Below are 126798 nucleotides of genomic sequence, written 5' to 3'. Positions count from 1 at the left end.
CCCTTATTTCCCCAAAGTCATCTTTAATTTCTCTGAATTGGGAAAGATTTTTGTCTATGCGTCTCTTCTGATATCTCATTCTGTTATTGGTGTTTGTGTACCTGTCATCTTCTCTACTGGAAGCTCCTTGCAGGCTGAGTCCATGTCTAATTTATCAAAATTTACAATATCTAGCACTTAGCAGAGCTCAAAAAGTACTTGTTGAAAGAGAGAATGAATGATGAATGAATGTGTTTAAGAAGGAGAGAGGGGGGTGCCTGGGTGGCTCAGTCGTTAAGCGTCTGCCTTCGGCTCAGGTCATGATCCCAGGGTCCTGGGATCGAGCCCCGCATCGGGCTTCCCGCTCAGCGGGAGGCCTGCTTCTCCCTCTCCCACTCCCCCTGCTTGTGTTCCCTCTCTCGCTGTCTCTCTCTCTGTCAAATAAATAAATAAAATCTTTAAAAAAAAAAAAAAAAAGAAGGAGAGAGGAAAATAAATCCTTAAAGCTTGGAGAATGGCAGCAAACATCGAGTTTTGCTCTGAGAATTGCCCTTTGCCAATTCAACCCATTTCCCTGACAGCATTTTGTGACTTCTGGCTTCTTTTAAACTTCCAAATACTGATAATCACTTTATTTGTTGTGATCTGTGTTTACTGGGAGAGGTGGGCAAGGAGTGTGGTTTTTTCTGGGTAGGGGCTCCATAGTTATTTTCTCCAACTCCCAACTTTAGGAAATGTAGACTTTATTGTCTACCCACATATAATGAAATATTAATGATGTCTAAGATTTTCTTATGTAAGAATTAAAGATACTGTTCTCTTGATAACTAGTGGTTAGACCAGAGGCAATTAGAGTTTGACAAACAGAAAAGCCCTGCCAACCTAGACTTCTAGACAGAGCAAAAATGAAGATGAAATAAAGTCATTTTTATGTCTCTCAAACAAGAACTTCAGAGAATCTGAGGTAGGAAAATGTTCAAATTCATGCTATGAGCCCAGCATTACCTTGATACCAAAACCAGACCAAGACATGACAAGAAAAGAAAATTACAGGCCAATATCTCTGATGAACATAGATGCAAAATCCTCAACAAAATATTAGCAAGCCAAATTCAACAATATGTTAAAAAAATCATTCACCATTGTTAAGTTGGATTTATTCAAGGGATGCAAGGGTGGTTCAATATTTGCAAATCAATGTGATATATTACATTAACAAGAGGAAGGATAAAAACCATATGATCATCTCAATAGATGCACAAAAAGCATCCACTCATGATAAAAACTTTCAACAAAGTGGGTTTAGAGGAAATATACCTCAATACAATAAAGGCCATATATGAAAGAACCCACAGTTAACATTATACTCAATGGTAGAAAACTCTAAGCTTTTCCTCTAAGATAAGGAATAAGACAAAGATATTCACTCCCCCCACTTTCATTCAACATACTACTGGAAGTCCAAGGTGCAGTAATCAGACAAGAAGAAGAAATAAAAGGCATCCAAATTGGTAAGGAAGAAGTAAAACTGTCACTATTTGCAGATGACATGAGACTATATACAGAAAACTTTAATGACTGTATATAAAGACAATATGTAACTGCCGAGTTAACAGAGTGTAAAATTATCAAGGTAATACATAGAATGATTTTTAAAAATCAATTGAAAAGAAGGCAAGAAAGGAGAGAGAAAGAAAATATAGGGAATAAAATATAACATAATATAGTATTATATAACAAAATAAAATATATAAAATAAATAAAATATAGGAAAAACATAAAAGGAAATTAGTAAAATGTTAGATTTAAGTCTAAATATACCAGTAATTGCAGTAAATGAAAATAGACTAAACACTTTAATTAAAAGACAAAGATTGTCAGATTGCTTAAAAAACAAAATTCTTACAAGAGAGAACCATAAAATATAAAGATTCAGAAAGGATGATTTTTTTAAAACCCATCCAAACAGTAACCCCCAAAATCATACTATCGTAATAATTAAATAATTATTTGCTCTAGTCCTGGCAAATAGCAACAGTGTGATCTGCTTGACTGCAAATGACCAAATGACTGGTTAGTGTACCAACTAGGTATTGGTTTTGTGACCTACCATCTAAAATCCACTTCTTAGGATAACAGTATTCCCTTTTCCATGTGAGGATTTGCTTCTCCTCCTGTCTTAGGCCTTGTGGTTCCTATAAAGTTTTCTTTCCCCCTTACCCCACTAGGATCCAGGCATGGAGCATATGACCTACACTAAGCCAATCAGTACATCTCTCCCATCCCCTTAATTACAATGACTAGTTCAAATTGTGCACAAGATCCTAGTAAAGCTAATGAAGGCCAACAAGACCTAATTCTAGGACTTCTGTTTAAGCTATCAGTTAAGTGTACCCTTTATATCACTTTTGGTGTTGTGATAATGTGAACCTGAAGCTACCAAGGGCTACCCTATTGAACCTAAAGAATGTAGCAAAAATTGTGGAAGAGATAGAAAAGAAATAGTGAGAATCCAAGACCTGACATCATTTGAATACTGAAGCCAAATGCATGTGAAGGCCAATCCCACCACTACATGTTTTAAAAATAACATGCAGTAAAATTGATTTCATTTTTGCTGTACGGTTCTATGAGTTTTAACGTATGTAAAGATTCACGTAAGTAATACTGCAGTCAGGATACAGAACCGTTCCATTCCCCACCCCAACACTGCCCTGTCCCTTTGCAGTCATGGCTAACCAACCACCCCTTCTCACCCTGAGAATCTCTGCTCTGTTCTTTGTCACTGTGGTTTTGTCTTTTCAAGACTATCAAACAAATGGAATCGCATAGTATATAACTCTGTAGATTTTCTTCATTCCTCACAGTGCCCTAGAGATTTGTGCTCAAGTTTAGGGATTTTCCAGGGATTTTGAGATTCTTCTGCTATTGATTTCTGTATGATTCCATTGCAGTCAGAGAATATAGCCAAATTTCAGTCCATTAAAATGCATTGAGTTTTGTTTTATGGCCTAGCATATGGCCTGCCTTGCTGAGTATTCCTTGTATACTTGAAAAAACGTCTATTTTGGTGTTGTTGTATAGAATGTTTTATAAATATCACCTAAGACAAGCTGGTTGAGAGTATTGTTCAATTCTTTATTCTCATATTCTATTTGTCATATCAAATACTAAGAGAAGTATTAAAATTTCTAACTATAACTGTAATTACATCTATTGTTTCTATTCTGTCAGACTTGGGTTAATTAAATTTTATTGTTCACCAAAAAAAAAAAAAAAAGGAAAACAGTTAATTCACAGACATTCTGGATTCTGTTACATTCTTAAGAAAACTACTGGGGTTTTGATTGATTGATTTATTATTTTTTTTTAAAGATTTACTTATTTATTTGAGAGGGAGGGAGAGAGAACGAGCGGGAGGGGCAGAGGGAGAGGGAGAGAGAATCTCCAACAGACTCCACGCTGAGCACAGAGTCCAACTCAGGGCTCCTTCTCATGACCCTGAGATCAGGACCTGAGCTGAAACCAAGAGTCAGACACCTCACCAACTGTGCCACCCAGGCGCCCAGGGCCTTTTATTTAGAAAGGAGAGAATTTGCTTGGACTCAAACCCTGCAGAGGACAGCAGCTTACATTTCTGTTCAATTCATTTAGACAATGGTTTGGCCAGCATTTTTGCTCAGATTTGGGGGTTCACCTCCTTAGCAATTCCCTTGATTATCAGTTTTCTCTTCTAAATTTTCAAGCTGCTCTGCCAGCCCGATCTCCATTCTCTGCCGTCTTGAACCCACAGGACTTCAGCTTTCCTACCCCAGGTGCACATCTGGTGGAGAATATATGCATCAAAGGGCAGCAAGCACACCTCTCACCCAGTGTGGGTGTTTTTAAGCACTCTTGATTATGATTTCAGCAGGCTCTCTGCACGTAGTTTGGTGGTTAACCAGGGATCTGGGCAATGTTTACACATAGGTTTTGGATCTCATCCCCTCTGTGAGTCCCTTTTTTCAGGATGTTCCTCCAAATTTCCAGTTTCTCTTCCAACAATCCTGAACTTGGTTTGCTGCCACCTTGAGCCAGTATGACAGTATTTCATTTCTTGACTTGAAGGGGTGAGGGACACTGTCAGGCAGAAAGCCACAAACTCATAATTCTTACCAGTAAATTCTGAGTACATCCAGAACTCTGAGTCATTTTCCTGTGCTTTTCTGTCTGGTTTTATTATTTTTCAAATCTTTTAAAGTTATTACTATACTTTATCTACTTTTCTTAGTTTTTAACTGCAAGTAGGTTTACTTGACTACTTTATGCTTGTCCATTTCTAGATATGTTCTTGTCAATTACTTTAACATGCTAAATATAAGATTTTTCCAAGGTATGCTTTTTAAAAAATATTTTATTTATTTATTTGTCAGAGAGAGAGAGAATGAGAGCACAAGCAGGGCGAGCAGCAGGCAGAGGGAGAAGCAGGCTCCCTGCTGAGCAGGGAGCCCGATGCGGGGCTCGATCCCAGGACCCTGGGATCATGACCTGAGCTGAAGGCAGATGCTTAACTGACTGAGCCACCCAGGCGTCCACTAAGGTATGCTTTTTAAATTATGGTCTACTTTGTAGATCATCACTTACATAGAAATATATATATAATATTTTATTAAATTATTTTTTTACTCTTATAGATTCTTTAACAAGCAATGCCACCCACTGAAGAACTAAGAGGAAATAATTGTCCTGCAGAATGAATATTTATTACAGAGCAATGGAAAAAATGAGAATTATTAGTTTATTCTTTTAACAAATACCCCCATTGGGTATCTACCACTTATCTTTCATATCTCAGATTAAATGTCACTTCCTTAGTGAGGACATTCCTGACTACACAATCCCAAGTAGGTACCTTTTGTATTCAGTATATATACCTTTCCTTTGTAACTCTTATCAAAATTTTTTATCATTTAGGGGCGCCTGGGTGGCTCGGTCGGTTAAGCGGCTGCCTTCAGCTCAGGTCATGATACCAGGGTCCTGGGATCGAGCCCCACATCGGGCTCCCTGCTTGGCGGGGAGCCTGCTTCTCCCTCTCGCTCTGTCTGCCACTCTGCCTACTTACGCTCTCTATCTCTGTTAAATAAATAAATAAATAAATCTTTAAAAAAAAATTTTTTTTATCATTTAATTATTAGAAGTTTACTTGTTTAAAGCCTATTTCTCCCACTAGACTGTAAGCTCTATGAACATCCAAATCGTGTCTCTTTGATACAGTTCAATGCTAAGTACAGTGATCGGTACATAGATGATAAATATATATTTATAAAAGAATAAACTAATAATTCTCATGTCATGGGAAGGACTTCATGTGGAAAAGAGCTTGGTTTTTTGGAAGAATTAAAAGACCAATATGGTTGGATCATCATAAGCAAAAAGGAAAGAGGCTGAAGATGATGTAGGCTTTTTCCATAGATGCTATTTTTATTGCAAGCACAGTTTTTAGCCACTGACAGTATTTTAAAAAAGGGAGTGGCAATATTGTCAAAATTCAGTTCAGACGTTAACTTTTACATCAGAAACTAATGGCTTCCCATGACACATTATTCCTTTCTCCATCTAATAAAAACCTTTTTTTTTTTTTTTGAGAGAGAGAGGGGCAGAGGGAGAGGGAGAGAGAGCATTCCAAGCAAATTCCATTCCCAGCATAGAGTCCGTTGCGGGGCTCCATCTCACTACCCTCTAAGATCATGACCCAAGCTGAAACCAAAAGTCAGACACTCAACCAACTGAGCCACCCAGGCACTCCTAAAACCAATTTTTAACTGGATGTATGGCCACCCAACTCAAAGATTGCCTTTCCCAGACCTATCTGTAGGTCAGGGGTGGTCATCTCATTAAGTTCTGGCCAATGAGATGGAGTAGAAGTTTGGAACAACTGGTGGGGGGGGGGGGGCGGAGAGTGAAGCAGGGATCAGGAGTGATAGTCAAGGTAACAGCAGCACTTATTTTGCATTTACAACATGCCAGGAAGCATTTTAAGTCCTTTACATATGCTGGAAGCAGCAGGACCTGTTTGAGAAACTGCAAATGGTTTGGCATCCCAATAGAACAAAGTAGGTGTAGATTAGGGCATAGAAGAGGCAGAATATTTAGAGAATAATCAAAGGGCAGATTGAAATAAGCCTTGTGTTCCATTTTATGAAGTGAAAACTTCAAACCAAGGGCAATGGATTTAAAGTGGGGCATAACCTGATCAGATAGGTTTTGAGAACTGCACTTGGAGAACAGTGTGGACAATGGAAAGAGAAGATCTGTCACGGGTTTACAGTAATTGTCCAGGTGAGGGATTCTTTTGTAAAGAAATATATGAATTGGGGCACCTGGGTGGCTCAGTCGGTTAGGCGTCTGCCTTTGGCTCGGGTTGTGATCCCCATGTCCTGGGATCGAGCCCCATGCTCTCAGGCTCTCTGCTCCGTGGGGAATCTGCTTCTCCCTCTCCTTCTGCTTGCTGCTCCCCCTCTTGTGTGTGCTCTGGCCCCCTCTCTGTCAAACAAACAAATAAATAAATAAATAAAAATAAATATATGAATTAACACATTTGGAATCTTTTTGACAGATCACATAGGACTTTGTGATGACTTATTAAGTGAAGTGTCTTTAGGGAGTTATTACCATAGAATTTCTATTGTTGGAAACATACTTTAAATGTATATTAAGAAACAAGTTCACCAAGACCTTAGCTCTATAATATAGAACACGTGTTTTGGTATGGAATAAACTGGTACTTGAGTTGCGAGTTTAAGTGTTAAAGGCAAGGACCCTGCAAGAAACTTCTATGGGCAGCTGTTCTAAAATTCTTTGAAGTTCTCAAAATAGTTCAATGCTGTCTATATAAAAATTTTCCCCTTCTATTTCCAAGCTCTCTTCTCAGATAGTCCTGATAGGAATGAGGAAAAGTAGAAAGAAGTAGAAAGAAGGATATTCCTCAAAATGATTACTTGCCTTCTGTAGACTAAGCCTAGAAATATAGGACATCTGCTGTAATAAATAACTTTGAGAGAGCACATTTCAGTTTATAGTGAATGTGCTTTATATTTCACATCTAGCTTGTAATTCTCTAATAAAATTTGAAATTCTAGGCCCTGGAATTTGATTTAAAGGTATGTAAGATAAAGACAGGGAATCCCTAAGATTTCTTTAAAAAATAAAGTTACAATGATTCAAAATAGCAAACACTTCTATTGTATGCGATTGGCATTGTTCTATGCCTCTTACATGTATAAACTAAACTAGTCCTCATAACAATACCATGATGTGTTTACTATTATCACTCCCATTTTAAAACTGAGGAAATCAAGGCAGAGGTTAAATTACTTGGCCCCAAATCACATGGCTAGTAAGTGACAGAGCTATGATTTGGACCTACACAATTTGGCTGTAGAAACTGTGATTATAGAATGACGCTTGCCACTGATTTATTAACCTTAATAGATTAATGCACTTGCATATTCAAATTGCTCTGACCTGTAATTTCAGTGTATTACAATGCGCTATTAGATTAATAACTGATGAATACAAATGTGAAGAGTACAGCAAGTTGTACTCAAAATCATATAGAAAGTAAAGGGAAAAAAGTTTGTCAGCCAGTAGGCACTGATGTTACTGTTATTTTCTTTTCTTTTCTTTTTTTTTTTAAAGATTTTATTTATTTGACAGAGAGAGACACAGCGAGAGAGGGAACACAAGCAGGGGGAGTGGGAGAGGGAGAAGCAGGCTTCCCGCCAAGCAGGGAGCCCGATGCGGGGCTCGATCCCAGGACCCTGGGATTATGACCTGAGCCGAAGGCAGACGCTTAACGACTGAGCCACCCAGGCGCCCCTGATGTTACTGTTATTTTCAAGTTTGTTTTTTTCCTTTCTAAAATGTCCAGGGAGACTGCAAGCATCACTTGGGTTGGGTCCACCTTTCTTGCCTGTTTTTTTTTTTTCCCCATAATTATATCTAGCATGGTGCCTGGTATCTAGTGGGCACTCAAATATTTGACCTACTGCAGATCCACAGGTCTCAGGGAACGTTCTTCTAGAAACTTTTTACCTTTCATTTAGTTATTTTTGGTCCTTTTTAAGATTACAGAAATAAGACTTCAATAAGACCTCATTGTTAAAGATTAAAAAATACATAAGGGGACATAAAAAAACTTGAAAATCCGCTTTTTAATTTCCAACACACTCTTTCCCAGTTGGCTTCTATCCTGTTTAGTGCGATTTGAGTTCTCTTTCTATGCATTTACACGCCCATATGCACAAACAGGTTTACATGAGTATAAATGTAAGCACAAATACACATTATTCTGCAACTACCCTCTGTCAGTTTCCCATGTCTCTACAAACGTATTTCATTTTAAAAAACATCTATCTCGTATTTCATAATATGGATGTATTAAACTTTATGTAATTATTCCCTATTGATGGACATTAAGATTATTTCGTGTTAAAAACCATGCAGCAATGAACGTTACTGGGTAACACATCCCCATTCGCGGAAAAGCCAGTTAGCAGGTAGGAGCATTTTAGAACACACTCGAATAGCGCTGCTTCTTCCCTCCCTTCCTTTTTAAGAGGAGGTGGCGGAGGACCGCTGAGCACAAGGTAAGCAAAGTAGGAAGATTCCTCGCTGGCGCGTTCGTAAAGTAACTCCACCTCTCACACACCGTTTTGTTCTCAGGAACGGATTGCCCAGGACTTGTAAGAGGAGAGAAGCAGGAACTCCGATGACAGTGACAGAGAGGGCGTTGGCAATTCCTGCTTCTAAGAAGCGCCTGGACAGCGACGTACTCGAGGACCACGCCCTCCTGTTAAGCCACTACCCCATCAATTTTACCCTTGTTAGGCTAGACTGTTGGAACAACTCCCCAGGTATCAAATGACCTGGAGACAGCAGGGCGAAGTCAAAGGCACCGATGTGGCCTGAGATGTGAAGTGAGCGGTGGCGAGGCCCAAGTCGCCGCGGGAGGATGCAGCTAGCGCGGCCGCGGCCGACTCGCTTTCCCAGCAGCCCCCGCGCCCCGCTGGGGCCTTGAGCCCGGCCTGCCCTCGCGGGCGGGGGCGGGGCCGGGGCCGGAAGTCACGTGCCGTAACCGCGGCCGGGGTGAGGCCGCCGTGGGCGCCCAGGCTGGTTGGTTCTGTGACTAGGGGAGGCGCCGGGGTGATGGCGGTGGAGACTCTGTCGCCGGACTGGGAGTTCGACCGCGTTGACGACGGCTCACAGAGTAAGGGAGCTACAGAGCAAGGGCTGCGGGTGGATGCTCCCCGGCCCGCCTCAGCTCCGGCAGCGCTCCTGCGGGAGGGCTCTGCGTCGCGGTCGCTGCGCAGCCGTCCTGTTCGGGACACTTGCTGCCCCTTGGGGTGCGCGAGGGACGCGCTTTCGAACGTTACTTTCGGGGTTAGGGTCCCGGTGGCGGTGGGTCATGCCGGCCGAGGCAGGGCTCGGCGTCCGGGGCGGCGGCTCTCCGTTGGAGCCCGTGGTGCCGGGAGCCGCGGCGTCCGCTGTCCGCAGCCGGGGGCCGGGCGGGGCGCCCCCGGGGAGGCCCAGCAGCCCGGGCAGCCGAGGCCGGCCTTGCCTCTGGCCTCTCGGGGCTTTGCCACCTGTGCGGAGCGTTCAGTTCTAGAACCGGCGGAGGTCCGGGTTCCTGTTTTCGCTTTCCTGTTTTTCTACTTTTCCTCCAATCAACTTTTGGAAGTTTGAGTATTTTTTCTGCATATTCATACAACGGACGAGACAGGGAAAAAGCGCTCTTCACACGGTAAAAATAAACAAGCGAATGTCAGCTTATCTCCTTCCATGCCTTTTATTTAGGATAAGTGGTGTTTTTCAGGGGTGTCGGAGAGCTTCCATTGCGCCTAGAAAGGTTTCAAAAATTAAGCACCTTTTACCCCATAAAATCGAATTGTTTCATTTTGGACTTAGAAGTCAAAAAACCGTACCAGATTAAGTTCCATGCAGCAAAAGTTAGAGGCCAAATAATTATTTTAGTGAAACTCTACTTAAGATTAATACGAGTCGGGGCGCCTGGGGGCTCAGATGGTTAAGCGTCTGCCTTCGGCTCAGGTCATGATCCCAGGGTCCTGGGATCGAGTCCCACATCGGGCTCCCTGCTCCTTGGGAGCCTGCTTCTCCCTCTGCCTCTCTCTCTCTCTGTCTGTCTCTCATGAATAAATAAATAAAATCTTAAAAAAAAAAAAGATTAATACGAGTCGATAATCTGTTTCTTATCTCTAGTGATATTAATCTGTTTAAGTGATATGAGAGAGATTGGGACCTACTGCTTGTGAATTTGTTTTTTTACACCATTTTCCCAAAAGGTGAATGCAGTTTTTAAAAATTACACGTGAATTTTGCTTAACTTTACAAAGAATCATGTGTAGAAACTTACATGTAATTAGGTTTTAGTAGCCTCTTAGAGAAGCGTGAGCTTAATTCATGATTTGCAGTTTTTCATAAAACATTCCTAAAGTTATTAGCTCTTATGCAGCATTAAAAAAAATCTTGGTGGTAATGACAAAGTCCTTTAACTTTTTTGTGGAGAGGATTCTGTATTTATTGTTATAAAGTGAATGGCAGCTAGCGCGTTCGTAAAAGCGCGTTGTCATGTATAGAATTTTATGGACAGAGGTCCCCTACTCTAGTATCTTCAAAAAATTGTAATGAAAATATTTGCTAGGTTTGAAAATGGTTCAGCTGAGAGTAGAATGATCTGTTTCAGTCAACAGACTGAATACCAGGAACTGTACTAGGTATTAGGGATACAAAGATAACAAAGAATGTAGAGATGAGCCTGTGAATAGGTTTTTGGAATTTTACTCTTGAGGAATCACCATGGATTCCTTATTTTCAAATCTTTTTATTGTAACTTTTACTAATTTTACAACTATTCATTATTTTATCAGCAAGGACCTTTAATGGTACTGCAGGTTTTCTCTTGCCTACTACTTTGTGATTTCCCAAACAGACAAATGCCAGCATGCTTTTCTGGCATTGTCATTAAGAACTTATTTGCTGGTAAAATGCAGCTTTGGTTATTTCCCATGTAATTGAGAATTAGGCATGTGCTTGGGAGTTCAAGAATCTTTCTCAGTTTTTTAATTTAAGCTCTAGGGAAGAGAAGAATTCCCATCCGTTCTGTGTGCCTGGTTTTCGTTAATTTTTGTGCTATGAATCCTATCTTGACCATCTTCCAGAGTTGCTTAGGTTACTGCTATAATGAGATAGCAACCTTAATGAACTGAATTGATCCACCTGATTCAGAGCATTAGTTGCAAAATAAGGGAGAGTGGAGAGCTAGGTCTTCATCCTTAGAACATATTTTATCTTAGAATTGCTTTGCACTGCTGATTTGAGGAGAGAAAAATTTTAGTTTTTTTAGACAACAATGATTGAATAGTTATTCACATCAATAAAAGAAACTGGATTTGCTGCCTTTGGAATAGTGAATTCTTATGTGTATGGTAGAATATTTCCTTTAATTATTAACTTTGATGACTAGACATACTTTTTTTTTTTTTTTAAAGATTTTATTTATTTGACAGAGAGAGACACAGCGAGAGAGGGAACACAAGCAGGGGGAGTGGGAGAGGGAGAAGCAGGCTTCCCGCAGAGCAGGGAGCCCGATGCGGGGCTCGATCCCAGGACCCTGGGATCATGACCTGAGCCGAAGGCAGACGCTTAACGACTGAGCCACCCAGGCGCCCCGACTAGACATACTTTTATTGTCCAGTTTCTTCCAATGACTCCTTAGAATCATCTATTTAATGTGTAAATTTGTAAATATTAGCACAGTGTTCTTTTTTTAATTCTTTTTTAAAATTTAAATTGAATTAACATATAATGTATTATTTGTTTCAGGGGTACAGATCTGTGATTCATCAGTCTTGTATAATACCCAGTGCTCATTACAACCATACCCTCCCCAATGTCCCTCACCCAGTTACCTCATCCCCCCCCCCCCCCCCCAGCAACCCTCAGTTTGTTTCCTATGATTAAGAGTCTCTTATGGTTTGTCTCCTTCTCTGGTTTCATCTTGTTTCATTTTTTCCTCTCTTCCCCCATGATCCTCAGCCTTGTTTCCTTTTTTTTTTTTTTAAAAGATTTTATTTATTAATTTGACAGAGAGAGAGAACAAGCAGGGGGAGCAGCAGAGGGAGAGGGAGAAGCAGGCTCCCTGCTGAGCCTGGAGCCTGATGCGGGACTCGATCCCAGAACCCTGGGATCATGACCTGAGCTGAAGGCAGACGCTTAACCGACTGAGCCACCCAGATGCCCCTCGGCCTTGTTTCTTAAATTCCACCTATCAGTGAGACCATATGATACTTGTCTTTCTCTGACTTATTTCGCTTAGCATAATACCCTCTAGTTCCATCCATGTCATTGCAAATGGCAAGATTTCATTTTTTGATGGCTGTGTAATATTCCATTGTGTGTGTGTGTGTGTGTGTGTGTGTATATGTATACACACACACCACATCTTCCTTATCCATTCATACCACATCTTCCTTATCCATTCGTCTGTCAATGGACATCTGGGCTTTTTCCATAAGCACAGTATTCTGTACTCAGTGTTCTTTACTGGCTTTTCCAACTCTATTATGATAGTTAAATAATTAAAATATCTTGGTAAATTTTGGGCATTACAGAAATAACATTCATTATGATAAAGCAGGGCTAAAACCGTTTTAAAAACAGTATTTAGATGGGGGTGCCTGGGTGGCTCAGTCGTTAAGCGTCTGCCTTCGGCTTAGGTCATGATTCTGGGGTCCTGGGATCAAGCCCCGCATTGGGCTCCCTGCTCAGCGGAAAGCCTACTTCTCCCTCTCCCACTCCCCCTGCTTGTGTTCCCTCTCTCGCTGTGTCTCTCTCTGTCAAATAAATAAATAAAATCTAAAAAAAAACAATATTTAGATGTATTTTTAGACAGTTTACACTACAGAGACTTAAGAATTATGTTTTTAAATTTTGCTTCTATGACAACACAGATTTTTGTACTTGATTCAGGTCTTTTTTTTTTTCCCCCAAAAGTTATTTATGACTAAAACAGAACCAAGATGTTGAGTTGTCTAAGGCATTATTCAGATTGTTTAAAAGCCCTAGCTTAGGGGGTAAATGGGACAGTAATTTTTTCATAGTACTTTAAAGTTATAGTTTAAATGTGGTATTGCTGTATATTGTTAACATCTCTAGCTTTTAAAATTATCTTATTATTTGGAAAAGATTAAAAGCTGAATTATTGTTTAACTTTGAAACTTTATTTTCAAGAAGTCCAGACATTCCAGAGTAATACATTTAAAAATGCTTAGTAACTACTTTGCTGTGACTTTTGAGATTTTTTGAAGTAAATGTCCTGTAATTTATTACTTGTACTTCTTACATACTGTTTTAAAATTTAAATTTAGAAATTCATGCTGAAGTCCAACTTAAGAATTACGGGAAATTTCTTGAGGAGTATACATCTCAATTGAGAAGAATTGAAGATGCACTGGATGATTCAATTGGTGATGTTTGGGATTTCAATCTTGATCCAATAGCATTAAAGGTTTGATTTTGTTTTATTTTTAATTTATGTATACATTTTCAGGACATACTGTATCTTGAAAACATAATTTTAAAAAATGGAATATACATTTGGCCCTTGAATAATGTGGGGGTTAGGAGTGCTGACTTCCCATGCAGTTGAAAATCTACATAGAACTTTAGACTCCCCAAACTTAACTAACAGCCTGCTGTTGACCAGAAGCCTTACCAATAACATAAACAGTCGATTAACACATATTTCGTATATGTATTATATACTTTATTCTTACGGTAAGCTAGACAAAAGAAAATGTTAAGAGAAAATCACAAAGAAAATACATTTATAGTGCTGTACTGTATTTATAAAAAGATAAACCTGCATGGAAGTGGACCCATGCCGTTCAAACCTGTGTTGTTCAAAGGTCAACTGTATATTTTTATTATCTGGCATCTAGAGAACCAGAAGAAACTTGGAGAAAAATTGTGAATTTCCTTATCTCGAAGCCAGGCAGATGTGTGTTTTTCGTTTTTTGTTTTAATGAATAACACAAACTTTTGAGGTAGCCTTTGTTTTTCATCAAGAAAATGAAAAGGGTTGGAATAGAATATGCAAACTTTATTTGTTCCTTATTGAGATTATCTTACATATGGTGAAATGCAGATATACAATATACTGTTCAGTGAATTTTTGTCAAACACATGTATCCATCTCACTCATAGTCTAATGAAGATATAGATTCCATCATTTTCCCTTATGCCATTTAGGGTATCTTAATGTGGGAGTAATTTTTTTCAGTTTTTATTTAAATTCCAGTTATTTAACATATAGTGTAATAATAGTAGTAGAATTTTATTTAGAGTAATTTTTTAATGTATGAAATAAGTCACTCCTGGGGAGCCTGGGTGGTTCAGTCAGTTAAGTGTCTGCCTTTGGCTCAGGTCCGTGGTCCCAGGGACCTGGGATTAAGCCCTGTGTTGGGCTTCCTGCTCACAGGGCGGGGGGGCCCTGCTTCTCCCTCTCCTCCCCTGCTCATGCTCACTCTTGCTATCTCTGTCTCAAATAAATGAACAAAATCTTTAATAAAATAAGTCACTCCTGCTCTGTTCCATTTCGAGATCATTCTATCTTGTTTTATCTTTGAAACTAGCCTGTTACCACTTAAATAATAATTAACATTTACTGAACATTTATTATGTATTAGACACTGTCCTGAGTTACCTATTGACTTATTTAGTAACAGTTTTCTTGAAATTCACATATCATATAATTCTTTGGCTTTTAGTGTATTCACAGAATTGTGCAGCCATCACCAGACTCAATTTAAGAGCACTTTCACCACCCCCAAAAGAAATCCTATACCAATTAGCAGTCAATCCCCATCTGGTGTGTGTTAGTGCTAAGTACAGGGTCCAAGACAAGTTTAAATAGAATAGGGCTAGACTCAATTTGAATATTTAAAATTTCAATGATTTTTTTCAAATTAAAAAGAAATCTTCTTTCCCTTTGTTTCTATAGCTTTTGCCTTATGAGCAGTCTTCCCTTTTGGAACTCATAAAGACTGAAAACAAGGTACAGATTTCTAAACCTAAAAATCTATTTTTTAAATGCTTTAGTTATCTGCTATAACTTATCTTTTTATTTATGTTTTTCCTCATGAAACTAGGTCTTGAACAAAGTCATCACTGTTTATGCTGCACTTTGTTGTGAAATCAAGAAATTAAAGTATGAGGTAATTATTTGTACTCTTAAGTTAAAACATGATTTAAAAGCAAATATGTGCTTGTATGTATAGTGTACATAAAGATTTATTGCATGCTGGATGAATTGTTTAATACTAATAATAGTGATTACCATTCACTGAGTGTACTTACTGTGTGCCAGACACCATACTAACCCTGTTCATACTTAGAATGAGGCAGATAACGTGAGGAATAGATGAGGAAACAGGCTTGAAGAGTCACTTTCCTAACATTTTACTGGTAGTAACTATTCAAGTCTGGGTCTATTTACCTTCAAAGTCTGTGTTATTTGCCATATATATTGGCTTTCTAGATATAAGTGATTTTTTACTTTTTTTTTTTTTTTAAGTAGGCTCCACACCCAGCATGGGGCTTGAACTCACGATCAAGTCTCATGCTCTACTGACTGAGCCAGCCAGGTGCCCCTAGATACAATAAATATAACTGATTTTTTAAAAAACCTTTGAATTTTTAATATGTTTTGCATTTTCTTAGCCATGGGTCATTAAAACTCTGGTAGAAGTTGGTAAACTTCCTCTTTTTTTCTGTATCTTTTTGATACTATGTGGTTGCTTTCTATCTCCCATGAACTAGTGGGAGGATGTGGGACAATTAGAGTGGTCAGAAAAGACAAAGGCAGGGGTAAAGAAATTAAGAAATAACTTTGAGTATCAGTGATATCTTTGGCACTCTAAAGATTGAATTTACCTGTTTTGTAAGCAGTTTTTTAATTTAAATGGATTTGTATATGTGATCTAGTCCTCTGATTATTAAATATGGATAACTAAGAGAGCCTAGGAATTTAAAAACAAGGTAGCGACCTTTAAAATTATTTTAATTTTTTTTTTAAACAGGCTGAAACTAAATTTTATAATGGTCTCTTGTTTTATGGAGAAGGAGGTAAGTTTTAAAATTTTACATTGTAGTGTCATGATGCCTTTTTTGAGGTTGAGATTTTGAGATTGAAAACTTCATTCCAGGACTACCATGATTATGTAATGTATTGTGAGAAAATAAGCATTCAAATTTTTTGTTGGTTTACATGTTTGATAAGCAGGTAGAATAAGCCTGGGCGATGAAGCAGAAGCAAATTATCTAAAATTTATTTGTGGTATTTTTGTAAGTTACAAAGCACTATGGCTAGATAAGGATTTTCCTTGAATTCATTAAATAGTGAAACAGATGGTTACTTTTAATTGAATGATTAATGATTGTCTCATGTTTCTTTTCAGTATAAAAATTCTGTTTTCAATACTATGCAGATTAGAACATATACTAATGAATAAAAATTATTTTTCTTTTTGGGTCTTGACTAAGTTTAAATTAAAAAATTGAAATACGATTCTTCATGTTACCTTTTAAAGCTACAGATTCCAGCATGGTGGAAGGTGATTGCCAAATTCAAATGGGAAGATTTATTTCATTCTTACAGGTAACTGTTTTTTACTTATTATTTTTTTAAGTTTGGGTAAATTACACACAATTAAAAAAGATTTCTGACACCTTCAAATGCTAAGAATGTGTATTTTGAAGGGTAGGACACTTAGTTGGCATTGGATTATAGTTAAAGAGGTCTTAGTTCCTGAAAGGTTTTCATAGCATTTTACGGAAATAAGATCTCAAAGTAAGTTTGGTTCTTTTTTTTCTTTTCTTTTTTTAAAATAATTTCATTTGTGGACAATTTGTCACCATGCCTTTTAAAATAATTTAAGGGGCACCTGGGTGGCTCAGTTGGTTAAGCGACTGCCTTCAGCTCAGGTCATGATCCTGGAGTCCCGCGATCGAGTCCCGCATCGGGCTCCCTGCTCGGCAGGGAGTCTGCTTCTCCCTCTGACCCTCTTCCCTCTCGTGCTCTCTGTCTTTCATTCTCTCTCTCAAATAAATAAATAAAATCTTTAAAAAAATAATAATTTAAACTTCGTGTCAAGTAGGAAAAGATAATTTATGTCAGAAAAAGTTGTTAGTGGAGATGGTTACGCTAGTACATGAGCAGTGATAAGGTTTTTTAAAAGTAGCACTCAATGCTTCTAACCAGATGTTTCAATCAGATCAAATCAGATGTTTTCATCACTGCAGTTTTAGTTATTCTAGGTCTTTGGTTTAGTTTTGTCAAAAAAATGAAAGAACTTCCTATTTTTTCTTTCTCCATTATAAAAGCAATGCTAGTACCATATGACAAAAGCAAAAATTGGGAGATAAGGAAAAAAACACCCCTAATTCCACCTACCTCCTGATTGTTAGGTTCAAGATATGATGTATTTCATTTAATCAAACATACTAATATATTGTTCAGCTCATTTATATCTTTACTACCTTTTTTTGTCTCCTTGTTGTAATTGAGAGCATTTTGTTGAACTCGATCTCTGTTATGGTATGTGTCAGTCAGGGTCCAGTCCAGAAAACAAATCACAGTATTTCAGAAGAGGAGATTTGATACAGAGGATTGGTTATATAAGAGTTGGAGGGCTGAAAGAAAAGAGGATAGTGAGGTCATCCAGAGGAAGCAGATACCACCTCTACATCAAGAGGAAAAAAAGGGGGAAAGAGTTGGGGTTACCAGACTCTGGGAACTATGAGCAGGAGCCCCGTGTAGTTACTGCTCATACCTATGAAGGAGGCAGCGCCGCCTAGCAGGCTGGTACCAGTGAGAGGGCAATGCAAGGTTAGTTCTGGAGTGCTGAAAGAAGCTGGAGGTGGAGCAAACTGCCATTGCTGGGGTGAACTCTTATGCTGATGCAAACAGCAAGAAGTAGTAAGGATGTCCTTTTCCTGCCTTTAGTGTCCTTTTAGTGCCACCTGTTGGCAGAACCTAACAGGAAGCCTACTGGCAGGAGTCTAAGAAATGTAATTCACAGGTCCCAGTGAATGTGTCAGTTTCTTCCTCTAGTTTTATCAAATTTTGCATTTCTTATTTTCAGGATATTCTGTTTGGTGCGTGCAAGTTTAGAATTGTTAATCATTCTTTATAAATTGAATCTTTTATTATTATGTGGTGACCCTGTTAAACTATAATTATGTATATAATGTGCAGTTATGTAAATGTGTATCATATATAATAGCTGTGATAATGCTAACTATTTTGTCTGATATTCTCACTGCCCCAGCTCTGCTTTAGTTTACATTTTTTTTTAATTTATCTTTTTATATTCTCTCAACCTTTCAGTATCATTATGTTTTAGTTGTATTTTTTTAAAACCATGTGTCTGGATTTTCCTTTATTCAGTCTGAAAGCCTGAAAATCTCTTTTAATTGGTTAATTAATTCTATTTCTATCTTATGTAAATAGTCTTATACATTTGGACTTGTTTCTGCCTTTTTTGCTTTGTGCCTTCTTTCTGAATTTTCTGTTCTTTGCTTTTTATTGAACTTTTAGAAGTTTAATAAGAAAGGTAAAACTGGAGGTATTTAAGTAAAATTGAGACGCATTATTTTCATTTTCATACATTTTAAATAGCTTTTGGATCTCATCGACAGCTGCATAAAATTTCATTTTTAAACCTTCAACAAATGTTTTAGAAGCCTAGCGTATGTTAGGAACTGTTCTTGGTGCTAGGGATACAGCAGTGCACAAAACCAACGGAAATTCCTGTCCTCGTAGAACTTAAAATTTAGAATAGCCACAGCTTTAATCAGGTTTTGAATACTTTAGGATACAAACTGTTTTTTTAGGTTTAAGCATTGAGAGCTTCTGAAAAGAAATTTTCAGAAGGTGTGGGATATGGTAGATGCGAATTAATTATTTAATGACAAACATATTCCTGCAATAATTAATATTTCCCTTTCTGTGTGCCAGGCTTGTTTATAGATAAAGTTAAAGGTAATAAACATTTGAAGTTATTTCAGAGTGACTTCTGGAGAGCCTTTTTCCTCATTATCCTACTTTCTAAATTGGCAGCTTTTGAGCTTTTTCATTCAGATGTTCATTTATTTATTCATTTAATAGGACAGAAATTTATTGAGAAACAGTGGCTATTAAGGAATAAGATGGTCTCTGTCATTTAAGAATTACATGAGCAACTAAAATATAAGACTTAAAATAGAAGTATGAATGAAATGCTGTGGGGACAAAGCAGTAGAAATGACCTTGTGATGCAGGAGAGGAGTTAAGAATCAATTGCTTGAAGGATGCTTGAAGTTGTCTGGCTGCAGGTTAACTGGAAACTGTTTTGCTTTTGTTTAATATTGTTACCATAAAATTGAGAAATGGTGATATTTAAGAAGCAACTATGTAACATATACTCAACTTGTCATTTCAGGAACTGTCTTGTTTTGTTACGAGGTGCTATGAAGTGGTGATGAACATAGTCCATCAATTGGCTGCCCTCTATATCAGTAACAAGTAATGGATTTTATAAATATTCGTGCATTTATAATAGAGATGCAGGGAATGCTTTCTAAAACTAGCCAGTTACCTGAAATAGTTTTTTGTTTGTTCATTTGTTTACTCATTCTTACATTCATTTATTCACCATCATTTGAACACTCATGTTTCAAACACTACTTAATGTATAATACATAGGTTAATAAGACAGTTTCTGCCATGGTGAATGAGTTGTTATCTGTCTGAATAAGAATGTTGACAGAATATACTTAAATTTGATTTTATAGGAAAAGGCTAACATGGAATTAGAACATGTACCAAATTCTCTCTCCTTATTTCTCCTTTATAGTGACTGTTCCCTGGCTTATTATCTGGGGGAGTGGGACCAGGGAATCTACACTGAAAAAATTTTGGTTTTATTCAAATGATCTTCCAAGTTTGGGAACCACTGTTCTAAATCAGGAAAAATGATCAAATTTTCATAGCCATTACTGTTCTTAGGACCACAAAGTAACATCTCACATTTGATTAATACTTCATCCTTAAAATTTTCACCATTTACTATTTAATTATAATCTTACAGTAACGTTGTTTAGTTATATGACAAGGGGTTCTCAATTATGAGAAGAAGTGATTGAGACCCAGAGGAATTGTATAAGATTCCATAGCAATTTAGATGCTGTTCTTTGATCACCAGTCCATTCATTGTTGTTCTTACTATACCAGGCTGCATCTTAACTCTTTATGAACTGGAAGACTGTGTAACTGTTTCTCATTCTCATGTTTTTCTCCTCAGCCAGGTGTTTATTTTGTGTTCTGTTCTTTCACTGAAGCTGTTCTCATGGCAGGAGGGAATGAGAGCATAGCTCCCCTAACCCCTGCAGTACCTGATGTGTAATTCAAAGAGGACTCCCCACCACCACACCCTGCCCAAGAAAGATGAAGTTTATTTGTATTTTATATTTAATAAAATATTCTATCTTGTGGAATATCCACATGTGCTTTGATATACAAGTACTATTTTAAATAATTTACTGTTGAGTAGAAGATGTCTAGGAAATAAAATTGAATTATCTCGGGGTTTTTGACTTTAGTACAATGTTGGTTGTATGCATTGTTTTTCAGTAGGAATGAGAACTCAGAAATAAACCTGATTAGTTTCCAAGTGCCAGTTTGGGTAGGATAATAAAATGGTTGGAAACTGAGAAATTCTGTTTAGAAAAAAATGAGTATCAGTTTTGTTATTTTTCCACCTCCATCCCAAACTCAGTCCTTTAGGTTTAAATGACTAGGGTTATTCATGGGCCACATATTGTCATTTCCCTACCCATTGAGTTAGGTGTAGGCAAGGATAGCCCTGACTCTGTATATACAAGTTAGTTCTCTTCTTAGGAAAGTGGAGTAAGGTCTCAGAAATTCTAGTGATGACAGCCTAAATAAAGATACATAGGTGTTAAAAATCCCAAGACCTTCTGCTGCTATGTGTTTTCCTCAAAATAAAAGTGAACTGTGGTTAAAAAAAAAAAAAAAGTTTTTTTAATTGGATGTTCTTTTATTACAGGATTGCACCCAAAATTATAGAGACAACTGGAGTTCATTTTCAGGTAAAAGTAATTTAAGTTGATCTGTAAAACTATAATTTTTACTATATTTTGCTGTGGAGTTTATATGATTGGGGAGTACAACAATTATAGCAAAACTCTTAAAGGATTTTTTTTTTTTTTTGCCTTTGTTCTCTTTTATCTGTGAAGTTGATGAGGCATTACTGACCCACTATCAGTATAACTCTTAGGTTTTCCCAGTAGTGGCCCAGTGCAGGTTCTCTAAGTGGTCTCTTTGGAGCGTGAAACAATTCTGCAAAGTCACAATTAAGGATGATATAGTGGGCAAAGCATTTCTCTATTTAAAGCTTATTCCATCTGAGGATTAATAGTTTCATCTGTATGTTAATAAACTGATTTATCCACTGCTTTAATTCAGTAATAATTAGCCTAGTGTGTTTAACTTTAAAAATCCACAGGAAGCTTAACTTGTAACTAGTGATTAAATGATAACCATTAAAGGTTTTTTGACAGACTATGTATGAGCACTTGGGAGAGCTGCTAACAGTTTTGCTTACCCTGGATGAAATTATTGATAATCATGTCACATTGAAAGAGCACTGGACTATGTACAAAAGGTGAGCCAATTAAAATGTTTAAGATAGTCTCTTATTTTGTATAGTTAATGTACTAGTAAAAAAGGAAATAAATGTAAATAGTGCAGATCTTTTAAAAGACCTGGAAATCTGTATTTAGAAGGATCTCATATCAAATGTTCTTATGAATACGGTAACCATTTTTAAATTTCAGATGAGCTTGTTTGAGAGTATGGTATACCTGTATAAAGCCTCCTAATTCTTAAACTATGGTAGAATGTTAATTTGAGTACCTTAGAACTCAGATTAATTTTTCTATGGTTCTGTTCAAGTGACAGTTGTTTTTCCTGAACTTGGCTTTATTTCATTGTATATTCTTAGACTTTTTTAAGTCGAGGCATCTTAATGTTGTTCATCTGGAATCTAGAGAGTACCAGATATCTGAATTTAGGATGATATAAAAAGGTATGATTAGAAAATTAAATATATTAGCATTGTTTTTATTCAGATTTTCAAATGTGTAGAGCCAAACAAGAAATATAAATATAAAATTTTGATTTGGAAAATTTTCAATTGAAAAATTTATTAGGAAAATTGAAGGTCTTTCTCCTAATCTTCCATAAGGTTACTGAAATCTGTCCATCACAATCCTTCAAAATTTGGAATTCAGGAAGAAAAACTAAAGCCATTTGAAAAGTTCTTGCTGAAGCTAGAAGGGCAGTTACTTGATGGAATGATATTTCAGGTATGAGAGCTGTATCAGGCTATACTAAATGGGCTCCTTAGTTGATCCAGCTCAGAACTATAGTACGACGACGCTTTCATAGCATACTGTTGAAATATGTGTTCTTTAAAAGTGCTGGGGCTTAAAGGGCTTAAGACATTGTTAGTGTACTAAAATATAATTATTTTAGTACCTAGTAGCAAATAAAATTAATAGTACTAGTTGTATTTGGGGGTGAAGGTTTTTTTTTTTTTAATTACGTGAAAAGATAAAACTATTCAAGGATTAAGATCTAAGCAGTTGTATTAATGTTTGTTGTTAACCTCTAGATTTGGGTTTGTTATGCTACCTTTTAAAAGTCTTTAATTCTTCCTAGGCTCAGGGAATATAATTTGGGTTTGTGCAGGCCAGGTAGCTTCCTATCATTTAGTAGCTTTTTAAAGCTTAAATTAATTAAAATGAAAGAAAATTTCACTTTCCCCACCACTTTCAAGTGCTTACTAGCTGTATATAATCTAATTATTGCACCATACACCTCAAACTTATATATGTTAAATATCAGGGATATCTTAATAAAGCTGGGGGAAAAATAGCCACAGTTAGTTTGTGGCTAGCTATTGTATCAGGCAGCACAAATGTAGAACATTTCTGTGATCACAGAAAGTTCTGTTGGCTAGCACTGCTTTGGGTAGTATTCATCAGAAATTGCAGTATACTTAAAATCCATTTCAGGGTTATTTTTAACATTTTACATAATCACAGTTTTTTTTTTAATTGGTGTATAGTGGACACACAATGTTATGGTAACTTCAAGTGTACAACATACTAATTTGACAAGTCTATACATTATGTTATGCTCAGGATCACAATTTTTACAGATCGATCCCAACTCTTGTTTATATCAGTTTAATGGCTAGTATATTAGGTTCAGAAGGAAATTTTTTTGTCCTTGATTCTTTTTCCAGGAGACATTTTTTTTTTTAAGATCTTATTTATTTATTTGAGAGACTGAGAGCGCACGAGTTAGGGGAGGGGCAGAGGGAGAGGAACAGGCAGACTCCCCGCTGAGCGCACAGCCCGACATGGGCCTCTATCCCAGGACCCTGAAATCATGACCTGAGCCCAGGTCAGACACTTAGCTGACTGAGCCACCCAGGTGCCCCTCCAGGAGACATTTCTATACATGCTGTAATAAAGTGCTAGGAAAGTAATTGTAGTCAAAAAATTTGCTCTTAAAAGTGCACAATAAAATAATAAAGCATGTTTTCCAGTGCTTCATCAGATATGTCTTATATACATCATTGAATAACCCCATGTATATCTCTTCATGTAGAATTATGGATTTGTGGGGCGCCTGGGTGGCTCAGATGGTTAAGCCTCTTGCCTTCAGCTCAGGTCATAATCTATAAGGCCTGGGATGGAGCCCTGAGTCGGGCTCCCTGCTCAGTGGGGAGTCTGCTTCTCCCTCTCCCTCCACCCCGCCCTGCTCATGCTCTCTTTCTGTCTCTCAAATGAATAAATTCTTAAAAAAAAAATAAATGGATTTGTGGCTCAGTTTTATTGCACTAACTGGTACTCAAATATGTACGTACATACATATTTTCCATTCATAAGGATTTAGATATTAGATGACATTAAGGTAAAAACTTGAGCCTCATTGTTAGTAAAATTAAAATGATGAATGTAGAAGTTTATCACACATACTATATTTAAATCTGTTTCATAGTTTATTATTCAGGGTCTAAATTTCTCTTTAAATGTTTCCTCTTTAGGCCTGTATAGAACAGCAGTTTGATTCTCTCAATGGAGGAGTATCTGTGTCAAAAAATAGCACTTTTGCTGAAGAATTTGCGCATAGTATTCGCTCAATTTTTGCAAATGTAGAAGCCAAACTTGGTAATGTAAAATGCATTTTGAACTTTTTGTTGCTAAAGTTTGCATTTCCTTGAACATAGAACTTAAGTGTATTTGTTCCAATTTTCTCTCATGCTGTTGTTTTTAAGGAGAACCTTCTGAAATTGACCAGAGAGACAAGTATGTTGGAATTTGTGGACTTTTTGTACTGCATTTTCAAATTTTTCGAACTATTGATAAAAAGTTTTATAAGTCTTTGTTGGACATTTGTAAGAAGGTAAGAACTTGGAACTTTTATTTTTTTCAATTTGAATAGATGAAAAAGATTTTGGATTAAATTGGATATTCAAAAATGTATTTTATTCCTGCTTACAAAAGTACTAATTTTTGTAATACATTGTAATAATTATAAAAATAATATCGTAGTATTCATTTTTAAAAACCAAGCATTCCAGGAATAAGTAATACAGTAAATGGAAGTAGTGCATAATTCCACATCATATAAATATCTGTTCGTGGAGGTTTTTTCAGATTTTTTTCCTATAAATTACTTCCTATTATTGTTACTACTTTTTTCTCTTCTTTTTCTTCTGTTCTCCTCTTCTTGCCATTCCTTCTCATTATTGAAGTAGAAAAAAATTGAAATTGATTTTACATCTTTGCTATTTCCATGCTGTGACATCTGATTTAAAAACTGAAAATTTAGTTTGTGTGTAAAATCAAGTGATATGTGACCGTGAGTACCCAGCCATCTTGGGTCTTTTATTTTTTCACTAATGTAGAATAAAAGTAAAAGTCATGAAGATTCAAGTTTCTGTTTGCTTTTTGCATATTTTTATCTGAAAATCTGTAAGAGTGTGTGTGTGTGTGTATTTAGTAGTTAGGCAGAATAAAATTATTTTCATACTCCACATCAGATATTGGAATGCCTTAATTGTGCCACAGTAAGATAATTTGTTTCATAATCTATTAATGATTATAAGTTGTCTTCCATTGCATATTGTAGAACTATTAAATAGCTTATTGTTTAGCCTGCATTTATTAATTTCCCTTCCTTATGTTTACTATTTCAGGTACCAGCCATCACTCTAACTGCTAATATTATTTGGTTTCCTGATAATTTTTTGATCCAGAAAATACCAGCAGCTGCCAAACTTCTAGACAGAAAAAGTCTTCAAGCCATTAAAATACACAGAGATACTTTCCTACAGCAGAAAGCTCAATCACTTACCAAGTAGGTTTTATAAGTACTCACAATGAAAATATTTAGATACTTTATATTCTTGGATCTTATGTTGACTCTAAATATGTGGAAAACATTTGATTATAAGAACAAATAATATTTATTACCAGAGAAAAATTTGGACAGTCTGTAGGAGACTTACTTTTTAGGAGTTTTTTTTTTTTTTTTTTTTTTTTTATTTGACAGAGAGAGACACAGCGAGAGAGGGAACACAAGCAGGGGGAGTGGGAGAGGGAGAAGCAGGCTCCCCGCAGAGCAGGGAGCCCGATGCGGGAGTCGATCCCAGGACCCCGGGATCATGACCTGAGCCGAAGGCAGTCGCTTAACCAACTGAGCCACCCAGGCGCCCTGTTTTGTTTTGTTTTAAATGACTTAGGTTTAAACTCTGTTAAAGATGTAGGAAAATTATACTTTATGGAGATGTATGTGTGTGTACATATGTACCCATATATACATGTATTTGCACACATATATGCATACACAACTTTTTATCAGATACATTAAATATTTTTTGTGTAAAGTTCCTGCAGTAGATGTCATTTGATGACATTAAAAATATTGTGTGTCCATGATTCAGTGATGGTTTTTAGAGGAGTTGATTTTAATTTGATGTACTCCTTTTTTAAAATTTTTATTTTTATGAAAGTAATATATGTACATATTTAAAAAATCAAGAAGTACTAAAAGTTTAAATGGAAAAATAATTGTCCCCAGCCCACTTTCCCCCTGTACCTGAGTCCTATTCCTTAAAAGAACACTTTTAACTTCAGTTTCTTCTGATAGTTACATTCTTACATTTTGTCTAAGTCTTACTATGCAAAATTTCAAATATACACAAAATAAGAGAAAATAGTATAAGGCCCCCCCATGTTCTCATCACCTAGATTCAATATTTAAATTTACTGCACATTCTTGAGTACACTACCAAAATCACGTTGACCTGAATGAAGATTTTAAGTGAAGTGACCCAGGACTGTGCCACTGGCCCTGTGCTGGACACAGTTTTTATCTGTGACATGGTTAAAAGGTAATAGGGAAATTTATCTTCTTCCTTTTGATCTTGACCATCAAGGGGAAATTGGGCCACTACTGCAGAATGTGGGGGGGAGGAGGAGTATGTCTGGAATATAGGCGGTCCCCTGAAGCATCTCTTAGTACTCCCAAGTCCTGTGATTAAAGTCAGTGGAAAAATGACAGTTACTCAATTCAGGCAGGATTACTTGCAGCAGAGATTTCATAGCTCTCTCATACATTTTAAAACAGACCTGAGAAGGGAAAAAGACATAGTTTGGATTTAAGGAAGTGAATTCAGTAAGATGGAGAGACAGGGATCAGGTTTAGTAGCAGTAAATAAAAGATAGGGATATTTTGATGATCAGAAGCTTGATATTCTTTAACAGTGTAATGTAGTTGCTAAAATGCCAATACATACTTGAATTACATTAATAACTCTTCCTGGGTTATGGAAACTGATAGTTATAGTATCTACGCCATGTGAATTGGTAGTTTTGTTCAATTTTTATTGGTCACATCATAGTCAGTATTTGGTGGTGTCACATTTTAAGAGGGACACAAAATGCAGCAACCCTAAATGAAGCTGATCAGGATATGTCAGAAGACCTGACAACCATGCCCTTTGAAGAGTCTCTATATAGTTTGGCCTTTAAAAGAGAAATCTGAGGAATGTTATGGTGAGCTCCTTAAATATTTGAGGGGCATTCAGGTAGAAGAGGGAACAGATTTGATCTCTGTGGCTCCAGAAGGTTGAACTAGAACCAAAAGATGAAGATGACAGATAATAATAATCACCAATATTATTGAGCTCTTTGTAGCAGGCATTATGCTAAAGGCTTTAAACACTTTGTCTTACACAAACCCTGTAACAATCTTCTCATGTGGAAAATAATAAAGGTCACAACTAATAATAACCTGGTCCTTTCTATAAGTCAATAACTAAACTATTCCATGCACTTCACGTGTATCATCTCTTTTAATCATCAGAGAATCTTATGAGGTAGCTACTGTTGTTATGGCCATTTTATAGGTCAGATAATTAAAGTACATTAAACTTGCCCAAATTTAAGCAACTAGTAGGTGGCAGAACTGGACAGTCCTAACTCTAGAGCACAAGCTATTAACTGCCACTCTATAGTAGTAGTATTTTTAATCCCATTTTTAGATAAGGAAGATGAGGCTTAGAGAAATGAACTTTGCCAGGTCATATAGCCAGGCGCGGGTCAGAGAACATGCAGACCTGCACCAATCCTACTGTAGAGCGTTTGCAGCAGAGTCGTGTAGGCTGTTCTGAGAGGTAATGCGCTCTTTTCCCTAGAGCTGTGTAGGTAGATTGTAGATGACTAGTAGTCCAAGATGCTGTAGGATGGGAGGCTTATCAGGTGCGAGACCGAGTAAGTTGACTTTCAATGACCCTCCCCCTCCACAATAACATTTTATGTTTCTAAATTATTTGATTCCAAAGATACATAGTCACCATAGAGCTCCAGGGAGCTAAAAGGGATAGTGTCCTTTTCAGTCTCCTTGCAGTTCTCCCAAAGAAACATAAAATTCACTCTACTGAAATGAAACCCAGAAGAGGGGAAACAGTGTGGTCAGCATGAGTTTTGTCTAATGTTTTAGGAAAAGTTGGAGTTACTAAGAGCTATCCCAGTCAGGTTCTAGAGTTCATTATACAAGTGAGAAGGGAGCAGTGGGGGACAGTTTCCCTGCCCCCACACTATGCACTAGACTCTAACTGGCCAAGTGCTCCAGCCACGTTCTTGACTGGAGTCCAAGGTTTATAGGTTGGTTGCTGCATTTTGCTTTTCATTCACAACCATTTCAACACTGGAAATACTGACTTTAGAGGATAGAGGTATGAACCTTCATTTCAAACCTCTGTTGACATTACAAGTGTTGACACTATTTCGTGTTTTTTATTGGGACAGGAAATTTTTTCTCACTAGTGTTTTTCCTGTTTGTACTTTGAAATGAAGCTGACCATATGACAGACCTTTGGCTATTTTTGGATACCCTTTGTCAATTAACTTGCTTTTTAAGGCTTGAAGCAGTTTCATTTTTACATATTTGCAAGAGATGAAGATCATCTGGTGTCTGGGTGTAGGAGTGATGGGTGGAGTAATAAGCAAACCTCTGCTTTATTCTGCATAGTCTGATCTAAAACTGAGTGAGTGCCTTTGACTGTGTTATTATCCTTCTTCATGTTAGTGATTACTCTCAGGGAGCACTCCATAATCTAGGCCTCTTCCTTCTGTCCTTGCTTATGATTTTTCTATCCCTCCTGTATAGTCTGTCCCTGCTGAATACTGATCACAGCCTCCTCAAAAGTGGAGGCATTGCCCTAGGACCTTACTCTTTCTCTGTATTCCACACTTTTAAGTAGAATAATCCACAAGTCAAATAATAACCCACAAGTCAAATAATGTTAGCACCTTTGGAGGCAAAGCCAAAAGTACAATTGTCAGTGTTACTTGTTTAATGGAATTCTGGCTCAGCAGAAATTTTTCTGAGATTTGATGCTGGGGTATCATGTCCTTAAGACAGTCACGAAAAATTTTGGTGTAATCCCTCTTCAGGCTGAGTTCTTGAGATTGTCAGACTGCTTGGCAGTATGACTGGCAATAAACTCAGTGTGGGATCTGATCTCAATCAAATGAGTCTCTTCAGTCCCTTGCCCTGAGACCTATCCTCTAGCTGATTCTGACTGGCAATAATGAGATGTTTCTCTGACTGAAGGAGGTTTTTTGTTTTGTTTGTTTTTTTAAGGTTTATTTTAGAGCAAACTGGAGTGGGGGTACGGGCAGAGGGAGAGGGAGAAAGAATCCTTAAGCAGACTCCCCACTGAGCGCGGAGCCCTATGTGGGGCTCCGTCCCAGGACTCTGGAGATCATGACCTGAGCCGAAATCGAGAGTCCTCGGCTTAGTCAACTAAGCCACCCAGGTGCACCTGAAGGAGGTTTTTAGAAAGAGTTGGTAACGTCAGATCCCACAGAGGGGAATTGTTCATTTTTTTTCACACTAAATCTTTATAAAGTGTATATTGAACAGCTTCTGGGCTAAAAGTTCCCATCTTGAGCAATTTGAGATGCACTGATAGAGTGATTCAGTGTCTGTAATTGGCCTGTGTAGGAAAATTATGTTACTGCTTTAGTGTTTCCTGATGGGAAAGCTTCCTAGATTTGGACTTATATCTTGGCTCGGCTATGTACCAGTTGTATGATCTTGGGCTTGTTATTTAACTTCTCTGTGTATCAGTTTCCTCTTCCATAAAATGGAGATCATAATACCTACCTCATAAGGTTAATGTGAGGATTGAATGAGTTACTTTGTGTAAAGTTCTTAGAACAGTGGCTGGCATATAGTAAGCATTCAGTAAATGTAGCTTTTATATCCAGATTCTGACTACTTCCAGTCTCCCATTCTGGTTCAAGTTGTTATCCCCTTTCTTCTGCATTATCACAGTAGCTCCCTGAGTGATTTTCCTGCTATTACCCTTGTCCCCTTTATAGTTTATTTTCAACATATCAGCCAAGGTGATATTGGTCCTCTTCAAAGTTAGGTCAAGTTACTCTGCTCAGATCCTTTGGTGGCTTTCCACTGAAATCCTCCCTATAAATTCTTACACAAATCCTGTTCTACTCCCCACCTTTCCCACACTGCCCCCCAACCCCTCTACTTCTCTGATTTCCTTTTGTTTTCTCATCCCTGCTCTCTGACCTCCAGCCGAACTGACTTCTTTGTTATTACTTGAACATGCCAGACATACTTCCTGTCTTAGAGCGTTTGCATTTGTTATTTACTTTCCTAGAATTCTCTTCTCATATATTTACATGGATTACTCATTCATCTTCTTCAAATCTTGGCTCAAAATCATCTTTTCAATGAGCCTGCTTTGATCACTGTATTTAAAATTGTATCTGCCACTCAAGTCCCTGTCTCTTTTCCCTGCATTTTTTCCATACCACATATCATTTAACATCTTACAGATTTTAATTATTGATTTCTTTATTATGCAGCTCTCCTTTCTAGAATGTAAGCTTCATTGTGGCAGGGATTTTTATCCATTTTGTTTACTGCTAACTTTTGTTTTTAGTACTGAGAAACAGTGCCTAGCCTGAATAGGCATTCTGTAAACATTTGTTGAATGAGTAAGTTATATATGTATGTAGGATGTCTATAATTTGAAAACCGGAAAGGTGACTGCTGCAAGGAAATATTTTATCCCAACCAGTTCAAAGAAATGGAAGTAAATTTTCCTTCCTGTGCTGAGTAACCACAATATTTTCTTTTGTTAGAGATGTACAGTCTTACTACGTCTTTGTGAGCTCATGGATGATGAAAATGGAATCTATTTTATCTAAAGAGCAGAGAATGGATAAATTTGCTGAAGACCTCACCAGTAGATGTAATGTTTTTATACAGGTAGTTGCATCTTCTTACTTAGAATATTTTGGGGGTCATTTCTTTGTTAATCCAATGTATAGAAGTTACACTTTGAAAAAACTGGAAAGGATATGTTTTTATTTTTAAAAACTGAAATTGATTTGATTATGTTTGGATCTGTGTGATTTATTAATTTAGATATTCTAATACGTGCAATTATATTCCCTTCAAAGCATGACTTTTTTGCTGTATCCATAAGTTTTGATATGTTGCATTTCCATTATCCTTTAGTACAAAATATTTAAGAAATTTTATTGTGATTTCTTTTTCAGTCTGTGGGCTATTTTGAAAGATATTTTTTAATTTCTAAAGATATGAGGATTTCCTAGTTATTTTTTTATTATTGATACCTAGAAATACTAAGATAATTTTGGTATTTTGAAATTTGTTGAGATTGGCATTATGGCCCAGCCTATGGTCAAGTTTGGTAAACATTTCGTGTATACTTGAAAAGAATGTGATTTGCATTTGTTGGTTGTAGTGTTCTGTATATGTCAAGTAGGTCATGTTTGTTAATGATTTTGTCTGCATATTGTATCAGTTACTGAGAGAATTGGGTTAGACTCTCCCACTGGCATTGTGGATTTGTCTGTTTATCCTTTGTCAGTTTTTTGTTTTATGTATTTCGAGACCAAGTCAGTGCATAACATTCAGGATTGTTATTATCTTCCTGGTGAATTGAACCTTTTATCATTATGAAACGTCCGTTTTATCTCTAGTAATGTTCTTTGTCATAGGTCTTGTGTGTGTGATAGTAACATAACTATACCAGTTTTCTTTTAGTTAAGGTCTACATGGTATGTCTTTTTTGATCCTTTTACTTGCAACCTGTTTGACTCCTTATATTTAATGTCTGTCTCCTGAAGCATCATAAATTTTTCCCCAGTCTTACAATCTTTGTTTTTTCATTATTTTTTTTTTTAAAGATTTTATTTATTTATTTGACAGAGAGAGACATAATGAGAGCAGGAACACAAGCAGGGGGAGTAGGAGAGGGAGAAGCAGGCCTCCCGCAGAGCAGGGAGCCCGATATGGGACTCGATCCGAGGACCCTGGGATCATGACCTGAGCCGAAGGCAGACGCTTAACGACTGAGCCACCCAGGCGCCCTTTCATTATTTTTTTTAAAGATTTTATTTATTTATTTATTTAGAGATATAGTAGGGGGGAGGAGCAGAGGGAGAGAAAGAAGCAGACTGCGCTGAGTGCAGAGCCCGACGTGGGGCTCAGTCTCACAACCCTGAGATCATGACCTGAGCTGAAGCCAAGAGAGTCGGATGCTTAACCAGCTGAGTCACCCAGGCACCCCTTTTCATTATTTTTCCTGTCATTGCTGGTGTATTTGGATTTAAAGTAGCACCTGACTAATTGTTTTCTCTTTGTCTCACTTGTTCTATGTCCCTTTTCTTTTCCTTTCTTCCTTTCTTTTGAATTAGTTTAATCATTTTATTTCTCCCAATATTAGGTTTTTAATTCTGTATTCTTTTATTGTTTTTTTAATCGTTACTCTAGAGATTTTAAGATGCATCATTTAACCTTCAACTCCAGAATAAATGAGTACTTTTATCTCTTTCTAGACAGTGTAAGGATCTTAAGCCACCTTAATTCTATTTATCCCCTTCTCACCTCTGCTGCTGTTGTTTATTTTTATTCTCTATATTAAACTTCACAAGGTGGTATTATTGCTGCTGTTGTTTTATAATCAGGGTCCATTTAGCTTTATCCACATATTTATCTGTTCTGTCCTTCCTGCATCTCTCCATCCTTCTATTTGTGGAATACCTGTTAGTATTTCATTTAAAATGTCTTTCTGATGGTGAATTATCACCACTTTTTCTCTGAATATCTTATTTCAACTTCATTTTTGACAGTAGTTTTGCTACATATAGAATTCTGGGTTGGCAGGATCCCTTACCTTCCTCCCCCCTTTATCATCTTCTGGCTTCTTTTATTTTTGTTGAGAAGTCAGCTGCCAGTTTTGTTGCTTTTTTTGGTGAGTCTTTCTCTAACTGCTTGTAAGATTTACTTTTTCGTTTTTAGCAATATTACTAGGTACTTAGGTGTAGTTTCCTTTGTGCAGTGCTGCTTGGGATTTGTAGAGCTTCTGGAATTTGTGGAAAATTCTCAGCCATTAACTTTGCAAGTGCTATTTCTATTTTCTTATATCTCTTGCTCTCTTTCTCTTCAGCTGTGTCTAATCTGTTAAACTATTTACTGAATTCTTAATTATTTTACTTTTTAGCTTTTTGTTTCTTATAATTTCCAGTTCTTCTTCTGAATAAATTTTGTTTCATTTCCTTCAACATATTCAGCATAATTATTTTGAAACCCATGTCTAATAATTTCATTATCTGGATATTTCTGTTATCATTTCTCTGGTTTTTGGATATGTCTTATTGCTTTGTATGCCTGGTTATTTTTTATAATGTATGGCACATTGTATATGAAAAACTGTGGATATAATTGAAAGATCTGGATATTGGTTTTTTTCCTCCAGAGAGGATTTAATAATCTTTGCTTGTGATGTACAGCTCGTCTAGGACAACTAGCAACCCAGATCACCTCAACCCAGTTATGGATTGAGATGATTTGAAGTGGGACCTAAATCCTTTGATGGCTGTTTTTTTTGAGTTCACCCTTACTTTTTAGGTAGTTTTTCAGGATCTGAATCCAGAACCTAGGTTTTACAGGACCTCCATCCCTCTTTGATGGGCCATGAACTCCTTATTTTTATCCCCCTTTCCTTTCCGTGAGTTGTTGGAAGATAATGTTTGGCTTCTGTCTTACTTTCTTTTGGAAAAGGCAGCTGCCTCTTAAGGGAAGGCAGCCACAAGTGCCCGGCTCACTTCTCTGGGTTTCTGTCTTCTAGATTTGGGCCTTATATTTCCTTATCTTTGTGGTAGTTCTTTGATGCCTTCTAAGAGATTTAAAAAAATGTTTTGCCCAGATTTGCTAATCGTTCTTTGTAGGAAGACTGGTCCAAATTGTTTATTCTGCCATTAACAGAAACAGACCCTAGACCTCTCCCCTCCCCATCTAGATTTTTAAAAGACATCCTTTGTATATATCTTTCACAAATTAATGACCATTTGGGAATGGTGTGATATCAACCCATGAGTTCTTTCTCCTCCATTACCCTTCAAAAAAGAAACTCCCTTTTTCTCCCTGCCTTAGAGTTACACTTTTGCTGTTCCTTGTTTTTGCTTTTTAACTTTTCGAAGTGTTGTGTTAGGGCCGAGTCTGGTGTAATAGTCCTGTAGCTGACAAGGTAAGACTTGGGGCTCTTCCCTGTGTGTATGTCCCAAGCTTTAGTCTTATTGTCTGTCACCTTTCTTAGGATGCTACCTTCTCTCTCATGTCTTATTCTTTAATTTAGCTCATCTCCTTATCACAGAGCTATTATTGGTTCAGAGAAACTCCTCCCTCCCACCCACATTGACTGTCACTCCTTTACTGAGTCACTGTTACACTGATGGGAGAGTACTTTATCTCTCACATATGGTAGAGGAAAAGAAAGAAGGTTGAGAATCACTACCATATGGTTTCTGCCCAGCTCCTTGGATATATCCACAATAGTATGGTTTAGGTTCATCTCTAGACTGTACATGTATCTTTTTTTGGTCCTTTATAAACCCAAAGAATCTTTATTATTATGTTTCTATGTGGTTTTTTTAGATCTAAATGAAAATATATCTGAGAGATAAATATCCTTTTTCCTGTTTTCTTATTTCATCCCATTTCCCTGGGTTTGCTAGCACTCAAAATATTTTTTAAACCTCACAAGACCTGTGTGCTTCCTTTGTGAATGGAAGGGTAGGAGAAAATCTGTTCATATCGGGCTGGAAGGAGAAAAAATCTGATTAGCACCAACATAGGCAGGGGACACGGTAGCAGATGGACAGTAGTAATTGACCTTGGTGAAAAGGAAAGGTGGAATTGGCTTGGAAGTGAGAAATACCTTTTGATATGTGTATTGGCCAGAGAGCAGCTCTCCTCATTTTTCAATTCCTAGTTCCTTGGAGTCCTTAGCTTTTGTCTGCAGCAGATAGGAGTCTTTATACTCTTGTCTGGCAGGTAAGATAAGGATGAATAGATATCTTCCTGACATTCAGATCATTTCTCTGAAGGGTTTGTGTGTTTGTTTGTTTGTTTTTAATGGGAAGATTCTTTAACTGTGATTATATAACATAATTTCAACAGTACTAAATTTATGGTATGTAATGGGTTAAATACACTTTTAAGGGTTGCATTGAAACTTCACCATCATGTGTATATTGTATGAGGAAAAGTATTTAAAAATCTTAAGAGCAGACTTTAAAATGAATTTTACAAACAATAGTTATTGGCAAGTTGAGGAATAATTACTGTTACATAGAGAATGAAATGTTGAAGAAATGAAACTTTTTCTTGTGATTATAATCAGTGTGTTATTTTTTTATAGGGCTTCTTGTATGCATACAGTATTAGTACCATTATTAAAACCACAATGAATCTCTACATGTCGATGCAAAAACCAATGACCAAAACCTCAGTTAAGGCATTATGCAGGCTTGTTGAACTTCTCAAGGTAGGTTTAAAATTATTTTACTTGCCATTATAATTGAGAATTGACCTGTGCTTAAATTAAGGTGGTCTTGTAATATTTGACTTCTTGATTATGAGAATAAAAAATTGTGGGAAAGTGTACTTTTCTCTCAATTGGCTAAAGAAACTAGCCATTGAAAGACATTTTTGAGTAACTTTTTATGAATGGCCAATATATTTAAACTTTGTTAAAAATTAGCATATAGGGGCGCCTGGGTGGCTCAGTTGGTTAAGCGACTGCCTTCGGCTCAGGTCATGATCCTGGAGTCCCAGGATCGAGTCCCACATCGGGCTCCCTGCTTGGCAGGGAGTCTGCTTCTCCCTCTGACCCTCCCTCCTCTCATGCTCTCTCTCTCTATCTCATTCTCTCTCTCAAATAAATAAATAAAATCTTTTAAAAATAATTAGCATATAATTTTGATTTGAATTTCCCTGATGGCTAATGATGATGAACATTTTTTCATGTGTCTGTTAGCCATTTGTATGTCTTCTTTTGAGAAGTGTCTGTTCATGTCTTCTGCCCATTTTTTGACTTGATTATTTGTTTTTTGGGTGTTGAGTTTGAGAAGTTCTTTATAGATCTTGGATACCAGCCCTTCATCTGTATTGTCATTTGCAAATATCTTCTCCCATTCTGTGGGTTGCCTCTTTGTTTTGTTGACTGTTTCCTTTGATGTACAGAAGCTTTTTATCTTGATGAAGTCCCAAAAGTTCATTTTTGCTTTTGTTTCACTAGCCTTTGGAGATGTATCTTGAAAGAAGTTGCTGTGGCCGATGTTGAAGAGGTTACTGCCTATGTTCTCCTCTAGGATTTTGATGGATTCCTGTCTCACATTGAGGTCTTTCATCCATTTTGAGTTTATCTTTGTGTATGGTGTTAGAGAATGGTCGAGTTTAGCCATCAGGGAAATTCAAAACCACATTGAGATACCACCTTATACCAGTTAGAATGGCAAAAATTGACAAGGCAAAAGACAACAAATGTTGGAGAGGTTGTAGAGAAAGGGAAACCCTCTTACACTGTTGGTGGGAATGCAAGTTGGTACAGCCACTTTGGAAAACAATGTGGAGGTTCCTCAAAAAACTAAAAATAGACCTACCCTATGACCCAGCAATTGCACTCCTGGGTATTTACCCCAAAGACAGAGATGTAGTGAAAAGAAGGGCCATATGTACCCCAATGTTCGTAGCAGCAATGTCCACAATAGCCAACCTGTGGAAAGAGCCGAGATGCCCTTCAACAGATCAATGGATAAAGAAGATGTGGTCCATTTATACAATGGAATATTACTCAGCCATCAGAAAGGATGAATACCCAACTTTTACATCAACATGGATGGGATTGGAGGAGATTATGCTAAGTGAACTAAGTCAAGCAGAGAAAGTCAGTTATCCTATGGTTTCACTTATTTGTGGAACATAAAGAATAGCATGGAGGACATTAGGAGAAGGAAGGGAAAAATGAAGGGGGTTGGATATCAGAGTGGGAGATGAACCATGAGAGACTGTGGACTCCGAGAAACAGGGTTTTAGAGGGGAGGGTGGTGGGGGGGTGGGTTAGCCTGGGGGTGGGTATTAGGGAGGGCACGTACTGCATGGAGCACTGGGTGTTATATGAAAACAATGAATCATGGATCACTACATCAAAATCAAATGATGTATGGTGACTAACATAACATAATAAAATAAAATTTTAAAAATTAGCATATGGTGAGAGAGAGAAGAAGGAAAATGAAAAGGTTAGCTTAGGTATTGTAAAGTTTTAGTCATGGAAGTTTTAAGCATGTTGCCTGAATTATAAAAGAGTATGATCTGGCACAAAAATTGACACATAGATCAGTGCAACAAAATGGGGACCCCAGAAATAAACCTACAATTATATGGTCAATTATGACAAAAGAGGCAAGAATATACAGTGGGGAAACAGTCTCTTTAATAAATGGTGCTGGGAAAATAGGACAGCTACATGTAAAGAATGAAACTGGACCACTTTCTGATGTCATACACAAAAATAAACTCAAACTGGATTAAAGACCTAAATATGAGACGTGAAACCATAAAAATCCTAGAAGAGAGTACAGGCAGTAATTTCTCTGACATCAGCCATAACATTTTTCTAGATATGTCTCCAAAGGCAGGGGACACAAAAGCAAAAATAAACTATTGGTACTGTATCAAAATAAAAAGCTTTTGCACAGCAAAGGAAACCATCAACATAACAAAAAACAACTGACTGAATGGTTGAAGATATTTGCAAATGATACATCCAATAAGGGGTTAATATCCAAAATATATAAAGAACTTAAACAACTCAACACTAAAAAAAAAAAAAAAAAAAAAAATCCAATTAAAACATGGGCAGAGGACCTGAGGAGACAATTCTCCAAAGAAGACATACAGATGGCCGACAGACACTTGAAAAGATCTTCAACATCACTCGTCAGGAAAATGCAAATCAAAACAACGAGATATCCCCTTACACCAGTTAGAATGGCTAATATCAGAATGACAAGAAATAACAAGTATTGGTGAGGATGTGGAGAAAAAGGAACCCTCATGCATTGTTGGTGGGGATGTAAATTGGTACAGCCACTGTGGAAAATAGTATGGAGATTCCTCAAAAAGTTAAAAATATAAATACCACATGATCTAGTAATTCCACAACTGGATATTTACCCAAAGAAACTGAAAACACTAATTCGAAAAGATAATATGCCCCCCTGTGTTTATTGCAGCATTATTTACAATAGCCAAGGTATGGAAACAACTTAAGTGTCCATTAGTAGACAAATGGATAAAGAAAATGTTGTTATATATGTAATAGAACATACACAGCCATAAAACAGGATGAGATTGTGCCATTTGAGACAACATGGATGGACCTAGAGAGCATTATGCTAAGTGAAATAAGTCAGATGGAAAGATAAATACCATATAATTCCATTCATAAGTAGAATGTAAAAACAACAACAAATGAATAAACAAAAATCAGAATCAGACCTATAAATACAGGAAACTGATGCTTGCTGGCGGGGTGGGGGCTATGGAGAGTTGGGTAAAATGGATGAAGGGGAGAGGGCGGTACAGGCTTCCAGTTATGGAATGAGTAAGTCATGGGAATGAAAGGCACAGCGTAAGGAATACAGTCAGTGATATTGAAATAGAACTGTAATGGGACATTGGTAGCTGCACTTGTGGTGAACATAGCATGATGTATAAACTTGTCAAATTGCTAGGTTATATACCTGAAACTAACGTTGTGTATCAACTATACTAAAAAAAAAAAAAAAGACATCCATTTTATAGTGTTCAAATGCACATGAGGCTAGTCAGCATGAGGCTAATTATTTTGTAATTCAGAGAAAGTGCTGCAATGTTGTGATTTGAATACTTCTGGAAATATAAAATGTTTCTTAGCATACTCTATATAAATAAATAAAACCCCTTGTGGGCAGGAAAACCCACTTAACCTTTTGTAAAAATTGAAATTAAAAATTTTCTAGCTAATTTCTGCTAGTGCCTTTAGATTTGCTTAGGAAATAAAAATTTGGGGGCATTTTTAGCCTTTTTTTCTTTAAGATATTATTATATTTATTATGAACTATCAAAAATGTATGTATATGTGTATTTATGCATACATATTTAATAAACATAATTTTAAAAAATAATAGACACTTAAAAACGCACCATCCCATTTAAGAAATACTAATATTTTCACAAACACCCTGTCCCTCTGTGATTACATCTTATCCCGTTCCCTCAGAGGAAACCATTGTCTTGAATTTTACGCTTACCATTCCCTTGTTTTTCTTTTTTTTTTTTAAATATTTTATTTATTTATTTGACAGAGAGAGACACAGCGAGAGAAGGAACACAAGCAGGGGGGAGTGGGAGAGGGAGAAGCAGGCTTCCCGCAGAGCGGGGAGCCCGATGTGGGACTCGATCCCAGGACCCTGGGATCATGACCTGAGCCGAAGGCAGACGCTTAATGACTGAGCCACCCAGGCGCCCCTCCCTCGTTTTTCTTTTTTAGTTTACCGGATATGGATGAATCTATAAACCATTCATTGTTTAATTATATATGTTCTTGAAGTTTATATTAATGAAGTAATACTTCATGTATTTTTGACTTGCTTTTTTTTTAAACTCAGAATTTTGTATTTGAACATGTTGGGATGAATAGCTGTCCTTCATTCATTTTCATTGCTGTGTTGCTTTCCTGTGGATGGACCTTTGAGAGGTTTCCAGTTGTGTTGCTATTATAAACAAAGTTGCTGTTCTTGCATGTTTCTTGGTGTAATCGCACAAGAGTTTTTCTGAGGTGTTAATGTGTCTACTGGTGGATTGCTGGGTTGTGTATTCTGTACATGTTCAGCTTTTCAAGAGGATGCCAAATTGTTTCCTACCATTGTTCTGTCAGTCAGTTTACATACCTCCCCAATGGACTAGACTTCCCATGGTTCCCTAACTGGCCAACATTGGTATTATCTGGCTTTCTTTTTCTTTTTTTGGTGGGAGGCAAATGATTTTATTTGTAGTGTTTATTTCCCTGATTGTTGGCGATGGTGTCTTTTTTAAGTGTTTATTAACTGTGTTTTTTCTTTTGTGAAAATGAGTTCTTTTGTTCAGTTTTATCTATTATTTGCCATTAAAAATGTTCCTTTTTTTTTTTTTCCTGAGTACTAAACCCTTGTGTATGGCAAATATTTTCTCATACTTTGGCTTGCTTTTTTATTTTTTTAATAGTGGCTTTTGATGAACAGAAATTCTTAAATTTTAATGTAGTTGAATTTACCAATCTTACCCTATATCACAGTGCTTTTGGATCTCATTTACAAATTCCTTACCTAACCTAATCCAAGGTCCTCAAGATAGTCTATAATTTGCCTAAAAGTTTTAAGTTGATTTTCACAACATTACTTGTGGTTCTTTTTAGGCAATAGAGCATATGTTCTACAGAAGAAGCATGGTTGTGGCTGATTCGGTCTCACATATAACACAGCACCTTCAACATCAGGCTCTTAATTCTATTTCTGTGGCAAAGGTATGAAGTTTGTTATGTATTCAGCATAATTATCTTTTCAGTTTGCTCTCCTGTTGTTTTATATGTGTTTTTTTAGTTTAGTCTGTTTACTCCATACCTTCAAGTGTAATAATTCTTGGTCCTTTTCTCCATGGTATTTTATGATTGTTAATTAGAGCGATCAGGGTTATCTTAACTCTGAACATGCAGCATGGAATACATTAACACTCCTCTATTAAAAAATTACATTTTGTGGCTGAGTCTGTTAAGTGTCTGTCTTCGGCTCAAGTCATGATCCCAGGGTCCTGGGATCGAGCCCTGCATTGGGCTTCAGCGGGGAGTCTACTTCTCCCTCTCCCTCTACTGCTTACCCTGCTTGCGCTCTCTCTCTCTCTCTCTCTCTCAAGTAAATAAATAAAATCTTTTTTAAAAAATGACATTGTGTGTGGTTTTAAAATATACCTCTTCTTTAAAGAAATAATTTCCTTATTAAATTAATATAGAAATTTTAGAATGTGGCCTCTGCTATCTTGAACTGCCTCTCAAAAAGCCTAATATGGAAATTTAAAAACATGCTTAATACATCTGCTGTCCTTGACAGCATTAAATGGTAATGTTATAGAAGTAAAGCACATAACATCAGAAAAAGCTGAACAGGGAAAGCATTTGTCTAAGCTCTCTTAAATGGAATTGTGGAAAAGATTACCCTGAAGTTTTTCTTCTGAGTCTTTTGTTATTCAAGAATGAAACTGTTATTTCTTGTTTTTTCTCCTTTTATCTTTTAGAAAAGAGTAATTTCTGACAAAAAATATAGCGAACAGCGTCTTGATGTGCTCTCTGCTCTAGTTTTGGCTGAAAACACTCTAAATGGACCAAGCACAAGGCAACGACGACTTATTGTTTCTTTGGCACTAAGTGTTGGCACACAAATGGTAAGTGTATTGCTATTATGGAGGGAGAATGAGATCTGCGATTTCACATTTTACTTGTTATTGACCTAAGAAATCTGTCCTTACTTTGCAACTTCTCTGTCATTCTTTCCCCTTCCTGAAAGAAAACATTTAAAGATGAAGAACTCTTTCCACTGCAAGTAGTCATGAAAAAGCTGGATCTTATCAGTGAGCTTAGAGAAAGGTAAGTAGGGATATACAATGATACTCAAAAGGTAAGGTAATAGAAACATCAATTTTTTGTTTAGCATAGCAAGAGAAGAAATATAACCTAGATAGACCATTAGTTCCTCCTTGTCACTCCTTTAGCATGACCAAAATGAGACTGTGACTAGCGATCATATTTCTTTAGTTTTGCTTCTACAGTAAGGAGGTGGCTTCTGGAAGAACTCCCATGAGAATGTGATACCACCCCTAGAGCATCTGCTAGACCCTGATGCCTATTGGGTTTACTGTCATTGTCCACTAGCATAGTGGACTTTAAAATTGCTGCTTTAAAACAAGGTTTCATCTATTTGTGAGAGACTTAGAGAGTCATGTCACATGTCACATTCTGTAATTTTATTTTGATACATGAATTGGAATTCACTTAAATGAATTAGTTTTTGGAAGCCCCTTGTGACTTTATTATTTTCTTTTTATTGAGGAAGTAATACGTTTCTTGAAGGGAAAATGGGTCTTCTGAATTTTGATTCCCAGGTGACTTAAGGTTACAGCACAGTTTTCATTTAAAGCTTAATGTTTGAAACTTTAACGTTTTAACTCATTTAAAACTTACTGTTTTTTGTTCTGAGAACTTGAGACTTTTGTAGTTAGTAGCATTTAACTTTCTATCTTTGGAAGAAATAGTGAGCCTGCTTCATTATAAGATACTTAATGATCATTTTTTTTGCTGCAGAATGGTGTGATATGGTCATTTGGCAAAGATTATAGACAGGTTAAGTGTAACTGGGTTTCTGATTTTGTTTTGTTTTTGGTTTTTTTTGTCACTTTTTTAAAAAGGTTCTGTTTTTCAACTTTGAGACAGGTAAAATGGTGCATGTGATACAAGTATTATAAGTTCAGTCATACCAAATAATATTGAAAATTTTAACTATTTAAAAGTTATATCATTTTTCAAGTATGCTTTAGAACTAAAGCATATATGCAGAATTCTGACAATATCAGATATTGGAATGTTTTGTTACCCTTGTTCAATCTGAAAAATACTTATCTTTTGGCTTTTCTGTACTAATTTTGGGTTATGTGATACAGGGAATAAAAAATGGGTAAGACTGAGCTCTTACCATTATGGTATAGAATGTTGTTCCTTTCATTATTTTTGGGATGGGGGGGTGCTTGAGTTTTGCTACCACTAATTACTACTTTACATTGTAGAGTCCAAACACAGTGTGACTGTTGTTTTTTATACTGGCACCGAGCTGTCTTCCCAATTTATTTAGATGATGTATATGAAAATGCTGTTGATGCAGCCAGATTACATGTAAGTGAAGAATAATGTAAAAAATAATCCATCATTTTTAGTCACCATACAAACCATTCTAATTAGTTTTAAATACAATCATTTGACTTAATAAATCATTTTAAAATTGACTGCTAATGTTTTTACAATGCTGTGCATATTTAATAAGCAGTTAGTTTAGTTAAATTTGATATTAATGTTAATGAATTAACTTTTTTACTCATATTCCTATCATTCTCATTTCACTTGATTTTAGTTTATGTCACAGTAGTCTGACATTTACTTGTCAGCAAGGTCTGTGTTACTCAGATCTGTTTCCTTACGGAAATAAGTATTTGAATGCTCAAGACAAAGGATAAGTAAATGTGAATTTTTTTTGATTCAAAGTATCTGCTTTAGAGAATAAAATCTGGCTCTTATTTAGGAAAGTAAGACAGACATGTTAAAAACACTCTTCAAATTGAGATTTTGTCTTTAAAGATAGATAATTAACCTTTGTGATAGTCCTTTTTTTTCCCTTTGTGATATTTCTTAATTAGAGCTCTGGTTTTTTGAAATTCATGAACATTCTGATTTTCTTTTTAGTACATGTTCAGTGCTTTACGGGACTGTGTACCTGCTATGATGCATGCAAGGCATTTAGAGTCCTATGAAATACTTCTGGATTGCTATGACAAAGAAATTATGGAAATTTTAAATGAGGTAATATATTCGAGATTGCATTCCAAATACATGTTTTAAGCTTTTCAATATTTGGAAAAACTTCCTGGATTGAAGCAGGCTTTCATTTACATATATGTTATATATTCATATTCATATCTCATAATAAAATTTATGAATCACTGTCTAGAACAAAGGATTTCTTTTTAGTTATACTATCACTATTGTGCTAAATTGGTCTTTAATTCCTAATTTTTTAAAAAATATTTTTTATGTATTTTTTTGAGAGAGAGAGAGAGAGAGAGCATACAAGCAGGGGATGGAGAGGGACAAGCAGACTCCACACTGAGTGCGGAGCCCAAGGCAGGGTTCAATCTCAAGACCCCGAGATCACCACCAGAGCCAAAATCAAGAGTCGATGCTCAACTGACAGCCACCTAGGTGCCCCTAATTCCCATTTTTTTATATAGAAATTCAGACTAGGAATTTGGAAATTGGTTTGAAAATTGAGTGCTGCTAATGGTAATGCAGTTACTGCAACTTAACTACCGAAATTTTACTGAATTATTTGGCGCGTCACTGACTAAAATTTTCTGTTTATTTAAATTTTCTAAATTTAAAAGATTTACTTGTATAACAAATAATTCAAATGCAGTGTAATATATACCTTCTTGTTTTAATGGAATGCATATTATAAACACTGATATCTTTAAATTGTCATCTAGCAATGTTATATGGAGGGAGAGATTAAAAATGAGTAAACTTCACAATATAAACGATATTCAGGTTTGATAAAATTGTGAAAAAGTTTATGTAATTTCTTGTATTAACTATTCTTATATGTATTTTATAATAACATACATGTTTGGCCAGTATTTAGAACTTAATGGTAGACCAGAGAAGATGATAAATTTCATTACCTTTAGTGCAATGAATTTTGTGATTTTTTAAAAAAATGATTATTATAATAAGGAAGCTTTTTTTAAAGATTTTATTTATTTATTAGAGAGCATGCTTGGTGGGAGGGGCAGATGGAAAGTGAGTGAGAGGATCCCAAGCAGACTCCCTGCTGAGCATGGAGCCCAACATGGCATTTGATCCCATGACCCCAAGATCATGACCCAAGCAAAAATCAAGAGTCAGATGCCCAACTGACTGAGCCACCCAGGCACCCCTATAAGGAAGCTTTTTAAAAAATTTCTTCTCTTGGGGCACCTGGGTGGCTCAGTCGTTAGGCATCTGCCTTCGGCTCAGGTCATGATCCTGGGGTCCTGGGATCGAGCCCCGCATTGGGCTCCCTGCTCGGCAGAAAGCCTGCTTCTCCCTCTCCCAGCGCCCCCTGCTTGTGTTCCCTCTCTCGCTGTGTCTCTCTCTGTCAAATAAATAAATCTTTGAAAAAAAAATTTTTTTTTCTTCTCTTGCTAGTTCTCAGGACCTTTCCTTCTTAGCTACTGGTTTCCATAAATGTTATACTTTATATTGTTTATTCATGTTCCTTGTAATGAACTCATCAGACATTAGCTTTTGAAGTTCTTTTCAAGGGTTTTAAGTATTAATGAACATAAAAATTTAGAATTTATCTAACTGCTCCCTGGTCAAAAAATCATCAGTTTAGTTTATTTTGTTTTAAAGATTTTTATTTATTGGTCAGAGAGAGAGCACAAGCAGGGGGAGCTTCAGGCAGAGAAAGAAGCAGGCTCCCCACTGAGCAAGGAGCCCGATGTGGGACTTGATCCCAGGACCCAGGGATCATGACCTGAGCTGAAAGCAGATGCTTAACTGACTGAGCCAGCCAGGCGTCCCAGAAAAATCGTTGGTTTAAAATGGAGAACAGGGGTGCCTGCCTGGCTCAGTCAGTGGAGTGTGTGACTCTTGATCCCGGGGTTGTGGGTTCAAGCCCCACATTTGGAGTAGAGATTACTTAAAAATAAAAAATCTTTAAAAAAAATAAAATGGAGAACAAAGTAATTTTCACTTTGCCAATAAAAATATTTTACCATAGCTTATTTAGACTTTTAAACCAGTTTGACAAATTTTTTCATCATTGCGCTGATTATAAAACTCTAATGGTCAAGCATAGATGCCTTAGAAGAACAATGCAATTGGAATATCATTTTGAAAAATTAAGGTATCAATTCTTTGTGCATAGCATTTACTGGACAAATTATGCAAGGAAATAGAGAAGGATCTGCGACTTTCTGTGCACACTCATTTAAAACTGGATGACCGAAACCCTTTCAAAGTTGGCATGAAAGACCTGGCCCTTTTTTTCTCTTTGAATCCAATTCGATTTTTCAATCGTTTCATTGACATTCGAGGTAAGTGTTCTGTTTTCCTTCTTAAAGTCATATTCTGTATCTGTTTGCCCTTAACTATTAAAGAACAAAAAAACAAAACTTTGAGGGTATTTTTGTATTACTCATTTATTCTTTAATTCGTTTTTGTTTCTTCATTTTTATTTTCCTGGTACCTTATTTTAAAGGAAGAAATTTAATGTTCAAAGACAAGTTGTTTGCAAAAAGTTTCATTTCTCTTGCTTTTTTACTTTTCATGAATCAAAAATTTATTTTTTATTAATTATTTTTTTGTAGCTTATGTAACTCACTACCTAGACAAGACTTTCTACAATCTAACAACAGTGGCTCTTCATGACTGGGCCACTTACAGCGAAATGAGAAATTTAGCTACCCAGCGTTATGGATTGATTATGACAGAGGCTCATCTTCCTAGTCAGACTTTGGAACAGGTATAGTATAAAGTGTTTTTAGCATAGTGTGTTTATAGCAGAACAGCGTTTCTCTAAGCAGTCTTTTTTTTTCTTTTTACTTTATTTAGCATGTGTTTATATCTCAAAATATTTGCTATAAAAACTACATGCTTGACAAGAATAAAAAATTAGATGGTGTTAATTTGCTTTATGAATAATTTACCACAGGCTTCCTGTTTACACTCTGACTTTTGCTGAACATCTGAAATCTGCATAGATTTAGATACAGTGTTTCAGAAACACTGGGATTGTGAGGTGACTTGTGCAGAATTGTAAAAAGTTTAGTCAAGATCACAGTTAAGGATTTTAAATGTAGATATAACATAGGCTTTAATGTCTTAGGAAAAAATGGTTAAATGTATATGATTATAAATTTATTCTTACAATGATGAGTGCCTACAAGCATTTGACTTTGCTAATTCAGTGAGCTAATTTACAATATGGTAGTATCTCATGAGTGCAAAAGTTAAAGTTTTCAGTTAATTTGCATGTATTTTTTCTAAGAAAAACCAAAAATAGTATTTATCAAAAAACATTTATTCAGTTCCAAAATTTGAGGATCATAATTTTTCCTCCATCCTTTTGCATTTCTAGGATCAGTTTGTATATCCTTTCATTCATTTATACATTTAGTATTTACTGAAAAGATGCCAGGCACTGAACTATGTTTTGGGACATTAAAAACAAAACAAAACAAAAACAATTTCAGCTCATGTACTTATAACCTAGTAGGAGAAAAAGTAAGTAAACAGATTTTTAGGTTGAAACATGAGAAAAACGATAATAAAAACTTTAACGGGTGTTGTGATGCTCCTTTGAGCCCCAGTTAGAAAAGCTGTGGGACAATTTATATGATGCCATTAGACATTAGAGTAATAGCTGAAGAATGAAGGATTCTTCATAGGTAACTTGTATGTTAAAGGTGGTCTAGTGTAATTTAAAGAAGCATAAGGATTTGGAATTCGATTTTCTAAAAATTCCCAGGTCTGCCTTTTCCTAGCTGTTTGACCTTGGAGAACTCCTTTAGCTTCATTTTCCTCAGTTGTGGAATTTAGAAGACTAATACCTCATTTTTTTTTGAGAATTACATATAAAGAACCTTGCACAGTGCCTGAAAAACAGTATGTATTTTATAAATATCACCACATATCCTGACTGCCTTTTAGAATCTGGCCATTAGTTTATTTAGTAAAACATATACAGAAGATCTTGGGAAGACAAACAAATATTCTCAAGAATGGTGGGGAAATGATTGAGTCATGAATCTCTGAAATTTTAAACATAACTCTTCTTGTCTTTACAGAAGGGATAAGAGAACAAGCAGCCACGTTTCCCCAAGGAGATAGTCCTGATTATAGCAGTTAGAAGGCTTTGGTCATACCTTTTGTATAGTTTTTTAAAGTAATTTAAAAATATTGTTAGTAAGTCACTATATTGATACAAGTCTATCTTCAATAATAATAGAACTTTGTGGGTTGTTTTGTAGGGCCTGGATGTTTTGGAAATTATGAGAAATATCCATATATTTGTGTCTCGATACCTCTATAATCTCAACAATCAGGTGAGTAGGTTTTAAAATTCTTTTTAAATGTGGGTGGATGTATAGTAGGGAGTCTGAGAGGCAGAGTTGATTCTCATTAGTGAAAACTAGTGAAATAAAGTGGAATATAATTGTTTAGAGATCATCTTTTTATTCCTTTGCTTTGATTGTATTATCTTCTTGAATGACTTTCCAATTAAATTATCTTTAATAAAATAGATTGTAAAATTTTCTTTGTATAACTGACCAGTGTTGCTATGGATTGTGTTGTTACTTAGCATAAGTTTGTTTCGTTGCAGATTTTTATTGAACGAACAAGCAATAACAAACATTTGAACACTATTAATATTCGGCATATTGCTAATTCAATTCGAACACATGGCACAGGAATCATGAATACAACAGTAAGAACTTTTTTGGGGGGGTTTGGGTGGGTAATAGACTCCTGTTTAATTTGGTAGTTTGGCAAATAGTTTTCTCATAGAATATTCTGGTAAACATATACTACTGCTTGTTTATATTATACCTGAGTTTCCATCTTCTGGTTGGTGTAATTAAAATGTCGGGGGGGCACCTGGCTGGCTTAGTTGCTGGAGCATGTGACTCTTGATCTTGGGGTTGTGAGTTTGAACCCCATGTTGGCTGTAGAGATTACTTAAAAATAAAATCTTAAAAAAAAAAATGGCACTAAAATTGTGTTGGATGTGATGGAAGCTCAGTGATACAAAGGCATTTTTGAATATCTTACCATCTCAGGATCATCATTATAAACAGCATTGGAGATTTGAGCACATTGACATAAATATATGTATCTGTGTGGATTGTCTGATATTCTTTGAAAGTTGCTTTTGCAAGCAAATCATTGATAGCAGTTTATTTAACATCAGTCATGCTCTTTTTTTGGGGGGGAACTTAATAATTATTTGATATCCATAAAAGTAGAAATTTTCTAAAAATATTTTGAATTTTAGAAGTGGGCCTTCTATCACTTGAGAGACTCACTTGAATTTGTATGCTATTTTTTCTTCTGCGGACAAGAGAAGTCTTTGAATTTACCTGGTTTTCAGGATACACTTAACTTCTCCTTGAGGAAGAGTATGAATGCTTAAATAGTAAACTATTATTAAGCATATTTGAAAGTAAGGGAATAAGAAGGAGTTATGTAACTGGAAATTACATAGGGATCATTTTAATATTCGGTAGGGAAGCCATTAAAGTACTTGAGCTGATAGGAGATGTGATTGGAGTTCTGTTTTAGTGGTTACCAATATAGAAATGAGACAGAGTTTATAACTTAAAATAAGGAGTCACCTGGTAGAGGTCATGTCTGAACTTTTCAGGATAAATAAACTCTTCTTTGACCTCATCTGTTAGATACTCACTCATTCATGTAATAGATATAATTGTGTATGTATTTTATCTGAGGCACAGTGCTGGGCACTATGGTGAGAAAAACAGTTTGTGCTCTCATGGTGATTATACTCTAGCATGGGATACAGTCATTTATCAGTTGATCACACTAGTGAATGTACATTCCTGATGTCTGGTGATGACTAAGTGAGTATAGAAGAGATAAGATCAGAGACTGGCAGTTACCCATTATTAAGAGTGGGAAGGATAAAGAAGAGACTATTTCTGCTAACACAACTACTAGTAAGGAGATCAAGAAAAAGCAGTGTTTGAGGATCATAGGGGAAGGGAGGGAAAAATGAAACAAGATGAAATCAGAGGGAGACAAACCATAAGAGATGCTTGACCACAGGAAACAAACTGAGCGTTGCTGGAGGGGAGGGGGATGGGAGGATGGGGTAACTGGGTGATGGACATTAAGGAGGGCACATGATGTAAGGAGCACTGGGTATTATATAAGACTGATGAATCACTGAGCTCTGCCTCTGAAACTAATAATACGCTATACGTTAATTGAATTTAAATTAAAAAATAATAAATGAAAAAGCAGTGTTTAAGCCACAAGAAAAGTTATGAGAAAGCACCCATTTCTAAAACTGGGTAAATGAAGACTGTTTAAAAAAAATGGCATATATTTGCCAAAACAGTAGTTTTTGAGGGTGGAGGAGACGAAGACTAGTACAGGGCTTTCATCCTCTAGGACTCCCATCCTCTACGTTATTATGGCTTTAATCTCAGCTCAAATTCAACTTTTTCAGGGTTTTCTGAGTCTAGGTCAGGGCCTTTTATTATTCTCAAAGCACTGGCACTTCTCATTGTATGAATTATTGCAGTTGAGATTTAATAATTTATTTAACATATAATTGTTTAAAATGTCACTCCTGCTAGAATATAGACTACATGATGACAAGCACCATGTCTAGCATGAGAGCAGATAGACCGTTCCTTGCACATAAGAGGTGCTCAAAATATCCCTGGATAAATAATTGAATGTCTTCCTTCAGGAAAGTTAAAGAGCACCATGTTTCTTACTTCAGTATCATTCTAGACATGTAGATTAGTAAAAAGTAGTCTTGCAGATGGAGGATCAGAAACTTCTGATTGTGGTTTATTACTTAAAAACTAGTGTGTTGAATCTGGTTTTTTGATTCTCACTATAACTCTTACTTCTATTAGGAAAATATTTTCCTTTTTTTCCCTTTTTTCCCTTTTGTGTAGTTAAAATATTTAAAGGGAGCTTATAGAAATTTCTGTAAACTTGAGCAATAAAAAAACTTCATTTATTATGTCCAGTGTGAATTAGACTTTATAAATATTAGACTTTATGAAAACTCATATAAATTAGAGTTGATAGATAACTGTTATTCAGTCACATTGATTTTAGATTAATTTTTATATTAACTGTCCAATTTTTTGTATTTTAATTTTATAGGTTAATTTCACCTACCAGTTTTTGAAAAAGAAGTTCTATATATTCAGCCAATTTATGTATGATGAACATATCAAATCTCGATTGATTAAAGATATTCGGTTTTTCAGGGAAGTCAAGGACCAAAATGATCATAAGGTATTTTCACATATTCTTTTTAAGGTAGTTTGACTGAACTGTTGAGTGTATAGCAGATGTTTATGCTGAAGTTCATTATGAGACTCTGTAGTGGAGTTTTCTTTTTTTAGGTATTTTTCACAATAATGTCTCCTAGATCTGGCCTCCAAGTTTCTTGTATTTCCCCTTATAATATCTTACTCTTTGCATTCTCTGTAGGCCACAGTGTAAGGATCGGTATAGCCAGGTGTTAACTTTTCTTTCTTTATTTTAAATAACGCAGAAGCAAAACATGCTTACTTTGAAACATTTAAACAATATAGAGTGCATAAACTAAATGATCTCCCTCATTTCTCTTCCTCCCAATTCCATCTCTGGAGGCAGTTGCTGTTAACATTCTGATGTGATGCTTCTAGATGTCTGTGTGATAAACGTATCTATTTGCACCTACATGTACTGCTTTTTTTCCTAACAAAAATGGTGTAATACTACACACATTATTTTACAGTATACTTATCACAGTTCTCTACATATAGATCTGCCTCATTCTTTTTAACAGTTGATAGTAAAGATGTATACTATAACTTATTTAACCTTCTCCAGCTGACAGATGTTTAGGTTTTTCTGATTTTTTAGTGTTATTAACAGTACTGCAGGTAACATCCTTTACATATTTATCTGTGAATTTGGAGACTATTAAAATTCTGAAAGGTGAATTGCTTGAAGAGAAATTTCTAGGGCACAAAATAAGAATATTTAAAATTGTGATACATGTTGCTACACACCCTAAAAACACTGTACCAATTGATATTCCCATCCGTAATTTATAAGAATGCTGTTTTCCCTTCACCCTCTGGACTGAGTTTTGTAATAATGAAGAGAAATCTAAGTGGTACTAGTATAGAGGCCTGTAGCCGTGTGGATAGAGAACCAACATGATTATTAGGTGGGTTTTATATTTGATTTGCAGCATACATTCCTAGTAAAATAACTAATAAAATTATAGATTATAGTTATCAGAGAATTTAATTATCTCCTTTTTATTGGAATAAATTATATTCAGAGAAATAATCATTCTCTTGTTTGTAAGAATTGTGTCCACTTGCTATTAATATACAATGAGTAATTTCCTAACTCTTTTAATCAGCTGAGACGTGAAAAATCATTTTTTATTGGTGCAATTAGAAATTTTAGCTCAGCTAATGTGTATTATTTGGGAAGGAGTATGTTTATATATATAATACCTATTCAACCCACAGGAACTTGGTTGGACATCTCTGAAGAAATGTTTCTAGGAGGAATTGGTTTGTCTATCTAACAGAGTAGTTGGATGTTGGGAGACTAATAATGGTGGTGGAAAACTTAAATTTGGTGACTTTAATAATTATTTTCCTTAGCTATGGCAAAAAGAAATTTATATTGACCTTGAACATTGGTAGTTTTTGTGCTGTAAATTTTTTGTCATTAGATTTGAGTGGTTTTTTTAAGGACAATGACAAAATTAGGAAGGCAAGTGGTATTAGCATGGTTGATTTTATAGGCATTTTATGCTTTAGGGGTCTTTATTAATAAAGGTAGTCTTTAAATTATCTCTTTAGTATCCTTTTGAAAGAGCAGAAAAATTCAACCGTGGCATCAGAAAACTTGGAATTACCCCAGAGGGACAAAGCTACCTTGATCAGTTCAGGCAACTCATCAGCCAGATTGGTAAGTTTTATTATAAAAGAGTTGGGAAATAAAATACAAATTCCAAGAATCTTTCTCCTTAAATATCTCATATAAATAACTCAATATCTGAGTGCCTGAGATTGATTTTATTCCACTAGAGTAATGTTCTTACCAAAAGTTTTTCAAGTATGATTAGACTGTTGGTACAGAAATAATTGATACCCTGTGGACTAATATGTACCGAATAAAACCTCTTCAATTAAATTAAAAATATATTTAATTCATCTCAAATATCCTGCTCATAATAGTCAGGTGGTAACTATTAGGTACTTACCCTGTTCATGGCACTGCTTTGGGCTTTAGAAACTGGTTTCCTGGGGCACCTGGGTGGCTCAGTCATTAAGCGTCTGCCTTCGGCTCAGGTCATGATCCCAGCGTCCTGGGATCGAGCCCTGCATCAGGCTCCCTGCTCCGCAGGAAGCCTGCTTCTCTCTCTCCCGCTCCCCCTGCTTGTGTTTCCTCTCTCACTGTGTCTCTCCCTGTCAAATAAATAAATAAAATCTTAAAAAAAAAAAAAAAATCTGTTAGAAACTGGTTTCCTGGGTGCCTGGGTGGTTCAGTCGGTTAAGTGGCTGCCTTCGGCTCAGGTCATGATCCCAGGGTCCTGGGATTGAGTCCCGTGTCGGACTGTCTGCTCAGCACGGAGCCTGCTTCTCCCTCTCTCTCTGCCTGTGCTCCTCCTGCTTGTGCTCACTCTCTCTGTCAAATAAATAAAATCTTGGAAAAAAAAAAAAACCAAACTAGTTCCCTGAAGTTACAGCCTAAGTGCAAAGGTATAAAATAATTTATGTGAAAAGTTAATTAATATAAGTAAATAAGTTACATTACTTACAAATAAGTTTAATTAAAGATGAAATGTTAAGTATTATAATTTTCTGTGTTATATCCTTCCATATTTGTATATTATTTCTTGAGTTGTCCTGCCTCACAGGTAGAACTTGTCTTCTGAAATGTGTTATATTTAAAAGCAAGAACTACATTTAGTAATCAGAGATTAACAAAGCTGTACTTATTTGAGCTTTCCACACACATTATTTCTGGTAATGTCCTCACAAAACCCCTATGTGAGAGGCGTGTAATCATCATTTTAAAGATGAAAAAAGAGAAACTCAGAGAAATAGTGTTGCTAGGATTTAAACTGGGTTTTTTAACTTAAGTCTAAAGGTATTTTATCTTCTTCACAGTTGTAGACTCCCAAGCAGTTAGTAAATTCTTATTGACTACAATTTGGTAAAATTTTACTTCCTGAGATTCATTCATTTATCAAACATTTACCAGGAATCTGTTGTACCAAATACTCTTCTAGGTGCTGAGAAAAGAGATAGCCTTCATTCTCGAGGGGCTTTAAATTTACTAGTGGGGAAGATATTGGAAGGATTTAGTTCTGGAGTAAAGTTACTGAACACTAGCTTAAGCTTTATAAATTAATTGGTTTACATATTAGGCATTTCTATTATGTTATTAGTACAAGAACTTAAAGAATTTTACATTTGACTTTTTAAATTTTAAACAATTTAATAATGAGGTATTGTCCCACAAGTACAGTTTTCTTTGTAGAGACATTTGATGTCATATTAGATTGTAAACTTCTGGAGCAATAGATCTTAACCCTTTTTGAGAATCTGATGAAAACTCTGGATTGGTTTCCTCCAGAATCATATACTATACATACAGTTTTGCATGTTATTATACCAGAGTTCAGGTGCTTAAAGTTAGAGTCAATGGACCTCAGATTAAGAGCTGTTTTTCTAAAGCATTGTTGCTTAAAACTTCATTTATTTGCATACGAATGTCAGAGGTTTTTTTTTCCCACATGTGAGTACTGCTTGCCCTATTACTTAATGTTTTTATATTTTTAAGGTATAATTTTGTCTTATGAAATAATCTTTAATTATGAGCTTACTATGCTAGTCATTTTCCCCCAGTACACATCAAAATACACATATTCCCCCCCAATACACAAAAAATAGTGTCACCTCAGTTGCCACCAGGATGCGTTCAACATTTGGTGAATATTATCCTTTTCACTTTGTTCCAGGATTTTATTCTTTATTCTCTTCTTAGAAAATATAAATTCTCAATCTCCTTATAAAGCATAGTAATGTGTTTTTGAGTCTCTTAAATATCTTGAGAAAAAGAGTAAGAAATCTGAGAGTTGGGAGCAAAAGGAAAAGTCCTTTTGTCTAATAACCTGCCTGCTGACATAATCACCACAACCACTAACATTTATTGAGCATTTACTATGTGCCAAAGCTTTTCTGAGTGCTTTATTGGTTCTAATTCATATAAAACTCACAGTGCTATGGGTATTACTACTCATTCATTCTTCAGGTATTTATTGAGGACAACAAGGCATTAAACAAAATCTCTGCCCTGTAGAGCTTAATGAAATAGATGAGGAGACTGAGATACAAACTTTATAACTTGACCTAGATTTTCTTACTAAAAAGTGGCAGAGTCCATTGAACCCAAGAAGTCTCGCTTCAGAGGGTTCCTCCTAACTGTTGCTCTATACTTGCCTCTCACTAGCACATTTCAATCTGCCAGATATTGTTCTGCCAATTGTAGGAAAACAATGAAACCAGGTGTTTTATTTTTCTAAGATAGGTATTATCATCTGCATCTTAGAAGATGTATCTCTCATATTGGGATAAGCCTAAAATAGAGTAATACTTACTTTGAGAGTTGTTAAAAAAATTAGGTGAGATAGTGTATGTAAAGCATATATTACTGTAATGATTATGAAATATTAACTGCTTCTTACCTTTTTGTCCGTTCTTTCTCCCAACAAATTTCAGTTCATTTGAGCAATATACAGGTGACTCTTGAACAACATGTGTTTGAATTGTGCAAGTCCTCTTATATGCAGATTTATTTGGATGAATATAGTGCAGTACTGTAAATGTGTTTTCTCTTATGATTTTCTTAACATTTTCTTTTCTCTAGCTTTATTGTAAGGACACAGTATATAATATACGTAACATACCAAAAATGTGTTAATTGACTATGTCACTAGTTAAGGCTTCCGGCTAATAGTAGGCTATTAGTAGTTAAGTTTTGGGGGAGTCAGAAATTATATGCAGATGTTCAGCTGTGCGGATATGGGGGGTTCGGCGCCCCTAACTCCCATGTTGTTCAAGGGTCATCTGTACTATTGAATTCCTACTATGTGCCAGGATATGTTGGCTCTAGGGATGGAGCAGTGAGAACAGAAGCTCTGTCAGGGATTTTGCATGCCAGTTGGGAGAGACACAAATAAAAAGATACAGAATATGTCAGTGTCAAGTGTTGGGTAAGGAGATGTAATAGTTTTGGGCAGTGCCGTTCGGTGATGTTCAATGTAAGCTCTAAGGAGGTGACATTTGAGCATAGACCTAAATAACATCAGGGAATAAGCCATGTGCATATTCAGGGAAAGAGCATATCAGAGAGAGGTGACAGTAAGTGCCAAAGTCCTGAGTCTGTTTAGCATTTTTGGGAAATAGGGGCCGGAATGGAGGAGTTAGTAAAGTCCTGAGTGGTGGGGCAGGATATCAGAACAGTAGCAAGGGGCAAGATCACACAGGGCTTTGTTGACCACATAAGAGATTTGGATCTTATTGAGATGGAAAGCCATTGTAGAGTTTTCAGAAAAGGAAAGGATATGTTCCAACTTAGTTTGAAAAGAACCATCAGCGCTGCTGCTATGTAGATATAAGATTGGGAGGTAGGATGCTGAAGGTGGAAGGAGGGAAATCAGGAGGTCTTTACATATTGCAGAGGTATAGGCAAGAGATGTATTGGTTTGGTATAGGGTCATAGCTATGAACATGAAAAGTGGTGGGATTCTGGCTACATTCTGAAGGTAGAGCTAGTATAATTTGCCCATTGATTAGATGTTAAGTATGAAAGAAAGAAAGGAGTCAGGGATGACTTGAAGACATTTTGCCTGAGCAGTTGAAAGGATGGAAATGTCAGTTTCTTTGAGATAGGAAATATAACAGGGTGAAGGTCTTGAGTTTGACTTGAACATATTAAATTAAAATTTTTTCTTAGTCATGAAGGCATAGGCATTGGATTAAAAAACCGGGAAGAGTAATCCAGGCTGGAGGTATAATTTGGAGGCGTCAAATAAAGATTTCTTGATATCATTTCCAATTGCATGTGTGCGGGTGGCGAGGGGAGGAAAGAGAGAGGGAGGCACTCGATGTGATAATGAAGAAATTATTGACTATGTTTTTTAAAAATGTAGTCATTTAATGAAATTGTTTATCAAATGTCAGTCACATTTATTTTTTGATACAGCTGTGTATAAGTATATATATTTATATTTTAGGCACACTAATATGTAAGTTTTACTTTTATGGAGCAAGAACTAAAGTAAAGCAGAAAAGAATCCTTTGGTACTTAAGAGTGGTGAAACCTGGTAATTGACTGCTATATATGACTGTATTCCTGACTGTTAGCGTTTAGAGTTATTTCTATAAATATCTGATGTGTGTGTGTGTGTCATTTTTAAGGTAACGCGATGGGCTATATACGGATGATAAGATCTGGTGGCCTCCACTGTAGCAGCAACGCCATCAGGTATGGATGGGTGCAAACGTCGTTTTTGCCTTGCTTATGCCATTTAAGAATTTTATGTCATTTAAATTTATCTTTATTGTAGTTGATATTGTAGACAAGTGTTTTCTTATTGCTATATTTTGAGATAAAATATGGAAGAAAACCATTAATTCTACTGGTTAAATTTTTTTTCTTGAATTTTAACACTGTAGCAGATCTCTGAAAATCTTTCTCTTAAAGTTACAGTTAACCTATCAGTACAGTTTGAATGGTTCTAAAGATTACATGACTTTAAGGATTAGAATTTGATTATTCATATCTAAAAGACAATTTTAGAATTTAATTGGTTATATTAATAATAGAACTGAAATGCCAAGTTCTTTCCAAATATATAGTTGAAAAATTTAGCCTTACAATACCACTTTCATATCTATGTCAGTTGTACATATTTAATAAAATTATTTCCCAATTCTTAGATTTGTGCCTGATCTTGAAGATATTGTAAATTTTGAAGAACTAGTAAAAGAAGAAGGTCTTGCAGAAGAAACATTAAAAGCAGCAAGGTAATCTAATTTTGAAATAATCTAAATTTGGAGACTTAAAAAGTATATGTTTATAATAAAATCATCTTAAAGGGAAGATTAGAGGGGCACCTGGGTGGCTCAGTTGTTAGGCGTCTGCCTTCGGCTCAGGTCATGATTCTGGGGTCCTGGGATTGAGCCCCGCATCGGGCTCCCTGCTCCGCGGGAAGCCTGCTTCTCCCTCTCCCACTCCCCCTGCTTGTGTTCCCTCTCTCTCTGTGTCTCTCTCTGTCAAAATAAATAAATAAAATCTTTAAAAAAATAAAGATTCTCTCTCTCCCTCTGCCCCTCCGCCACTTGTGCTCTTGCATGCTCTCTTGTTCTCTCTTTCTCAAATTAATAAACTAATAATGGTAGAAATTGATTATAACACATTGAGTAAAGAACTTAGGAGCCCCAGTGATGGTAAGAAAGGAGCAGAGGGAAAGTTCTTCTTTACAGAAGAATGCCAGCGAATCGATACAGAATGGATGAGAAAATCTAGGGAGAAATCACTGTTTTGCAACCACCACTCTCATGCTTGAAACCAGACAAAAATCATCAGTAAAACCGTTTTGAAGAACAGAGTATTCGTTCACTAGCAGAAGATTATCCCACAAATTGCTTAATAACCCCAAAAGGGAGCTATCTTTAGAGAGATTGATGTATTCCGCCAAACGATCAAGCATAGCATCACCAGTTAACAGGACACACTGACATTATGGGGCCTCCTGATGCAGTGTAATGGCAAATACCCATGTTGTGTTCTTGCCAGAAAGATTTACTCTGAATTTCTTATGTGGAAACCATCTGAGACATTCAGAGTGTGGGGCATTCTATAAAACACCTGGCCTAGACTCTTAAAAAATGTCACATGTCATAAAGGACAAAAAAGGCAAGGAACTCTTCTAGATTAGGAAACTGAAGAGATCTGATGACCAAATGCAGTAGGTAATCCTTAATTTATCTTCGATGAGGAAAAAAAAACATTTGGGGGATAATTGAGGACATCAGAGTTTATGTACATTAGATAATACTGTATTTTATTTTGGGGTGTAATGATATATTGTGGCTTTGTAAGAAAATGTCTTGGTTCTTAACAGATTCATATTAAAGCATTTGTGGGCTAAGTGACATGGAATCTGCCAACTTGAAATGTTTTGGGAAAAAGAAAACAAATGTGGCAGATGTTAAATGGTGAATCAAGGTGAGGGGTAAATAGGTGTCCAGTACACTATATTTTAACTTTTCAGTAGGCTTAAAATTTTTTTTAAATGAAAAGAAATGGAAAATGTGTGTGCATATTTATGAGAATAAGGCCCCAACACAAGATTTGCTTTGCAATAGTCTATTAGGTAGCTTAGTTTTTTGCCAAATTAAAGAAGCCATGTACAGTTAATAATATATTTAAAGTCCTGTGCCCTGAAATGATTAGTTTGTGGCTTGTATGTCAAAGAAGAAAATCAGACTGTTATTCTTATTAAATGATGTCATTCATTTAAAAATTGATGACATTTAAAAAATATTTTTGAAGCAGTTCCAGGAGGTCAGAGAGGTGGGATAATTGTCTTTTAAGATCCCTAGGGTAAAGCTGTCTGCTAATAGCAAGGTCCAGATCCATGCAAAGGAGTGGATGACTGACATCAAGTGAAGGAAAGTTCATGGCAGGTGAAGTCAAGAAGTTGTGGAATTATGATAATGAATTGATTATCTAAATGAGCAATGAAGTCTTCCAGAATGATAGCGAAAATACATATTATAGTCTGAGATAAATAAAAGTAGGGCAGTGGTTTAAAAGGAAAACTGCTTTCAGGAAGGAGTAGTTAGGTAGTGGATATAGTGGGATCACGTGAGTCTCAAAGGAGAGATTCCTACCTTTTAGTGGTGGGGGAATAATTTGAAAGTGGTGGTAGGTATAAATGATGGATGAAGGAGAAAAAGCAGCTTATGTTTCTGAACATTAAGTGGGAAGCTAAGTTCTTGAAAAGGAGCCAGATTTCAGTTGAGGTAGGGAGGTACAGAAGAAGCATTAGTGAAGACAGTTAAAATGAAGAGGAATTTATTTAAATGTAATGGAGGGGCGCCTGGGTGGCTTAGTCGTTAAACATCTGCCTTCGGCTCAGGTCATGATCCCAGGGTCCTGGGATCGAGCTCCACATGGGGCTCCCTGCTCGGCGGGAAGCCTGCTTCTCCCTCTCCCACTCCTCCTGCTTGTGTTCCCTCTCTTGCTGTCTCTCTCTCTGTGTCAAATAAATAAAATCTTAAAAAAAAAAAAAACCACAATGTAATGGAATTCTACAGGACTTATTGTGGGCAGAAGAAATACAAAACTTAAGTTCTAAGATGCTCTACATATTTTATATTAGGGACTAAGTTAATTAAGCAATAGTGATCAGCTTTTTTTTTCATATGGAAATGAGTTCATTCTGAACTCCAAGGAAATTGACTTAGAAATGTCTTACAATGTTTTATACTTTTGAGTACTCTCATCTAAGGTGATAAGAGATGGATTTAAAAAGTCATATCTTCTTGGGGTGCCTGGGTGGCTCAGTCGGTTAAATGTGTGATTTTTTTTTTTTTTTTTTTTAAGATTTATTTATTTTGCAGAGTGGCGGGGAGAGCAGAGGGAGAGGAAGAGAATCTCAAGCAGACTCCCTGCTGACCATGGAGCCTGAGGTGGAGCTCGATCTCATAACCCTGAGATCATGACCTGAGCTGAAATCAAGAATTGGGAGGCTTGGGGTGTCTGGGTGGCTCAGTTGGTCTGACTCTTGATTTCGGCTCAGGTCATGATCTCAGGGTTATGAGATTGAGCCCCATATGTCAAGCTCCATGCTGGGCGTGGAGCCTGCTTAAGATTCTCTCTATCCCTCTGCCCCACTTCCCATCTCCCCACCCTCGCCCACGCGTGGCGTGCGTGCACACACTCTGTGTCTCTCTCAAATAGATAGATAAATTAGATAGATGAGATAGCCATACCTTCTTCTGAGAAAGGAACCAGGTAAATAATGTTTTGTATTTTAGGCATTTGGATTCAGTCCTCAGTGATCACACACGAAATTCTGCTGAAGGCACGGAGTATTTCAAAATGCTTGTAGATGTTTTTGCTCCAGAATTTCGAAGGCCAAAGAATATACATCTTCGAAATTTCTATATTATTGTTCCCCCTCTGGTGAGTATTTTTAGTACCCAAAGTGAATTTTTTTTAAAAAGTTAGTAAATAGATCCAGTTTCTTTGTAGCAGGAAATGCACATAGTAGACTATATTACTTTCTGGTTGTAGAAAAGCTAAATGTGATTTCAGGGAAGGTGGCCTGGGAATTTTACTTAACTAGCTATGCAGAATGAAACTTACTTTACAGTTGAGATGGATTTTTATTTGTTAGTAACTGCTAGAAAAATCTAGTGTTATTTAAATTGAGTGTACTCCATTATATATACACCATATAATCTTTGGGCTGATTATACCATATAATCATTTTAAGTGATTAATGTAGACTAACTTCTGTTACAATATGAAGTTATTTCTCACACGTGTCTTAAAAGTATTACTGTTTAAGGACAACTTCTCTCTATACAGTAGTAAATACTAACATCTAGATTCAATTTTAAGTGCTTCCTCATAGTATATATCGTGTGTCCTGCTCAGTTCTGTATAGTTGTCATCCAAATAGAGCTCAGGATACTCCAAATCACATCATACAGACAGTTGGAGTGGGGAAAACGGAGTTAAGAGAGAGAGCGGCATACTAGCAGTAAGAGTTACGTTGCCCTAAAGATTTCTATAATAATACTGTTTTTTAAAAAAAAATTGTAAATGGGTAGCTCTAACATCTAAATATCACTAGACAAATGTGGCTTTTGATTACATCTAACTTTGATAAAGAGTAATAAATTTTCATATTGCTGCCTGATTTGTTAACGTATCTTCTTACATATTATTACCATGGTTATCCTTTGGAAGTAGAGGATGGTGTGTGGACAGCTTTTTTCTTTGTAAATGTTCTTTTCTGCTGTTTTTAATATGTTTATTGTTAATGCTCCATCATAATTGTTAATGCTTTATCATAATTATATGTTGTAACTGTGATGTAGCAAGCATCATCTTTTCATCCTAAAATAGTGTCAGACTGGAAGCAAATCTTAGTTATACTTGGATAACAGTGTAGTTAACTTAGGGTGACCTCATCATATTTTTTTAATTTGAAGGACAGTATACTGAAGCCACAGTAAATAACAAATTGTGAGTTTACAGGAGAGTAGAGTTTTGCAGGGCAGCTGTCCGAATTCAGTTAGTGATGGGTGGATGGGTAGCACTACCGGGAAGTATAGGACACTCTTCTTGTGCTTGAGTTTATCATCTAATTCCAGAAAAAAGACAAACATAAATGAGCTATCTAAAAAAAAGATTTAAATAATAGTTGGTAGAGATTTCACAAATCTGTGATTAATTGCCCAGTGAGTTTTACAGGCAAAAAAAGTGAAACTTGGTGTTTTTGTTTCCAGCATCAGCTATTATAGTACCTTCCACGGTGTATCACAATTATTCCTAAACATGTCTCTCTTTACCCCTCTAGAGCTGTGCTATCCATATATAGCCATAAGTGGCTACTTAAATTTAAATTAATTCAAATTTTATAAAATAACAAATCTAGTTCCTCTGTTTTGCTAGCCACATTTCAAGTGCTCAGTGGCCATATATGGCCAGGGGCTTACTGTACTGGACAGTAGGATACACAGCATTTCTGTCTTTGCTGAGAGTGCTGCTCTAGAGTGTGTACTCTTTGATGGTATTCCTTTTTTTTTTTTTATCATAATTAATGCCTGGTATATAGTAATCTTTAGTAAATCTTTGTTGAATAAATGATAAGGTATTTTGTAGGAGCTGAATTTTTAGGGAAGCAGTTTTTGGAGGAATTCATTTATCCAAATAACTACTAATTCATTTTAACCAAGAATATGATAAGAAATAGTGTTTTAGGATGAAGTGGGTGGGCAGAAGCAAGGATTACCACCCATAAGAGCACTTAACGCTTTGAAGTAAACAAAGCATACCTACTTTTCTGACTCCAGCTTTCACTTAGAGTATGGCTTTGGGCAAGTTACTTAGCCTCTCAAGCCTCAGTGTCCTCATCTGTAAAATGTACATAATATTTTATGAGGAACCATATACAAGGCACTGTGCTTGGGGTAAGTGGTGATCGGTGATCGAGAGTGCTCATTGTTAAAGGATTCGGAAAGAAAAGCCATTAAAAGATACTGGTACAGATTGTGATCTCACCAGGAGGCTATTTATATGAGGAAGATGTCTCAAATCAAAAGGACAGGAACCTAGAAGAGATCCTGTTTATAATTTTTGAAATGTCTGTTTTTAGGAACTAAATTCTGAAGATATTTTAGCACAGTTGTTTCTCTAATATGTTATGTCTTTTTAGACCCTCAACTTTGTAGAGCATTCCATTAGCTGCAAGGAGAAATTGAATAAAAAAAATAAAATTGGAGCTGCTTTTACTGATGATGGCTTTGCCATGGGTAAGCTTAATGGAATTGTTTTTCCATTAGTTTTATGTTTGCCTATTATAATGGATTTTTAGAAACATTTGCTTAATAGGTCTGTGTGCTCTTTGTAGATTCGTTTTTTCCTGAGCAGTGTTACTCTTTATTTTTTAACTAGGTCATCTGATTAGTAGTACTTGTTTTCCATCATTTTATAACTATCATTCATGCCCCCTTGGTATTGCTAATCACTTATTCTCATTGGACCTCATATTTAGACTTTGTTGTGGTGGTGGTTTTAGAGTTTTAGCATCTTGTGTAGAGTTTCCCTGCAGCTTCCTCAGTTGCTGGCTGTTTAGCAGTGGAGGTTTTTCCGCAACCTTCCATCCATGTTCTCGCTAAGTGATTTTCATAGCCTTGTTGTTTCTTTTTTTCTTGACTGGTTTATTTTTAGTTCTTTATACTTTTGTATCTTTTTTTAAAGGAGTAGAATACAACTTCTGTACTCTTTGTCATTTAGCTTTGGTTTTGCTAATGACCGCAGGTGTGGCTTACATTTTGAAGCTTTTGGATCAGTACCAGGAATTTGACTCACTTCACTGGTTCCAGTCTGTTAGAGAGAAGTACCTGAAGGAGATAAGAGCAGTTGCTAAGCAACAGAATGTACAGTCAGCTAGTCAAGATGAAAAACTGCTACAAACCATGAATCTCACTCAGAAGCGCTTGGATGTCTGTCTACAGGTAGAGGAGAATAATAGTCAAATCTGCTTGATATCTGAAAAAACAAATCCTATGGAAACCCCCTTTTAAACAAGTGAAACAAATAGTGGTAATAAGTGTATTTTAGAAGAATGGCATTTGGAAGCCATTTGATTCCATATTAAAAATGGATGGGATTACTTCTTTTTTTTTTTTTTTTTTAAGATTTTATTTATTAGAGCACGAGCAGGGTGTAGGGCAGGGGGAGAGGGAGGAAACAGACTCCCTGGCTGAGCAAGGAGCCCGTCCCAACCTGACCCAACCCAGGGCTCCATCCCAGACCTGGAGACCATGACCTGAGCTGAAGACAGCTGCTTAGCAGTGGAGGTTTTTCTGAAACCTTCCATCCATGTTCGCTCTAAGAGAGAACCAGGGGCCCCTAGTTCAGTTTCTGTATTTATGATTTACAGGAGAGCTTTTTAGAAGTTATAGATCTATAATAATTTTAATATTTTGCTATAATAAATATTTTCAGCTTTTATTTTACATTTTTTTATTTACTTAGGAATTTGAATTGCTCTATTTCTCACTGAGCAGTGCAAGAATTTTCTTCAGAGCAGACAAGACTGCGGCTGAAGAAAACCAAGAAAAGAAAGAGAAAGGTCAGTGAGTGGCTTAAATTTGGAAAGACCAATAAATCTTTAGTAGTAGCCGCTAATGCCCCATTTTATCCGGTCAGAATTCTAGCTTCCTTTTCCTTTTGGAAAATAATTTAGACCTAGAAATGCCTTAAAAAAAAAAAAAGTACAGCCTACATGGATCATTTGTGAAACCGAACAGAAATGTATATAGCTTTTACATTTCCGTCTGGGGTAACTTTTTATTCAGTTTCATCTTTTCTTAAATAAAATTTAACACGTTTTTTCTTTCACCCTTCAACTTGTGTCTGAGAAGAAGGAACAGATTAGGAGGAACCCTAAATGTTTTCTGAAGGCAGAGCTGCTGATAACTAGACACAGACTGAATGAGATAGGACGGGGGACTGAGGAGGTAGTAAAACAGTAGGGGCTCTGTGTAGTGTCGTGGGTAAAGGCCTCCTGCTCTCCAGCATAGCCAGAGTCAGAGCGCAGTGTAGCCCTGATAACTGATTGTCATATCCGTGAACTTGAGTCATTACGGGAAGGATTCTGTCCATTGTATTCTTTGTAGGATGGTGTAAATTGCTTATTTCATACTTAAGGACTCCTATGATACGTTTCTGTCAGATTTAAAATTTAGGAACAGTTGTCTTCCCTGAAGAATGGATGTTTCCTCTTTTCTGTTACAGAAATTATGTAACTTAGTTTTCCTTTTTGCTCAGAAGCTCAAAACTAGATACAGCAACTGAGTTGAGTTTTTACGTTTGCCCTTTTTCCTGTTTTCTTACTTGTATTTCACAAATCAGGGCGTAAAACTTGTATTTCATAAAATAAGATGATTTTATTAAATTTTAAAATATATATATTTTTTACACTGAATAGAGGTGATTCTTTTGGGTAGACCACTTATATCAAGTATCTATTCCCAGATAATGTTGCATAAATTAAATACTATGTTAATAATTAGGATATGCAGGCATTTTTGGAATCTAGACTAAGTAATAATTATGTGCTTGAAAGTGATTTCAGGCTATTACCTGGAAGATGTTCAGTATTTATTACATGAAAATATGTATATATTCTGTTTGGGTCCTTTTCCAAGGCTAAAGTAGATTGGAAGAATTTGAGTGAGGTTGATCTAAATTATGAGGAAATTCAGTTATTGCTTAGGTTCTGCTCAGGCGTTTCCTGCCAGAAGCTTGTCTCCAGCGGAGCTTACTGGGAAGACTCTGTAGGTGGATTAGATATTTACTTTAAGGCCTAAAGCATTAAGGCAAAACAGATGAACCTTTCTGTCTCAGTGGAACTCCTTGCTTTGGACTGTTCTTAACGAACTCTGTGATTCTGGCTGATGCGTAGTGCCCACATGCCCAGGTTCTTCTGTTTTGGGGCTCTTAGTTCAGCGTTGCTCAGATGTGTAGTCGGAGTTGCAGGAGACATGAGATAGTTTTCCTCCATTAATGAAACATGTGCCTGTGACATTTTGCATGAAAAAACAGGAATTCATTTTATCACAATCACAGTAAAAAGCTGCTTTAAAAAATAAATCATAAACACAAATGGGAAGTTATGTATTCTGGACAGTTTTACATGTGCATTTGCAGCAGTGTTTCTCTCAGTGACAGCAGTGCACTCTAATAGTGGTTTGTTGGCCTGGCTGGGGGACCAGCCGAGAGGCAGCGTGCCTTCAAACGTGCCAGCGAGACTCCCCGCCCCCCCCCCCCCCCGCCCCCCAGATGCAGTTCTCATTTCTCACAATTCGACACCCCTAGTAAGTACCGGCCAGAACATTACATTTGCAATAGTTAGCTTAGATTTCTTTCTTTTTTTTTTTTTTTTTTAAGATTTTATTTATTTATTTGACAGACACAGCGAGAGGGAACACAAGCAGGGGCGGAGTGGGAGAAGGAGAGGCAGGCTTCCTGCTGAGCAGGGAGCCCGATGCGGGGCTTGATCCCAGGACTCTGGGATCATGACCTGAGCCGAAGGCAGACGCTTAACGACTGAGCCACCCAGGCGCCCCGTCAGCTTAGATTTCTAAAAAATTAAGGTAAATACACTCGACATACTTTAGGGAACTACTGTTAGGGAACTATTTGGTAGAAGCCCATTTTCTTAATTTGCAGTTTAGTAATTCAGTCCTTCTCAATTTTTACTTAATTCATTTTTAAAAAATGAACATGTATCTGTCCATTGTTATTTTCACCCATGCTTCCAGAAGAGACAAAAACAAGCAATGGAGACCTGTCCGACAGCACTGTGTCTGCAGATCCTGTGGTCAAATGATACTGATGGTATGTGTTGCCCCTCTGAGATCATCAGGATTGTGTCAGGACTGTTGCTGGTGAAATGAGGTTAATGAGCTAATGATGAAGTGGGTCGTGGGCCACATCTCTGGTAATCGGTGGATGTTGCAACTCTGTAAAGCAGTGCTCTAAAGTTAAGTCTGTTCTTCTTCCAAAGGCTCTATCTACTTTTCAAAGGTTGAGAATGAGGTTTTAAATTGGATTTTTGCCTGGACTTTAGGCTAGCAGATGTGCCTGTGGAGAGTCCTGTGAAGTGAAGCCGTGGAAGGGCCACTCCGGATTCCTAAACTGCTGCCTCAGAGCTCTTGTAACCTGCGTGAGGGTTTTTCATTTGTATTTGCATAGGTCTTGGATCCATTTTTGTCTCAGTCATTGGAAATTCAGTGCATATGCTATGTACAGCCAGCAAATACATGTTTAAACAAAATGAATGAAACCTGAAATTGATGAAGCATACATATCAATATTCTTATAACAGGAATATGTAAAGGTGGTTTTGATAGTAGAGGTGAGGCACAAGTATGTTACGTACCTTTAATGTACAGTGTAAAACTGATTCACTGTTACTTTCATGTGACTCACGAGAGCTGTTAATGTCTTTGGTAAGACATTTTATAACTAGTTTACATTGCTTTGAAAACATGTAACCTCCAACAACTGCTTTAAGACTTACTTAATACTCAAGATGAAAGAAAATTCAGAGAAAGCCATAAGAGTCCTGCTTGAAGCTTCACTTTTGGTTGAAGGCACTACGTATGATATCAGAGAAAATTATACGGATTTTTATTTTCACATCCAAACTCAGGTTTCTTCTACATGAGGTTGAATTGAAATCTTGGTGATAGTTTGGGCAGACTTTTTCTTTAAACCAAGTATAATCTAAGACATCAGATTAAGCACTGTGCAGGCTTTTTAAAAATTACCACTGTGACAATAAAGTTCTAATAACTTAAATCATTTACTGATTTAAAAAGTACAGTAAGATTTTGAGTAAATTTAGTTCCTGGCAGGCTACTAGCTTTATTTTTGTAAAGATTATGTCAGTTAATAATTAAATGGTTAATCATGACCTATATATAATCTTTTAATATGATACAGTGATACTTTTACAAAGAAAACAAAGTTTAAAACTGTACACGTAATACATCATTTGGGAAATACTTGATTTTTCCATTGCACTTGCCTATTAAGCATTTCTTTGGGTATATCCTGCAAGGAATTCTAACGTTGTTTGATTTCCAGCTTTTGGAACAGGTGTACAATGCCCTATCTGTATTCATTGGTTACTGGCAGGGTAACTTTCCCAGCCCAAGATAAACACTTCACTGTTCAGTCAGAAGAAACAGAATAGGTAGAAAATGGTTTTTGTTTATTATGTAAACATGACTTACAGAATTCTGTACAATGGATGGATTAAAGGCATTTAATATTTGTAATTCATACTAACTGTAGAAATGGCCCTAAAGCATGCTGCATAACTAGTAATTTATATTTTCATTATTATAAATGTTATATTAATGATTTTGCTTTGATTGCATCAAATTCGTCACCATTTCATAGCAACAATATTGTTCTGTTTTTTTCCTCTGACTTCCCTAAAACAATCTCCTTTAATATGGATAGAAATTGTCATTGGAAGAGAATCCAGTGTCTCTGTTCATTATCCCCACATATCAGTTATTATCGATTTTGTGAATACTGTGTAGAGTTCATATGCTGACTCCATGGATATGTACATTGAGAAGAGAGTGATTATTATTTTGCCATTAGTTCAAAATAATGTCACTGCAGTCTGGATAAGTTACACATATTTGAAATAAAATCTCTGAAAAGATTAAGCATACTTAAATGCTATTAAAGTGCAGAGCAGTAGGGCTTGAGTGTTTCACACCATTTAATACACACATTTAGATGATGGTTTTCTTTGCTAACATATTGTTAAATATTGTTTTCAGACATACTGTAATTTAAAATTAGTGTGAGCATTTGTTGTAAATTTACAAAAAAATTCAATAATGTTCAAATTCTCAGGAATTAAGGACTAACCATAACTTTGTCAGTTCTAATTAAGTTTGTAAAGGATGGCAAGTTTATTACTTCACTTGAATGGGGCTCCCCCAATTCTAAGAAAATATATGTATAATAAAACATTAATAAATACAGTTTTAATAATTTACTTCCCCTGGATGTTTATGTTCAAAATTGAATGTCTTAAACCAGTACTTCTTAACATTAACCTTTTTGGAGTTCCCTCTAATAAAATATAGGGAATCTATCTTTAAAAAAAATCCTTGCATGCACATAGGCAGAAATTTCAAGTATAAAATTGGTATTGGTTCCTCTCTATATATCCCAGGTGAAGAACTCGTACTTTCCTTTGTACATTCTTGATCTTTCCATTGCTTGCTATTTTCAAATAAAAAGAACCCACATGAATTTTTATTTTGAATCCTATTCCTGGGAAGGGATCCTTGGTTTACAGTGTTTAATGTTAGAAAAACTATTGCCATTTACAAACATGAGTTGAACTGAAATGGTAATAATAAATGAGAGCCTTTTAAATACAGTTGACCCCTGAACAGTATGGGTTTAAACTGTGTGGGTCCACATACATGCAGTTTTCAAAAATAAATACAGTATAGTATGATAAATGTATATTTCTCTTCCTTACGATTTTAATAGCATTTTTCTCTAGCTTTATTGTGAGAACATAGTATGTAATACAAATAACATATATAATGTGTTCATTGTAAGGCTTCCAGTCAACAGTAGGCTCTTAGTTAAGTTTTTGGGGAGTCAAAAGTTACATACAGGTACTTGATTGCATGAGGGCTTGGTGCCCCTCACCTCCGTGGTGTTCAAGGATCAGCTGTACTACCCTGGAGAAATTGTTTTTGGTAAAGTCTGGTTGCTGCTCCTTTGCTCTTCTGAGGTAGTAAATTTGTAAGATTGGGGGAAAGGTGGGATAATACCATCACATACATTATCCTGTTACTTTTTGATGGCTAAATGTAAAAAGATTTTAACTAATTTTAACTAATTTTATTTTTTTTCCAGCTAAAGTTTGAAGTTTCATACTGATGGTATTCCTTTTAAGAAAGTTTTAACCCTACAATTTCAAGTTTTTAGATGTTAGGAAGACTTTAACAGGTTATTAGAGATTTCAGATTAAAAAAAAAAAAAAGGATCCAGAAGAAGTGCACATCTGTAGAGATTAAATGAACATCAGGCAGTGAACTCAGAGAAGGTGATGGCAAAGTTAGTGCTTAATTTATACAAAAAAGTTCTTATGTATAGTGTATACAAAGTCAATTTGGGCAAATATGTGGATACTCTGTTTGCCTCTCTTTACTATAAAACGCGGCTTACCTGACAGTCCAGTTGTTCCCATTAGTGGAGTCACACTCAGCAAAGGAGTTGAAATTTATCTTCTGATCAGTGTAGATCTGATGTCATAATTCTGGGATCATCTTTAAAGGCTATACATTATCTAGTGTATGTAAGGTCTTTGTGTAGTGAAACATTCTTTAGTAATGCCTCATTATCATTAAAGTGAGGGGGAAAGTTAACATTTTTGTATCTAGAAACCTATCTATATTGACTTTATAGTATTTTATCATTTCAGAATTGGCACAAAAGGTTAACAAGGCATTGGAGATGCTAACTTTAAATTGATATAATTACTGAATATCAGAATAATCTTCAAAAGTTTACGTACTAATAAGTACTGATGAGAAAAGTGTTTGCTAATTGCGGTCTCTGGTTTGTCACAGAGCAGCAAGAAGCATAGGCTTTGGAGCCAGACTGATGCGAATCCTGATTTGGCGCCTAACAGCAGGTTCTTAGCCTCTCTCTGCTTCATTTTCTCGGGCATAAGATGACCTAATAGTATAGAACTCACAGATTGAGGATTGAGTTAATTTGTGTAAAGCACTTTATAGGTTAGGAAACAGCAACTACTATAAACACTAGCTAGCTATTATGATTGTTCATAGGCAGAAATGCACTTGGCATACAGCTGTTAGCTTTAGTATTTTTACTTTTACTCTTTTAGGTGGAAAAGCTTGAGGATAAACAGTATGTGACTCTGAGTGGCTCTCATAAAAACTATTCCTTTTTAAATGGCCAGCTAAGTGTAGCCAATGGAAGGGAAGTCTTGCACTTCTTAAAAAAGGGTAGTCTGACAGGTGGCTAACCAACCAGACGCAATGCTGGGAAATGAAGATTGGTGCGAATAGCTGGCTAAGAAAAAGGGTCCCATTTTCCCACCTTTCATTTACATGACACTTGTTAATTTTTCATAGTGTGTTCATTTGGTAAATTTGAAGAAAGGGCAAGTTATCTACTGTTTCTAAATTTTAAAATTATTTAAAAATACATAACATATGCAAAAGAGTATATAATATATGGAGAATAAAAATGGAACACTTCAGTAGCCACCATGTAGGTTCAAAACCTGTTGCTCCCACCTCAGATGCTCCCATTGTTCCTCCTCAGATCTCGGCTCCCTTTTCCATCCAGAGGAAACCACAATGCAGAATTTTGGTGGTAACTATTCCTTGCTTTTCTCTAGTGTCATAACCTATCTGTATTTTTTCTAAATAACGTGGTGGTTGGTTTGTTTTTTACAGTTAATATAAATGGATTCTTACTATGTAGCTTATAAGACTTGCAGTATTGTTGCTGAAATCCATCCATGTTGATGCATTATAGCTATAGTTCATTTAGTTTTACTTCTCTAGTATTCAGTTAATGACATGTGGGTCATTTCCAAATTTGGGATACTGTGAACAGGGCTACTGTAACCGTTACTGTACATGTCTCTGGGTATATGTGTTAAGAGTTTTTCCACGGTTGTACCCACAAGTGAATCTGCTACGTAGCAGGGCCAAGTACAAGAGCAATGGATACAATGCCAGGCTTCTCCCACCCCAGCAGTGGAGGAGGCTTCCCATCACTCCATCCCCACCAACAGCCACATTTCTACCGGTCTGGTGAATATGTAATATTGCAGTGGTTTTACTTTGCATTTCCTTGATTATTACAGGAAATTGAACATATTTCCATTTCAAAACCCTTTTTATTTTTTATTCTATGAAATGCCTTTATGACTTTTTGTTTTGTTTTTAATGTATTTTATATATTCTGGGTACTGATTTTTTGTTGGTCATTTGTGCTTGCTTAATATGCTCTGTTAATTTTGTGTTTTCATTCTCTATGTGTTTTTTTCCCCCCTCTGTGGTTTTTTGATGTTCGTTTTAATGTACTGGATTTCAGTCTTTTTTTTTTCTTATGATTTGCATGCTTTGCCACAAATTTTTTTAAAGTTTTATTAGTTTCTAACAATATTGTTCATGACTAGATTCTTCTCTCCCACCCTGAACAGTGCTAAGCAAGAAAAAAATTCAGGGGATTGTGGCTCTTGCCACCTATCAGAGAACTTACTGATTTAATGTGGTTACGATATACAACTTTTGTAAGGCATTCGTTAACACCGAACTAATAATTTCATGGTATATCTCCTGCTGGCTTAGATCAGTTCACTTTGTCTCTAATGGTACACATGCTATGGAAGTGGATTCCTGATGACCCTGTAACAATTCTGGATTACAGAAATTGTTCTGTTAATCCACCATTTTAAAAGCAATACCTTTTAACAACTTGGCACTGAGATCACATTATTCCATCGATGTTGAGTAGAAGTATTTGATGGTACATCCCTCTCTGCTGTGATTTCATTATGCCCTATTTTTTTGGAAATTAACAGTGAAGCTATAGAACTGACTTTAGTTTTCTTCCAAGGATGTTCTAGAAAATAACCATAAAAAGCAAAAGAAAGAAACAGAATGATAGTTTTTATTTGCTGGCATTTACTGCTAGGTTAATTTATTACAAAGACAATGATACTCTGTTGAACTTGGTTATAGTTAAACACACTGTGCCAATTCAAGATCATTTTACTTATCTTAAGAGGTAGGGGTGGAAATAGGAACTTTGTACCAAGCCCCACAGCCAGCTGTGCTTCGAGTGAGTTTTAAAATTAACTGGTCCATTCCTTAAGGAGGGTCTGGCTCAGAGGAATCAGGAGTTGGTAGAGCTTCACCCTGTCCATGGTGATCCACCACTAAAAATATCTAAAGGACCAAAAACTTCTGAATGCTGGTTCATTAAGGTTCCAATGTAAAACTGAACATCTTTTGTTGGTACTCATCTGCTAGTCTTTTTATTATATGTCTGGAAAAATGATCAAAGCTGCATATTTTTTTAATTTATTATTTTTTTTAAAGATTTTCTTTATTTATTTGAGAGAGAGAATGACATAGAGAGAGCATGAGAGGGGGGCGGGTCAGAGAGAGAGGCAGACTCCCTGATGTACAGGGAGCCCGATGTGGGACTCGATCCCAGGACTCCAGGATCATGACCTGAGCCGAAGGCAGTCGCTCAACCAACTGAGCCACCCAGGCGCCCTCAAAACTGCATTTTTGCTAGTGCTCAGGCCTCAAAGCAGGGCTTGTCACCTAACTGCACAAATTAATGCTATTAAGTCCAATTGTGAGACAAGCTTGATTATAAATACACAGTTTTCAGAGTGACAGGCACTTAAAGCTCATGAAGTAAAATACAAAAATAGATTATATTAATAGGAAATATTTAGTGTTTATCAAATTATAAATCTAGGTTTCTACCGTTTTTAAAAAAGGATATTGGAAACTGAAGAGATGACATTTGAATAAAGTGAACAATCCATTTTTTCTTCAACTTTCATTCTGAGCGCTGAACAATACAATCTAAGAAAAAGACTTACCACAAAGCACCTAAAATAACATTTGTAGATGGGTAGGAATGTTGTCAACCATTTCTTACTGTTTCCCTCCCATCTCTCAGTATCAAGGCATCCAGAGGACATTCCACAAGCGATTGTCAGCATTCTGAAACCAGGTCATGGGCCTGTATATCAGAGAAGTTGAAAACCCTTAAGGAGGTAGCTCTCCTTCCTGGGTGCTCTTCCCCCAAAGGCCCAAGAGAGTTATGCTTCAGATTCTGCGCCTCTATTTTCACTTGGACTTCCATCATTGTCATCTGGTTGATCGTTTAACAGTACATATTTTCCATCATTGGTTAGTGGTATGGACAGCATTAACTGAGCCAATGCTTCTGGATCCTGAAGTTAGGGGAGTTTAAGAAGGAGAAAAGAAAACGCTTAAAATGCACTTAAGAACCCCTTTGGGCTTGGCATTCATGATGTTCTGTAATCTAGTCTCACTCCTTCTGTTATCTGTATGTGCCTTCAGATGAGTCTCCTTGCTTCTCCGAAAAAACTCAATTGCATTACTGCTAGAATCTAGAGCAAGGTTTTGGTCTCAGCCAAAATACTGTTCACACAAATCATAACAACTGTCTTCCCAGAAAAAGTCCAGAGAGGAACTTCCTTTACAATACCTTTGTCTTCTAGGTCTTTAACTCCTTTCTCTCTTGGTCATCTGGGCTCACTGCTTGTTTTTATAAGTTTTATTGGAACACAGCCATTCATTTATATACTGTATATGGCTGCTTTTGTTTTACAGTTGCTGAGTTAAGTAGTTGCAACAGATGTAAGCTTAAAAGGTTTAGTCTTTCCCTTTACAGAAAGTTTGTCAACCCCTGATCTATAACCATAAAATACTCACTTGCGCTGCTTGCTACTCTTTCATGTATTTTGGTCTTGGTCCTTGGCCTTCCTACTTTCCCCCAACAGACTGGAACTGCTCATATGGTACTCACTAGCTGTATGTTACTGCTTAAATTAAAATTTAAAAATCCTGTTCCTCAGTCACATTAGCTACATTCAATCTGCATATTAAACAGTGCAGATATAGGTCATTTCTATTATTGAAGTTCTACTGGACAGTGCTGAACTAGAAGACTCCTGAGGCAGGAACCAGATCTCCCTTGCTCACTGCTGTAATTCCAAAGTTTTTTTTGTCCAAACTTGGCTCTCAAAAATTTGTTGGGTGAATGACAGACTGGGAGGAATGGGAATCTTCACACCTAGTACATTTCCAGGTGAGGTCTGTCTGTGACTGCTCTGAGCAGCAAGGCCTTTGAGCACATAGTAGGTACTTAAAGTTTCTACCACCTCAATTTGAAAGAAAGAATATCTAGACAACAATAGCAAGCAAAAAATTGATAATATAAAGCAGGACTGTAGCAGTGAAATTTACGAAGAACTCCACATGTGTTACCAGCGATCATGGACCTAGCAAGTCTGGTGGTTAGAATGCTTAAAAGGAAATCTCAAATTTGGCCACACTGCTTAGTGAACATCTTTGCTCTTTTTGAGAGAAATCTTAGTATATATAGAGATTTGGAGCAGTTGTTAAAACCAGCACTAAAATGCACCTTACCTTCTGAACTTCAATGATTTCTTTTCCCAAATTAATAGCATAACATATCTGCAAGACAAGAAAAGTAGTGTTTGGCAAAGGTAGAAAAGGATAAAGAACTTTGGGGGGGGGGGATGTGACTATGGAAGTACAGTGAGGTCACTGCCCACGTCAGTGTGGGGACAGGGGAGCTGGCTGTAGGAGATTCATCACGTGGGGCTCTGACCATTAGCGCCCACCTGTCTTGGTCTCCTGTTGCCAATTTGTGCATAACAAAAATGTCCAGGTTCAGTAGCAACTGAAGTTATTCCAGTCCTTAAAATTCTTAATGGAATACTTTATTCCTTTCTCTCTAAATCACACTCAGCTACCACATGTTCATGCACACAGTGGCAAACAGGTGTTTGCTGAAAGAAGAGTTGATTAATTTTGATTAATACTAGGTAGCAAATACAGTCAAATTTTTCATACTAAATGAGAAGAATTTCCTGATGTCTGCTTCCTTGGTTTGCTCTGAGACTAGATTTTCTCCATTGTAACTTTCGCTTTAGTTTTTTAAAAAAGAACAAACTTGAAGGCAATTGCCTTTTTTTTTTTTTTAACATTTCCTGATACCTCTTCTAAACAACTGTATCCCACCATTAACATTATTCATCACTCTGTTTAGGATGACATGCATTTTCCACAGAGAAACTGTATTCCAGTTGGTTTTCTTTCAGTGGGGCCTTCCTAGAGGTATTCTCTAAACTCCTCAATGGGGAAACAAAAAATAGTCAATTAAATATCCAGAGGATAGTGCAAAAACCCCTTTACGTATCTGTTTGGACAGAGAGGTTATGGAATCTTAAGATGAAAAAAATAAGACCTTTTCGCCTTCTGAGTTGCTTTCAAAAACGTATGTGCTCAGAGCCTCTCCACCTGTGGATTCTGGTGTGCGGACCACGAAGCCAACCAGTCTCTTGTTCTCTTGATGAGCAGCAAACTGGGTGATGCTGGTGAGTTCAAACTGGAAATAACAGGAACAGACTGAGTATCACACAACTGTTATTCAAAATCAGACAAGTCATTCTCCATGGAAAACATCATGGGAAAAGTACACTATTAGAAGACAGGCATTAAATTTGGCAAAATCGGTAAAGTGCCTACTTTGAATTAAGGAATGACTACTAAAGTCAGTGTGCATGCAGGTACTTACATTGGCCCTTGTTACTTGAGTCTGAGGATCTATCAACCTGAAATTTTAAGAGATTCATTATATCACACATGCTGGATAAACTTATATTCTTAGAAGCATCCGCAGAGGTTCAGAATGAAATCACACAAAACAGAAGGCCTGGCTGAGGGCAAGGTGACGACTCCGTGGGACTATCCAAAGGGGGGGACGTGCCATGGTTCCTGCCTCTGTTGAACCTGTGTAGTTAGAGCTCAGTGTGTATCTTCACGGAAGGAGATTATGGAGAATTTCACATTTGTAAAAAATTTATCAGCGTGAGCGCAAGCAGGGGGATTGGGAGAGGGAGAAGCAGACTCCCACAGAGCAGGGAGCCTGATGCGGGGCTCGATCCCAGGACCCTGGGACCATGACCTGAGCCGAAGGCAGACGCTTAACGACTGAGCCACCCAGGCATCTCGAGAATTCCACATTTCAGTGCTTATCCAGAAAGGCAGCATTATAATTCCCCATGGTGCTGACAAAGAATATGCATGGATCATATTCTGTACAGCCTGCTTCTCAACAGACATTTACTGACTACGGGTTTTCTTTTGAAGTGTTTCATATACATCCCTCCTCCCTTTTTTTAAAATATGGGGTGTGAGAGAGTAGTGAACAGATTTTAACAAAACTATTCTGTCAGTTTGGGTGTGGGGGAGTACTATTTATGGAGGTGTTCTAGATGTATCTTGAATGGCATCTGGAGCATCTGATAATCAGGCTGATGTATCGGGGAAAAAACACTTTTTTTATATATATGTATATATGCTATCATATATACATATAAATTTCTATTTTCTAAATGTGGTATTATCTATTTATTGATGATATGCTATAAATTCTGTGTGTAAAAGCAAAAAAAAGTCTTCTGTGTGTTTAAAAAAAAGGTTATTCCATTTATATGAAATGTTCCAAACAGGCAAGTCTATAGACATAGATTAGTGGCTAATGGCTGCCTAAGGCTGGGGGGTTTCGAGGTAAAGGGAATGAGTGCTAATGGGTATGGGTTTTCTTTGGGGATGATGAAGATGTTCAATGTGGTGATGGCTGCACAGTTCTGAATATACTAAAAACACTCTGGATGGGTGAATTGTATGGTAGGTAAGTTACAGCTCAGTAAAGTGGTTACCTCCCCCACTGGTTACAGTCTGAAATACATACAGTTCTACTTATGAAAACATGGGGTTTATAATCAGAGGGCTCTAACCTGGCTGTTCCAACTGTGATCTTGTGCAGGTCACCCTGACTTCTCTCAACTGTTTCATCTGTAAAATGGGGATAAGAACCCCCACTTGAAAGAGGTGGTAAAGACAAGGAGAAAATGTGTATGGAATTTTTAGTAATCTATAAAGCTAAATAAATGTTATTTTTTATGTCCCTATTAATGACTATGAATTTAAAGATTTAAAAAATATACATCATATAAAGAAGATGTCGTTGATATATACAATGTATTACTCAGCCATCAGAAAGGATGAATACCCCTCATTTGCATCAACATAGATGGAACTGGAGGGCATTATGCTAAGTGAACTAAGTCAAGCAGAGAAAGTCAGTTATCATATGGTTTCATTCATAGTGGAACGTAAGGAATAGCGCGGAAGACCACAGGGGAAGGGAGGGAAAAATGAATAGGAAGAAATCAGAGAGGGAGACAGACCATGAGAGACTCTGGACTCCGGGAAACAAACTGAGGGTCACAGAAGGGAGGGGGTGGGGGATGGGGTGACTGGGTGATGGGCATTAAGGAGGGCACGTCTGGTGATGAGCACTGGGTGTTACACGCAACTAATGAATCGTTGAACACTACATCAAAAACTAATGTACTATATGCTGGCTACCTGAACATAAAAAAAAATAAAAAATATACAATCATAAACAATTTCCCTCAAGTTGGGTTAAGTTCCCTTAAGTATTTTGTAAAATTTTTTCATAAATAGAAACTTAAAACATATTTTCTGAGTACTTAAGAGATTGCTATCTAAATCAGGTAACATGGATTTGCCTCTTTATATCTGATTTTCTGTGGGACTTCTAAATTGTCTCAAAACATGAATTCCAGTTCAGGGATATGTGTGTGTACACCGTGGTAAAATACACCTGACATAAAACCGAGCACTGTCGACATTTCGTATATTTACCACGTTGGACAACCATTACTGCTCTCGGGTTCCTAAACCATCTGCATCACCACCTCACAAGGCAGCTCCACACCCATTAAGCAGTCCCTCTCCAGTCCTCTCAGCTTCGGCAACCACTAACCTACTCTCTGTGGATTTGCCTACCCTGGACCTTTCATGTAAATGCTCATACAAAACGGCTGACACTCGTGTCTGGCTTCTTTCACTTGGCAGAATGTTTTCAGGGTTCAGCGAGGTTGTGCCACGTGTCAGGACTTCATTCCTCTTCAAGGCTGATTCATATTCCACTCACTATATGTAAAATACCACACTTTGTGTATCAGTTTGTTGACAGACATCTGGACTGTTTCCACTTTTTGGCTGTTGTGAATTACGAACATGTGTGTATACATTTTTATCTGAACACCTGTTCTCAATTCTTTTGGGTATCTACCAGAAGTGGAATTCTAGGTTTAACTTGTGGAGGAACTGCAAGACTATTTCCCACAGTGGCCGGACTGACTGTTTTAATGATTCCCACCAACAACGGATTCCAATTTTTTCACATCCTTACTAACACCTGTTATTTTCCTTTTTTAAAAAAATTTCAGCCATCCTAGTGAGTATGAAGTGGTATCTCATTGTGGACCTGATTTGCATGTCCCTAATAACTAATGACATTGAGCATCATTTTATGTGCTTGTCGGCCATTTGTAGATCTCCTCTGGAGAAATGTCTACTCAGGTCCTTTGTCCATTTTTTTGTTTTTTGGTCTTTGTGTTGATTTTTATAAGAGTTCTTTATGGGGCACCTGGGTGGCTCAGTCGTTAAGCGTCTGCCTTCGGCTCAGGTCATGATCCCAGGGTCCTGGGATCGAGCCCCGCATCGGGCTCTCTGCTCTGCGGGAAGCCTGCTTCTCCCTCTCCCACTCCCCCTGCTTGTGTTCCTGCTCTCACTGTCTCTCTCTGTCAAATAAATAAATAAAATCTTTAAAAAAAAGTTCTTTGTTTTGAACATATACCTCTACTAAATATATGATTTGCAAATATTTTCTCCATTCTGTGGACTGTCCTTGTGCTTTGACAGTGTTCTTTGATGTACTATCTTTTTCCACAATGCTTTTACATTTACTCTGATCTTTTTGGTGGAGATTTTAAAAACAGCCAATGCCCATAAAAGGTGCAGGACATACTTGTAGAAAAGCTTTAAATAAATACAAGGTTTTATTTGTAAGAAACTTATTCTCAGTATAATGTTTATAATAAATAAAAAGGACTGATTTTAATGAATGGAAGAAACTATTCTGATTTTTTAAAAAGTCCCACTTTTTTGAAGCTAACATTTACTGAGCACTTTCTATAATGTCAGTTGTGGTCATGAATATTTTTTATTAACTCATTTATTCCTCATGACAACACTATGAGGTATGGATATGGTTACTTTCATCTTATAGCTGAAGAAACCAATGCACCAAAGTTCAGACTTGCCCAGGTCATACAACTCACGAACGCCAAAGCCGGCAATAAACCTGGACATTCTGGCTCTAAAGCAGTGCTGTCAGCTCAGAGAAATAAAATGTAAGCTTCGTACATAATTTAAAATTTTCTAGCAGCCACATCAAAGAGTGAAACAGGTGAAATAACATACTTTATTTAATCTATAAGATCTAAAATATTACCAGCTAGACATGTTATTAACATAAAAGTTCGTGAGATAGTTTGCATTCTTTTGGGGGGGTTAGTATGAGATCTTAGAAATTTGTTTTTTACATTTAAAACATTTCAATTCAGACTTCAGTTCTGTTTCAAGTGCTGCACGTGGGTGCAGTCCTGGATGGTGCGGCTCTTACGAAGCCGATGTGGACCCTCTACCATTTCTCGTATCGATCTTACCACCTGAAACCCCAAGTCATGTCGGTAACATCACTTGGCGTCTTTAGTTTCACCCCAACAAATATTAATCAGATTTTACTAGTGGTGGTCTTGTCATCTCAGGTAGGTTCATGTTCTGTTTTCACTGTTACTTTTTATAAATAGTACATTCAGAAATGAGAAAACCCTTTCTTTTTCAAGCTCTGAGATATACGGAGCAACTCCTGAGTGATGGCATCTTTATGAGCAGTAGGATTCACTCACCACTAAATTTCTGAAGGTACCAGTTACTGAGGGGAGCACCTTCTACCCAATGTGTCTTATAAAATCAAAATGTAAAAAGGAATAGGGCAGAAACGAGAGTAGCATCTCCTCTTACTCCGATCAAACAAATATTCTAGTATGAATGTTCTCGATGAGTAAATGTGCCTTACATGGGCAATCTGATAAGCTGTAAGAAAGTCTGAAATGAAACAACATACCTCAGAGTCTGGCTGGTGACCAGTAGGTGGGATTCCGTCGTGCGGAAGATGTTGTGAATAGCCCGAGCAGCCAACACTTGTCTCATTGCTTCATAAATCACTTCGGTAGTGCTGTCTGTTTTAACTGCCATCGATCCCAGAAACCGAACTATAAACATCTGTTGCAAAAGGGAATCTGCAAGACAGCATTTTCTGCTCAGGATCACACTCACTTCCTGCGGCTGCTGGTCCGCCCACCAGTCAGGGGCGGTCAGAGAACTGGCTGAAGACCTCCTCCTAGGGTGCTTTCCAGCCAACTGCTCAACGCTGTGCGTGAACCAACCCACGCTGCCAAAGCCCCGAGTCTCCTCCTGTCCACGTTTTGTCTCGTTGGAACGACTTCATTAGACTAGAAAAGCACCTCTTTCTGTGCATCTGCACAATGAGACAGCAGTGCCAGATGAACGCCCTTCTAGCGCGAAAACTCTAGGTGACTGGGACGTGGGCGGCACTACACGCGTCTTTTCTCTGAAAATACGAGCTTCTCCACTTAGACAACGGAAAATTCAGTGCTTTGGCCCACCGATAAAGTCCTCTTAAAGAAGAAAGCCTGTCTGAACAACAGAAGACCTGGTGTTGGGACTCATTCGGTTCACGCGCCTCGTGTTACTGAAGGGCTGGAGGGCATCCCGTAAGCTAATGCACATCCCAGACTACTTTACCTGGTTCTAGTAAACAACCAGGACTGGCTTCCTGATAAATGTCAGGCATGTAACCTGACAAAACTGACTAAGAGCGACCATAACCGGAAGATCACGAAGGTTTAAAGGTGGTTTTTTTAAGAACAAATACTTATCCACCATTTTAAACGAAGATGACCACTCTTTCCTCACTTGCCCTATTAGTGTCTTTGCCCCTAAAAATAACTTAACAAAAGATTAGGAAAATATAACTGATGTAAAATTATAAGTAGTTACTCCCGCATGAAGACAGTTTTTTTTATTTTATAGACCTTCCGGTGTGGATTATACAGAAGGTCAGCCAGAGACAAGTGGGCAGGTCTGAGGCAGAGCCTGTTAGCTTCCTTCCTCCTTCCTTCCGTCCTCTCTTCCCCCTCACCCCCTTCTGCCTAATTCTGCAAGGAGTACCGACTCTCAAGTCCTACTTTTACATTTACGAAGTGGCCATTTATTCTTTTTTTTTTTTATTCTTATGTTAATCCCCATACATTACATCATTAGTTTTAGATGAAGTGTTCCATGGCCATTTATTCTAATGCCATCCTCAGGCTCCAGTCATGAAGCGGGTAAACGAGGCCTCGCCAGCACTTCTAGCTCCGAAACGGCCTCGGCTCCCAGCCGAGCACCAGGCACGTCAGCTCCACTGTCAGCACACATGCCACGCATCAAATATCTGAACTTCAACGAATTAAATACCATTCACCCTTGCCCTTTTCAAAGTCAAGAATGAGTTGTGTGTGTGTCTTTGGCTCAAATGAAATAGCCTGTTTAGGACTCCCCCCGATTGCATTTTGTTGTGGCCATTTCATCCTCCTCACATCTGATCTAGAGTAATCGGATACCGGATTTAGGCTCGGCAGCTTTCTGCGCAGGAGCTACCAAAAGGGTGTGGGTGAGCCCAACAGTGCAACACCCGTAGAAAATCTGTCTACTTCCCTGCAGTTTTTATCCAAGACCTGCCTTAACTGCACATGCCCTAGGGAGTTCCCAGAGAACAACAAATCTGTGGGTCATAATTTTTGCTTCACAATCCAAGTCCTGGCTCTCTGGAACGTGACTTCACGTCTCATTTCAATGATCTCTTGTCATTCTGTGAGGGGAAAGAGTGGGCGCACCAAACCAGCCACTCACCTTCTGCTTCTGGAAAGGTCTCATCCTCAGTCTCACCAAAAGGGTTGATGCGCCTAGGGGAACGGCCAGAGTCCAACAGTCAAGACCTTTTCGGCTAAAGGGACACTAACTCTTGAACTAGAAGAACAGCAACAGTCTTGGCAGATGGGTGCCGACACAAGAGACCCCAGGTTTACTTTCATTTCTCCCAGAGACAGCCTCCCTTAGCCCACACCTGCTCCCTCTGTTCTGATCCAGGAATTCTGTGGCAGGAAGGACGATATCGAACTGGATAGGTGTTCCAGGTGCAATGAGCTCATCGGCGTCAGGGACACGGGCCGCTGCTTTGGGAACAATCTTGTCATTCTCCAGCTCTAAATTTCTCAGGTTCTGGCTGGAGTATAAAAGGGGGAGAGGAAAATCAAATCCCTTTTAACCTTAGAACTTTATAATCAAATGAACATGTGTTGAATGCGGATGGACAAGGGCAAAGATGTCAGTCCTTCAACTCGTTCTACAAATAAACCTTCACAGAACGTCATTCATGTCCTTGGTTAAACTCCTTCAGGGCCCCCCTCCCCGAGTTAGCTCTGCTGCACAGCATTCTGCATTATGTTCTATTACGTAGCATGTTATCTGCTGATCTAGGTCCTTCTTCCTGTGAGCTGGGTTTTTTTTTATTATGTTAATCACCATACATTACATCATTAGTTTTTGATGTAGTGTTCCATGATTCATTGTTTGCATATAACACCCAGTGCTCCATGCAGAACGTGCCCTCTTTAATACCCATTTCCAGGCTAACCCGTCCCCCCTCCTCCTCTCCTCTAGAACCCTCAATTTGTTTCTCAGAGTCCATCATCTCTCATGGTTCATCTCCCCCTCCGATTTCCCTTCATTCTTCCCTTTTTTTTTTTTAACATACATTGCATTATTTGTTTCAGAGGTACAGATCTGTGATTCAACAGTCTTGCCCAATTCACAGCGCTCACCATAGCACATACCCTCCCCAATGTCTATCACCCAGCTGCCCCATCCCTCCCACCCCCCACCACTCCAGCAACCCTCAATTTGTTTCCTGAGATTAAGAATTCCTCATATCAGTGAGGTCATATGATACATGGTGAGACAGGTTTTTGAGAGCAGGGGCTACAGCTAAATTCTATGTATTACTTGGTACATAGAAGGCACTCAAAAATGTTAACTGAGGGCGCCTGGGTGGCTCAGTTTGTTAAGCGACTGCCTTCGGCTCAGGTCATGATCCTGGAGTCCCTGGATCGAGTCCCACATCGGGCTCCCAGCTCAGCGGGGAGCCTGCTTCTCCCTCTGACCCTATCCCCTCTCATGCTGTTTCTCTCTCTCTCTCAAATAAATAAATAAAATCTTTAAAAAAGAAAAAAAGTTAACTGAACAAGGGAATACATCTTGGCCTAGCATTCACAACATGGCTTTACCTTCTCCGGAGAGCCCCCTTCCCCACCCCCGTAACGCACCCTCCCTTGGAGCTATCCCTCACACCCCACGCTCTCCCTTGTTTCCTTCTCCATCCCAATTCCCCCCCCCTTCCAACACCAGCTCAAATTCCTGTTCCTTCTCCAAGCCTTTCAAGCCAGCCCCGACCCTCTGTGAGTCCCTGAGCTCTGCTCTGTGCGCACACACGCAGAAGGGACCGTCAGCACGGTGATTAGTCACGTGCCACCATGTTTCCTCTGTCAGGCTGTTGTCATTCAACTTTTCACGCCTTTATGATCTTTTCTCCCCAGCTCCAGGGTCCGCTCCTTTGAGGGACAAAGAATGTCACAGTATTTTGATTTCTTACACTATTTGGAGCATAAGAAGGCTTTCGATATCTCTGTTCATTTTTCTCGAGTCTGTCAATAACCGAATCTTCTGTATGAAACGACTTGCTGACAGGTGAGCACACTGACCCGGAAGTGGCTAGAGATACAACATGGGTGTGTAGACACCGCAAGGAGCGACCCCTCTGTTTCACCTCCATCGTTACCGGAAAAGGAAAGAGCGGTCTCGAGGGAAATGGAGTAATCCCGAGGGCTCTCGGTGCCCAGGTGCGTGAGCCAGGCTGCCGGCGGCGGTCTCCTCGCTGCCAGCTTAGTGCTCTCGCTGACGTCCCACTGCCTCAGTCCAGAAGGGCAGAGTCCCACCTGCTCGCTCATCCAGTCTCTAAGGGAGGGGCAGGAGCCTGTACGTGGTGAGCACTGGAGGAAGGGAGGAGCAGAAGCTTAAAGGGAGCAAAGGGCGTCCCCGACTGGCTCCCCAGAGAGTCTACGGGAAGAGAACACACTGACAACGGGATGCGGCCACGTGTGGAGGGCAGTGACCCCATCAGGTGAGGTCTGCACTTGAGTCTACAAGCATCAGGAGCCACGGAAGACTCTGAACACAGGAGTGACATGATGGAGCATCACCTGTGACCTCCACGTCACCAACCCTGATGGACACACGCTTTGTGAGCGTTGTCCTACTTCAAACACCCCCACGTCAAAGCAGCTCACGGAGTTGAGCCCCCCTCCTCAAAACGCTTCTTTCTTGGTTCCTACTGACACCATTTTCCTGGATGTTTCTTGGTGGCTTTTGTAGGTTCCTTCCCTTCTATGACAAGTGTGGGAGTTCTTCAGGATTTTGTCCGAGGCTCCTGTCTTCTCCTTCTACGCTCACTCCCTCGATGATCTCTGCCACTGCTGTGTCCGTGCCCATGAGTTCCCGACTCATATACTCAGCCCTGGGATTTCCTCTGTGCTCCAGACGTGTATCATCCGTTGATCACTTGACACTTCCTGGGATGTGTTGCGGGCCCCTCAATCTTCTGTCCAGATGTGAACCAACTCTTGATACCCACTACCAACTCCTTTTCAACTCTCAATGTGCCACCATCTGCCCAGGTGCTCAACCCAGACTGTGCTCATTTGATTTGTCCCCTTCCTTCCACTCACATCTCACTATAGCACAAGTCCAATAGATTCTGCCTCCGAAACAAGTCCCTGAGCCATCTACGTTCCGCCTCCTCTGCCTCGATCCTGGTTTAAGACTCCATCATCATCACCTGGACTGCTGCCCCAGGCCCCTGACTCGGTATCTGCTGCCCAGCTCTGTGTTCTGTGTCCTCCACTGTAGCCAGAGCTGCCCTTCGATCATGTAAAGCGGATCATCTCTCTCCAACACGCGCACATCTAGCTCTCTGCACCCTTCGACAACTCCCCAAGTCCCTGACCATGACTTCCTTCATGATCTGTTCTGCCTCCCTCCCTCCCCAACCTCACCCTGCTCCGTGACCCCCCTGTGCCCACACTGTAGTTAACTGGCCCCCTTTCAGTTCTTCAAACACACTAAGCTCTCGTCTGCCCTCTAGCCTCCAGAACTGCTGCCAGGAATGCATGAATCTGGCTCTTTGTATGAGTGCCTACTTCTCATTGTTCACTTCTCAGTCTAAGTATTATCTCCGAGGGCAGGCCTCTCCATGACAGCACCTTCGTCTTTAACACCAGAGCGCTTTTCTCCATTTTAACAGGGGAGTATTTATTTACCTCCTGCTGGTCTTTACCGACAAGACTTAGCTTTACCACCTCGCCCAGTGCCTGGGGCACAGAGCAGATACTCCACACACACACACACTGATACCTGAACAGCTGGACCAGTGAATGAGCACTGGAGGTACACTGCCTGCAGGGGCAGGGCCACCCGTGAGACTTGCTTAGAAGTGAGTGGCAGTTTGTTCCCACGAACAGTTTCTCTGCTTCTTTCCCCTGACTGTCATCAAAACATTTCTTTATTCTTAATGAGCTGACCCTGAGAGAGACAGGAGCACTGCCCTCCCCCACCCCCCCAGCCTCCACAGCTCTGGGCCGTCTGGCAGCCACATCCGTCACCCTTCCAGTCTCTGAGTTGATTCAGCTGCCTGGCTAGAGGTCTTTGTTGTTTCAGGATTCTTCTGTGTGACTTACTTATTCTATAACAGGGAGAAAAATCAGTAACTGAATAATTAAATCTGAGCTACAAATTGTTTTTTTAGAAAACCAGTCATACCTTTAATTACTAACACTAGTTAAACGACACATGGGCACCCTAGACAGTGTTAGAACTGCAAAGGGACTGGGGAGGTCACCTAGTTTTGCATCTTCTTGTGTCACAAAGTCAAGGAGACAGAGGCCCAGAGAGCTGAGCCACACCAGGCCAGCTAACTGTGTTGAAGGCAGAGCCATCGGAAGGTCTCATAATTCCGAGGCCAGCGTTCTCCAGTGTGCCCAGCTCGCAGCTGTACGGAGAGCAGGCTGGTGCCTTCACTGATGAGGCTCGCGGCCTAGCCCACTGGCCCGATCCGTATTCCCACTTCCACTCGCAGCGCCCTCCGTAGCGCTGCCCTTCATGAACATGCTGCCCGTGTAAACTGTGAAACCCAGCACTCAAGTGTCACCTGTTGCCTCGTGCCCATTTTTATTACCTGCGCTCAGCTTCTCCAGTTCTGTCTTAGCTACTCCAGCAGCAGCCTGTTGGGCGTCCCTGCCCTGTCCACCGCCCCGCCACGCCCCAGATCCAGTGTGTCCTTTCCACACCAGCTGTGGCGGGCCACCCCCCTCAGCCTGCAGTTCTGCTCCATGGCCCAGAGCACCTAGGCAGGGCCCCCAATCCATTCACATCAAACTCACAGCCACTTTCTGACCTTCTTGTCTACTGCTCCTTCCTGCACACCCAGGGCTGGCGCCCCGCCGCACAGCATCAAGACCCCAGGAGCTGAACTCTTAGCTTTCTGATGACATCTGTCTGGACTCACGAGATAGCATCTGTAAAGCATTTATTTAATGGGGTTTTTTCTACCATGCCACTGAAACATGGATACCACACACAGGCGTAATTGTAACTTCGGCGTGAGCAATACTACAGCGCTCTATCAGTTAAGCAAATGGAAACTCCCATTAAGACAAGAAGTGAGATTCTTGGACTAAACCCTGAAGCTGTATTCAAAACAAGAGCGAAGCTAGATGCGTGAAAATGTTCACTCTATGTGATAAGAGCAAACAAAGGAAAGGGGGGCCACCTAAATGTTCCACAGCTAATAATAAGTCACAGAAGAGTGTGTGTAGTTACTAAAAGGAACAAATATGAGAAATGTAAAAATATGAAAAATATATGTGAAAAAGGAAAAATTAACGCACACGCCGAAGGATCTGTACGTGGGCGGGTAAGGCCTGGGCGGTAACACAGACGCAGAAAAGGTGATTTTGTTTCTTATTTAAAAAAAGTTGTTTGGGCTCCAGAATTTTGTTGATGCTGACAGAAAACGTGAGAAGCCCTGACCAGCAGACCCTTGGCACCGGCCCTGTCTGCCCGGGCTGTGGCTGTGTGGGCCAGCAGGAAAGGCAAGGATGGGCGAGGGTCACGCAGCCGTGGCTCCGGCTCTGCCCCTCACAGGTGGGGTGACCGTGGGCGAACACCCCACCTCTCCTGACAGCCTGAACTCCACCCCAACGTGGTGTGTGAGGACGAAATAACTCCCGTCAAATTCCTAACTCCTAAGTACACACAAAGCCACTTTTCCGCTGTCTTTTAGTTACCTGGGGCATGAGCTTTCTTGCTTTTTTCCAAAACTTGTAATGGGAGTCACTGCTTGGAGAGCCGTCTGATTCAACTTGATGGCGACCGCCTACAAATGCACCAGAGGACAGGCTCAGTCCCAGGAGGGGCGCTCACCCTTCAGACTGAGCAAGGGCCGGGGATGCCGGGAAGGCAGGGTGAGTTACCTCTGGGTTGTCAGTCAGGTAGATCTGTCTGGAGATGTTGTTTATGGCACTTATCCACTGTGGAGAGAGGACATTAACAAATCTGCTGGATCCCAGTCACCCGCTAGACTAGGACAGAAGTGAAAGAACGAAACCTTTACCTCTTCATTTTCCTTTCTGCTTTCTGCCTGGAGGATTATTCCCCTGAAATAAAGTGTATCCAAGTCAGTGCTTCCCACACCTCTGACTGAGGCTTATTCCACATGCACTGAACTCAGCTGGGTCCCAAAGGGAAGGACCGGGAAGGCAGGATGACAGGAAGGAAAGAAAATGGGATTCCAGCTCACTGCTCATTCACTGTGTGATCCTGGACAGATACTTCCTTCCCCTGGGCCTGCGCTTTCTCATCTGTAAAGTGAGCAGCTGGGCTCAGATCTACTAGCTCGAGGCTGAGGACATCCTGTTGGCCTCTCGGGTGATTGGGGCCACCAGGAGCCCAGCCCAGAGGAGTCAGCAGACCCCGCACACCTTCCCACGGAGGGGAGTGGGGGAATCAGATGCAAATAACACTGCCCTACCTCTGGGGAGGGCTTCACCCTTTCCAGGGACCCCACAGCGGTGGGAGGGGGGAGCATGGCTCTTCTCCTATTTTACATCTTGGAAGACCAAGGAGTTACATAACCAGGGCTGGGATCCCAGTCCACTCCTGTCACCCAGGAGGAAGGACGAGGTCTGAAACTGCTCTGCCAACCAAGCAGACGGTCCACACTGTACCGACTTGCCCGAACACGCTCCTGTCAACACAGGAGCTCAGCTCAGAGCTCCACACGGAAGCAAATGCAAGCAGCCACAGCTGAAGGGCGGGCGGTCCCGCTGAATGACCCTAAGTGACCTCTTCTGGGCTCCTGAAGCACATGGGGGTCTTCGGGGACAGCATGGGGCCGAGTGTACTGTCCATCTCGGGTTTCAGCTGGAGCAGAGGGCTCCGCACAGGCAGGTCTGGGGGCTCTCCTCCCTCCTCCCCCCGCACCCGTACAAACACAGGGCTTCTGCAGAGCAGGCAGGAACGGCCACCGCCTTCTCCTGACAAACAGCTCCTCCTATGGCTGCCTCCCACATGAATGCCATGTCCCCTCCAAAGCCACGGACAAACCCGCACTGGGGCTCCTTAAATAAGGCAGAGTGGATCCCACAAGGGTCCTGTGTGAGTGCTTAAAGAGCACATAAAAACGTCCTCCCCAGAGGTCAGCAGGACCCGGAGCGGGGCCTCTCCCACGGAGGCCGGCACAGAGGACTGAGCTAGGAGGCCCTTGGCAGGGGTGGAGTCACTAGACTTGCTCTCCTCCCAAATAAACGCCGTGTGGCCTACGATTTCCCGTTGGGCGTGGTGATCTGGAAGCAGTATCGTCGGTCTTCACAATCCACTGCCATCACCGAGCAGTTGTCCAGGTCCTGGATCAGGCCTCCGGCCACGGCGCCCCGCAGCTGACACATGAGGTTCCCGCCTTGCGTGAAGAAGTAAAGCCTCTCCCAAGTGGTGGTGACCAGCCCTGTTTTACTGTAAGAATTGTGGTTTTAGAACGCCCACTGGTACAAGGAAGCCCACGCAGCACCTCAAGGTCTGGCTGCCTCTTGACCAGTATTGGTGGCATTTTAGAAATAGTGTTTCTTTACATTAAAGCAAAGCTGCTTTGGAAGGAATCCAAATGCAGAGGGGCAGAAGAGGCACAATTTAGCTGGAATGACCTGGAAGTTAGGTGGTGGCAGCCCAGGGCCAGCTCTGGTGTGCAGGCAGCATGTCTCCCCCCAACCCCGTCCCCCACGGCAGCTAGACACTGGCTTCTCCCGGGATCTGGAAACGGAATTAGTCCATCCCCATTAGGAACTGAAAACCTAGATGGTCATTTCTCTAAGACGTGGAGCTGAACTGCTCTGAGTCCAGGGAAAGTCACCAGGGTCCCCTCGGCTCACAGCACCCGGAATCCTGCGGGCATTTACGACATTGAGTTTTGCTCCGACTGGATGCTTTGTGGGCTGCTTACAGGAGGAATATCCAGTAACTGGCAAATAACACCAACCCTGTAGGGATTTCCATCCATACAAACTGATGGAGATATTCAACTTGTGATCTCAACAAGCTGAGCTTCGAGGAGCTCCACCTTGGTAAGAAAACAGCTGGTGAGTCCTCCCTGTAGATCCTCCATTTGCGAACTATCAGGTACATTTACTTGATTCAGTGTTTATCGAGTAGCAACTAAGTGCAGGGCACTAGGCTTCTTGCCTCAATAATTACAGTTATTTCCCAAAACTGGGAATAGCTAACATCTGAGTGCTTACTACCTACTAGGAATGACCTCATTCAGTCCTTGTAACAACTTTATTTAGTAGATGTGATTATCAGCTCCGCCTCATGCGTGAAACCCCGCCAGGGGGTGTGCCTGGACCCTAGTCAGAGTCTTCACCCCACCGAATAGCCTCCATCTGCTCTTGGACACAAGGAAGCCTGATCGTCCTCCCTTCAAGTCAAATAGCCCCGAGTGTTACAGTGTGATTCAGTGTGTGTGAGAACCTGGATGACCCTGAGGCTTGCTGGCCCTCGGACTCCGGCCTCAGCGGCAGGCCTCGAGCACCTGTCAGGGGCCTGGGCCAAGGGCGGGATGTGACAAAAACTCCCTACGGTCCAGGATGACGATGGTTAAGAGCAGGCTATCTGCGTATGGCCACGGTAACCAGGGACAGGGGTGGTCCACCCCTCGGAGTCCAAGTACTGGGTTCTTTAAGACTGGTTCGAGCCCACCCCTCAGTGACTTGGGCCCTGAGCCCCAGAGGCTTCCCGTGTGGCCGGCAGGAGGCTCCCGTGGTGGGAATTCTTCCGCAACCTCCCCTCAACAGACGCTCCATAACCACCTAAGGGAAAACAGCTTTCAGAAAGAGAGGCAAGCAACAGCATTCTCACCTTCTAAGATTAAGGTAACCAGCCTTCTGGATGAGGTTCCTGTTGATCTGTGGTGCAGCCACGTCAGAGTCCGGGGCGTAAACAGACTCATCAACAGAGAGCAGTTCTTGCTGGGACACCCGCATCTTCTCTGCTTCGGCTTCTAGTTCCACCTGAATGCTTAAGACAAAAGGTGTCGGGTCAGTGGCTACCCCCCACAACGGCCGACCCAGTACCGCTGAGCAGCAGATGCCAGAGCTGTCCCCATGGCTTCCTGCCACACGAGGGGGGCTCAGGGCCCAGAAGCTGGGCGTCGTGGGGCTTGAGTCTGCGCTGCTAAAAGCATTCATAGGAGTGCTCCTTTAAAACAGAGCAGAAGAGGGACGCCTGGGTGGCTCAGTCAGTTAAGCGGCTGCCTTCGGCCCAGGTCATGATCCCAGGGTCCTGGGATCGAGTCGCACATCGGGCTCCCTGCTCAGCAGGGAACCTGCTTCTCCCTCTCTCTCCCTCTGCTAGTGCTCTCTCTGTCAAATAAATAAAATATAAATAATAATTAATTAATTAATTAATTAAAAAAACAGAGCAGAAGGAACACCACTGGACAATGCCGGAACCCAGCGGAACAATTTCTCCAATTTCTCTGCTGACAAAGCGGGATCAAGGCTTAGAACTGTTGAGGCAATTTTTTTGAAAAGACTCATTCATCCATTTTAGAGAGGGTGGGAGGGAGGGGGGTAGAGGGAAAGGGAGAGAGAGAGAGAAAGGGAGAGAGCATGCAAAGGGGGCGTGGAGCCCGATGTGGGGCTCGACCCCACCACCCCAAAATCACAACCTGAGCCAAAGTCATGAGTTGGAGTCTTAACTGACTGAGCCACCAGGCAGCCCATGTTGATGCAAATTTTAGGAGAAAAGCTTTGAAGAGCCCATCCTCAGGGCTGCAGGGCAGGCTGCCTGCGGAACAGGTAGAAAGGAAGGAGACAGCAATCATTCCTGCCACCTCCCTGCCCCCACCCCGGCTCCCCTAAGGTGGGAAGGGACACTAGAGACAGAAAAATGACCAGGAGGTGGGACCAAGGTGCAGTGACAAGACAAAGGCAATGCTCTTCCATTCATGGCAGCCCTACCACCGCCCGAGACTGCCCACGCTGCGCACCAAGGGTAAGAGGGCCAACGCCAGGCTCTGGCTCGTGTGCATGCGTGCGTGCTGAGGTGTGGGACACCTGGAAGGTTGAGCTGTAGACAGAGGCTCTGAGATCTGCAGAGAGATACAGCATCTCAAACATGAGCGCAAATGTCCCGCCATCCCTTAACAACAAAATCTAGTGCAGGAAAAACCTCTGAAGCACAGATGGTTCTCCCAGAACACAGAAAGCCAGGGGATTCAGGGAGCTAAAGCAGGGTAAGACAGAGGCGGTCAGAGAGGGCTGGGGGAGAGAGGTGAAAAGCGACAGTGGGCGCCTTGCCTTCCTTTCTTCTAACACCCCCAGCAGCTAACAACCAGATGAAATGGCAGGACACTGCAATCGGATTTCAGAGTGCTTTCTGGCCTCCTCCTAGACCAGCCCCACCAGGGCCGCGGCGGCCAGGCATGAGCAGCTGTGACTTCCAGGAAGGCGCAGATGCCTTCAGAACCACAGCCCTCCCGCGCACTCCTACGAATGCTCAGCTCTGGATTTCCTTGGGATTCATTCTTTATTTTCAGCATCTGAGGTACACTTCTGCCTCAACAAAGTCCACTATTGGCCTCCAGGTATTTTGAAATGCATGGGCGCCTGGGTAGCGCAGTCAGTTAAGCATCTGACCCCCGGTTTCGGCTTAGGCCACAATCTCAGGGTCGTGAGATCGAGCCCCGTGTCAGGCTCTGTGCTCTGTGAGGAGCCTGCTCACGTTACTCTCTCCCTCTGCCCCCTCCCTGCACTTGCTCGCTCGCTCACTCTAAAATCAATCAATCAATCATAAATGTTTTTTTTTAAAAAGGTATTTTGAAATGCAACATCCTCAAAGGAGCAACCTTCCTCCGTTTTTCCACACAAAATAAAATCCTACACTCCTACTTCCATTTTGTATATCTGCTTCTCGACTACTCTCTCTCTCCCACACTCCAGAAACCACGGAGTACTCCCAGAGCCACACCTGCAGTGTGAATGAAACAAGCCTTCTTGGGCTCACTGTCATGGACACTGGCGATGGAGGCAAAGGGTGTCTGAGCATCAACTAAACGTGGCAGGACAGCCTGAAGAACGATGGTATAGGTTTTAAAAAATAAGCATTTGCAAGGCTGAAGTGCGATTTGTTAAATTAATTCAAAAAAGGCATAAAGCCTCGTTATCTATCATAAATGGACGTGACGGCCAGTTTCCTAAAGAGTCACAGCACTTCTGGCTGCCAACCCCTTGGCTCCAAAGGGGAAGTGAGGCCACTTCTAAATCCACAGCGAGCCTATGCCGGGCTCACAGGCTGGAGCATGTAAAGACCGGCCGTCAGCACACAGAAGGAGACCCTCCCTCAGCACAGCAACTGGAACTTGATGGGACAGTCCCCCTGCGGACACTTTATCTTTTCTTTAAGCTACGTAATCCATTCACGTGGTGGGCACGCCTCTGGGATGGGGGGGCGGGGAAGGGGGGGAACGCCAGAAGGCATTACTTTCCCGCCTCAGTATTCCTGAATACCGGCAGCTAAGAAGGGGCCCACTGCCCAGAGTTCCCATGGTGGTGGGGCTCCGTGGGGCGCCCCCACCTCTCAGAGGGGTGGATTCAGCTGGAAAGGCAAAGGCCCCCAGGACCCAGAGTGGAGTGCAGCCTTACCTTTGGACCATGTCCGCAACTGAGGATAAAAAGCTGTTCATATTTTGGGAAAACATCTCTGCTCCCTTCTTAAAAAAGTTAATCTGAAAGACAGAATGGTGATGTTCTGAAGGTCATCTAGGAAAGGTGATCAGTGAGCACATCCCGTGCGGGACTGACAGCGCGGCAGTGGTAACCCTGGCTGGCCGGGCCCACCGCGTGCTCGCAGTGCTCCGTGCACCCCTGCGGAGCCCCCCACGCCAGCGAGTTCCTCCCAGAGCCCCCAGTGCGCTGCAGAATGGGGGCGCTGGGACCGAGCTCTCCTACTGACAGGCCGGACGGAAACATCAGGGATAATGTGAGTTCACTCCTTGGCACATACCAGACCAGGCGCGTCGGTAGTTACTGACAATTATCTCTGATAGTCCCGTCATCAGCTCTTTTCCTCTGTGAATTCTAGATAGAAAACTTCTGAGGGGCAAGGAGTAGGTCTCCACCTTTGTGTCTCCAGGGGCTCCATCGGTGTGTGACACCTGCCCTGCACAACGCCGGCCAGAACCGGACAGGGAGGAGGAGCAAACCCCGAAGGCCGCGGTGACCCCCGTCAGCGAGCCGTGCGTGGCTCGGAACACGAGTTGGACAGAGGATACGGCTGGGACACTGCCCAGGGGAAACTGGGTTAAAGACCCTTACGAGGCTCTTCCAACCCTGATGTCAACCCAGAGGGGACTGTGGGTGTGGAGGCAGCAGAGTTCTGGGCCTGAAAAGGTGCTCAGACAGGTGAGCTCCCTTCCGGCCTCCAACGTCCTGGGATGTGGGCTCCCTCCGCCCGGGGAGGGTGGCCCCAGGAGGGCTCCGTCTCCTTTGAAAATAAAACTCCAATTGCTGGCTTTTGGGGAAGGGAGAGAAGGAAGTCCTTACTTCCTGTGACTCCGGGGTATTCACTTCCCAGGAAGTCGGGGTTGCCTCACAAACCCTGAAGGGCAGGGGTAAGGGGAAGAGTGTCCACCTCTGTGCATTACTACATCTGTAAGCATCCGGCCCCAAAGCTCAAGTCTCCATTTCTTTCCATGGCCAAGGCTTTAAAAAATCTGAATACTGGGTTTGAACTGCTCCTGATCACATGCCTGATTTACATGCCTGATCACAGAGAGCTAAGAGCTGCAAGCCTGAGCCAGAGAAAAGGGAGAAAATGCTCAGCTTTGGACGTGGGTATTTTCTCACACTCTATGCCAGCTCATGTGTCTGATCTGGAAGCGGCCCCTGCCCTGTGTGGTGGGCACAGAACTTGATGGCGCACCCCAATGAGGCTGGCACGTGTTGTCATGCTCACATCCTGGGGAAGTATGCACTCCCATGCCCTTAGTTTTCACAGGATAAAAACAGAGGATGATCACGATTATCCTAATGCACGGTAATCATGCAGGGAGCTGCTCTGGCCCCGTGATCTTTTAATCATACAGAGATCAAAACAGTAAATGCCATTCTGAATCTCCAAAACCTCAAATATCAAAGTCTGTTCAAGGAGGCTTCTGCATTTCTAAGGACACAGCCTCCCAGTGGCTTTCCTCTCCTACCCCTCCCTGAACCCCTTGGAATTTATACTCCAAATTCCATGTCTTAGCTCCCCTGCTATTCTGCAAGTTCCTGGGGGTGGGTTGGTCGGGGGGGCTCCTGCAATCCCTCAAGGAGTCTGATCTGAAGGAATGGAAGGGAGGGATGAGATCCTGGCTTCTCCAGCCACCTTTCATCAGATCTACCCTGTGAATACTACCCTGGACTTGATTTCTGTGATCTCATAAACCTGTACACAGCTTGCAAAATCTGTTTCAGGCATGACGACTGAATCGTGATTTCAGTGCAAGGGCCTGTTTAGCAATGGCCAGGGGAGGCAGAAATGAAGTCAAACAGCTTGCACCTAAGTGGGTGGGTGGTGCCGAGAAGCCTGATTCAGGGCCACATCATCCAAAGACCCAGATTCTCATGCCTTCGTGAGCTGCAGGAAGTACAGTGGTCAGATGGCCATCAGCTAACAAAGGTAGACGCTTAGTCAATGCTGATTTAAAAGGGCTGATAAGGCAGATGGAGAGTGAATGCTTTGGAATCATCCAAAAGATTCATGGGTTTAGACAACAACTGGTGTTAAGTGAAGGAGCTATAGTTCTTGGCAGGATTTGAAGTCTGCAGGGGGAGGGACTATTTGGTCTTGTGTCTTGAAATCTGGGTACTTTCCACATGAAAAGTGAAACATGCCATCCTCAGTCCTCGAAAATGCTGCTTCGGCCACCCAACACTGACATGACAGTGTGCGGTTCTTCTCCAGGTCACCAGGCCCAGGGGTGCGGGGGGTGCTCCTGCAGCCGGGCCCCCTCTCCCTGGGGCAGCCTTCACTTAGAAAGTGCAGGCCAAGAGAAGCCGGTGTGATACTTCAGGTGGAACAGAGTGAAAGCAGCCAGGAACAAGTCCATCCGTTACACCTGTGAGGCCCCTCCCTAACTAACTGGGTGCCCCAACCACTACCTGCTCAGCCTACAGCTGCTCATCTTTCTGAGGCTCAGTCCAGGCCCCCCTCTGACCCTGGGCCTCTAAAGAGTGGGGATTCCTGCTCCACAGGCCCGGACTGTCAGTCCAGGGAGGACAGACGGGACAGGAGGCATTATTAGAGAGCAAAGGCAAGACCGACGGTCTCCAGCACGGCCAGGCCCTCCGCCGGGCAGAGGTGCAGTAACTAAGGAAGGAGAGAGGCGGGTATCAGCGCCCACCACGAGGAAGCTGGACGCTGCCAGAGGTCTGCTGCAGACCAGAGCCCGCGGCTGGACAGGGCTAGCTGTGGGTTCAACCCAGCTTTACGCAGATGACACAGACAGATTCTAGCTCTCTACTTAAATATCACCCCTGAAGGCATCAGCCGACTTGAGTTACCTCATCATTCAACGTCACAACCACATTAAGAAGACAGATCCCTGAGCTTGAACGCCTAAAGATCCTCTCTTGTTCCCTTCCCCTGAATGCTACTGATGTTGTGTTTTTTGAAATATATGTATTTTTTAACATGTGTTAAAAAAGAATAGATGCTCACACACGTGGAGTTTTAAAAAGTTGCTGACTTTTTTTCTTCTCAACATTCTGCTTCCTGACATCCCTTTCTGTTCCCAGATTGTCGTCAGCTGAGAGAAGATTCCTGGGTGTGTTTCCTGCACGCGGGGTGAGGTGCTAGAGTCCGTGTAAGTGGGGCTAGAGCACGGCAGGGATGGGGGGGCATTCACCCCATATGCACACTCACTCCTGTCCCTGCCAGGCTGGGTGCTGCTGGGCCAGGGCCCCGCCCTGCCACTGGAGCCTCCTGACAGACGGATGTTCAGGAGACCCCTAACTGGGGGAAGAAGTCACCTACATCCTGGACAGAGACTTGAGCAAACCATGGCAGTGTTTCGCCACGCCCCGGATGCCAAGGTGCCAGCCATGCCCTCAGCAAGGAGAACAGCCCAGCTGAGGGTGACCCTCACCACCCAGAGTAGCATGGGACCGTGCGGGGTTCCTGAGCTGTAGGCCCAGCTCCACCAACCTGAGCAGTCAGCTGCTTCTCAGAACATCAGACCAGGCCTGGCTCTCACTTGGCTCAGAGGCAAAGGGCCACACCAGCCCTTCCCCACGGGAGGCTTGGGACCGAGGCCATCACCATCTGCACGTACAGCCTGACAAGTCCAGCTAACGATCAGCCAGCCCACCCAGAAGCTCTCCACGTGCTGAGTCTAAGGAAGGTTCCAGGGAGGTGGTGCATTCGTGTTTCTTTCTCTGATGATGCTTTGGTTTCTCTTAAAGGCTAGCTCAGCAGGAATGCCAAGCTGTTCTCCCCAGCTGGCTCAGGTCTTAGCCCTTAGGGGAAGGGCACGGCCTACCTGTCCGTGGGCAAAGCCTATCATGGGCTCCATCATGGCCACACGCTTCCTGTACTGCAGCGTGTTGAGGGCACAGTAGTACTGAAGGGAAGAGAGGTGCTGTTTCCGCCGTGCAGCTGCCACCTCTTTCACGACATCTGTCTTCACCTGGGTGAGAGGCGGGAGGAAAACGTCAGGCTGTCTGATGGACGTGGCAATTCTATAAGAGCATGAAGCTTCAACAGTGTGCATTTACTCACGAGACCCATTTCTGCAACCAATAAAACTCAGATAAGGTTCCGCCTTATGTTTTAAAAACTCCCAATTAAAAATACCAAAGTATTAGCATCTCTGTGCTTGTGGGGCTGCCCTGGGATGAAGCCAATTACTCTCAGATCCCTTAGGAGAACAATATGGTAGCATGCACTGAAAGCCACAAACATTTTAGTTCACTCATAAGATTGTATTCCAAGGAAATAATTTAGCTCAAGGAAATCATGCAACAGAAGTAGGAATTTAGATGCATTAAAATGGTCAATATCATCTACAGTAGCAAAAAAGCATGAGTGAAAGAAGCAGAGTCAACACCCAGGACAAGAAATTCAAGTGACCTGAATACATATGAGGCAGACAAGCACGAGGTACCAAGCCTGAGTTGAAATCATTGTGCTAATGTAATTATACAATGGTTCCAAGTTGGTGTTTAATAAACCAGTTTGAAAAGCTAGAATAGGGAGGTAGAAGTCTACTTATGAGATTCAGAATAAGTAATTAAAAATCTATGTATAGGAAAGAAGAAAAAGAATTCATCAAGTTACCCTCAATGCCACGAATTCACAGCAGGAACATAGAAAAGGAGCTTAAGTAAACGAGGTGAAAAACAACAAGTCAGGTAGGCATTCTTACCTTCTCGTTCTCCTTTTTTTTAGGAAGCCTGCTATATTTTGCCATTGAGAGGTCATGCTCTAAAAATAAAGAGGCATTTTAGCTCCCAGATGTGTTGAAAGGCAAGAACATTCATTCAGCATCTCCAGCCACATGCATACTAAACCCACGCACCAAGAATGGAAAGGATGCCTACCATTACTGGCGAGTCCAAAAAGATCCTTTAAAGTGCTAACCTCTGAACAAGAGAAAACAAACATCTTAGAGCAAAGAAAAATAAAATACACCAACCCAGAGCTCTGTGCTTCCCCAAGAAAAGAAAAGTCTCTGTGTGGAAGGAGGAAGACTCTGTGAGCACCTCCTCAGGGTCTCTGGCCTCCTGCCTGGTCTGACTGGACTTTGTGGCTTCAGCTCCATCCCAAACTGGGGACCCTGACTGTCCTTCAGGCCACTCCTTATAGACAGCATTTGGGAGTCCATGAAGCAGAGGGCACTTGGGGGGATGTGGGCTGGAGTGTGTGGTGGCCAGGTACTCTTAATGGAGCCCTGCAGTATACACTGGAGACCTGGAGATTCTTTGGTCCCCCAAAAGAGTGTTTTAATACCTCTTTCCTCACAATACCTGGGCCATACCTAGAACCTAGGAGTGCCCTGTTGCTGGCCATTTTAACATCTGGCAAAGCCACCACTAACAAAGGAATATGGGATGCTTGTTTTAATGAAAAAGTCTGAAGCCATCTAGCATATGGTACCTGCGACAAGCCAACAAACACCACTATTACCCCCTGTGGATGCCGCACTCCTCATGCACCAAGAGGTGTAACAAAGTCCAAGACCAAAAAAACGACAAGGTCAACAAGGGTGATGGCTGTCCAAGGTTAAAAACTTAAAAACAGGGGCGCCTGGGTGGCTCCGTTGTTAAGCATCTGCCTTCAGCTCAGGTCATAATCCCAGGGTCCTGGATCGAGACCCACATCAGGCTCCCTGCTCAGTGGGGAGCCTGCTTCTCCCTCTCCCACTCCCCCTGTTTGTGTTCCCTCTCTCGCTGTCTATCAAATAAATAAATAAAATCTTTAAAAAAAATTTTAAAAAAAAGGACACCTGGGTGGCTCAGTCAGTTAAGCATCTGCCTTCAGCTCAGGTCATGATCCCAGGGTCCTGGGATAGAGACCCACATCGGGCTCCCTGTTCAGTGGAGAGCCTGCTTCTCCCTCTCCCTCTGCCTGCCTCTCTGCCTACTTGTGCTCTCTTTCTCTCTGTCAAATAAATAAATAAAATTAAAAACAAAAAACAAAAAAACCACAGAGACATCTAAAAGAGAGCGATACTTTCTACTACTCTACCACAATCCAGTTTTGCTTCATCAAACAAAGGAAAGCATTTTCATACCTTTTATGTCTTTTTCAGTTTGCCTCAAAACTGCCTCCAGCTTTTCAATCTCTCTTCCCGTTATTCTTACTCTTTTTGGTGTCGGTTGCTTTCTGCCTCTGTGGGCCTGCCTTTCCCTTTCTTCCCCTGTCCCTTTTACTTCCTATTGGAGCACTTTCAGGGTTTTACACTTTCCAGGTCAAATAACTTCCCTACTAGCCTTTGAGTTCTCTTCATTCACATATGTACTTGTATTGATGCATAAATGAAAAAGACAGCAAAATGTCAGATAAAAACCATCACAGCAGAGGGGAGGCCAGATTCTAACCTGGTTCTCAGGCTGACTCAAGTATGACCCAGGCCAAACCCTTCAAACTTGCGTGTTGGTGTGGTCAGAGGAGGTTACTTTGATTCACTGTTTCCATAGATACCTAAGAGGCTTCTCTTTTTACTACCACATAGATTTATTCTCTTAAAAAAAAAAAAAAAATCACCATCCTGGGCAAATACTACTAATCCACACTTGAGCCGCTCAGGATGATGAAGGCCCGGTCGTTACCAATGCTGGCACCCTCTGCCCCGGGCTGCCTCCCATCACAAAGCTGAAAGACACAAATCTGACAATGTAGGTCTTGCGGGGGGAGGGGTGATTATTTTCTGTCTAAAAGACTCGGACTTTATTTTTAAAATGAAATCCCCACACATTTCTATGATTTTATTTAGAGAAAATCTTTATGAAAAAATGCACCCAGACTCTCAGTTCGTACTGGATAATCAGCACAGGACTACGGGCAGGTTTGGGATTTACATGCAATTATAGATAAGCAACACTCAAAACCACTAAAAACCCTGCTCAAGCAAGGTTTCTCCTTACACAAGCTGACATTTCATTTATTCTTCTTTGTCAGGTTTCAGTGCTGTGTAAACCGCCCTTGGCAAATGTTGATGCCAGGTCTACCCCACTCCCTAAAGCCTCAGGCGACATGATCACCAGGAATCTCCAAGTGAGGGGGAGAAAGAACATGGTCTTTAAGATGTACTGCATCTTTTCTGCCTGAATAAATTTTATATTTTAAGGTGTTATATATATATATATACATATTTTTTTAAGATTTTATTTATTTGAGAGTGAGAGAGCAAGCATGAGGGGGGTGGGGGTAGGGGAAGAGGCAGAGGGAGAAGCTGACTCCCGGCTGAGCAGGGAGCCTGGAGGAGGGGCTTGATCCCAGGACCCTGGGATCATGACCTGAGCAGAAGGCAGCAGCTTAACTGACTGAGCCACCCAGGTCCCCCTGAAAAGGAAGTAATATCCTGAACAGATCTCTTAGTAGTCAGTTTAGACTTTTTTTAGCCAGCAATTTTTTACATCAGTGTTCCAGAAAATACAATTCTTGAATCTCTAAGCAATTAATATTTTTGATGACATAAAGAACAAAAAGACTAGAAAGTCTGGGTTCCCTTTTGTAATATCAACTATTTTTTTCATGAATTTTAGTTCTTTTTTATTCATTTTTTGACTACCTTGAATTCCAAGAGATATAAAATTACTCTATAATTTTGCTTTGGTTTTTGGCTGAAGAACCAAAATTAGTCCAAAAGGGCAACCAGGCTCTCTGAACCAGTCCCAGATCTGCCCACCCACTAAAATGTGAGCTCCCGGAGACCAGGGAGCTCGTCTGCCTTGTTAACGGCTGCAGCCCAGGGTCTAGTACAGGTAAAGCATGGTCCCCACCCCTCTGTCCCTCTCTAAGGCACCCACTTTCCAAAGCATTCATGGCTCCCCCAAAACAGCATGCCTTTACAAATGCTCCGAACCAGTAATATAAACCTTGCCATCGTTGTCTCCTTGGTAAACACTCATCTCTCAAAACCCAGCACAGAGATCACCTTCTCCAGGAAGCCCTCCCTGGTACCCTAACGTCAAAAAGGTAATCACACCTTTCTGTGTGCTGTCTTGTACCTCTCTGTCCTGTTGCCCTTAACACATGATGTTATGACTGTCTATTTCCAAGTCAGTTTTCTCATTAGCCTGTAACCTCCTTTAGGCGAGCCAAGACATAGTGGAGATTCAGTGGAAGTTAGCTAAACTGAAGTGCTCAGAAAAAGAAGGGCATTTCTCAATGATGCACATATTTAAAGAAATTAGTACAGTCAGAACGATTATGAAATGAATTGATATTTTGAAGGTAATTGGCACTGAACTCAGTAACTTTACCTGTGAGATCCTTTTCTCGAAATTGTATAATAGGTAGAACCATTGTGTCTGCCAACTGTTTAGCCAGCTCTGTATGGAGAACATTAAGCTGAAAAGAGAGAGAAATCTTACTGAAAAAAAAATTATGCCCACTATAACGGACATTGACTTCCGCACAGGATCACAGTGCACACTTCTGTGTGGTTCAAGAGTTCTGTTACACTTCCTTAGCAAATAAACAACCCTTCATAAAGCTACAAATGATATGGGCCTAGAGGTTCTAAAACTAAATGCGCGGTTCTGAGCTGGCCTCAGGTTTGCTAAAGGAGTCTCCAAACCCATGGCTACGGTCTATGTACTACGTTCCCAGGTTGAGCCACACCAGCTGGAGGAGGAAACGTCACGTTCATGTGCATGCAACGAACACGGCTCACTGGGAGCACTCACCTCGGGTCACACTTTACCAGGCCACCATAAGTTCTCTCCTTCTCAGAACAGCCAAAGTCACACTTGAAAGACTGGCCTGCTGGGAACCCATTAACCCGACAACCACAGCAGTTGTGGGCCTGGGAATTACTCTGCAGAAAGAAGGCTCCCCACTGAAACCTCAGATCCCAGGCCTCTGTTCTTTCAAAGAGCAAGCTGACTGTATTCAAATGTGATCCTCCTCACCAAGTAATTTTATTTTCTTTCTCTCCTTCCACCCACCTTGTCAAGGCCTTCCTAAATCCTGTTGTAAATGGTGCAAAAGAAATAAGTCATCCCCCCTCAGCACTACCATTTTTGAGTCCTTTTTGCATGCCAGAGTTACATGCTTTATATCACTTGGTTCTCACCCACTCTGAGAGTCAGGTCTTCTTTATTATACCCATGTAACAGGTAGGCAAACAACTCTCCAAATCCAAACAGCAAAGAGGTGGAATGGCTGGGATTTTCATCCTGGGCTACTATATCTGAACTCCAGGCTTTTCCTACTACACCGTGTTGGATAGAGTCTTTTATGCTCATGGAGTTGCCCAAACTTCAAATGTTTGGTGGTCTAGACATCAGCAACGAACACAGATATTACTGAAGATGTTCTGGGATTCCTGGTTGGTGAACAAAAGGAAATCACCCACCAATCTGTGCATTCGGCAAAGTTTCGCTTTCACGCGCATAGGTCTCCACACCAAGAGGCTTGTTTGAGAACCCCTGATGGGGCCAAGCTTCCGGGAGGCCATGATACCACCTATAAAATCACATTCCCAGCCTTCCAGCCTTTGGGAATGATTCACTCTCCACCAAAAGAATCATCATTCCTGCCCATGAAAGTAGGGTTGTAAGTAAGTATCTTAAACTGGAAATATAGGTTCTGGGGGTTTGAGGACTAACCACATTTCCTTAGCAACTGGCTCTGGTCAAGAAAAGACCTGACTTCAGGTAGTGCAGCCCGCTGCTTCTCCCCCTGGGCTCCTTATTCATGGTTAATTAGGAAACATTCATCTCCTCACTTCCAAAAAAATTACTTTTTTCCATTCATGCTCCTCCTATCTGGAAAAGATATCCACCCATTTTAAACATTCATTTTGAAGAGAGTCAGAGTCGTGGGAGAAAGGATGAAGCTCAAAAGAACTGGATGACGAGTTCTCTGTTATATCCCCAGTGCCTATAACAGCACCTACCCCACAGTAGGTGGTCAATACGTGTTTGCTGAATGAGTATCAACTTGCTGGGTTGGTTTGTTGAATGAATGACAATGCAATCAGTACAGTTTTATATGAATGCTAGTTTCTCATGTTATAAACTGAAGACAGTATCTCCTTTACATTAGCGACTGAACAGTTAAATGGAACCTGCATGTCCTTTTTCGCTTCTTCTTTATCATAATTTTCTACTGTAAGTACTGCAAGCTCCTTGAAAGGTGAAATACCCATTTCATACCGATCTAATTCTGTAGAGGGTTCTGCTCAGCACCAGTAGCCTCTGAGCTGGGGTGTTTATTACAAATAGGATTTATGTACTTCTCTTATAACAATACCTGTTTTTCACAAATGTTCCAAACGTATTATACAATACAGCTACAAGAACAGTTGTATGAAACCCTTTGTGGCGGGGGAATCGTGCCCATCCTCTTCCTCCCCCAAAGAAATGTCCATCCAGAACATGTGAGTATTTAGAAACAAGGTCTTTACAGATGTAATGAAGGGCCTCGAAATGAGATCATCCTGAGTTATCCAGGTAGGCCCGAATCCAATGATAAGTGTCCCTATAAGAAGAGAAGACACAGATGGAAGGGGTGAAGTGGGGTGGGGAGGAGGCCATGGGAAGGCACACGCAGAGACTGGAGGGATGCAGCCACATGCCAAGGGACGCCCAGGGCCACCAGAAGCCGGAAGAGGCCAAGAAGGTTTCCCCCTCAGGCCTCTAGAGGGAGCCTGGCCTTGCCAACAACTTGATTTCATACTTCTGGGCTCCAGAACTGGGAACAAATAAGTGTCTGTTGTTTTAAGCCACCTACTTGTAATTTGTTACAAGCAGCTGGAGAAACCAATACACCCTTTTTGGGAAACTGAATTCTCAGAAATCTTTCTCTTGGTCCATTATTCATGTATAACAAAGCCTTTCTCCTCAAACCAGAAACAAACATAATCGCATACAACCTGTCTTGTGAAATGAGCCTTGGAAGAGCAACAAGTTGAGATATCTTCTTAAATATTTGAGTAGATACATACAATGGAAAGTGGGCCAACACAAAGATAAAAGAAAGTTCAAGAAAGAATCAAATAAAATTTTGCCGTGTTTCGATCTTACCTCATCTACCACTTTGGAAAAATAGTGGAGTGTAGAAATTACTTCTTCGTCGCCTTTGCCAAGAGCAAAATTCTAAGACCAGAGAATAAAAGACCCAGTTGTTAACGCCTGGAGAGTCAGTGCTGCCTCACCCACATCCCAGCGCCCTCCAGCCAGCTCCCACTCTGCTCCCGGGCGCAATCGCGTCACAGTGTCTATCTGCAGAAAACGAGTGCGCCCTCCACTTCCTGCCCCAGCAACACACTCAGTCGCCCCTCCCGGGCTATGCCTTTGGTGGCCATCACCCTTCTTCTGTCTGGACATAACGGCATCTTTGAGTTTATTTCCCGGAATTTGATTCGTTTGTAGCCCCTCAGACCATGAACCCTCAAGGCAGTGGGTGACTTCTGTAGACTAATTAGAATACATCATAAAGACTTTGGGATAATCACCAGTTAGAATTTATCAGGGGAAAGGAAAAGGCAAGACAAAAAAACCCCAAAAAACAAAAAACTCCATCAAAAAACAAAAAACAAAAACAGGAGTGGACCATGGACAAAAAGAAAGAAGGAAATCAAAGTCTCTCAAGGATGCCCTTGGAGAATTCCTTTTTTTTTTTTTTAAAGATTTTTATTTATTTATTTGACAGAGAGAGCGAGAGAGTAAGAGAGGGAACACAAGCAGGGGGAGTGGGAGAGGGAGAAGCAGGCTTCCCGCAGAGCAGGGAGCCCAATGTGGGGCTCGATCCCAGGACCCCAGCATCATGACCCAAGCTGAAGGCAGATGCTTAAGGACCGAGCCACCCAGGCGCCCCCCTTGGAGAATTCCTTAAAAGAACTCCATTTACGAGAGTCCCGAGCATAGCATCACATGCCACATAAATACCCAGTTACCTGTTTTTCATATGCTAGCAGCTGCTTAGAAAGCTGCTGAGTGGCCAGGCACATCTCATTCTGCAGGGAGAAGAGAAAAGCAGGTAAGATATGTCCAACACATGTAAAGTCACCAAAAAAAAAAAAAGTCACCTCAGAGAATCCCTTAAAAAAAGTATGTGTTGTGTCTGTAAAATAATAGTTTGCTCAGGAATTATTTGGAAAACAAGACCAAAACAAATTAAAAACGTTAAAGCTTGCTTTTCTCCCCCCACCATTTACAAATTACTGTTCCTTCTAGTCAGTCAGTACAAAAATGTAGTGAGCAATTATGCTATACCCAACATCCAACAAAGACTCCGCCCCTGTCCTCACACAATTTACTGGGAAGCAGACAGCAAAAAATAGTTACAGGCATGATGAGAACCGCAAAGGAAAGCATGGACGTGTTAGGAGGCTCTAGCAGGAGGACGCAGATGGTCTCTAAGGAAGAATGGTTCTAAGCGGACCCCTGCAGACAGACTAGGAGTTAGCCACGGGAACCAGCTTTCCAGAAGGAGGGACCAGCATGTGGAAACGCAGCACAGACTGTCTGAAGAGCGACGAGTGTAGCCGGAGCAAGGGGTGCAGGTGTGCAGGTGAGACGTGGCTGGCCGAGCAGACAGAGTGAGGGCATGCAAGCCTCCATGGCCCACATTTAGACTAAGGGCAATGGGAATTTCTGCAGCACTGTGACATGATCAGATCCAGCAAACCCAAGAGGGCTAGGTCGGTCCTGCTGGATGGGAACACAGAAGCATAGCTGCACTGTCCTGGGAGGCCCGTTTCATGCCACTTTCACTGGCCCATATTGTTCATCTTTCTCTTCTCTGGTTTATCCCTCTTATCGCTGGCTGTGGGGCAGTTTTCCACCACAAGCCTCCGACAATTGATGCCCTCTGCCTAGAACACGTGTCTTCATTTCTAAAGCTCAGTGAAAACTTCTCTTCAGATTCAGGACTCACTCCCAACAGAGGGGCAGGGCCACAGCGTCTGACTGGGGAGGAGGGGAGGGCACCGGCCGGCCCTGGCCTTTGCTTACTTTCTAATTCACCTGGGTTTGCTCTCCCTTTAGGGGCAAGGCCTGAACTCTGCAGGGGCTTGTTTTCTTTATCGTGGCCTTCCTTTGCAAGACCCATCAGAATCCTAATCCTACTTTTTTCAGCCCTCTTTGCTGACAACTAGCCAACCTGTTCCCTGACTTCCTTCATCGGCCCCAAGGAACAGGCATTAACTGACCCTGAAACAAGCACATATAATAAAAGTTCCTGGCTTTGGAATCCTACCAGGGTGCCACTCCTTTCAAAACAAACCCGAGCTGTGGCCACGGAGCCAAGAGGAAGGCAGGTGAACAAATGCACAAGCACTAGGCCCTGCACGCACTGAGGGAGGGCGTGCAGCAGCTCCCAGCACACAGCAGCCTCTCGACAAATGTGTGATGAATGAATGCACAAACAAAGTTAGAAGACTCCTCTAAATTCCCAGTTTAAGACAATACTTGGAATCCGAGGTCAGGGGAAAATACTTCCTAACCCTACAGGTGACATCACTATGAGGCGGGTGGTATGATAAAATACCAAGAATGCACAGCATGAAACAATCAGCCAAGAAATCAGCCTGCCGATCATCTCCAGCAGAGCTGTTTGGAAGGTCAAAGTGCATGGGAAAGGGTCTTGACCCACTCACTGGGCTGACAGCCTGTTGTATCAGAAAATCCCTCGCTCCTCTTCTCTGAGTTAGTAACGGAGGGTTTAGGGTGGCTTTGCTTAAGCTACTTTAAGCATCTGCCTGGGGGCAGCACCATGTGGACTGGGATTTGCAGACCTACAGAATCGTCCTAACAACAGCAGCTAGCACGGAGAGGATTTAATCCATGGCAGATGCCACACCAAGTGTATTCCATGTGTTACCTCATTTAATTCTGACAACCCTATAAGGTAGGTTCTGATTATTAACTCATTTTTACAGATGAAGAAACAGGCAGCACAGAAAGGTTGAGACATTTGCCCAAGGTCACACAGCTACTTAGCAGCAGGGTTGGGATGTGAGCCCACATCTGTCCCATTCTAAGATCCACACACTTAAACACTACTCTCCAAGATCCCAAGTCCTGCTAAGAGCTGAGGCGGCCTACGCTTTAGCCTGAAGTTGACAAACTTTTCCTCTAAGGGCCAGATAGACATTACTTGTGGAGATGGTCTCGGTCACAACTACACACTCTGCTGTTGGAACATGAAAGCAGCCATAAACAAGACAGAAAGGAATGAGTGTGGCTTCCTTCATTTAAACATTATTTACCAAAACAGAAAGCCAGCCCAAGGGTGTAAATTGTTGATCCTGCTTTAGATATTAAATGTCTCTAGAGACCCACCCCCAGGAGGCTCTCCATTAAGCTACAATATTTCAAATTCAAGGAACATTTTCCATTTTTTTTAAAAAAGATTTTATTTGAGAGAGAGAGCACAAGCAGGGGGAGCTGCAGGCAGAGGGAGAAGCAGGCTCCCTGCTGAGCAAGGAGCCTGATGTGGGTCTTGATCCCAGGACCCTGGGATCAGGACCTGAGCCGAAGGCAGACGCTTAACCAACTGAGCCACCCAGGTGCCCTCATTTTCTACTCTTTTAAGTCATTCTTTATTTTAGCTAAAACTAAAATATTACTGCCCCATATCTGTATCCTTTAGAGACTGGTCAACAGATATGATAACTACCCTCCCTGCCTTCAAACTAAGCAAGAAGCACGGGCTACTTGGATTCTTCTCTACCACTTAGTGGCAAACGCTCCAAAGGGAATAATGGAAAACCTGCCAGAGTGCCGCCGGCGTCAGACTGCACCCAGGCTGGGGGGGGGGGGGGGGGCGGCGGGGGGGGGGAGTGCTCCTGGGCCCCCTGCACAAAGCCAAGAAGGGGGCACAACATTCAACCGCTGCTTTCCACAACTACTGTGTACAACTGGACTCTGCCAGGTCTCGCCCCGAAATACCCTGTGAAAATGCTGTGTATTTTCAGATGTGTGTGATTCCAGGCTGCAAGATTCTGCTCGGCCAGTATGATCTCACTGGGAACAAATGACAGGTCCAAAACGGCCTGTCACCTGCCCTGAAAAGTGAACTTCTGTGCAGAGCACATGCCATGAAAAATCTTTTGAACTAGACCAACTTTAAACTTACTCACACTTAATCTATTGTACACAGAGGTTTTACGAAATGCTTTGCCCACATCAGCCAATTAATCCACACCCTGTGAGGTCAGCCCACACAATTATCTCTGCAACAAGGCCTGCAAAACTGGAGCTTGGGTGCAGAGTAAATATTAGCAACAGCAATTACACAGACAGCTGCTAACATTCAGCGAGTCTTTTCTAAGTACCGGACAGTGCTGTTAAGTGCTTTTCATATTTTATCACATTTAATCCTTACAGTGCACCTATCAGGTAGGGACTATTACCAAATGAGGAGACAAAGGCTCAGAAAGGATAACAACTTTTTTTTTTTAAGATTTTATTTACTTGACAGAGAGAGACACAGCGAGAGACGGAACACAAGCAGGGATAGTGGGAGAGGGAGAAGCAGGCCTCCCGCGGAGCAGGGAGCCCGATGTGGGGCTCGATCCCAGGACCCTGGGATCATGACCTGAGCCGAAGGCAGACGCTTAACGACTGAGCCACCCAGGCACCCCGGATAACAACTTTTTAAAATCACAACTAATATCTGGCGAGGCAAAGACCCAATGCAGATCTGCTGGACTTGAAATCTAAATGCCACGTTTTTAACACTATGCTATTTCCAATCTAAAGTGCAAACCTGTTATCTGGCTGGTACTCAGCGGGCATGTCTCGCTGGGCCCATGGATAGGAACATAAATCCCACACTTTCTTCTAGCTGTAGTTCAAGCAACAGAAGTGGCCTAAAATTTAGACTCTAAATCGAGTTCCACGAGTCAGATTTCTGCGACATTCTGGAACCATTCTTTGGCTATTCACTATGCTATTTAATGCCTGCTAAGAATCCTTAAAAAAGATAACCCAGTGACGTGTTTACTGACAGCATCTCCTACGTGACATCGAACCTCCATGGCTCCTGTCAAGGCAGAAATACCCGTGGTCAGCAAACCTGAAAGAAAAACCATGCTTTTAGCAAAGGACTGTTTATCTTGGGGTGGCACAGAGCGTTCCGGCAACTGTCACTGTCACCCCAACCACCCAGAGGCCCCTGCTGGTGGCACATCCCTGGTGGAGGGCAATGGTGAGGCTGGGAGCAGGGGCAGAGGAAATCCCCTGGGGTCAAAGTCACCATGCAGGCCCTCGCTTCCATCCCAGCCATGTTGCCTCAAGCTCAGGCGTGGAAAGTCTCGCTCACCACGTGCTTCCCCCCAAGCCGGGCTCCAGGAGCCCTCGAGCTGGGCCGCGCACAGGAGTAGTGAGGAGCGCGAGGAACCAAGGCAGGACGCTGTGCTGGGGGGCAGGCCGTGAGTGGGGGACGCTGGGGACGGGGACGTTACCCTGGAGGCAACAGGGAAGCCCCGAGCCACGGGCGCAGGACAGCGACAAGATCCGACTTGAGCGGAGGAAAACTCAAGAGTGGCCGTGGTGGCGAGGAGCACCGAAGGGGGCACGGCAGGAGGCTCGGGAGCCCACCCGAAGAGTTGGAGCGAGGGATGAGAACAGTCTCCAGAATGTGGAGGCCGTGGGGAGACCTGGGGGTTGTTCTGAGGCAAAAATGACAGCGCGCAGCGTGTGAGGAGGCGGCGAAACCCCAGAAAGCCGGCCTCCGGTCGGCGGCGGGCTGCGCCGGCGCTCAGCGGCGCACGTCCGCAGCCCAGGCCCTCCCTCGACGCCCGCGGCACCGACGGCCCCAGCACTCCCAGGGGCCAGGCCCGGTGCGGGCACTGGAGCCGGCGAGTCGGCTCTTGCGGTCTCACGGTCCAGAGGGCCAGGGAGACCGCGCTCGCTGCCCCGGAAGTGCTCGCCCCAACGAGGCACGGGGCATCCGGCACGCGGGCGCGCTTCGGCTGAGGAGGGAGAGCCGGAAGGAAGGGAAGGTGCCAGAGACACCTCGGAGGTGACGTCTTCAAGCCGGGAAGGCCGTTTGTCAGGGCAAGGGGTTGATGGGGGCTGTTGGCAGCAGGAACGGCAGAGGAGAGTCTCAAGGCATGTGGGGGGCCTGGCACATTCTGGAACAGCCAAACACCCCTAGAGGAGTAGGCGGATACTCAGTTCGTGAAGAGCTTTGCGCACCTTGCTGAGGAGTTCAAACTCAACTGCACTGGGAGCCAGGGAAGCGTGTGAAGACAGGGAGGGAGGGAGGTTTGGATATAGAGGAGGGACTGAAAGGGGAAGACACCTCCGGAAGGCAGGAAGATGGATCAGAGAGTGCTGGATCTGGTAAGAGCGGAGCACTCACTCCCCACAGCACCAATAGGCCAGTGTCTTGAATAAAGACCCAGAGACAAGGACTAGAAACAGACTCTGAAATGGCCAGGCTTGCTGAAGGGATCTTAGCTCTGGAAGCAAATAGAGACGAAGCAGAGGAGGATTCCAGTGCGATTCTGGAGAACTTAAGGGGCAGGCAGCAACAGGATGCCAAGAAAGGAGAAAGACCTAGAAGGACGGGCAGAGAACTAGGAGGGGACCGGAAGGGACCTTGTCACAGGAACCAAAGCAAGACCACTTCGGGGGGGGGGTGTCATTAAAGGATCAGGTGTTTGCCCAGGGCCCAAGGGTGGAGAGGCTCCGATTTAGGCACTAGGCCGCCCCTGAAGCAAGGGGAGGAGAGAGGCCAGACTGAGGAGCGGGCATCAACCATCCAGTGAGGAAGTGAAGAGAGCAAGTATAGACTGCTCTGTCAACAAAGTCAGGATCAGAGGACCAGGCTTCTATTTAACCCAAATAACAGCCCCAGTATAACGTGCTATCTTAACTAATGTTATTTTAAGCCTTAGAAGATGATTAACACCCAGAGCCCTTCGTGCCAGGAACTGATCGTAGCCCTTCAAGGGTAAACACTATTAACCTTCACAATAATCAATGAGGTGGCCATGATTACAGTCTCTGTTACCTGATAAGGAAATTCAGGCTAACAAGTGACCCTCCCAATATCACAGAGCAAGTGGCCAAGCCAGCACTGGAACTCAGATCTGATGAGTTCAAGGCCATACCCTTAACCCTTGTACCTAAGTGAATGAGCCTCGTCCAGAATCATCTTTCATATTAATCTGAATGCCGTAAAGCCATCCTGAGGAAAAGCTGTAGGTCCTGCACGCAAAACAAGTGCAGGAATCCCAGTGGTTTCTAGAAACCACTCAGGCGCTCTGCTCCCTCACTGAAGCTACATACATATTTCTCCTCAGTCCCTGTCATAGCAACCTCAATTTGACTGGTTTTCAGGGCTATTAAAATGCACTGACTAAAACAATCATGCATAAAAACTCATTCAACAAGTCACTTTAGTCACAAAAAGGAATTGGCTTCCACCTCTCACATACAGTGGGCCCCTGTTTCCACGGGGGACACATTCCCAGAGCCCTAGTGGATGCCCGAAATTGTGGCTACTGCTGAACTCTATATATACTGTTTTTTCCTCCACATACATGCCTATGATAAAGTTGAATTCATAAATTAGGCACAGTGAGAGATTCACAATAATAACAAAATGGAAAAATTATAACAATACAGATGACCCTTGAATGACATGAATTTGAACTGTGCAGGTCAACTTACTCAAAAACTTTTTTCAATAAATACATACAGTGCTGTAAATGTATTTTCTCCTCCTTGTGATTTTCTCAATAACACCTCTTCTCTAGCTTGCTTTATTCTTTTTTTTTTTTTAAAGATTTTATCCATTTATTTGAGAGAGAGCAAGAGAATGAGAGAGAGCACATGAGAGGGGGGAGGGTCAGAGGGAGAAGCAGGCTTCCCGCCGAGCAGGGAGCCCGATGCGGGACTCGATCCCGGGACTCCAGGATCATGACCTGAGCCGAAGGCAGTCGCTCAACCAACTGAGCCACCCAGGCGCCCTAGCTTACTTTATTCTAAGAGTACAGTACATGGTATATACAACATACAAAATATGTGTTAATCAACTCTGTTTTTGGAATGCTTCTGGTCAACAGGAGGCCATTACTAGCTAAGCTTTGGGGGATTTTCAGCTGTATGGGGGTCAGTGCCCCAACCCCTGCATTATTCAAGGGCCAACTGTATAGTGTAACAAAAGCTAATGTGAATGTGGTCTCTCTCTCAAATATCTCATTGTGCTATACTCACCCTCCTTCTTGTGATGATATGAGATGAGAAGATGCCTATGCGGTGAGGTGGAGTGAGGTGAATGATGTAGCACTAGGTACTACTGACCTTCTGACGATATGTCGGAAGGAGGAGCGCCTGCTTCCAGACTGCAGTTGACTGTGGGTAACAGGAACAGCAGAAAGTGAACCCGTAGCTAAAGGGGGAACTGCTGTGCTACACAGCTGTTTGGCCGTCCTATAGTGGGGGTTGTTCTATAGTGACAAGAAAAACCTTGGAAAGCTCCCACTTCCTTAGCCTCTGCTGCCACTTCTGGAGGCCAGTATGTCAAAAGAGTAGAGCGTAGTGGTTCAGGGTGAGAGTGCAGGTCTTGGAGTCAAAGACCTGACTGCAAATTCTAGTTCTGTCACTGTGATATTAGGCAAAATACATAACCTGAGTCTTAGTTTACTGATCTGCGAACACATGCTATAGTAATACCTCTCCTTTCTTATGAGATTCTACAAAGGAGATGCCGAGCCTAGCTTGTGGTATGTTTCTGCACCCAATAAATGGAAACCATTATTTCTATTATTAAAATACGCAGTTCTGACCCTATCTGCCTGCCAAATCCTTCCCCGGCCCTATTATAAGCTCATACTCCTGGAAGCCCACTCCTCTCATTTTGTTTCCCAACAGGTGCATTAGCTTGCTGAGCTTGAGATCTCTATACAGGGGCCCCTTGAACAATGCAGGGGTTAGAGGGGCCGGCCCCGCCTTGCGCAACCAAAAATCTGCATATAACTTCTAGCTGCCCCAAAACTTAATAGCCTACTAGTGACCAGAAGCCTTACTGATAACATCAACAGTCAACACAAGTTTTATATGTTATATGTATTATATACTATATTCTTACAATAAAGTAAGCCAGAGAACATAAAATGTTATGAAGAAAATCTTAAGAGAGGGGCCCCTGGGTGGCTCAGTTGGCTAAGCATCCAACTCTTGGTTTTGGTTCAGGTCATGATCTCCGGGCCGTGAGATCAAGCCCCTTTGGGCTCCGTGCTCAGCGGGGAGTCTGCTTGGCATCCTCCCTCTGCCCCGCCCCCAACTTGTGCGCATGCGTGCACTCACGCTCTAAATCTTTACCAAAAAAAGAGAAAATCTTAAGAGAAAATACATTTACAGTACTGTATTTATCAAAAAAATCCACGTATAAATGGACCTGTGCCGTTCAAATTCATGTTGTTCAAGTGTCAACTGTATATCATCATTTCTAAAGAAGAATTTTTTTCTTTATAATACCAAATTTCTGTGTATCTTCTCTTCAAAATATTTTACTCCTATCACCTCCTACTGCTACCTATTACCCCAATTTGAAAAGATACTATTCCCACCTCCAATTTGGGCTTTTAGTTTTTAGGATCTGTCGTTCTGTATTCAAGAAGGCTGAAGAACGGTTGTAGAGATTGAACAATGTTTCCTGCTTACATTGAACAATGTAAGTCTGCTTCGCTGAAGGAAATGAAAGAGCCTTAACCATGGCTCTCACTTCAAAAAACATCCATCCGAAATTTACTTAAAGAAAAAAAAATTCTATCCAGACTGAAGGCACTAACTACAGAGGTCCATTGTCTGTTGGAGACAGATTCCAAGAATTGCCGGGTTTTGTAATACTGCTGGGGACATTTCATGGGTCCCTGTTTTCTCAAAACAATATTCACAAGGAGATTACCTAAGTAAACTTCATTGTAAGACCCTAATAAATCTATTCTTAAAAGATTTAAAAAAAATTTTTTTAAAGATTTTATTTATTTGACAGAGAGACACAGCGAGTGAAAGAACACAAGCAGGGGGAGGGGCAGAGGGAGAAGCAGGCTTCCTGCTGAGCAGGGCGCTCAATGAGGGGCTCAATCCCAGGACCCTGGAATCCTGACCTGAGCCAAAGGCAGACGCTTAACGACTGAGCCACCCAGGCGCCCCGAGATTTAAAAATTTTTAACCTCTCCAAGAAAGAAAATTATGGCAGATATTTTGATTATTTATGTAATTCTGTGTATCAAATGTATGAAACGCAAAATCTGAGATTTAACTGAATATGGACACAGATGCGTTCAGACACTAAGGAGATTTTAAACTTATCTAGCCAATCATCTTCAAGACAGCAGATCTTTTTATGTAACCCATCTCTGCTCTTAGTGCATGAGAAACGTGTACTACTTCCTTCGTTCAAATGACCTTTAACAAGGTACTCAGTTCCCACGGCCTGCAAAGGCACATCTGACAGTCAAAAGACCAGACGTGACTTCAGGGACTGCTGTAAAATACTGAAAACAGCTCATGAACTATAGCTTCATTCTAGCATGTAAGTCAAATAAAATTTAAAATTTCCCCCAAATCAGCTACAATCAGCAAAACTGCTCACAGAACTTTCCTCTAGTTTTCCTCACTCTTCCTCTTTCTAAAACTGAGGTCCAGTGGCTGTCGCCCTATCAGAATACAGAAATTTACCATGTGGTCTGATTCAAAGTGAATCATTTATCATTTATCAGCAGCATAAACCTGGTTTTTAAAATACAATAATGCAAAAACATCTTGCTAAGTGCCTGTGTTTTAAAAAATGAGATTATAAAACCCTATTAATTTAATTCAACAGGTCTAGGTATAAAATATTTAAGTAATGATGCTAAATAAACCAAGAAAACATAACTTAGGGGGAGAAAGTTGAGTGAAAACACTGATAAGTATTACTACACACACATATACACACACCGATACATACATGTATATAAACAAATTCATCAAAGACAAAGAAGTTTCGTTTTTTGTTTTTTTTGTTTTTTTTTAAAGATTTTATTTATTTGAGAGAGAGAGAATGAGAGACAGAGAGCATGAGAGGAAGGAGGGTCAGAGGGAGAAGCAGACTCCCTGCCGAGCAGGGAGCCCGATGCGGGACTCGATCCCGGGACTCCGGGATCATGACCTGAGCCGAAGGCAGTCGCTTAACCAACTGAGCCACCCAGGCGCCCCGAAGTTTCGGTTTTTTTTAATTACAAAGAAACAAAAGAAGACACTTAAGCCTTCACATAAACCTGAAAACCAGCTGACCCTGACCCAGCCGATCTGGATGCCACTGGCCACTGCTTGGATCTGTCGCTGAGTCTGGCAGCACTAACCAGCCCTTCCCATGAGCCTCTGCTGCAGGAAATGCCGAGGAAGGAGGAAGGGTTTCTGGCCAGTAGAGAACCCATGTGATAATCATGTGGTGTGAATTAAAAGCCGGTTTACAGACTCTTGGAATGCACGACCCACTTAATTTTGGCAAAATGTAGTTTTCTGGCTCAAAAGAAAAAACGCGTAAGAAAGCCTCTGGACATCTCCAAGTAAATGATTCTGACAGACATGGAGAGGCAGAACAGAGACTCTTGGGAGTGACAGAGACATCGTCCCTTAAGTCGTGGGCTCCTAAACCTTAAATGGGAGACAAGTCATTTAACGACAATATTCAAATTACTGAACAGCAAGTAAGTTCAGGTCCAAGTCCAGGGAAAAAAATTTCTATTTTCTTAAATTTTGAACATGTAGGGGATATAAAAACATACAATATAAATAGGGTTTTAAAAAATCAACATAATATGTCTCCAGTTTCTGAATGTCTTACCAAAACAACAAGTAGATTCACAATGAGCACATGATTTGTTTGGGTTTTAAAATCAGTCCCAATTAAGTTACACTTGTATAATACAGTAGAGTTTGCAAATCTGTATCTCCAGCCTGAACTCTAGATCGGGAACTTTCAACAAGCTCTTTCTCCACTTTGATGTCCCATGGACACCTCAAAATCAGCCTTTCAAGAAAGAATTATGATTGGTATCCCTGCCATTCCACACACACACACACACACACACACACACACACACACCCTCCATCTCTTCTATGTGCTCCCAGCTATCCACCCTGTTGTTCAAGTCAAAGACCTGGACATCATTCTGCACTCATCCTTCACACATCTGACCCCTTCACATCCAGTGAGTCACCATTCTGTCTCTTGAACACCTCTGAATTTCATCCACTTCTTTCCATTTCTACTGCCACTTCCCTAGTTCAGGCTGCCCCAGGTTTCGTAGCTGGGAGTTTGGGCTTCAGGTCCGGGCTGACTTGCTCTGCCATGTAGTAACGGGATGGACTTGGACAAGTCACTTGTCACTGGAATCCTTAAGTCTCCTAACCTATAAAATGAGGCTACTGCCAACAATGCCCACCTCACAGAGTTGCTGTAAAAGTCCTGAAATCATGCCCAGAAGCTACGAAATACTCAATCTCGACTGTCACAATCCTCCTCTCTTTGGGTGCTGAGCACAATTCCTCTGGGTTAGGCGACCTCCTCTCCTAGTGGTGCTAACACTCTTAGATAAATGTTTTCGGTCTCCCCACCCAAACATAAACTCTCTAATGGCAAGGACTGAGTCTTCTTCCCCTATACGATATGAATAAATGACTAATAAAACAATAATAATAAATGATCATATATGAATATCAAGAGCTATATAAGAAATGACTACATACAATTATTAGTATATATTATATACTGAATGTGGTATCTCTTTAGAGATCGTCGATGAGAAAAAGAAACAGTGACATATACAGATTTAAGTCAGCAAGGAATCAATAATAAAAAGCATCAGCAAGCCATTAATATTTTGACGTGCAACATAATGAATTTTAAGTAATTTGTAAGTCTTCCCTTAGAACGTAACATACACAGGCACTTCTCAATCTTAAAAAAAATTCACTTTTGCTACTCAGCAATTTATTTTCCATTGTTCTGCAAGTCAGAGATATTTGTTCCTCAAAACAAAGAAGCCACCCGACAGTTTCAGAAGTGTGACTCAAGCCTTCTCAGAAGAAGCACGTGGAAAACCCTCCCTACCCTCCTGCCTGGACGTCTAAGAGTCCCATTTATGAGAAAGACAAAGAACATGTCTCAGGATACTGACCCCGCTCATTCACAAATAGGAAGAGGAGATTCAGATGTTCCCCTCTGGGGCTGAGTCTTTTAAAAAATTAAAACCAGTGACGTGGTCCTCCTCTACTGGTTTTACTAGTTACAGGAAAATTACCCACTTTCTTAAGCAGAGAAAACAGACTGTCCTCAGTGTTTTAAGGTGAACGGACTTGAGGAAGACAATTCTGATTCTACTTCCAAATTTTCAATGGTATTGTTCTGACTCAAATTTCTCAGCCCCTTGAGAGAAGTCCAAGATGAGGGCAGGGGGCTCCTACTCTCCTCCTCTTGGGGGGAAGGCACAGCAGGATACCTGGGCTCCGTAGACGCGCTGCATTGCCTGGAGCAGCTGGTTGGTATAATCCGTGAGGGTACCAGCATCTTCCTCAAATACACTCAGTAAAGAGCGAGTCTACGAGAAAAGAAGAAGTTGACTTTATTTCTGAGTGGAAACGTTACAAAGGAGGTAGAAAACACATACACACACACACTCCCCTCTCTGAAATGGGGAAGGAAGGTGCCAATTCTCCGGCTTTATTCTTTTACCGATAATACTAGGAAGAGTTGATTTCTGGAGCTTTAATTTAGAACTACTTTCCTAATCCTTCAGACTACAACGCAGGGGCAAACTGAATACAATTTGGGGGCCAGAGAAGGAAAGCCAATTTTTTAAAGAGTAAGACTTGAGGGCTATTATCTGTTTCGACTTAGCCCCTATCTAAGCACCAGGAGAGTCCAAAAAAAAAAAAAAAAAAGTTAAAAAGGCAGCCTCTCCTTTCCAGCCCATAAACTGCACACAACACCAGGCCTGTGTGTTTACCTGCGGTGTGGACGCCCAGCAGCGCATCACCCCAGCAGCTAACCATCTGTCTGGTTTTCTGCAAACTTGGACATCTTGCAGGGGTGCGTCATTCTTTCCTCCTAAGCTACTACAGTCAATTTCCATGTCTTTCGTCACCTTTTATTCAACTAATTTTAAACGTGTAGCCAGGAAATTTCGTATACTCTGGGTCCACCAGCAGTAGATCTGGGCACAAAACTGAAATCTCAACTTAACAAGAATGCTAGCTCCATTCCTTCAGGAAGGCTAACCACTCAGTGCCCCAGAGCAGCTGAGCAATGTCATTTGATGGAAGGCATTTCCTATTGTTCTTGTGCACAGAGCCTGACACGTTGAACACTGAAGAAATATTTACATAGGAGATGGTGTCTAAATAAGTATTGAGGTGTCACATAAGTGACCATATCTACTCAAGGGACTTTAAGTGTCCAGCAAAGTGGGAATTTAAAATATTATGTCAGTGATAATGGGGTCTCTAAAAATAATCCATCAGGCACAGGATGGACAGAAAATTACAGAAATGCTTTTAATAAGATATCAAAGCACTTTACAAAGAACAATCTATTAAGACTCATTAACTCCCTGCATTCGAATTTCAATTCCTTCTTTCTTTTTCTAACCTCAGGTAAGAGAGCAGTGACTTACTTCAAAGCACCCTCAATCACCTGGGTGTTTGGATCATTCAGTCTCCCCTTGATTTTGTCCCCCAAACTCCAGTGTACTTGGGCCAGACACAATTGTCCTGGCTTTGCCTGAAGCCTTCAAGGCTAAAAATACCTTCTCCGAAACCAAGGTACTCTCTTCAGTAACAATCCTTATCAACAGAGGGACAAGATGCAATGAATATGGAAAATGTAAGACAGGTTTTTAAAAAGCTCTCAATGACAGCAAAATATCAGAGTTCATACAGCATATAAATTCGTGTGCCAGAGGAGAGTTCTTCAAACCTTCTAAAATTAAAAACAGTGGTAATGAAACACATGTGACCAAACAATGTTTATCATTAGTATGCATATACACTCCGATTTTTTCCTGCTCTATTCTGTTCTCTTCCATTTGTAAACAGAAATCATGACTGTGACCCACTGGCTCTGGTAATCAATGCATGGATGTCAACCAGTAAGTGAAAAACATTGGTTCCAAACTCTTCATTTTATCTTTTTAAAATATACTTTCTATTTTGGAAAAAAAAAAAAAAGAGAGAGAGAGATTGTATTCATTCACTGATGCATGCATCTCTGCCTTCATCCAGGATCTGCCGAAACATCGTGCTGGCAACTGGGATTCAGAGGTGATTAGAACCGACCCTATGTTCTCCAGGAGCTTAGAGCCTGCTCTGCCTCTCAAAGCATCTGGGATCCCCTTGGGACCATGTCAGTCCTGGGTCCAAGTTCAGGCTCTAACACTAATTCGCAGGGTTACTGGGATAATGAATATACATAAAGTGCCTACCAGTGTGTGATGTATGGTACTAGCAGCTGATACTGATTACGAAAATAATGAACTTTGATTGCTTATTAAATGCTGCACACTAAGGGCTCTACATGTACGATTTCATTTTTTTCTAAGTGAGAGCAGAGTTTATTGAAGATAGAGAGCAGATACGGATGGAGCGTCTGGGAGACTCAGAAAGGAAAGGAGCATGAGTCTCTGTAAGATTTCATTTTAACACCACAGCAATACTTATCTATACAGTTATCTATAAATGTTATCTATAGTAAAGGGCCTTTTTGTCTCTTTGTATTCATGGTGTCAGTGCTGGAGGCCCTCACTGACGTTTATTATGATTCTGGTATTTTTCTTTGCTATAACTAACATGTCTAGGAAAATGAGAAGGAAAGAATGGTACAACTGGATTGAGGCTATTTCATTTTTCTAACTACTACTGATATCCATTTAGTCGAGGCCTACTTATTGTTTTTAAAAATCTCAGGAATGAGGGACGCCTGGGTGGCTCAGTCGTTAGCTCTGCCTTCAGCTCAGGTCATGATCCTGGGGTCCTGGGATCGAGCCGCCCATCAGGCTCCCTGCTCAGCGGGAAGCCTGCTTCTCCCTCTCCCGCTCCCCCTGCTTGTGTTCCTTCTCTCACTTTGTCTCTCTCTGTCAAATAAATAAATAAAATCTTTAATAAATAAATAAATAAAACTCTCAGGAATGAAACAGAATGGAAAATGAGAAGATGAAAAGAAGGCTTATGTAAATATCCTCCACAAAGAGAAGAGAAAGAAAACGAACCCTCCTGTTTACTCTGTACCTCCTGTGTGTGAGACACTGTGCTGAGCACTAAATATTTGTTTTTTCATTTAATCCTTCCAACAACTTTATGAGGTAGATACCATGGATACTTAACCCTATTTTACAGATAATAAAACTGAGGCTCATCAAGGTCAAGAAACTTGCTCAACCTCCCACGGCTGGGAAGCAGCAGGGCTGGGATGTCAATCCAGGTCCAACCGGCACCAACGGCCTGCTTCCTCCCCTGCAGGAGGCTGCACCTGTCACCCAGCTGGCCGAGCTTTATCAGTGGGCATGCGCTGTGGTCCACAGCCCAAGTCCTGCCTGTAGCCAGCTTCCCTTCGGTCATCCTGTCACGCACTTCCCTATAATAACTGCCAAATCTATATCACAAGTGTTTTGTTTCCTTACACTCTGGACAGGTTTACCATGACCACCCCCATTAGCACTGGCAAGAAAAATCCAGTCTTTCTAACTAGGCCATGATCACCACTGAGAAAAACCTGCCCAGCCATCTTAGACACTGTTTTGATACCCACATTATCAGCTCCATATCTGCTTAAATTTATATCTGGAACAACAGGAATGTTCTATAACTGAAACGTAAGGAATGAGACCAAGGACCAGTCAAAGGTACACCAGACATCAAAGACTACTTACAAGTGGGAAAGACCCTGATGCCTATCACTTATAAAGATAATAACAGCAATCGTTTACGGAGTTACTATGACATGCAGGCATGAAGACACATTACACACATTATTCATCTTCATAAGAATCCTATTAAGTAAATATTTTTATTCTAATTTTACACATGTTGAAAAACAAGCTCAGAGAGGTCGAGTAACTTGCCTAAGGTAACAGTGGCCGAATCAGGATTTCAATTCCATCTTTTTTCTACTATCCTACATTTTTAAGAGTATGCCTAGCCAGAAAAACCAAACACCCTAAGAATACAGCCTCAGCATCCACATCATCCCTCCATCTTAAAGAAGCTGGGTGTTACCTAATAAAATAGTCCTAGACATTTTTTATTCTCCAGAATAGCATCTGATCATATAATGGCACAATTTTAATAACTGATTATAAAATACACATATTATTCTCCACAATGAACACATAACCACCAGGTTGTTTTGAGGCCTCTTGCTTGAGTAAAGAAAGCCTGGTTTGGTCAAGGAGGGCTGTCGCCACTTGGACCACTCCCTGCATAATCTCAGAACTAAGTCTTTAACTTCTCTGGGCTTCAGTTTTGCCAACTGCAAAGGAAACAAACACACAAAAAATCAAGAAAACAGCAAGTAATACCGCTTTTGTCTTCACCTTATCTCAAAAGCGGACTACTTACACAAAAGCCAATAAGCCCCTGCAGAAGTCTGAGTGGCAGCAGCTCAAAGCTGCGTTTGTGTTCCTACCGCAGCCCATTCACACGGCCCTGGCCCTGCTTTCCTTATCTGTCTCCCGGGACAGACTGTGCCCCGTGGAGGGCAGGCACTCCTACCTTGTCACTATATTCCCAGCATCTAGTGGCGCCTGGCAAGGAGCAGAGGCTCCCGGACGGCAACGGAGACAAGTAGCTTTGTCCCCAAAACATTCTGCCTCTCACATATCAGATGTAACCAGAAATGATATGTATACGCACAGACTAGTCTTCAGTACACCGTGCTGTACTAAAAAGGACGAAATGAATAGATGTGTCTAAGGACGGTCAACTGCTATTCAGCTCCTCTTGGGTCACTGAGTTCAATTACAAAAGCTTTTGTGTTCACTTAATGAATCATGTGCAGGTTGCTGCAGCAACCCTCATAACTACTCCTCATAAAACTAGAAGAAACAAACAATAGATGGTTTCTTAGGATCTCTTCCTTTCAGTGAAACATTTTAGGTCACCGGTGATAGAAAGGCCAGGTGCCAGGTAGCTGGACCAACTTGAACAACATAGGCTAGACTGCCTGGGTTCCAATCCTGGCTCTGCCACTGTATAGTATATAATCTTGGGCAAGTTATTTAACTTTTCTACTCCTTGGTAACTTTCATAGGAGACCTACTTCAAAAGATTGTTGGGAATATTAAGTGAATTAATACAGGTAAAGCATTTCGAATAATGCCTGGCGCATAAAAGGCATGTGTGATATAGGTGTTTGCTATTGTTTTTATTCTTTACACATAAAAGGAATTAGATTAACTTTTCTCCAGTTCCAAATCTATGGGTTTCCTTGGGAATAAGGCCACTTTAGGCACACGCCCCATATAAGACTGCTAAATAAATATATTCCGATGATTATCAAAGCCTTCTTGAAAGTTAGCTTCCGCTGAACAACCTCATGAAGAATCCTGGTAAGGTGACACCCAAGTCCCAAAAGCAGTAACAAATTCCCTACATTAAGAAGAACATTATATAGGAATGCCAATGCCACTGAACCTCCTCTTCCACATACAAGCTCAAAATTATAAACCATGCAATATAATATAATTTTAAGCTTCTAAAGCCCCTTAAAGATCAACTGCTCCACATCCCTCATTCTGCAGATGAGAAGACTGAGTCAACCACAGGGTAAGGATAAGTGACTTGCCTCAATCACGTAAGCTAGTGGTAGAGCAAGAATTAGGATCCAGTTTTCCTGCCTTGTTTGCCAGTCCTCTCTCTGCTTCCTCCCAGCTGAGCAAACCCTGTAAACCACTCAGAAATGGTGCATATTCACTTATGTGAGAGTCAGAAATGCAGAATGTGACTTCGCGATGAGGGCAACACAGGAGAATCAGTCAGCACAACCTCTCTGACCTGGCTCAGCCATCACCATGCTCAGTTAGGAAAGCAATATATCTTTGCACTTCTGGAATACAAAGCAAACAGAAATCCCTGTTCAAAATGGTATCCTTAGAAATTCTACATTATTCTCTTCATATCTCACATTATGTGTGAAGACAGACAAAATGACTTCTCCGAAGGGCTTCGGTCCCATTAAAATGCCACAAGTCTAGAAACTTCAAAGAGGTCTTTGAAAAGTCAATCAGACCAGCGGATGCCAATTAAAAAAAAAAAAAAAAAAGCCACAGCTTGCTCAAGTTTCTTGCCTACCCTAAGGAAGATCACAAAGAAATGGACACAGGCAACTAAGCACACGGCCCTTTGACTGCTGATTCTAAACTGGCAAGATGCAGAGTGGGTAAGTAAAAAGTAAGTAAGACCATCAAAAGATCATCCCAGGAGTGCAATTTGCTAAGAATAAGGAAGGGAACCGAAAAGAGAAGGAAAACAGTTAATCTCATTCTAATTTTTCAAGAGTTGAGACACCTGGGGATAAAAAGGCTGATTTAAATAAACCCAGGGATGCGGAACCAGGAGAGGAGATATGAAGCCAGGCAGTGCTAATGCGGAGCAAAAAAGTTCCCTGAAGAAAAAGGGCACTGAATTATGAACTCCTGTCATTCTGCACTCATCTGCTCTATTTACACAGCAGCTTTCATCTGCAGAGCTCCGAGGACTTAACTTTCATCTCGAGCGTGCTAATGAAGTCCCCCTGTGCGACAAATGGGGCAGGTGTTGTAATTTTCTCTTGACAAAATGGGAAAACCGTGCCGAAGGGTACCGGAAAGAGAGCTGGACTCTCTGCCTCCCATCTTGGCCCTAAATCCACCAGGACCCATCGCATCAGTAAGTAGCAGTAGTAGTAGTAACTAAGATTGACTACTTCTTCTGTACCAGACGTTGCCCGCTAACAACTTTACAGGCATCCCCTTATTTAATTCTGACAATTCTATGAGGCGGGGACAATTATTATCCCTGTGTTACAGATGTAAAAACTGCGGCACAAAAAGGTTATTTTTCCGAGGCACTCAGCAAAGCCACGGAGCCCGAGTTTGGGCCGGGCAGCGTCAGCTTCGGCTGACTCTGGAAAAGGGGTCACGACACAAAGACTCCGGCCGCGGGGGCGGGGGGGGCCCTTTCTCGGGTTGTCCAGCCCCGCCTGCGGGGTGCCCCCTCCCGGCCTCCACCCCGGGACTCGAGGGGCCTCCCGTCCCCGGGCAAGGCGACCGGAGCGGCGGGAGGTACCTGGGGGCTGTCCTGCAACGCCTCCTCCAGCAGGAGCTTGTCCACGGCGGGCATGGTGGCGCGGGGCCGGGCAGAAGGACGGAGGGCGGGAGGCGCGGCCGCCGAGGGTGCTCCGGGCTGAAGCGACGCGGCTGACTGTCCGTGCCCGCCGCGGCCCCGCGCGCCCACGCCAGGCCAGCGGCCGCCTCCCGCGTAGCCGCCCGCCCGCCGGCCCTCCTCCCAGCCCCGCCCTCCGCGGAGCCCGATCAACAGGAAGTGTGGCGAGCGCGCGGCCGGGCCACCGGAAGTGTGGCGACCCCGCTTCCGCCGCGCCGCGCCTCGTGGGAAGCCGCAGAGTCCCAGGCTGGCTCAGTGGCTCGGTGCTCGCCGGACTCGTCGAGGTCTGTGGTTAGGGGGCCGGATACTTAGGCTGGTCAAAGCCCCAAACCGGGAACGATAAGCCTTTATCTACTTGCGCCTACCCAGAAGACTTCTGAATCGAAGGAGATAGGAGGGAACAGATTTTGTCCCCGTGACCTTCGCCACTTTTTTAAGGAGGGAAGAGCCTACACTTGCCACACCACTTTTTCTAGATAAATCCCAGTGCCCCCATGACAGCTCTGAGCGCAGAGGTCACCTAATTCTAAGAACAATGGATAAGTGAATCATCTGTGTTATTCAGAAGCCATTGTGGAAACCAGAGCGATAGGATTTGAGCAGTAGAATCAGACCTCGTCCTCGTGGTTTGTTGTGTTTCGTCATTTTGGAAAATTTCACAATCTAGGTTTTAGAATTGGAAGAAATACATAATCTAGTAAAGTTGTTCTCGTTTAGAGGTTAGAACACGGGCCCCAGAGAATGAGTGACTTGGTCAGGGTCAGACTAGGAAAGGTGGAGGAAGAAGAGAAGGAAGGAGGGGGAGCAATGGGAAGTACCTGCAAATGGAACATGACGTCTTCTTAAACCAAAGGCAAGGGTCTCAGAAGTTCCTTCTTTAGGAATCAGTAAGATTTGTCCAACAGAACATGCTACCAAAATCAATAGACAGGATATGATAAAATTACACAAATGCTATAGAAACACTGAGGTATATTAAGGTACGATCTGAGTTACAAACACCTGAAATTCTGACGGCAGACTGCCAGACTCCATGGCCATTACTCCGAGTTGGCTGTAGCCAGCACCAACCTTTCCTGAGCCATTGTATGGCCTCCA

At 40.7% G+C, this 126798-nt stretch overlaps 2 protein-coding genes across 12 annotated transcripts; one reads left to right on the top strand and one right to left on the bottom strand.

The window, feature by feature from the left end:
* Positions 1–9096: 9096 nt before the first annotated feature.
* Positions 9097–72616, top strand: WASHC4 (WASH complex subunit 4). Of its 9 annotated transcripts, none has more exons than XR_010411372.1 (34): positions 9097–9226; positions 13404–13543; positions 15038–15091; positions 15186–15251; positions 16116–16161; positions 16626–16693; positions 19518–19600; positions 21144–21186; positions 21658–21761; positions 22344–22464; positions 24216–24339; positions 24447–24574; positions 25371–25531; positions 30853–30979; positions 35442–35567; positions 40521–40628; positions 41393–41539; positions 41662–41741; positions 42935–43040; positions 43605–43721; positions 45829–45997; positions 46271–46425; positions 47933–48007; positions 48286–48390; positions 50829–50963; positions 52541–52649; positions 57170–57236; positions 57692–57778; positions 60800–60947; positions 63211–63307; positions 63816–64012; positions 64536–64632; positions 66475–66658; positions 66827–67034. XR_010411372.1 is itself a non-coding variant. In XM_064590689.1 (34 exons), exons 1-33 carry the CDS (start codon positions 9166–9168, stop codon positions 66892–66894), a joined length of 3543 nt encoding a protein of 1180 aa, XP_064446759.1. In that variant the 5' UTR covers positions 9097–9165; the 3' UTR covers positions 66895–66902; positions 67072–67275. The 9 variants fall into 9 exon arrangements, 7 of the variants coding, with proteins under 7 accessions (XP_064446759.1, XP_064446758.1, XP_045728648.1 ...); XR_010411371.1 differs by having other exon boundaries at positions 63792–64012; XM_064590689.1 differs by lacking the exon at positions 66475–66658 and adding an exon at positions 67072–67275 and having other exon boundaries at positions 63792–64012; positions 66827–66902.
* Positions 72617–72751: 135 nt separating this feature from the next.
* On the bottom strand, positions 72752–125813 carry APPL2 (adaptor protein, phosphotyrosine interacting with PH domain and leucine zipper 2). 3 transcript variants are annotated; one of them, XM_045872687.3, is made up of 21 exons: positions 125605–125813; positions 118788–118886; positions 106233–106292; positions 105361–105432; positions 102592–102679; positions 99205–99246; positions 99030–99088; positions 98145–98291; positions 94267–94349; positions 91481–91639; positions 89894–90082; positions 88686–88728; positions 88546–88602; positions 88360–88448; positions 83028–83186; positions 82814–82866; positions 80964–81138; positions 76473–76509; positions 76143–76283; positions 75299–75346; positions 72752–73862 (listed from the first exon to the last, which is right to left on the bottom strand). In XM_045872687.3, the coding sequence occupies exons 1-21, from the start codon at positions 125656–125658 to the stop codon at positions 73836–73838; spliced, it is 1881 nt and encodes a 626-aa protein (XP_045728643.1). In that variant the 5' UTR covers positions 125659–125813; the 3' UTR covers positions 72752–73835. The 3 variants fall into 3 exon arrangements, with proteins under 3 accessions (XP_045728643.1, XP_045728642.1, XP_064446763.1); XM_045872686.3 differs by having other exon boundaries at positions 72752–74076; positions 125605–125812; XM_064590693.1 differs by lacking the exon at positions 118788–118886 and having other exon boundaries at positions 72752–74076; positions 125605–125812.
* Between the last annotated feature and the right edge of the window lie 985 nt (positions 125814–126798).

This window comes from Mirounga angustirostris, unplaced genomic scaffold (assembly GCF_029215605.1).
Source record: "Mirounga angustirostris isolate CCGP_5_RB_7025 unplaced genomic scaffold, mMirAng1.0.hap1 SCAF_5, whole genome shotgun sequence".
In the NCBI taxonomy this organism is placed as follows: Eukaryota; Metazoa; Chordata; class Mammalia; order Carnivora; family Phocidae; genus Mirounga; species Mirounga angustirostris.
Note: the sequence above shows the minus strand (reverse complement) of the source record. Positions and strands in the feature narration are given on the sequence as shown.

Bases quoted from the DNA above. Each gene is read 5' to 3' on its own strand.
- WASHC4 (XM_064590689.1), top strand. From the start codon at position 9,166: ATGGCGGTGGAGACTCTGTCGCCGGACTGGGAGTTCGACCGCGTTGAC. The intron at 16,694-19,517 runs GTAACTGTTTTT...TTGTCATTTCAG, and splicing joins GATTTATTTCATTCTTACAG to GAACTGTCTTGTTTTGTTAC. The intron at 24,575-25,370 runs GTAAGAACTTGG...TTACTATTTCAG, and splicing joins TGTTGGACATTTGTAAGAAG to GTACCAGCCATCACTCTAAC.
- APPL2 (XM_045872686.3), bottom strand. From the start codon at position 125,658: ATGCCCGCCGTGGACAAGCTCCTGCTGGAGGAGGCGTTGCAGGACAGC. The intron at 94,350-98,144 runs GTAGGCCGTGCC...TCTGTCTTTCAG, and splicing joins TAGGCTTTGCCCACGGACAG to ATTAACTTTTTTAAGAAGGG. The intron at 83,187-88,359 runs GTAACTAAAAGA...TTTATACTCCAG, and splicing joins CAAGAAAGCTCATGCCCCAG to CCAGAACCTGAGAAATTTAG.